Source organism: Chiloscyllium plagiosum, unplaced genomic scaffold (genome assembly GCF_037043375.1).
Source record: "Chiloscyllium plagiosum isolate Xiang-an unplaced genomic scaffold, Cpla_swu_hap1 HiC_scaffold_8, whole genome shotgun sequence".
In the NCBI taxonomy this organism is placed as follows: Eukaryota; Metazoa; Chordata; class Chondrichthyes; order Orectolobiformes; family Hemiscylliidae; genus Chiloscyllium; species Chiloscyllium plagiosum.
The window spans coordinates 30,345,175-30,489,353 of record NW_028270146.1 but is presented as its reverse complement, the minus strand read 5'-3'; the positions used below and the strand labels follow the sequence as shown (position 1 = coordinate 30,489,353).

Here is a 144,179-nt window from a genome sequence, read left to right as displayed (position 1 = left end):
AAACACAATACTGTCCCCTTCCACCATATCCCGCCCTAGTGAAGTGGGGGTCCATGGGTTCGATTTCAAGGGTGCAGCCCTGTGTCCGGTTGAACCCTTTTAAGGGGTGAGGGCAGATGGTAATTGCCCCCCCACCGCTTGCAGCCTGTAAGCGGCACCCCGTACACAGCGCCGTTTCGAGATATGGCTGTGTGGTGAGCTAAACAATATTTGAGGGAAGCGTTTTCCCGTATGACTCTGATGTTCTCAATGTGAAACAGGGGAAATGGCCCAGACCCTGGGGTGACCACAGGGATCAGGAGGACAATCCCGACTCCTGTCGCCTCACTGACCTCACAGTCGGGAATGACTGGGTATACTCTGGCCATACCCTTCAGAGTCCGGCTGTCGAGCGGCCCGGAGCGGCCCGCGAGTGAGGCCAGTTTGGCGCTGTCGATCCAGTCGGGCACCTCCCCCCTTTGGATCTGGTCAAGATTATGCCGGATCTGGGCTACCATCCACAGGCCATACGCATGGCACAGCTGCCCCTCGTGGGTATGGGCCGTGTTTTCTCTTTCCCGGTCTATATGACGGTGCGGTCCCAGCCACCGGGGGGGCGAAGCCGGGCCAGTCGGGGGCGGCCCTGACCAGGACTTTGTCCCCAACACCGGGAAGGGGTTGGGCGGGCAGATGCGGTTGCAGTTTTGCCTGGTCCCTAATGTCCTGCTGGTCACGCGCAGTTTGTCTAAGGGCCCGCAGCTGCGCGTCCAGCTGCCTGATATAGCGCGTCATCCTGTCCCTCAGGGGGGCCAGAGTATACCCAGTCATTCCCGACTGTGAGGTTAATGGTGTGGGCGTGTGTTTCCAGGAATGCAATGCTGTCCAGCTGGATGTATGCTCCCTCTTCCCCCAGGAATGCCTGGTCTGCCTGATTTGTGAGAGACCTCTGTAGCAGGTCCCTCATTAACCCTTTTAGTTGCTCGACATTTTCGTTAAGGCCCTGGATGTCTAGGGAGTTTACTAAGGATGTCCCCGTATTGAGTCCTGTGAGAGCATCGTTGACTATGTCCCGTCTGTGTCGTTGTGTGTGCGTGTTATGTATGTCGGTCCGGTAGTGGGTTGCCCCCATGGCGTCAATGGCCCTCTATATAACCTCCTTCCCCATCATGGCGTATAAGTTGCGTACCCGTGCTGTGCAATGGGCCGGTACCCAGATGCCCGATATATTGACCAGCACAGGTACGACCTCGTGTCGGACGTTTTCATAAAGGGCCTCTCCCTCATCCCACAATACCAGTCCCCCCGCAGGCCCCGGTCCCAGAGAGGGTCAAGGCAATATCTCGGGAGTCGTGGTTGGGGGTGGTGTGGTTGGGGTGGGTGGAAAGCACAAATACAAGGAGATTACCGTGGCATTGGTGGGCTCATAATACCCGCAAACAGACAGATCCCGTAAAGTAAAAGCATCAAAGGCCGGGGCAGAGGCGAGGTCCTCCGACATGGCACACATTGTCCCGAACATGCCACCGCCCAAGTCCATCGCCTCAGCACGCCGGAGGCAGGTCGGCCGCGGGTCGCGCTCCGACGTGCAGAATAAACAGAGTGTCTGTACGCCCGGGAGGACCTCCAGCCAGGCCTTGTAGAACGCGTCGATCTCGTCGGGCTTGTCCCTTGCAGGAATACAGATGGCGTTGGACGCGTTGAAGGCAACACCGTGGCGGTAGAAGTTGTCATGTATCTCGGGGAAAGAAGGCATCAATCGTAGGGCAAAGAGGACAGCAGAAAGGAGAGCGGTGCACTGGTGAAGCATGATCTGTGGGAAGAGAGGGAGAGACAGAGAGAGGGGCACCCTTACCAAGGGTGTAGGGTTAGTGTGTGTCGGAGCAGCCCCCCCCGGACTGGTCCGCCCGTCGCGCTGTAAGGAGAAAAAGGAGGCGGTTAGAGTCAAGTCAAGGTGGGGGGGTGTGTCTGTTCGGTCGGGGCTTAAGGGAAGGGTTTAAGCTGGGACCAGTGTTTCCATCTGTCCTTTCCTTTCATGTCGACACAGGCGCAGGTGTCGCTGGTGAGGATGATTTCGTGCGGTCCCAGCCACCGGGGGGGCGAAGCCGGGCCAGTCGGGGGCGGCCCTGACCAGGACTTTGTCCCCAACGCCGGGAAGGGATTGGGCGGGCAGATGCGGTTGCAGTTTTGCCTGGTCCCTAATGTCCTGCTGGTCACGCGCAGTTTGTCTAAGGACCCGCAGCTGCGCGTCCAGCCGCCTGATATAGCGCGTCATCCTGTCCCTCAGGGGGGCCATGTCTTCCCCCCCGACCATGACGTTCTCTGGTAGTCGCATGTCCCTTCCCGTCATGAGCTCGAAGGGAGTGAGGCCAGTGGAGCGGCCTGGGGTGGCCATTAAGCGCATCAGTATGCAAGGCAGAACGTCCACCCAGCCCTGCCCTGTTTCGCCGATCGCCTTCGCAATCGCCGCTTTGAGGGTCCGGTTCATACGCTCGACCATCCCGGAGCTCTGGGGATGGAACGGGACGTGGAAGCGCTGTCTGATGCCCAGGAGGCGGCAGGCCAGTTTCATTGTGCGCCCGGTGAAGTGCGTGCCCTGGTCCGAGTCAATCTGGAGGGGGACCCCCCAGCGCGGGAAGATGTCGAAGGCCAGTACTTTGGCCACGGTGGCGGATGTACAGTCCTGTGTAGGGAAGGCTTCTACCCAGTGCGTGGAATGGTCAACGATCACCAGGCAATACCTCTTGCCACGGCTGGAGGGTAGGGGGCCTGTGAAATCAACCTGGAGGTTCTCCCAGGGCCCCTTGGGCCGTGGCTGGTGCGCCAGGGGAATGCGCAGGGGCCGCCCGGGTTGTGCTGGGCGCAGACAACACATCGGCGGCAGTGTTTGGCCACGTCGCGGCCGAGGCCGGGCCACCACCAGTCGGTCTGGAGCCTAGCAAGTGTACCGTCACGGCCAGCGTGGTCTGGCTCGTGGTGTAGTTGCATCAAGGTCGTTCTGATGGCCGCGGGGGCCACGACCTTGCCGCCGTGCCGCCACACTCCATCGGGGTCGCGGGCTGCGCCCTTTGCCAGCCAGTCCTCCAACTCTCCAGGCTGTGTGCAATTCTGGACGTCCAGGATGTTCACGTCCCGGACCTCAGTAGCCGGTGCTGCATACACGGGCGGTAGCGCCGTGCCCGCGGCAGCCTTGGCGGCCAGGTCAGCCCAATGATTCCCTAGCTGTTCAGCGGTGGTGGCCCGCTGGTGTGCTTTGATTTTCCCCACCGCGGCGAGCAGGGGGAGGCGTGCGGCCGCCACTAGGTCGCGGACATTATTTTCGTGTTTAATCTGGCCACCGCCAGTCGTAATAAAGCCCCGGCAGCTCCACGCTGCCATGTAATCATGGACTACCCCAAAAGCGTACTGGCTGTCGGAAAAGATGTTTACCCGCTTGCCTGTTCCCAGGCGGTGTGCGGCGGTGAGGGCGACCAGCTCCGCGACCTGGGCGGAGGTGTCGCCCCCCCCATCGTTCCCTGTGCTCGGGTGGTCCCGTTATGGTGGACCACCGCCCATCCCATTTGGTAGGACCCCTCGACAAGCCTACGTGAGCCGTCTACATACAAGGTCAGGTCGGGATCAGGGACCGGGCTGTCGGCCACGCAGTCCCCCTCCGCCGAGTCGATGGCGGCCTGGCAATGGTGGGGTTCCCCTACCGCGATAATCCCATCGGCGGGGTTTGGCCCTGTATCCCTAACGATCTGAATGGACCGGTTCGTCCATCGAAACTGCCGCAACGGCGGGTGCCGCTCGGTTGTCAAGGGACATGGTCCAGTTCTCAAGCTCCGCAAAGGTGACATAGGGCACCAGGCCCGTCCGTAGGACTGCCTGGTGTGCGGGGCTCAGGCCACCTTTGTATAATTGGACGAATGCGGGGTTCTGCCTATCAGCGTCGGGAACCCCGCTGTGTGCTCGGAACGCCTCAAACTTGCGGACCCATAATTCCTGGGCGCCCTCACTAGGTTTCTGAGTGATACCCACAATGGCGTTCCAGTCGACCGGTGTATGGCCGAGCGCCTCGCTGACATCAGCCTTGAAGTCGGCGAGGGCAACCTCCTGTTTGTGACGGCTGTCGCTGAGGTCAGGGCACCAGGACCCATTCTGGTGTGCAGGCTGGATCCTGGACCACAGGTTCTCCGGGAGTTTGGTCCGGACCAGGCCGGCCACGTCCCTATTGTGAAAGTTGTGGCAGATCTGCATCTCCCTAAGCCTCTGCCAAAATTCAGCATTATTGTGCCGAGGCTTAAGGGCGGGGAGCCTGTCCAGGAGTTTTATGGTGTCGCCCGGGGTCAGGGAGATGTAGGTCATCTTAAGGCAGGGGTTATGGGCAAGGGTCGTGGCCCATCCCCTCTCCCCTCCCCTGGGGGTATATTCAACTTTCACCAGGGCTGCACGGGCATAGCCCGTGCATGATTCCTAGGAGTCCGGTTTGTCCGTGAGCCCCTCCCAGTCCCAGGTGGGGGACGGCGGGGCGCTGGGTGCATTGGATAAGGTCGGTAAAACCGTACGGGCAGCAAGCGCCTGGGCTTCTAGGTGCTCTGTGGCCTGCTTTTTCTTGTCTTGGACATAAAGCTGAACCTTGCCAGCAAGCCTGATGTGTGCCTGCAGCACCAGGACGCAAGCTTTCTCGTACCTATCTTTCTTCTGTTAGGCACACCACTCGCACTGTACATCCAGCGGGTCAGCGGGTCGCCAGCCTGAGCGAAGCATAGCCTTAATAACTTTTTTATTCTCGTTGGCTATAAAACGGGTAAGGGAACCCTCCGGCCCCCAATCTAGGTCTTCAGCCGCGCTTCCACCCATGGTAGGGGCGCAGTGGGTGTAACTTGACAGAAGCTAAACTAAAGTAAAGCTAGCAGGCATGCTAAGGGATGTCGCTGGCACTAGCTTATTAATCTCCCAGTCGGGGAGCCCACTCCCTGTAATTCGAACCCTAGCCCCGCGGGTCAACCTGGGAAGGGGTGGGGATAGTTACAGACGGGGCGCGTGTCGATTCCTGAGCGCGCGACCCCAGGTTTCCGTGAGTCACTCTCTCACTGCCTGACGTTCAGCGGCCGTGTGTACCCCACGAACACTGGGCGTGAACCAGGGGCCCGAGTGCAAGGGGGGGGCATGAACTCAGACCTAACCGCGCCTGATTCTGCAGAGGCCAAAACCTGGGGACCGCGAAGTCAATGGGCAGAGCGCGTAACCGTCGCTTGGCCCAGAGGCTCAGCGTCTCGGGCTGGTTTGGAGGACTTCCCTTCTTGTAGCGCGAGTAGACCTCACAGCCTCTACCACGTACGCAAGGAAGGCGCTAAAACCGGGCTCAACGTACAATGGGGTCTCCTATCTCCCACTGCAGAGGTCAACCAGGAAGGCTTGTTTGGTCGGTTTTTAAACAGGGGAAGTCAATCTGTCGGGGTCTCGTACCTAAAGCCGTCGGTCCAAGGATAGTCCGTCAGTCACAGTAGCACATTAACAATAAACGACAATAATAATAATCACGCACAGACCCCAATCGCCCACCCACGAAGGATCACTCACACACACATACACACTTTTAAAGAGTACTCTACCGTTACACGACTGCCAGACTCACTCTGTTCACAGGTTCAGATAATGGCGGGCAGTGAAGTCCCTTGCGGGGCACTGGGAGACTTTTATGTGAGAAGTAAAAGAGTAAAGATACTCACCCAGTGCCGTCGCAGGGATCCAGAAGCCGTCGTTATCCCGGACGAGCCCCCAATTGTTAGCGCGGACGAAATGACATCAGTCCGAGCCCAGAGTGCGGTTCAACAATCAGTAACGTTTACTGATACAGTAACACCGGCGGAGACCAACCGAGGTCCGAATCTCGGCTGTTCTGCTGTTCCCGCGCGCTGCTACACATTATATACCTTTCTTTGGCAGGATGTGAGGATTTTGAGTATGAATGGGATGATAGTTCCCCATCATCACTGGAGTAGGTGCAAATGGTGGGTTTCCTACCATCCCAGGAGAGTTGGAGTGTACACACAATAGGGTGCTAATTGGATTATGTAAACGGGTCCGGGTACTATCTGCTTGTCTCTCTCTGTGAGGGCTGGGGGCTAGCACCCCCCTTTGTTCCCTTGGGGTGCTGGTATGTATTAGTCTGTTCGTTCCTGTCTGGTGGATGCCTGTCCTTTGTGTCAGGATGGTTCTGTATTGATGAATATGGGTGTGTTTCAGTCAGTCTCTTGATTTGATTAGGAGATGGGTTTCCATATTAATTAGCTCCGGAGTTTCGGTCTATGAGTCATGGTTAGTGTCTGGCCTAGTGTGGATTTGATCTGTCCTCTGGCTCCCACCTCCCGGTCACGTGGGCGGACCGGCAACTGCTGAGTTCTGTGGGTTTAAGCTGCGGCTGCCGTTTAAAACACAAAATGAATTCCTATAGTTTTACCGATGTAGGCATAGTCCCGTGGCAAATGCGGGGCGGCTCTGATGCCCGCTTGCAGGAAGTTGGTGAATTCAATGTGGAGGCCATAAGTTTCTAAGCTCCTGGGGCAGAAGATGAGATGCTCTTTGTCCAGTTTGCATGTGGTCTTATTTTGATGGTGGAGGAGGCCCTGGATGGACATGTCATTGGGGAGTGGGAGGAGGAGTCCAGGTTAGGAAATCAGTTTAGGAAGCATGGATGAGTTGGGCCGAAGGGCCTGTTTCCATTCTGTGACTCTATGATTCTATGTGCTGGTGTTTCAATTTCTTTCCTGAGGCTGTATCTTACTGGAATCACAAAGCTGCATTCCCTCCTGTATTTCCCATCACCATTAAGGATCTTTTGCAGCCATTTAGCATTGTTAAGCCACTGCTGTCCTGAGGTTTCCTGTGGTCCCTGAGCCAGCCTTCTAGATCTTTCTTTCCAGCTGTACTGAGCTATCTCTGAGCCTTCATCTCTCTGTTTGGGCCATGTTATATGCTAGTATCTAAACACTGGCATGATATCAGCTTTTTGGTCACGACCAACAAATGCTTGTTTCTCAGCCAGTCAACCTCCTCTCCTTAGACCCCATCCCACTCGATTTCACATGAGTTCATTGTAATTTTTAAAGTCTGCCTTAATTCCACCTCTTTGTCAGACTGCATGAAACCAACTAACGGGAGCACTTTAGCGACAAGGGATAACCTTGTTTGATTCCCTCTCACAAACTTGAACTTCTGTGACTGATCCTTCAACTGATCTCAGCAATTTACCAAAACCCTCCAAGAGAGTCCTGTTATTATGCAGGAACAAATATTTCAAGCACTGGAACATCCTGCACCTTAAATGCTACAGTGTTAATGGGCTGCTAGATTGCATAACAGTAAAGGACACAGTGAAAAGAATCATAGGGGTGATAGTATTTTACATCCAAATCTAATTTTCTTCATTCGTTCAAAATACTTTTTAAAATCATCATCTGTTTGGTTTCTTTGTTGTAAATCACTCTAAGAGACTGTACATATATATAAAGATGCAAAAAAAGTGGCACTAAAGATAGTGGGGTGCCAACTTATTTAGTAATTTTATACAGTTCAAATGTGGAACACTGGGAAAAAAAAAGTACTCTGGAATAGTTATTGAATTGGGGCATTCTGCAGCAAAGTGGATAATTCCATATGACTTTTAGTTAACAACAGAGCTATTCAAATATTCAAGCAAGGGATCACATGCTCTCAGTTATGCATGGTCAATTGATTTTGCATTTCATCAGACTCCTGTCTGAGTTACAACACTGACATGGAAAAAAGTGATAACTAGATAGGAACAGACTTTACTGAAAAAAAAATGATTGTTTGCTGAGTTAAAATAAAACCCTCACAAGTTTTAAACTGCAACAATATCTTGCACTTAAATAGTACTGTTATTTGAACAAGACAGCTCACGATTGAGCTGAACAGAGCAAATATTGGGAGAATAATCAAAGGTATCAAAATGTTTTGGAAAGATCTCGGCAGGACGGCTTTTGGTGATGTGAGGAAATTCTTTTTCCACACAGCAAGTAATTAGGATATGGGATGCACTACCTGGCAGTGTAGTGGAGGCAGGTTTAATTGAGGCACTCAAGAGGGCTTTGGATGCTATTTGGATAAAAATAATGTGCAAGTGCATGGGGAGAAAGCCGGAGGTTGGGACGAGGTAATGATGCTTGATTGAAGAGCTCGTGTTGACACAATGGACCAAAAAGTCTCTTTCTGTGCTGTAACAATTTTGTAATTATGTGATATAGGTTGTGCCAGGAAACAGAAAAATCACTGTGTAACACCTCTGCTCCAGGAAAATGTAAAACGATAAACCAAGTCTTGATACTTATTTTTGTCTAACATCTGTTATGGACAAACTTTTGAAATTCACAATTCAAGGTCAAATTAGTTAACATTTGCAAATGCATGGGTTCATCAATGTTTTCGAATACATGCATTAATTGAGAACAACCAGATTAAATAACACAATTTGTGAATGAAAATGAGATATTTTGGAAAACTCTGGATTGTGCAGATGTTTGAACTACAGTGGATGTATGAACGGAAATTGAGGGTTCAAAAGCATAACTATTTGAATTAAGCATACACATCAACAAATCAGAAATGACCAACAGAAAGTTTGGACTTGTTGGGGTTTGGAGCACAAAAGCAAATCAGTAATAGTGCACTTGCACAGAGTGGTTAAACTACAGTAGCAACGTGGTTTTCAAATTTTGAGCATTCCACAACCAGAAGCTGATTAAATCCATCAGGCAGTACATAGAGATTCATCAGAATGCTACCAAGGATAGGGGACAATAGTAATTGAGAATATTAGATACTGGAACGACTTCCATTGAAGCAGAGAACGTGAAGTGTTGAAAGTCAGAGCTTGCATATATATAAAATGCCACATTACCTCAGGAAATTTTAAATAATTTGCTACCAATTAATTATGCTGACATACGGCCACAGTTGTGATGTTGGAAAGTGTAGTAGCCAATTTGCGCATAGCTATGTCCCACAAGCAGCAATGATGCCGAAGGATAAATATGGACTAGATTGTCAAAGTAACCTTGAAATTTTGAGCACTACAGATGAAGGTGAACTAAAAATGTGCCCGAGTTTTAAACTGCTGTTAATGTAGCATAGGCTAAGTAAGGTTGGCAAGATTTAATTCCAAACATTTACGCACTTTTCAAAAACAGTGGTCAATCTTCTGATTAATTATAAGTAAAGACTGTCAGCTATAAATAGAAATATTAAAAGATAGTTTATGATTCTGATGAAAGCTGGGTCTGCAGGCTACAATAAAGGATATTATGCATGTTCTTTTGGTTGTTTCCATTGCAGTCCCTCTCTAAGTAATTAGTCATGAACTCTCAGACCAATGCCTCCACTGAGTTATCTTGACACTGAACAGGACAGTCCAGTCAAGTTTTAACTTCAGTCCTGTTCCAGTGTGTAAATAATGGTTCCAACTTTGTCAAAGTAGGGATAAATAGTGACATGTCCTTGGTTTGCCTTTGCTTTGTATTTCTGCAGAGGTCTAATGCAATATTTTACAGCTTCTGGAGAAACCAATAGATTATAAACATAAAACATGATATATAAGGATTATGAAATGATGAATGAATGAGACAGATATCATCTTCCCATTGAATTAATTAATGTCCCACCATTACCATCCCTTGTGGATATTTCTGGGTTTCATCTGTTTTTAAGAGAGTAACAATTAATTTTTTGTACACTGGTACCATGTCTATTCTGTTGCATTACTCTCTGATTTACAGTATTTGCCTTATTGACCTTGTTTAGAAGTGAAAAATTATCCTCCAAACAAAAACTAATTCTTCAACAGCTTTCACCCTTTCATCTGCTTGACAGTCCTCCAAGAATGGAGATCATCTTAAAATTTCCAATCTTGTTAGTCTCCCTGATGAGGTATAATTGAGCCTGCTAGTGGTCTAGTATGTGCATTAATATGACAGTTCATTGATTTCCAAACATTTTATGTTTTCACTCAATTTTCCATATCTTCTCACAAGTGATTTCCAAACATTATAGCTGATTCTTCATTTGTGCTTTTGGATAGCTCAGTGTGGACTTTGCTAATCATTAATATGTCCTGTTCTTAATTAAAGAACAGGATTATATGGTATCCGATACCTATCTGTCCAACCATCTCTATCAATGGCAAATGTTAGAAGAAAAAGAACTTGGAAATGATTGTACGGTGTGTCACAGACAAAGAGGAAATGGGTTAATTTATCTTATGATTATTTTTCTTTACTTAAACCCAAGACAGCAAAGTATTATTTGATTTATTCCTTTTCATTTTCTATTCCTATCCCTCACTGAGGACGGTATTCCCCAAACTCTGGTAACAATTTTTGAAAGGATTTGTAGCTCAGCATAAGGTTCTAGATATAAGTTTGCTCACTGAGCTGGAAGGTTTGTTTTCAGATGTTTCGTCACCATACTGGGTAACGTCATCAGTGAGCCTCCGATGAAGCGCTGGTGGTAGGTCCCGCTTTCTATTTATGTGTTTAGGTTTCTTTGATTGGGTGATGGCATTTCCAGTTCTTTTTCTCAGAGAATGGTTGATGGGGTCCAAATCAATGTGTTTATTGATAGAGTTCTGGTTGGAATGCCATACTTCAAAGTATTCTTGTGTGTGTCTCTGTTTGGCTTGTCCTAGGATGGATGTGTTGTCCCAGTCAAAGTGGTGTCCTACTTTGTCTGTATGTAAGGGTAACAGTGAGAGTAGATTATGTCTTTTTATGGCTAGTTGATGTTCATGTATCCTGGTAGCTTGCTTGTCCAATGTAGTGTTTGTTACAGTCCTTGCAAGGTATTTTGTAAATGACATTTGTTTTGCTTGTTGTTTGTATAGAGTCTTTTGTGTTCATTAGCTGTTGTTTAGTGTGTTGGTAGGTTTGTGGGCTACCATGATGCCAAGAGGTCCCAGTAGTCTGGAAGTCATTTCAGAGATGTCTTAGAAGTAGGGTAAAGTGGCTAGGGTTTCTGGGTGCATTGTATCTGCTTGTTTGGATTTGTTATTGAGGAATCAGCAGACTGTGTTTATTGAGTACCCGTTCTTTTTGAATACGCTGTATTGGTATTTTTCTTCTGCTGTTCGTAGTTCCTCTGTGCTGCAGTGTGTGTGGCTTATTGAAATAATGTCCAAATGCAGCTTTGTTTGTGGGTGTTGGGATGATTGCTTCTATAGTTCAGCATTTGGTCCTTGTGGAGAAAGTGAGGACTGTGGATGCTGGAGATCAGAGTCGAGAGTGTGGTGCTGGAAAAGCACAGCAGGTCAGGCAGCATCCAAGGAGCTGGAGAATTGACGTTTTGGGCATAAGCCCTTTATCAGGAATGGTCCATGTGTGTTGGTTTCCTGTAGATGTAGGTTTGAAGTTCTCCATTAACTGTTCATTCTACTGTGACATCTAGGAATGCAATTTGTTGTTGTTCTCCTCTTCTTTTGTGAATTTTATGCATTGAGGATATTATTAAGTATTTATCAGACCAACCTCTAATAGATACAGGAAAAGCCACCCTAGTAAGAGGATCAAACTTCATCCACAGAGACACAGACAAAAATGACTTCCTAGCAGCATTAGAATCAACACTGAAAGACAACAGACTCACAGAAGAAACCCAGCAGACCATCAGGCAGATAGTCGCACAAACATTAGGCAGTAAAAAAGAAAGGAAACACACTCCATACACAAGGAAAGCGCGAGAAGGACTCAAAAAAGACAAACACATCGCAATCCTACCCGCAGACAAAAGACTCAGGACTATCATTTTAAACAGAACAGACTACTATGACAAAGCAAATGCACTGCTTGCAGATACTGACACTTACCAACAGGTAGCGATAGACCCGACCCCACGACTAGAGAACTGAATCACAGCCTTGCTCAAAAAGTTCAGAAATCAGGAGAATTAAACAGGATAGACTTCCAAAAAATGAAACCAAATGGACCGAACAAACACTACTTCAGAGAAACAGGCAGAAATCTAGCCACCAGAATACATGAACATTGACTAGCCACAAAAACACATGACCCATTATCACTAGTATTCTAACATACAGACAAAGAAGGACACAACTTTGACTGGGACAACACATCCATCCTAGGACAAGCCAAACAGAGACACACGCGAGAATACCTTGAAGTATGGCATTCCAACCAGAACGCTATCAATAAACACATCGATTTGGACCCCATCTGAGAAAAAGAACCAAAATGACATCACCAGTGTAAAAACAGCACATACCACCAGCACTTCACTGGACATTCACTGATGATGTTACCCAGTATGGTGACGAAACATCTGAAAACAAACCTTCCATCTCAGCGAGCAAACTTACAGCCAAACTTTGATTTTTGGATTTGAATTTTTGAAAGAAATCCACTGCAACTTTTAAATCAAAGATAAAGCTTATTCATAAAACTTTCAAAATATGAGGGAATTGGCTTACTAACTGAACCACACACATACACATACACACAATCAACAAATTAAGGGGGTCAGGCGGGACAGGAGATAGGTTATACAATACAAGTTTTGGTGAAGCCAGAGGTATTAAAAATCAGTTTACATGTGTTGCAACTTCCTGGAGGTTAGTGTCCAATAATAAGTTCTTTGATGAACTGCATCTAAACATTCTCCTCCTTGCAGGTAAACTGTAGGTAACGTTTCATCCTGAAAATTAGAGACAGAGATGACTGGTCCAAGCCAGCCTTCCAGCACAACCTGGAAATTATGTTGTCTCTCTGGAGATCAAGCAGTAACCGACTTAGTATCCCAGAATTGTACATTTAAGCATTACAGAAAACTCAGATTTCAGTCGTAAGCCAAAGGCAGGCATTTCAAGGGCTGAGGGCCAACCTCTTTGGACTGATTTGAAAGATCATTCAGTTAGCAATGTGGCTTTACCTCCCCCCTTAGAATCTCTGTTGTAAGGTCACAAAGTAAATGTAAAAAAAACCATCAGCACTCATTGTAGCGTAATGGGTGTTGATGCTTTTTAATTGTCCAGGGACAGCTGGAAAGTAGACAGCTCACCTCCTAGTTCTATCGGTCAGCTTTAACTGGAATGTCCATACAATGCAGGGCTTCAGAAGCTGGTGGGAATTTAATTGTGTGATCAGCTTCAGTCATTTTATGTCTAGCAATGTTGTCCATATCTAATTTTAAGAATTAAAATAACTTAATCGTGATTTATTTTCATGCCTTCTGGACACATGTGGCTAATTATTATGATGGACATGCTGTCTAGGATAAGGCTTTTGCAATTAGATTTGCTTTTTGCAATCAGATTTGTTAGCAAATAAATTCTTATCGTATCAATATTTACAACCTGATCAGATACAAGATTGTCTTGAATTATCATGGATCATTAAACAAGATGAAAATAAAGGCACAAAGGCATTTTGGCTATAGACATTTCCCCTCTTTCAAAAGTTTTGCACCACTGCAGTTTGGAAATGCAAGCTGATAACAGAGCAAGCAAGTGAGCACAATGAGATGTAAAACACTGTTTCTGGTGCACCCAATGTCTGTGTATCTCCTCAACCAATGCATTTAATGGTTTGAAAAAAAACATGATTGACAGAGAAATAAGTAAAACAAAATGGAGTGTAGGGATACTGTTCAAACTCACACAACACCACATCATAGTCCAACAGGTTTATTTGGAAGCACTACCTTTCAGAGTGCCACTCCTTCATCAGGTAGTTGTGTAACAGGACCATACAATGCAGAATTTATAGCAAAGGATCACAGTGTCATGAAATGATATATTGAACAAACCTAGATTGCTGTTAGGTCTTTCATCTTTTAGAATAGGTTGCAGATTTCAGTTTATTAATATGTAAATCCCAGAACTTCTTTTAAGTCACATTAAGGTTTTATAAAAAAAAGTGACACCTCAGCTCAGACAATGCATTGAAGATATGAGTTTAGAGTCTGTCTGTATCCCAATGTTGAGTCAGACTGGTTCTATTTCCAAGTAGGAATTTATAAAATATTACATGGATTGACTGCCTGCAGATTGTGTGCTTTTTGAGCAAATACAATGTATCAGCAAACATAATTCTGCAAATGCAAATTCACCCCATAGACTTATATGTGAGTGTGCGTGCATGAGAGAGAGAAAGAGTGTGTGCATGTGAGTGTGTGAATGTGAGTGCTCATGAGAGAGTGTGTGTTTGCATGTGTGCAGGCTTGGTAAAGTGTGTGAATGAGTGTGATGGAGTATAAACCTGTGAGAGGATGTGTGCATGGGTGTGAGTGTGGGGATTGTATGTGTGTGTGTGTATGAGAGAGAACGTGTGTACGAGAGAGAGTCTGCATGAGTGTGTGAGTACGTAAGAGTGTATGTGTATGTGCGCTTGTGCGCGTGTGTGTGTGAGAGTGTGTATAGTGTAATGGGGTCATCAATAGTGTGACATGAAGCCAAGGTGCCTGCTTGGGACACTGACAGTGCTGTTAAGGATGGAGTTGCAGAAATTTGGCCCAGCATTGATGAATGAATGATGATATAGTTCTAAGTCAGGATTGTGTGGGTCTTCGAGGGAAAGTTACAGGTAGTGATGTTCCCATGCATCTTCTGCTCCTGTAGTTCTGAGAAATAGAGACTGCAAGTTTGGAAGGTATTGCTGGACAAGCTTTAAATCAGCAGAAATCACAATAAAGAGAGTAAATGAAAGACACAGTGAAGTTGAGGTCAAAGAAGTGTCTATTTCTTTTCATTAAGCTACACCCAAAATACAATAACAGGTTACTTTACAAAAATTAAAACAGCATTTCTCTTTCAATTGCACACTGATATGTTGCGTATCTTCTGCTTTAATTTTAAAAATGACATTGTCCATTGAAGCAGGTAAGTGAAGCATGCATACTACAATCATCTTATTACTTTACATTGATTACCTATAATTATAGCATTGCAAAATGATTCTATTCATTTTTAGCTTCAGCAGAGTCCATCAAGAATCAGATGTAATATTACAATGGAAGGAGGGGTAACATTCCAAATGACCTGCTGGGTCACTGACTGTAATAACATCACATGCTCAAAGAGAAATTTGTTAAGTCTGACTTTTTAATAAGAAATGATTGTTTGTGCTTTATTGTTAAATTAAATTATTCATTTCCTGTTTACATCAGTCTGCTTGTAAACTGACTATTTCTGCTAACTCAATTGAGGCAATGTCAGAATTGAATTCCTTCTTATCGCTTTGAAAAAAAAATTATGTTTAGTCTTAAGAATAAACCATCACCAAAAGTGTATATGTTTAATATCTTGCAAGTTTCAATTCAGTTTCAAATTCATTTCAATTTTCATGGACACTCTCATACCTCTCAGAATAATAAAGTTCTAGAGTAAGTCAGTCAGGGTTGTTTGACCCACCTTCTGGATGCAAAATGCATGATGTAACCCTGTGCTTTGAGTCTCTTAACAGAGAAATAAACGTTCCCCTCCTATTCTGACCTCTGTCCTTGACTCCTGCACAGTTTCAAATTAATTCAACATAACCTTGAGAAACAACAATCTATCAAAGAGAGACTTTATAGTCTTTCAGACTCAAAACTGACTGAGAATTTCAGACTGTAAACTCCACTTTTTTTTAGATAAAATCACTACAGTGCAGAAACATCGAGCCACACCAACCCTCCAATGAGCATCCCACCCTGAGCCAACCCCCACCCTACCCTATCCCTGTAACGCTGCATTTCCCATGCCTAACCCTGCACAATAGGGGCAATTTAGCATCGCCAATCCACCTAAAATGCACATGCAGTCATGTGGAGAATGTGCAAACTCCACACAGACAGTCACTCAAAGCTGGAATCAAACCCTGGGTCCCTGGTGCTGTGAGGCAGCAGTGCTAACCACTGAGCCACCATTAAACGGTGATGGATCTGTTGCTATTGATTTTACTATTCACAGTTAACACCTCTTCTAGATCCACTACTTATTTATCATATTATCATCTCCTTTGGCTTGCATCATTACAATTTTAAAGTCTTTGTTTAACATTTACATTAACTTACATTTACATTACATTTAATCTTTTCTGCTTTGCACCCAAATTTAGACCTCATCTTTTGTTGTTTTCTCCTCTTTCCACTTTCCCTGCTTCAGTTGCTGTGTAAGTTATGTTATGTCTTGAACTTCTTTTAGTTCTGAAGAAAGGTCATTGACTTGAATCAATGCCTGATCAGTTTGGATTGAGTTAAAATTGAGCTCAATATTAACTACCTTTATCTCCCCAGATGCCTCCTGACCTATAGAAAATTTTGAATGTTTTCCATATTTATTACAAACTACACTATGACTCTCAGTGCAATTAGTCAATTCACTCTACATACAAACATGAAACAAGAGTTCAAGAGTATATCTGTTAGACAATTAAAGACTTCAGTTATTAATTATGCCACCAAATACACTACGCCATTTTGTTTTTGCCTCTTTTACTGGTGTATGTTTGTGGATTCTCATGAGTACCTTGTCACCAATTCAAAAATCATGCAGAAAAAGACAAAATAAACACCAAACCTAACTACTATCTGATGTGTCCACTTTCAGATTTGATGGAGATGATTGGGTGTCTGATGTGCTTTCAAGATGATTTAATTATTCTGAAGAAGGTTACTCAGGATACAAATAGAGCAGAGAAGAAGAACATTCAGTTCATGGTGAAAATAACCAATGCTAGAGATCACAGCAGATCAGACAGCATCCACAGAGAGAGAGAGCAAGCTAATATCTTAGGTCGAGATGACTCTTCAATTTGAAACATTAGTTTTCTCTCTCTCTCTCAGTGGATGCTATCTAACTGCTTTGATCTCCAGGATTTGTTGTTTTAAGTACAGCATCTGCTGTAATTTGCTCCAACATTCAGCCCATGGTGCCTGGACTGGCTCTTTAGGAGAACTATCGATTCTTACACTGTCCTCACAGCCCTGTGCATGTTATCATATATTTATCTGAATCGTCTATGAGTGTTACAGAGTTAAAAATCACACAGCACCAGGTTACAGTCCAACATGTTGGAAGCACTATACACTTTCTCACACACACATGCACAAGCACGCATACACACACACACTCTTACATACTCACACACTCACGCAGACCCTCTCTTATGCACACATTCTCTTCTTCATCAGGTAGCTATGGAGCAGGACCATTAGACACAGAATTTACAGTGATACATTAAACAAACCGAGATAGTTAAGTCTTTCAGCTTTTAGAGTGGGTTTGCTGATTTCGGTTCTTTAATATGTAAATCCCAGAATTTAAGGTTTTATAACAAAATGTGGCATCTCAGCTCAGACAGTGCCTCAAAGGTGTGAAGTTAGAGTCTGTCTGTATCCCAGTCTTGAGTTACACTGGTTCTACTTCCAAAGTGGAATTTATTAAATATTACAAAAAAATACAGGTTCTGCATTTGAGCAAAATAGAATATATCTGCAAATATAAATCTGCAAATACAAATTTTCCCCATAAACTTATATGTGTGTGCATGTGCATGAGAGAGAGAGTATGAGTATGTGCAGTTGAGTGTGAGTGCGCTTGAGAGAGTGTGTATTTGTATGTGTGCAAGCTTGGTAAAATGTGTGTGTGAGTGTGATGGCATATAAGCCTGTGAGAGGGTGTGTGCGTGGATGAGTGGGGCGTGTATGTGTGTGCATATGAGAGAGAGCTGGTGTATGAGCATGTGAGAGAGAGAGGAGAGAGTGTGTGTGTGGTTTAGTGGGGTAACCTGTAGTGTGACATAACCCCAAGGTCCCGATTGAGGCCATCCCCATGGGTACTGAACATGACTATCAGCCTCTGCTTGGCCACTTTGCATTGTTGCCTGTCCCAAAGTCCGATTTGGTGGATGGTCACCTGATGGTCCGAGGCTGAATGTCCCTGACCGCTGAAGTGTTCTCCAACTGGGAGGGAATATTCCTGTCTGGTAATTGTTGTGTGGTGTCTATTCATTTGCTGTCATAGCGTCTGCTTGGTCTCGCCAATGAAACATGCCTCAGGCCATCCTTGCCTACAGCATACGAGATAGACAAAGTAGGCTGAGTCACATGAGTAACTGCTGCATACATGGTAGGTGGTGTTCCCATGTGTAATGGTGGTACCTGTGTTGACATTCTGACACGTTTACAGTGCTTGACATGACAGGGTTGTATGGTGTTGTGGTCGATGTTGTCTTGAAGGTTGGACAGTTTGCTGCGAGCAATGATTTATTTGAGGTTTGTTGGTTGTTTAAAGGTGAGAAGTAGAGGCGTAGGGAAGGTCTTGGCAAGACATTCATCCTCATTGATAATGCGTTGCAGACTGCAAAGAACATGGCGTAGCTTTTCAGCTCCCGGGATGTACTGGACAATGAAGAGTACCCTATCAGTTGCAACCCATGTCTGTCTCCTGAGGAGGTCATTACAGTTTTGCGCTGCGGCACGTCGGAACTGGCGATCAATAAGTTCTTATGAGGGTGTCCTTGAATACCTTCAGGTGTCCATCATGTTCTTCCTCATCTGAATAGGTCCTGTATATGCAGAGGGCTTGTTCATAGGGATGGCTGTTCTAAGGTGTTTAGGCTGAAAGCTAGAGAAGTGTCGCATTGTGAGGTTATCCATGGGTTTGTGGTAGAGTGACGTGCTGAGGTGCCCATTCTTGATGGAGATGCACGTGTCAAAGAATGAGACAAATACTAAAGAGTAGTCTGTGTTAAGTCTGATGGTGGGATGAAACTCATTGATATCACTGTTTAATTGTTTCAGTGACTCCTCACCATGGGTCCAGAGGAAGAAAATGTCATCAATATAGTGTTGGTTGGAGGTCCTGTGCAGAAAAGAAGTCTTCTTCGAACCTGTGCATGAAAATGTTGGCATATTTGGTCCCCATAGCCATTCCATGTGTCTGGATGAAGAACTGATTGTCATAGGTGAGAGCGTTGTGATCAAGGATGAAGTGGTTGAGTTGTAGGTTAGTGTTCGGAGATTGGCAGTTGTTGGAATTGAGTACTGAGGCTGTTGCCACAATGTCATCATTGTGGAGGATGCTGGTATAGAGTGCTGACATGTCCATTGTGACAAGGAATGTTCCCAGTTCAACTGGTTGGTGGGTGTTGATTTCTGTAAGAAATCTGTAGTATCGCGACAGAAGCTGAGAGTCCCCTATACAATGGATTTCAAGATGCCCTCAACATAGCCAGAGTAGTTCTCATACAGGGTCCCATTGCCTTATATGATGGAACATCCTGGTGTTTGGCTTCGTGTATCATTCAAATGTGACTTAAAAGAAGTTCTGGGATTTACATATTAAAGAACGTAAACCAGCAAATCCATTCTAAAAGATCAAAGACTTAATAATCTAAGCTTGTTCAATGTATCATTGTATCACTGTAATCTTTTGCTATAAATTCTGTGTCTTATGGTCCTGCTCCACAACCACCTGATGAAGAAGCAGCGCTTTGAAAACTAGTGATTCCAAATAAACCTGTTGGACCATAACCTGGTGTTGTGTGATTTTTAACTTTGTCCACCCCAGTCCAAAACTGGTTCCTCTAAATCTTGAATGTTACAGTCATTTGTGTTTCCAACATCCTTTCCACTAGTACATTTCAGATTGCTGAGTTAAAATATGTTTCTTTCAGTTTGTTTTGCCAATATTTTCTGACTACTGCTCATTCTGCCCCTGGAAATGGGTTTCACTTTATGCGGTGCGTCGGAACAACTAATGACTTTGAATACCTCCATGAAAGTTCCTCTTGAAATCTCCGTGTGAACAACCACAGAAACTCTAAATAACTGAATTCCCTCATCCTGTGTCCCATTCCAGTAATTATCTCTATGCCCTCACTGAAACCTTGACACTCCTCCTAAAGAGTCATTTCAAACCTCTGAGAGCTTCTCATCATTTTCTTTATAGGTGTCAGATGGGCACAACCAGGTGTGAAATTGGCTGACTAGTGATGCTCGATTTTCATCCAATTTTTGCTCTGTCAATTTTGATTGGAATTATTAATGGCTTGTTGAAGCATGGAGCGTTTTAGGACAGACTCCATCGAACAGAATCTGTAGTTATGTCTTCCATGTGGTCTTTGGCCGTTTGTTTAGCTGCCCAAAAATATCCTTGACATTCAAAACCCACGAGTATCTGAATTCAATCGAGCTCAGTCAACATGAATGGTACATTGTTAGACCAGAAGGATGTTAGGGATACTTGGCTGCATCAGCTAATACCCCACACCAATATATACTTCAATTGTTTACGTGACATACATTCAAACATCAGTGGTCTTTATCGGTGTGGGATGCTTTGACTGCTGATTGCCATGGTGATGGTGTAAAATGTTATGGAGACAATAGGGTGGTGTGGGATAAGACGTAATGTAACTGGACCTGTAATCTAAAGAACCGAGTTAATGTTGTGGAAATATTGGTTTGATTCCCACTGTGCAGATTGGCAAAACTTGAATTCTATATTAAAAAAAGGAATAAAAAGCTAGCCAGATGACAACCATTAATGTAAAAACTCATCTGGTTCACTCAAGCCCTTTAGGAAGGAAATCTGTCATCCTTATCTAGGCTAACTTTCATGTGGCTCCAGACCCAGGCAATGTGATTCACTGTTAACTGCCCTCGAGTCAATAGGTACTGGCCTCGTCAGGAATACTTACCTAGCCAAAGTTCCTTAATTCAGTATCTCCACTAGACAAAGTATTCCAAGACTCATTTTATTAATTATTTGGGCCCACATTGCTGTGAAAATGTGAAAAAAACACGATTGTAATCTCGACCATTTTGTTTAACCCTGCTACCATTTTTTGCTATCCTTTGCAACCTTTTGCTTTTATTTCTAGTTTATTGATTTTCATTTCTTTTGAATTAAAAAATATTTCATCCTATCTACCACAATGTCTGACAAACTGATTATCATAAAAATATGCTTCTTCTGTTGTATGCGTGAGAAAAGCTTCACTATTCTAGGTAATCATGATTTGGAGATGCCAGTTTTGGACTTGGGTGTACAAAGTTAAAACTCACACAATACCAGGTTATACTTCAACAAGTTTATTTGGAAGCAACAGCTTTTGCAGCGCTGCTCCTTCATCAGGTGGTTGTGGAATATAAGATTGTAAGACACAGAATTTATTGCAAAAATTTACAGTGTGATGTAACTGAAATTATATATTTCTGATAGCTGAAAAAATATTTATATCCAGTTTTTCTCAACCAGATGGTCTCCTTCTTTGAAGACCGGCATGGTAGGTCAGTGGTTAGCACTGCTGCCTCATGGTGCCAGAGTCCCAGGTTCAATTCCAGACTCAGGCGACTGTCTGTGTGGAGTTTGCACATTCTCCCCGTGTCTGTGTGGGTTTCCTCTGGGTACTCCGGTTTCCTCCCACAGTCAAAAGATTTGCAGATCAGGTGAATTGACCATGTTAAATTGCCCATAAATGCTCAGCACATTGGGAGGGTTACACTTTGGAGGGTCGGTGTGGACTGGTTGGGCCAAAGGGCCTGTTTCCACACTGTAGGGAATCTATTCCCCTCCCACGTGGTTGAAGATGCCCTCCAATGCAGTTCATCCACATCCTGCACCTCTGCCCTCAAACCCCAACCTTCCAACCGCAACAAGGACAGAACACCCGGTCCACACCTTCCACTCCACCAACCTCCACATAAATCGCATCATTCGCTGACATTTCCGCCACCTACAAATGGACCCCACCACCAGGGATATATTTCCCTCCCCACCCCTATCTGCTTTCTGCAAAGACCGTTCCCTCCGTGACCATCTGGTCAGGGCCACGCCTCCTAACAAGTCACCCCCTCCCCTCCTTGCACCTTCCCTTGCCATCGCAGGAATTGCAAAACCTGCACCCACACCTCTCCCCGCCCCTCCCACTTACCTCCATCCAAGGGCCCAAAGGAGCATTCCACATCCATCAAAGGTTCACCTGCACTTCCACACGTCATCATTTATTTTATCTGTTGCTCCCAATGCAGTCTACTCTACACTGGGAAGACTGGATGCCTTCTTGCAGAGCACTTTAGAGAATAGCTCTGGTGCACTCGCACCAACAACCCCACCCCCCATGACTGAACATTTCAACTCCCCCTCCCACTTTGTCGAGGACATGCAGGTCCTGGACCTCAATGAGGTAAAAACAATGACTGCAGATGCTGGAAACCAGATTCTGGATTAGTGGTGCTGGAAGAGCACAGCAGTTCAGGCAGCATCCAAGGAGCTTCGAAATCGACGTTTCGGGCAAAAGCCCTTCAACAGGAATAAAGGCAATGAGCCTGAAGCGTGGAGAGATAAGCTAGAGGAGGGTGGGGGTGGGGAGAAAGTAGCATAGAGTACAATGGGTGAGTGGGGGAGGGGATGAAGGTCAGGGAGGAGAGGGTGGAGTGGATAGGTGGAAAAGGAGATAGGCAGGTAGGACAAGTCCGGACAAGTCATGGGGACAGTGCTGAGCTGGAAGTTTGGAACTAGGGAGAGGTGGGGGAAGGGGAAATGAGGAAACTGTTGAAGTCCACATTGAGCCCTGGGGTTGAAGTGTTCCGAGGCGGAAGATGAGGCATTCTTCCTCCAGGCGTCTGGTGGTGAGGGAGCGGCGGTGAAGGAGGCCCAGGACCTCCATGTCCTCGGCAGAGTGGGAGGGGGAGTTGAAATGTTGGGCCACGGGGCGGTGTGGTTGATTGGTGTGGGTGTCTCGGAGATGTTCCCTAAAGCGCTCTGCTAGGAGGTGCCCAGTCTCCCCAATGTAGAGGAGACCGCATTGGGAGCAACGGATACAATAAATGATATTAGTGGATGTGCAGGTAAACCTTTGATGGATGTGGAAGGCTCCTTTAGGGCCTTGGATAGAGGTGAGGGAGCAGGTGTGGGCGCAGGTTTTACAGTTCCTGCGGTGGCAGGGGAAAGTGCCAGGATGGGAGGGTGGGTTGTCGTGGGGGGGTGTGGGCCTGACCAGGTAGTCACAGAGGGAATGGTCTTTGCAGAAGGCGGAAAGGGGTGGGGAGGGAAATATATCCCTGGTGATGGGATCTTTTTGGAGGTGGCGGAAATGTCGGCGGATGATTTGGTTTATGCAAAGGTTGGTAGGGTGGAAGGTGAGCACCAGGGGCATTCTGTCCTTGTTACGGTTGGAGGGGTGGGGTCTGAGGGCGGAGGTGCGGGATGTGGATGAGATGCGTTGGAGGGCATCTTTAACCACGTGGGAAGGGAAATTGCAGTCTCGAAAGAAGGAGGCCATCTGGTGTGTTCTGTGGTGGAACTGGTCCTCCTGGGAGCAGATCCGGCGGAGGCGGAGGAATTGGGAATACGGGATGGCATTTTTGCAAGAGGTAGGGTGGGAAGAGGTGTAATCCAGGTAGCTGTGGGAGTCGGTGGGTTTGTAAAAAATGTCAGTGTCAAGTCGGTCGTCATTAATGGAGATGGAGAGGTCCAGGAAGGGGAGGGAGGTGTCAGAGATGTTCCAGGTAAATTTAAGATCAGGATGGAATGTGTTGGTGAAGTTGATGACTTGCTCAACCTCCTCACGGGAGCACGAGGTGGCGCCAATGCAGTCATCAATGTAGCGAAGGAAGAGGTGGGGAGTGGTGCCGGTGTAATTACGGAAGATCAACTGCTCTACGTAGCCAACAAAGAGACAGGCATAGCCGGGGCCCATATGTGTGCCCATGGCTACCCCTTTGGTTTGGAGGAAGTGGGAGGATTCAAAGGAGAAATTGTTAAGGGTGAGGACCAGTTCGGCCAAACGAATGAGAGTGTCAGTGGAAGGGTACTGTTGGGGACGTCTGGAGAGGAAAAAACTGAGGGCTTGGAGGCCCTGGTCATGGCGGATGGATGTGTAGAGGGATTGGATATCCATGGTGAAGATGAGGCGTTGGGGCCAGGGAAACTGAAGTCTTGGAGGAGGTGGAGGGTGTGGTATCTCGAACGTATGTGGGGAGTTCCTGGACTAGGGGTGATAGGACAGTGTCGAGGTTGGTAGAGAAGAATTCTGTGGGGCAGGAGCATGCTGAGACAATGGGCCGGCCAGGGTGGTCAGGCTTGTGGATCTTGGGAAGGAGGTAGAACCGGGCAGTGCGGGGTTCCCGGACTATGAGGTTGGAAGCTGTGGGTGGGAGATCTCCTGAGGTGATGAGGTTCTATATGGTCTGGGAGATGATGGTTTGGTGATGGGGGGTGGTCATGGTCGAGGGGGCAGTAGGAAGAGGTATCCTCGAGTTGACGTTTGGCTTCAGCGGTGTAGAGGTCAGTGCGCCAGACTACCACTGCGCCCCCTTTATCCGTTGGCTTGATGGTGAGGTTGGGATTGGAGCAGAGGGATTGGTGGGCTGCGCGTTGTGAGGGTGAGAGGTTGGAGTGGGGGAGGGAGGTAGACAGGTTGAGGCGGTTAATGTCCCGGCGGCAGTTGGAAATGAAGAGGTCGAGGGCATGTAATAGGCCAGCGCGGGGTGTCCAGGTGGATGCAGTGTGTTGGAGGTGGGCGGAAGTCCTGGGCCTCCTCCATTGCCACTCGCTCACACTCGAGGCTTGGAGGAAGAACACCTTCCACCTCAGCACCCTTCAACCCAGGGCATCAATGTGACCTTCACCAGTTTCCTCATTTCCCCTCCCCCTACCTTACCCCAGTTCCAACCTTCCAGCTCAGCACCACTCTCGTGACCTGTTCCACCTCTCAATCCTGCTCCTCGGATGCTGCCTGACCTGCTGTGTTTTTCCAGCATCTGCAGATCTCACTGTCTCCCAGTACAGTGGCATCTACCCAACTATGTGGAATATTGTCCACATGTGCCCTGTACATAAAAAGCAGAACAAATCCAACTTGCCAATTATCATCCCATCCACTCTAGTCTTGATTATCAGTAAAATGTTGGAAGGAGTCATCAATAGTATTATCAAGCAGCACCTGCTCTGCAATAACCTGCTCAGTGACGCCCAACTTATATTCTGCCAGGGTCATTCAGTTCCTGACTTCATTGCAGCCTTGGTTCAAACATGGGCAAAAGAGTTGAATTCCAGAGGTGAGGTAAGAGTGACAGCCCTGGATATCAAGGCTACATTCAATTAAGTCTGGCATCAGGGAGTTTTAGTAGAATTGGAATCAATAGGTATCAGGGGACAAACTCAAAATGACATATAGGAAAATGGTTGTGGTTGTTGGAAGTCAGTCATCTCAGCTCCAGGATATTTCTGTAGGAGTTTCTCAGGGTAGTGTCTGAACCCCACCATTTCAGCTGTTTAATCAATGACCTTCCCTCTATCATAAAGTCAGAATTGGGGACATTCACCGATGACTATACAATTTTCAGAACCATTCGCACTCCTCACACACTGAAGCAGTCCATGTTCAAAACATCCACGCTTGGACTGACGAGTGGCAAGTAACGTTCGTGCCACACAAATGCCAGGCAATTCTGTCTCCAATAAGAGATAATGTGACTACCACCTTTTGATATTCAATTATGTTACCATCACTGAATCCTCCATTGACGACATCCACGGGGATCACAAATTGAACAGAAACTCATCTGGATTCACAAAATAAATAGTCACTAAAAGAGCAGGCCAAAGCTTGGAATACTGCAGTGAGTACCTCACCTCCTAACTCCCCAAAGCCTGTCCAATATATCCAAAGTCAAAAAGCATTGGGCTGGAAAAGCAGAGCAGGACAGGCAGCATCCGAAGAGCAGGAAAGTCGACATTTCGGGCATAAGCCCTTTATCAGGTACACATGGCACAAGTTAAGAGTGTGACGGAATTATTAGAAAGTGAGGACTGCCCTTCCTGATGAAAGGCTTATGCCCGAAATGTTGATTCTCCTGCTCCTTGGATGCTGCCTGACCTGCTCTGCTTTTCCAGCACCACACTCTCGACCTGGATAAACCTGGATAGGTGCAGCATTAACAGCACTTATGATATTTGACACCATTCAGGAAAGTTCACAGCAGTGTGTACTATCTACCAGATGCTCTGCAGAAAATCACCAAAGATCCTTTGACAACAATTTCTGAGCCCATGACCACTTCCATCTGGAAAGACAAGGGCAGCAGGTACATGAAAACATCACTACCACTTGCAATTTCCCCTCCAAGCCACTCACCATGCTGATTTGGAAATAGGTCATTGTGGGTCTACCTACAGTACATGGACTTGGTGCTGGTTGAAAAACGCAGTTAACCACCACCTTCTCTGAGCAACTAGAGACAGGCAATAAATGCAGGCCGGCCAGCAATGCCTACTTCTCACAAGTCAAAAAAACAACATCTGCCATAATTATCATCATGTCTTTCTGTCAAGTTCTCATTAAATTTTCCTTTCTGTTTAGCCGTACTATGTGATTACTGTTAGTGGACCTGTACACTATTCTCATAGTGACTTCTTGCCTTTACCATTTCTCATTTTCACCCAAACTGTCTCCACATTTTGGTTTCCTGAACTTAGATCATCTCTTTCTATTGTTCAAATACTATGTATTAATAAATATAAAAGGCACCCCCCTCCACCTTTTCCTACTTTCCTGTCATTCCTAAATGCCCTGAAACAAACACCGCCCCCCCACCACCAAGACTGAAGTGTAACTCCATGTCGTTCTGCAGCTCAACCTTTGTAATAGCTAACAATCTATACTAAGGAATTTCTATTTGTATTCTCAGTGCATTTATTTTGAATGTTATGAGCAATCAGATACAGATACTTTGTTTTATTCTTTTTGTTGGCTGACTTTTACATTCATTCCCTCTATCGCTTCCTGTCATGGTCTGTTTTACCATTTCCTATATTAATATTTTTCTCTGAGACCTCAACTATTCTCTTTAATTAACCCCATCTTTTCAAATTTGATCCCTTACCTCCATTATTCAGTTTAAAATCATCTCTACTTCTCAAGTTATGCAGTTGGCAAAAACAACAATTGTTGCATAGTTCAGGTGGAGACCATCCCAACAGTATAAATCTCATTTTCCCCTGTATTAGTGCCACTGGACTATGAAATCTACTTCTCCCAGTATTGAGCTGTTTCTTTATCTCTGTCTGTTTTGTACTCTGCTAATTTCCCTCTGGATCAGGTAATAATACAGAACTTATGACCTTTGAAGTTATGCTTCTTAATTTGGCAACTAGGCTCTAAGACTGTTTATGCTGAAACTCCTTCCTTGTTTTGTCTATATAGTATGTACATAGACTGCAACAACTGGACCCTCCCTGCGCTCCACTACAAGTTCCTTTCCAGCCCTCAGCAGATGTCCTGAATTCTGCATCCAGGATTGGAGGGGGTGTAGGGTCACCACAACTGCTTGGACTCAAGCACTTTGCTGCAGAGGACAATGTCAATGCCCTCCAGTCTACCATCTCCTACTTACACTACGGTCCAACTCAGACCGCCACCTTGAGTGGATTCCTATGACATCATGCCATGCACTATTAGCTCATCCACTGTGCAGTTCTCACTTTTATTCAGACAAGCCGAAAGAATCTCAGACCTGCTGTACAATCCAAACACTGAGGCTCCTGTGCTCTTGTCCTCTTGGTCCCCTTGCCTGATTCCTATCAAAGGGCTCTTCCCTGAAACATTGATTCTCCTGCTCCTCGGATGCTGCCTGACCTGCTGTGCCTTTTCAGTGCCACACTCTTCGACTCTGATCTCCAGCATCTGCAGTCCTCATTTTCTCCTCTTGGTCCCTTTGCCTGCTTCACTTGTTGTCAGACTTGCTTGCCTCTCAGTAGTGACTAAATCAAGCAAGCCAATCATAAGACCTATGACTGCATCCGAGGACAAGGAATCTGGGTATTTTTCTCCCTCCCTGCTGCAACACAGTGTCTGTAGTTCAGGCTCCAGCTCATAAATTCTGTGTCGAAGCTGCTCGAACCTCACACATTTGTTGCTGGTGTGTTTACCTTGCACCAAACTAGTATTCAGGAGCTCCCACATGCTGCAACTGTACACATCATCTATCCTGTCCTGTCATCCTTAGTGTGCTTTTAGGAACTACTTAAATATTGCACTCAACTTTGAATTTAGTTCCGCTTTTACGTATTTTATTAACATTACCTCAAGCTGCTTCATAATTTTGAAATAGTCCGAATATCTCAAACCTTAATCTGGATACACACCAATTAAGCAGGTTTCTTTCTTGTAGTAGGTTAGAATCAAATGGTATAAAAGTTAATAAGTGAGCAAAGACTACCAGAACATCTTTTATCCTTGCCTCTGGTTTTATTGTAAGTTGCACTCAAGTGCTAAGTCACGCCAAATTAGTGAGTTTTATATGTTCCTAACACAGAAAAACTAAGATTGGATTTGGTAAGATTAATATAATTTATTTATTGTCACATATCTTGTTACAAAATACAGTGTAAACTGTCGTATTGTGTTGCCATTCTCTGGCACAATCTTAAAACAAAGAAAAATAAACCAAAACATTTAGAAAAATGAAGAAATAAAGGATGTGTCCAACTTTGCAGTCTTTCTTGTTAAGTGCTCCATCATGGGCCAAGGGCCTGGTGGCCAGATTAGAAACTCCTTTGCTGCACCACCACTGCTGAAATGAAAATCACCACCCTTCCGCGCTATCTTGCCTCCATCGATGCCCTCGTTCACTATGAGTTCTTGCTGGACCTCTCCAATACAGTCGCTAGTGATGCTGCTGGGTACAGAACCCATCCAAACCCAACCCTGCCACCACCATGAGTCAGTTTCAGGCCCACCTTGCTGCTGCCACCTGCTCTCGTACTAGACCCAAAAGCACCTCCATCGCCGCCTCCATGAATCTGCGCTGGAAGCAGATGCCCGATGGGAACCCAAGCTTGCTTTTGAAGCTGCAACCATGAGTTGGCACTAGGACCACCTCGTTGATACAGAAGCTGCCGGGAACGCAAATTTGCTTCTGGCACTGTTGCCAAGAGTCCGAGTTGCTGGGCCTACTTGAGTTTGTGTTCCTAGGTCACCAATGCTATCACCGCAATTGAGCTCAATCACCAAGCGATAAGTGAGATAAAATAGATGAGAAAACGCGGCACGGTGGCACAGTGGTTAGCACTGCTGCCTCACAGCGCCAGAGACCCGGGTTCAATTCCCGCCTCAGGCGACTGACTGTGTGGAGTTTGCACGTTCTCCCCGTGTCTCCGGGTGCTCCGGTTTCCTCCCACAGTCCAAAGATGTACTGGGCCAGGTGAATTGGCCATACTAAATTGCCCGTAGTGTTAGGTAATGGGTAAATGTACGGGTGGGTTTTGCTTCGGCGGGTCGGTGTGGATTTGTTGGGCCGAAGGGCCTGTTTCCACACTGTAATGTAATCCACTCTAATCTAAAAAGAGAAGAAAAAGAAAAGAAAGGAAAAGAAAAGAAAATCAGACAAAGCGGATGAGCCCTGCAGTACTACTTAAGGAATGGATCAACCTTTAGCTGATTCTTTATTAAGGTCAATCCTTTTGATGTTATTTTAACTCTCAAGCTGATAAATATGACCTGTTCACTTTATGTAGACCTTTATTCTCAAGTGTTAATACCTCACTAGGTTAGCATGCTGGAAAATAAGTCTCACTATTCCTGGAGTCATCACAAAAACTACTTATTTTATCAAACTATGCAACATTCTTCAAATTAACTTTTTTTTGTCAAGGGTAACAGAAAACACAGACCAGGTTTCTGAACTTAACAAGAATTACTATTGGTAACAATTCTATTTACAGATTTAAAAACTTATGAATAATCAACATGTAACTCTACTAGTTAAAACTCCAACTTCTTTTTAAAAAACTTGCCCTGACACATCTACACAGACACCTTAGAAAATGATCATTGCTATGGGTACAGAGAAAGGCAGGCAAGGCAGTTCAATGGTCTCTGTCCACAGGATTCATTGGGATTATCCTTTTGGCTCATCAGGACATACTGCTCCTTGATCTTCCTTCTCCAGGTATTTTCACTTGCTTGAAGGAGCCACAGGGCGACTGATGCACACTTATAACATTTCTGTCTTATTGCTTAAAAGACACAGCTTACAGCAACGTTGAAGGAAATGAATCGGCTTTTTTCATGCTTGAGGTGTTTGTTTTAACTGCAGAGAAAGGACAGCTCCTTTCTTTCTGGAGGTCCAATTGCTTCTGGCCCAAGCTTTAACACCCCAAGCAATTTGACAACCTGGGAGCCAAGCACATATTTGTTGGCAAGCAGAAGGTCTTTGTCATTGACAATAGTTAACCAGTGCACAGACCAATTCTCTACTTGTTGCCAGTTTTAATCTCCATAGACCCTGATTCCAGCTCTACTGTCGTAATGTCCCCCATGGCTAACTTGCTTTTTAAAAAGGTGTAGAAATGTTTTCCATAATCCTTGATTTTTAAAACATTGCCTTTTTGATTTCAGTCCCTGATTCAAATGATAGAAAAATGGGTAAAGATACGGTCTGTGCAAATACAGAAAATTATAAAGCAGGAGCAAATCTTTGATTTATTTTCCTGCATGGAACACATCAAAAACTAGGAACTGTTGCTCCAAACATTGCTTAAACTTTTGAAATTCTGTTAACAGGCCTGTTGAAACCCAACTTAACTTAAGGAATTCTGCAAATGTTCTGACAATGTGTCTTTGACCTACCCTTAGTTATTGGTCTGGCACTCACTCCTTTGGTACAACAATAATGATGCTAAGGGTTGTCTCATGCATTTTATCATCATTTGATTTTAATCAACTTGATCAGATCTGCTAATGACACACGTCTGTAGCAGGTGGAACCTAAACCCAGGCCTCCTGGCTCAGAGATAGGGACATTGCCCCCGTTCCACAAGAACCCCACCACTTTAGCATGAATTTAATTTTTATTGTCTTCTTCACTTTGTCAATAGATTAGATCATGCCAATGTGTTTCACCTGCAGATTAACTTGCTTGCTGACTGTTCAAGTGCAATAGGCCTCATCAGTATAATAGGCAAAAGTGAGGACTGCAGATGCTGGAGATCAGAGTCTAGATTAAAGTGGTGTTGGAAAAGCACAGTGTCCAAGGAGGAAAATCTCAGATGCTGCCTGACCTACTGTGCTTTTCCAGCACCACTCATCAGCATGATGTTTTCTGATTAGATTAGATTCCCTACATTGTGGAAACAGGCCCTTCAGGCCAACAAGTCCACACTGACCCTCTGAAAAGTAACCCACCCAGACCCATTTCCCTCTGACTAATGCACCTAACACTATGGGCAATTTAGCACGGCCAATTCACCTGACCTGCACATCTTTGGACTGTGGGAGGAAACCCACACAGACATAGGGAGAATATGCAAACTCCACACAGACAGTCACCCAAGGCTGGGGTTCGAACCTGGGACCCTGGTGCTGTGAGGCAGCAGTGCTATCCACTGTGCCACCCTGCTATTGCTTCTCACCATGTCATGGTCATTATAATGATCTAATTGCTCATCAGAGATTGATTAACTTTATTTAAAACACATTCCAAGTCATGAGCAGATATTAAAGCAATATCACCAGACTTATGTGCATGTGTAGGTGGTAGAAACACAGCAGACTAACTGCCAGGGAGAACTGCAGCATGATTTATTCATAGCACATGGAGTCCGTAATGGTGAATTGTCTTAAACGCAAGATATCCATAAAACAGTAGTCAGCTGGTGGTTTCTTTGGCCATGGTTGGCCTAATGCCATAAGACTTCATAGGGTCGGGAGTCAATGTTGCACTCTCCAATGATAACTCTAACTTGTATGCCATTGCGTGAAACAGGACATTCTGAAGGATGGCCATGGTGGTGTTTGAGACATTGTAACATATACTTACGTGTGAATGAAAATGGCAGGCTGTTGCTTAACCAACTTGTGGGACAACTCTTCCAATTTTCACACAAACCCCCAGATGTTACGAAGGAGGACTTGTCCAGCAGAGCTATTTGTCCCTCAATAACTGAAATAGCTGGAGAGAATCAGCAAATCTGGCTACATCTGTGGAGATGAAACAGAATTACTGTTCTGGGTCCAGTGATCCTCCTGCTTTCTCTCCACAGATGCTGCCAGACCTGTGGGTGATACTGGATGAGGATAGCAGATTTTCCTTCCCCACAGAAAAAGATGAGGCTTTTTGGGGCAATATTTTTGTGGTCACAATTATACTAGGTTTTAGTAATAGACTTATTCATTGAATTCAAGTTTCACCCTCTGCTGTGAGATTGTCATTTAATATTTATGGTCAAGCAATCATTTGTTCTTTACTATTTCAAATACCTGACATCAAGATTGGAAAAATGAATATTTTTACTCACTGCCATATGTAAGAGAAACAGTCAGCTATGGCACCAATGTGCTATGCAACAAAATAGTCTCTGTTTTATCATTTTTGTTAAAAATAATTAACTACATAATTACCAAATACAATTTCAAATGGGTTAATTGTGTGGCTATTTTCCCTTCATTCTTCCACTGAACCAGAATAATTCTTAAAATTGTTGTCAAATTGAAAGTTGATGATTATTTTCAATTGCTTCTCGACTTTCCATAATATTTCCATGTGTCTTCCTCACTCTATGTAATAATCTTATCCTGAACATTGCCACAAACCAATGGGAAGTAGACAAGCAGGAGGCTGGAAGAACATAGCAAGCCAGGAGGCATTGGGAGATGGAGAAGTCAATGTTTTGGGTATAATCCTTGGGTATAAGCCCTAAAGAAGGTTTATGCCTGAAACATTGACTTCTCCATTTCCTGATGCTGCCTGGCTTGCTGTGTTCTTCAGGCTCCTGCTTTTCTGCTTTGGATTCCGGCATCTGCAGTTTGTTTTGTCTCTACAAAAACCAATTGGAGGCAATTTTGAATCCCAGGACTGTATTAACATACATTTAATGTTAGAGTATCAAAAAAAATTGATCATTGGAATTATTTCCCCCAATTACATCTTGGCATGTTTATGTTTACCTTTCTTGGTGTGGTTATTTCTCAGCTCAAGAGAATTTAAAAAATACTTTGTAAGTATGGTTAAAGTATGCAAAAATTCTATATGATTCATAAGCAGGCTTCAAAGTAGAATAGCACGTTAATATGTTGAAGTAGTCCCCATAGCCAAAGTATAAATATTTCCAGCCTTCAACCGACTAAAGACAAGGATACAAACAAAAGCATTGTAATTTAAAGTGTTATAGTCAAGGACAATTAATGGAGAATGAGCACAATTTAAATTGGCCATTTGCTAGATTGGGTAATTATGTATTTATTCAGTACAGAGGAAAGTAATCAACATTCTAAAGAACACTGAGGCTTCTCTTAATTGTTTAAATACATGAATCAGACCAGTAGTTCAAGTATCTCTTACACCTTGTTAATCTTTGAAAATAGACAGCCAATCAATGAAAACCTCTATTTATGACTGAAAGTTTTTGAATAAATCAAACATGATAAGCTTTCATGTATTTGGAGTTTTCCCCAATATAGATCTTGGCATGCTCCCCAGTTGAATTTGAAGTGGTGAAATAAAATAGGTGTTATTAATTCAGGGCGGCACAGTGGTTAGCACTGCTGCCTCACAGTGCCAGAGACCCGGGTTCAATTCCTGCCTCAAGCGACTGACTGTGCGGAGTTTGCACATTCTCCCCATGTCAGCGTGGGTTTCCTCCTGGTGCTCCGGTTTCCTCCCACAATCCAAAAATGTGCAGGTTAAGTTAATTGGCCATGCTAAATTGCCCATTGTGGTAAGTGTAGGAGAATGGGTCTGGGTGGGTTGCGCTTCAGTGGGTCAGTGTGGACTTGTTGGGTCGAAAGGCCTGTTTCCACACTATAAGTAATCTAATCTAATTCAGTTTCTCTGCTCAGCAAGGTAGAATTTAAAACTTGAGGTGTTTATTTCTTAGGTACAGGAAAAGTCATCATGCTTCCACCCTTACAGAGAACAGGTCAAATTTAAGGCAGGTGAGATTAATGAAATGTTCCTTGCACAGCTTATTCGTGCACAAAAGGCATTCAGGCAGCAGGTGAGAAAGAGGAAAAAAAACTTGCACTTATGTTGCACTTCTAACAGCATCTCAAAGCACTTGGATCCAAAGAGTTACTTTTGAAATCAAGTCCCTGTAGTTTTGAGGACAAATATTGCTGGCAGGTTTCAAATAACAGTGGGATCTCACAACAGCACTGTGATAATGACCAGTTAATCTGTTTTGGATAGCTTTGATGGCAGGTTCAAGATCAACCAAATATAAAGGGTGTGCTCAACTGCTTGTTCAATGATCTGTGGACCATATATATAGGGTGTGGGCGTTTGCACTCCCTTTTTGATTTTCTTAAAAGCCTTCTCCTCTGTTTTTGTTTGTACTTCAGTCCTGCTATCCTGAGCTTTGGGCACTCAGTGCGGACGGGTGTGGGTAGGTTGGAGGAGTCTGCTCCTGGACCAGCCCAAACTGGCCATAAACAGGTCCAGGCAGCGGGCTGTGGAGGGAATCATTAGGGCCGATTGCCTGGCCCTCTTCCGTGGTTATATCAGAGCCCAGGTGTTCCTGGAGAGGGAGCACGTGGTGTCCACCAACACCTGCGAGCTTTTCAGGGAGAGGTGGGCACTGTAGAAAATGGAGTGTTTTATTTCCCCCTCCAACTCCATTTTGATTTAATCCCTGCCCTCCCTTCACTGTTTGATCATGCAGCATTGCCCTCTCTTGAGAAGGGCACTGCTTGTCATGGGCCACCCTTCTTCCTGCTGGTGGAATATAAATAACGATTTACACACTTGTTGTTCCTCACTGTGTCCGACACCAACACACACACAAATTGGGTGCCGGGGGGGGGCGGGAGAATAAGCACTGTGGGGGAAGAAAGAAAGTAAACAAAAAAAGGGTGTGCTGCTTTTTAAGGCTCGATAGATTTATTAAACTGGTGATGACTGGAAATTTAACAGGTGTAAAAATATTCAGCTAGCAAAATCAATCTTCTTCCTATTGTTGTTTTTCAGGCACTCTTATAAGATTTTTTTCTCTGTCAAATAATACCTAGACCATCACTGTTTCAACAGCGATGACCAACATATAGAAAGCATATTTATTACTGGAGTTGTGCTTCCCAGCGCTATAATCAGACACAAAGGAGATATTAGGAAGAGTAATCAAAACCTTGCCAAGTTTATGGAGTGAAGGAGTATGAGGTGGAGACACAGACTTGCTCAAGGTGGGAATCTAGGTCATGGGGCCTAGGTGGATGAAGGCATGGTTCCCAATGGGTGACAAATGGAGTTTTGGAGGATGTACACAAATTGGAGCAAAACAATCCTGAAGGGGTTGTAGAGGTTGAAGAGGTCACAGAGATCAGCAGACCAAGAGCAATGTGGTCGGCTCTTAACTGCCCTCTGGGCAATTCAGGATGGGTAATAGATGCTTGTCTCGTCAGTGACACCCTCATCCAGTGAATGAATAAAGGAAGGAAACAGGTTTCTACCCTGGGAACAGGCTCTAACTAGCTATTCCATCCATGCATCTCATAATCTTTAAACTTCTGTCAGGTCTCCCCTCAACCTTTGACATTCAAGTGAAATCAAACCAATCTCTCCTCATAGCTAATGCCCTCCAAACCAGAGGTTATGTTGTCCCTAAAAGTAGTGACTTAGTGGCTTCAACTGCTATCGGGCAAAAAAATCTTTCTTCCACCCTTCGTACAGAGCTCGGATAAGTAAACAGTTGAGGTATATGGTGAGGCAGCAAACCTAGAAATCATAATAGAGATTGTTAGAAGGTTCAAACCAGTGCAGCTCTGGCCAGAGATACCTTGTGCTACATCATGTACATGTCTTACAAATACAGTTTAAGGAAACACACTGAGGGGTGTGCAGAGAGCTCACCTGAAGATGATATAAATCCCCACAAAAACATTTTTTCACCCTGCCCTTCATTATGGGGAGTCAGGATGTGAGAGGCTTCATCCCACAGTTTCTCATCTCATTATATAACTTCCCTTCCAACCAGCCTGACCCAGGGAGGAGATTTATTTTCTGCCCTTCTTTGTCAAATTCCACTACAAAATTCATAAACAATTTTGTCACACGTTCAAAATCTTTAAAATTGTGTTGCCTGTAAATAGTTTGGTTTATTCTATTTAAAAAAAACAAATCAACAACATTGTGTTTTTGCATTTTAATAAAAGAGCAACTTGTTAAAAACCACAATTTAAAAAAAAAACAAAATGATCTATCAAGCCAGGTTTCAATCTGGGATCTGATTTCTCCAGCAATAATGGGATCATAATAGTACATGCTCTATGTAAGATAAGTAATCTGACAATACAGAGATTTTTAAAATGGCTGGCATCAGGGTATAATATTGTTTTAAACAAAAATCACTTAATTTCAGCATGGAGTTAGGGAAAACAAAGGGCCCAAAGGATTGTTCTTTATTGACTCCAGCTATAATGACATGGAGGAGGAATAGAAATTATTTCTGCAAGCAATCTAGATATGATTGATATGTTTAATGTTCAACCATGAAAAGGTAATCTGACTGAATTAGACATTGGAAGAGAGGCATTGGGAGGAAGATGGTAGTCATGTGTCAAAAACTGAAAACGAGTCTCAACAAAGACAAGTAATGCATTCATCGTTCCAGTGACGAAGATGTTTAGTCTATGTCGAAAGCAATTGTCATTGTGGTTGTCCATCTTCAGAACTGGAGCACTGAAGAAGGAAATGTTCCAAAACTGTAAAGCTTCATTCTCTTTGTAACCAAACCAATCAGAAGGGGTTATTTCTTGATCTTGTGATGAAAGCACTCTCACAAGGTCCTTTTGCATGAATGAGGATCACAGCTTAAAATTGTTTTATACACTGCAGCATTGCTATAGAGTCATACAGGAGAAAGTAAGGTCTGCAGATGCTGGAGATCAGAGTAGAGAGTGTGCTGCTGGAAAAGCACAGCAAGTCAGGCAGCATCCGAGGAGCAGAGAATTGATGTTTCAGGCCGGAGCCCTTAGTCAGGAATGAGGCTGGGAGCCTCGGGGGTGGAGAGATAAATGGGAGGGGGGTGGGGGTGGGGCTGGGGAGAAGGTAGCTAAGAGTGCAATAGGTGGATGGAAGTGGGGGTAAAGGTGATAGATCGGAGAGCATGGAAACACACCATTCAGTCCAACCAGCCCATGCCAACCATAATCCCAAACTAAATTAATCTCACCTGCCTGCACTTGGCCCATATCTCTCCAAACCTTTCCTACTCATGTACTTATCTAAGTGTCTTTAAAACATTGTAACTGTCCATGCATCAAATGCTTCCTCTGGAAGTCCATTCTACATGCGAACCACTCTCTATGCCTCTCGTGCCTTTTTGAAATCTTTTACCTCTCACCTTAAAAATATGGCCCCTCTTTTTGAACTCCCCACCCTAGGTAAAAGACACCTGCCATTCACCTTAACCATGCCCCTCATGATGTTAAAAACCTCTATATGGCTACCTCTTAACCTCCTATGCTACAGTCAAGACAGTCCTTATGTATCAAGCCTCTCTTTATCACAAAAACTTTTTCTTTGAAGTTTTTATTCCTAAATATTTCAATTCCATGTTCTTTATCTTTTCTGCTAAAAGTGAGATGCATTTGCAAAAATAACAACTTTTGCATGCTCTGTGGGTTAATTAGTCTATCTACAGTGAAACATTGAAGAGTCTGACAGGCAAAAAATATAATTTGCAGAAACATCAACAGCTTGTTTATCCTGTAACTGTACTTGATATGAGAAAGAAACAGAATTGCTGGCCTGTCAGTTTTGAAAGTGTCAAGTAATGCATATGCTTGTTGGCATTGAGGAATGCTGGGTTGCTAAAGGATGTAGAAAACAGCCGAATACATTAATAACGCAGAACTGCTAGTATGTCAACTCAAAAATATAGCTGCAACTAAATTTTGCAAAAACAAAGCAACCACAGAAATCAGAATAAAAGCAAATTACTGCAGATGCTGGAATCTGAAATCAAAAGAGAAAATGCTGGAAAATCTCAGCAGGTCTGGCAGCATCTGTAAGGAGAGAAAAGAACTGATGTTTCGCGTCTAACTGACCCTTTGTCAAAGCCCTTTGTCAAAGACTCGAAACGTCAGCTCTTTTCTCTCCTTACAGATGCTGCCAGACATGCAGAGATTTTCCAGCATTTTCTCCACAGAAATCAGAAGGTGGAAATTGACTTTGGGGATTGAATTTAAGTCATGGGAGCCCACTACCTAGGGCTATACAGAGCAATTGGAAGTGGGAATTAAAGAGTACAATAGCAACAGATTAAGTAATTAAATAGGATAATGCAGTTAAGATATTAGTATTTGTTCCTTGATACCCTTATCTATTTCTGAGGCAAGAGGTGTGATAATCAGAACATCACTTAGGATCTTAATAAATTACTGTTCAGCATTGGTGTCTGTTTTAACAAAACTATACTTCTTAATTTTATATTAAACATGTCTTGATGCAAACTGAAGTTTAAAAAAAACAAACAAGTACAATGCTTGTCACCGTCTCTTATTTTTTTAAAAGTGTATTTTGTAGTTTGAACTTGATAGTTAGAGAATAGGATGATTTGGGAATGGAAGAATTTGGCCAGGAACTGAGATAGAAAGACATAACTGCACTGACGTAATTAGGACTGGAGCTCCAGTAAAAAATGATTCCCATGTTCACTTCCAGTTTAACAAGGCAAGCAATAAATCTGAATTAAAGTGATGTGTGCTCAGCTTCAATTCAGCCATCGCAATATAGCTGAAACGAGCTTCAGCCATGTTTAATATTATCATAATGTTTCAAATCTTTCTTTATACATGATGTGTGGGAGTATTCTTTACTTTATTAAAATTATTCTTGGCTTGCAATTTACTTTAAGGCTGCAGTAATACTGGTTTGAAGTCCCACCTGCTCCAGAGGTCTGAACAGGTTGTTTAAGTTAAAAAAATTATGCTACATCATAAGTAGCAGATACCGTCCAAGAAGGATATGCACTTTACAAACAGTGCGACACCAAACAGACATGGATTTGGCTTGAGGACCATTCTATTGATTTTGTACAATAATACTCATGATTTGGAGATGCCGGTGTTGGACTGGGGTGTACCAAGTTAAAAATCACACAACACCAGGTCATAGTCCAACAGGTTTAATTGGAAGCACACTAGCTCCTTCACCTCAACCACCTGATGAGGGGGGGTGCTCCAAAAGCTAGTGTGCTTCCAATTAAACCTGTTGGATTATAACCTGGTGTTGTATGATTTTTAACTTTGTACAATAATACATGTGCTTTGTTGAGGAGAGAATACAGAAGGGTGCCTTTTTGTTTCTCGTAACTATTTTTACATGCGCCTGTGACTATCCTTCAGTTAGACTATGCACCTATGTGCTGTGTGCTTTGAATAACTTTCTGAATCAATTTAGCAATTAGCTGTAGCATTTTGTTCTTAACCGTGTATTGTGGTATCATCCTTTCCCTGGAGTGGGTTTCTCCTTCATTGTGTGGTTTGCTCTGAACGAAGTAATATTTCAATTCTCTCAGCTGGAATTAAAGCTTTCTTCAAGACACTGTTTCAGCTTAACAATTTACTGAGGATCACATTTCTTCAGCTGTTGATAATCACTTCTAAAGTCTGCAACAGCTTACTTTCTTAGTTGTATGCAATATCCAGATGGAGAAAAAAAATCATCTTATTCAATAATCTAGCGAGGCAGCGCATTAAACAATGCATCACCTATTACTTCAGAATACTTGATAAATTCATGCATGTTTTCCTCATTTAACCCAGCATTGACTCTAAGTCTCCTGAGATAGTCTTGTTAGTCAGACTTCAAACAGCGACAGACTTCCCTCCTTTCTCCTGGCTTCTTGCCTCACACAATTCCAGAGTTTCTCCTGCCTATCTGACCTTTCTATCAGAGTGCTCATATATCCCTTCCCCTTCCTCTTCACTGACTTAACTTCCTTTGTTACCTTAACCTTGCTTGCTCAGAAAGATTCCTTTGGATATTTTCTGAACTCATGCCAATCTTGCTTATTTTCTATGTCTGGATCTGCAAAAATAAAGTCATAAAAAGGCCACTCATTGAACTCAACATCCATTTTCACTATGTGTTATACATTGCATTTGAGTGCACATTATTGCACAGGTTTTTGACATGCTGCATTTCAATTTTTGTTGTCATCACCACCGTATTTGTCTGTATATTCATAAGCTGTAAGGTGACCCTATTTCAAAATTAATTGTTTTAAATTGTCCATATAATGTTCAGAAAGAATAGTCACAAATTTGTTTAATGAACCATTTGGCTACTGAAAGTCAGGAAGACCACCAACCTGAACTGTTAACATAATGTGGGCATTTTGTGAATAACTTCTTCACTCAGAGGGTGGTGCGCTTATGGAATGAACTGCTAGAGGAAGTGATGGAGGCTGGTAGAATTACAACATTTAAAAGCATGGGTGTATGAATAGGAAGGGTTTAGAGGGATATGTGCCAAGTACTGGTGAATGGAACTAGATTAATTTAGGATACCTGGTTGGCATGGATGAGTTAAACCAAAGGGTCTGTTTCCAAGCTGTACATCTCTACAACTCTAAGAGATTGCCCAAGCTTAAACAGAAAAGTAGCTACCGTATTATCTAAAGCCATAGGGACACCTTCTTGTTCAAATATATTCACAGAATGTGTTCATTACTGACAAGGTTAGCCTTTATTGTCCAATCTTAAATGGCAGAGGTGGTGACATTGAACCAGCTCTTTGACCATGACAGATCATGTGGTGAATCTATTCCCACAATTCTGTGAGGGAGGAAGTTGCATCATTTTGCCATCTGTTAAAGGATTGGTGATTTGACTTAGAGAGGAGCCTGGATGGGTGGCTTTCTCATGAACTGTCTTCTCTTCCTGTATTTCCCAATGATGAGGACCATGAGTTTGGAAGATGGTGTCCAAGAAGCATGGATGAGTTGTTAGTGATGGGCAGCATGAACCCACTAAGGTGGTGGATTGGAAGTTGATCAGGTGGGCTGTTTTCCTATAGATAGTGTTAAACTTCTGAAATGTTTTCAAGTCTTCACGCAAGTGAAGAATATTCCGTTGTTCTGTTTGTCATGTATCTTACTGATGTGAAAAGGATCTGAGGATTCAGGAGGAGGGTCACTCACTACAGTATTCCCAGCCTCTGACCTAATAATGTAAGTGGCATTTCTTGATGCAAGTTATTGACAAAATCCTCAGTAATCTCAACTAGGGAACCACTTCAACAATTTATTTCAGAACTTCTTCTTCAATCAAAGTCAAGCCTGACATTAATGATCCAGCTTCTGTGAGCTTAGAATTATTATGGTGACCATTTTACAGGAGCAGGGTGAGTGGTGAGGAGTGAGTTCTGAAGAAGGTCGTTTAATTCTTTTAAGGTCAGTTAGATAGCCAAAGGCTGCTTGTCTTGGCCACTGGTGTTGCTTCTATTTGCCTAAAAGCTTTCTTTCCTGTGAAGTGTAGCATGCATGGGCCTGTGCAACTCAAATCCTATGTTTGTTCCAAGAAAAGCTACTTGCTGGCAGCATAAGTTTACAAAAAGTACTGCACTAAATCCAACTGGGCTTGGTACATTTCACATCAACTAAATGACATGGTATATGCTTATACTTTTATCTGATGATTGCTTTCATACTTTTTGGCAAGTCGGCATACCCTACAGAGGGATTTGGCTCCAGGTACAAATGCAATCCAATTATAATTAACTCGAAGCTGAACTATGTTAAGCAACATATTCAACACAGAAAAATGTACCTCTGAACAATACACAATGCATCATTTCCTTACACTGAAACCTGCAGATACATACTTTATGGCAACAGTAATTCTAAACTTGAATCTGTTTGTATGAACACGATATTAAGTTACAAAGCATAGGCCTGTTTTCACAAAGGTTTAGGTTTTGCATTTCAATTGCTAAACACGATTCTCACCACAAATTCTTTTTCCCTCAATTTTTTACATATAAATCATAAGCAGTTGGTAAATAGCTGCAACTCTAATTTGAAATCATTTTTTATCTCAACACTTTGTATTCTTCAGTCCTTTATTCTTTATTTTACTTTCCTAGAACCCTGCTTTTTACATTAAACAGGCTGGAGTCAATGCCAGTGTAATCACGTGGTAAAAGTTGTGTGAACATAATTTAGGAATGAGCAATTGTCGAAGTTCATCATCAGTGCACTATCCAGGCTTTAACTTGGTACCATTCATAATTTTATAGCTAAGGTCAAGAACTTGGTGATTGTGAAGAACACTGAATGTCCATGGTAGATCTCCAATATTCTATGTCTTTTAACCACCTCTAATACTTTGAAACATCACCTCATCATTCAAAACATTTCCATTTCTGTGAAAGTTAGTATTTTATGAATGGAAAGGGCTATTTCTGTCTGAAGCATATATGATTGAGAAAGGGTATGACAAGGTGTAAACTGAGCAGTTTTTGTTTTGCTGGCTACAGGGGTGCAGGGGTTGGGGGATGGTGGGGTAAGGAGTCTAATTCACAGGAGCATAGTCTCAGGATAAGTGGATGACCATTGAGGACAGGGATGGGGAGAAAGTTCCTCCATAAAAGGGATATAAATCTTTGGACTTCTAAACCACAGAGGGTTGTAAGTGTTTCATTGTTGAACATATTTAAATCTGTGTGTCTGTGTCGGTCTGTATGTGTGTGTGAAAGAGATTATTTTTTTTTGTCCTTCAAGAGATCAAGGGGCAGGAGGTAAAGTGCAATTGATGTCCAAGGGTTTAATGGTGGGGTCAGCCTGCTCTGATCTCTTGTAGCATTGTGAGGCAGCAGTGCCAACCATTGTGCTGCTGCGCTGTCACGGAAATGTAAAGAGGTCAAAAAAGAGAGAGGAGGAGTGAAGATGATCAATCCATTCAGGAAGGAAAGGTTAGACGATTGAAACTTGTTATTTTTAAATCTTCAAATTGAACACGCTCATTCTTAATTATTTTCAGCAAATAACACTGAATTTCAAAGACTACACGCTGATCAACTTTAGTTATAGTTACCATTTATAACAACTCAATGTTCTCTAACAGTAAACATTATATCTGTTCCAGGACAGCTGTTCAAAACTTAAAACGAAAACTTTGAAGTCTATATTGTTTTGAATATTTCATAATCATCAACATTACATTCTTAAATGTCATAACATGATACAGTACATTAGAGTGAAAAACAATTGAGGGCAATGTTAGGCATGAAGTATAGGAGACATTGTAATGAAATTAATATCATACACAACGGCAATTTTAGTTAACAGTGCTGCAACTGGGTTCTGGAACAAGCATGGGCAGGGCTTGCATGCAGCCCTGGGATTGCTGGGTCCTGGGACAGTGCAGGGCCCCCTCACAGCCTCTGATTGCTGGGTCCTGGGACATTGCAGTGCCCCCTTACAGCCTCTGATTGCTGGGTCCTGGGACAGTGCAGGGCCCCCTCACAGCCTCTGATTGCTGGCTCCTGGGACAGTGCAGGGCCCCCTCACAGCCTCTGATTGCTGGCTCCTGGGACAGTGCAGGGCCCCCTCACAGCCTCTGATGCTGGGTCCTGGGACAGTGTGGGGCCCCCTCACAGCCTCTGATTGCTGGGTCCTGGGACAGTGCAGGGCCCCCTCACAGCCTCTGATTGCTGGGTCCTGGGACAGTGCAGGGCCCCCTCACAGCCTCTGATTGCTGGATCCTGGGACATTGCAGAGCCCCGTCACAGCCTCTGATTGCTGGGTCCTGGGACAGTGCAGGGCCCCCTCACAGCCTCTGATTGCTGGGTCCTGGGACAGTGCAGGGCCCCCTCACAGCCTCCGATTGCTGGGTCCTGGGACAGTGCAGGGCCCCCTCACAGCCTCTGATTGCTGGGTCCTGGGACAGTGCAGGGCCCCCTCACAGCCTCTGATTGCTGGCTCCTGGGACATTGCAGAGCCCCCTCACAGCCTCTGATTGCTGGGTCCTGGGACAGTGCAGGGCCCCCTCACAGCCTCTGATTGCTGGGTCCTGGGACATTGCAGGGCCCCCTCACAGCCTCTGATTGCTGGGTCCTGGGACAGTGCAGGGCCCCCTCACAGCCTCTGATTGCTGGCTCCTGGGACATTGCAGAGCCCCCTCACAGCCTCTGATTGCTGGATCCTGGGACATTGCAGGGCCCCCTCACAGCCTCTGACTGCTGGGTCCTGGGACAGTGTGGGGCCCCCTCACACCCTCTGATCACAGAGTTCTCCTCCCGAGACTCCAAGCCTTGGCTTGACCCGTGTGACTGCATGGAGATAAAACTTAATTAAGACTCTAATACCTGGATGCTTTTCTACTCTTTTTAGCTTTGTTTCTTTTATTTCTGCTTTTTATTTTAAATTGTGGTTTTGAAATCAAGCATGAAACCAAGATGGCAACTTTGTACATTTTTCATTGTACTCCTGTATTCCTTTACTTGAGAACACATGACAATAAATACTTATTCTATTTCTGAAAAATGCTGCTAAAATGTAGTCAAATGATCAAGCAAATAAATGTCATTTAAACATGCCTGAGTTACTTCGGAAATAATGGCTAATAAGGTTCCAATAAATGCAGCATTGTGCATGGAATGCAGGCCTCTAATGTTAGCACTGTACAATCTAGCTGTTTTAAAAAATAATCTTGGTACTAAGGATGGTTTACTACTGCCTTGACAAGATGTGTGTGGGATCTCAAATGTTCAGGTGGCAACAATTTTCCTGATTAATGGTCAGGACAGACTTCAGAAGAAAGCTTTAACAGTGGATGGTGTCAGTTATTCTGATCATCTTTGTTCCAGAGCCCTTCAAGTGAATTCCAATTCTTGCTGTTCACAGAGCTCTCTCTTGTCTCTCAGCACAGGGTAAATAAATCTCTTGAACTGCTTAATTTCAGATATCATTAATGATGGTTTGTTTTATTCCAATATAAACCAATATCATATTTTAAATAAAAGTAAGGCAGTCTGGAAATGCACTTGCAGCTACCAATGAATATTACTTACTGTTGTTTGGATCTGATTAGCACAATTAATTGAGTGTATTGATTTTTATTTTAGATGCATTTCTCAAATTGGCATATTTAATTCCTTTAAAGAAGGCAAAACCAGGAAATATACATAACATGTGCTCCTGATGTTATTGAGAATGTAATGTACATGTTTGATCGATGTTTTCATTCAGTGGTAGAGATTTGTACCAGTGAAGATTGTCACTGGGCAGATTTATAGAAGGGACTGTCTTTTGTATATTTATGTTCCAATCTGTGCAGAGAAGCCGTGATGATAACAACAAGAATACAGCTTGGCTTATTTGGTCCACCCACTTGCCAGTTCTGACCTTCTGTTTAACAGAAAATTGTTGGTGTAATGGACAGTGAAGAAGATTATCTCAGAGTACAATGAGACCGAGATCAGATGGGCCGAGGAACGATAGATGGAGTTTAATTTAGGTAAATGTAAGGTGTTGCATTTTCATAAGGCAAACCAGATCAGGATTTGTACAGTTAATGATAGGTCCCTGGGTAGCGTGGCTGAACAAAGACACCTGGGGTACAGATGCATAGTTCCTTGAAAGTGGAGTTGCACATAGAAAGGGTAGTGAAGAAGCATTTGGTACACTTACCTTTATTGGTCAGTTCATTGAGTATAGGAGTTGCAAGGTCATGTTGTAGCTGTACAGAGCATTCGCTAGTCCACTTTTAGAATACTGCATTCAATTCTGATCTCCCTGCTAGAGGAAAGATGTTGATAAACTTGAAATGGTTCAGAAAAGACTTACAAGGAAGTTACCAGGATTGGAAGGTTCGGTCTATAGGCAGAGGCTGAATAGATCATGACTTTTATCCCTGAAGTGTCAGATGCTGAGGGGTGATCTTGTAGAGGCTTATAAATTCATGAGGGACTTGGATAGAGTGAATAGCTAAGGTCTTTTTCCCAGGGTAAGGAGTCCAAAACCAGAGGGCATAGATTTAAGGTGAGAGGGGAAAATTTTGAAAGAGACATGAGGGATAAATGTTTCATGCAGTGTGTGGTGCATGCATGGAATGAGCTTCCAGAGGAATTGGTGGAGGTTGGTACAATTACAGCATTTAAAAGGCATCTGGATGGGTATATGAATAGGAAGGGTTGAGAGGGATATGGGCTAAATGCTGGTAAATGGAACAAGATCAGTTTAGGATATCTGGTTGGCATGAACAAATTGGACCAAAGATTCTGTTTCCATGCTGTATAACTCGATCGCTGGACAAATAATAATTGGTGGTGTGTATTACAGATCCTCACATGCCTCAGCCAAACATCCATTGTTTGTGTAATTACCTGTAGTGAAGGTTGCAGGTTATTTTGACAAGTAAGGTCTCATGCCCAAGCCAAAACTAGTTCTTGCCACAGGCCTGCATAAGTAAAGGTTTTGGAAAAGCAGAGGAGTGAGAGCTACTCCTTGATTTAATTTTCTCACTCAGTTATTGAGGTGAGATCCATTTCTTGCCTTGCTGAGGCAGCTTTAATCTCCAAATGCTTCAATGCATCATAGATCAGAAGTCCCACCTGAGATCACATAAGAGGAAGACATATTGTCCCCTATTGTCAATGTAACATTACAAGATACATCTACTAAACTGGCAGATCTCCATGCTGTCATATCCATTCATCTTAGAGAGTTTTGTAAAACTGGCAGACTAACAGTGGTAGTTGCTGTTTTATGAATTTGTCATTTGTTTTCAAACCTCTCCGTGGCCTAGTTGACCATGATCCTGGAACTTGCTGTAACTCCATAACCCCCTCTTGTGCTTCCCGTTGCTCTGACTTTAGCTACTGTGTATGTCCCTGCTTTGACAAAATGGGTGATTTCGTGGTCCGATGCCAGTAGTTTTGCAGGTGGGAGGTGGTGGGAGGGGCAGATGCTACTAAAATTCAACCTGACCCAACCTTTTCCACAATTTTAGAATGGCATAGGCAAGGCTTGGCCTCATTCACCCTTGCCTGTTTTGAGGCCAATAGTTAATTCCTGCCAGGTTGCAATTTTCAGGTTGGTGAGAGGAGCTCAAGATCAGGAGGATGCCATGGAAAAGTATGCTCAGGTCTTGGGCAGGGAGAGGAAGGGATGTATCTCTATGAATGTCCTGCCCCACAAGGCCTTTCTTATGAGTGCTATCACTTCTATCCCCAGGTTTCATCTTCCCAGCTCTTTGTTCTAAGCTCCCACTGCACCCATCTGGTCCTGAACTCAGGGTGACCTGCTTAAAGGAAGGCATGGACTCATCAGGGAGAGTCAGCATGGCTTTTGTTAAGGGAAGGTCATGCCTTACAAATTGGATTGAATTCTTTGGGGAAGTGACAATGAAGATTGATGTGGGTAGTACAGTAGATGTTGTCTGCATGGATTTTAGAGAGGCATTTAACAAAGTCCCACATGGCAGACTGGCCAATAAAGTAAAAGTCATGGGATACAGTGCAATGTGTTGAATTGAATCCAAAGTTGGCTTAGGAACAGGAAACAAAGGGCAATGATCAATGGCTGCTCTTGCAAATGGAAATCTGTTTCAAATGGCTTTCCGAAGGGCTCCACACTGAGACCCTGCTGTTTATTTTATACATTAATGATTTAGACTTGAATACAGGGTGCAATATTGGAAACTTTGTAGTCAACACAAAATTGGCCATGTAGTGGATCATGTAGAGGATAGCTGTTAGCTCCAATGATTGAGATGGGTTAGTGGAGTGTACAGGAAAAAGGCAGATGGAGTTCAACTCTGATAAACGTGAGGTAATGCATTTAGGGAGATCCATTATTAAAATGGAATACAAAACAATTGGGAACACACTGGAAGATGTTTATATTGTGGGAGATCTTGGTTTGCATGTGTACAGGAACGTCAAGGTAGCAGTACGGGTAGATGTGGTTGTAAAGAAGGCATATAGAATGCTCTCCTTCACTGGCAGAAGTATAGAATACAAAAGTAGGAAAATAATGATGAAACTGCATAAGACATTGGTGAGACAACAATTGGAGTATTGTGTGCAGTTCTGGTCACCACATTACAAGAAGAATTTAGAGAGTGCAGAGAAGATTTACTAGAATGGTAGCTGTGAGGAAAGATTGGAGAGATTGGGGTTGTTTTCCTTGGAACGCAGAAGGTGGAGGAGTGGTTGAGGTGTATAGAATTGTGAGGGGTAGAGATAGAGTAGACAGGAGAAACCTGCTTCCCTTGGCAGAGGGGTCAAAAACTAGTGCTCATAGATTCAAGCTAAGTGGCAAAAGGATTAGATGGGACATGAGGGATGTTGGTGTTCTAGTGGATGAGTCACAAAAATTCATGTGAGTACAGTAAGTGATCAAGGAGTCTAATGTCATCCTTCTATTGTGAAAGAAGTTGAATTGAGAAGTAAGGATGTCATATTTGTTATACAGAGCACATCTTGAATACTGTGTTCAGCTTTTGTCTTGTTACTTAAGAAATGATATAAATGCATTTGGAGGTGGTTCAGAAGAGGTTTACGAAATGAATAGCTGAAATGAGTGGGTGGTTGTGTGAGGATAGGTTGTAAATGCTGAGCTCATTTTCACTGGAGTTCAGAAGAGTGAAGGTGGGTGAATTGAACATGCAGTCCTGAATGATATTAACAAGGTTAACATGGAAAATTTATTTCCTCTTGTGAATCAATCCAGAACTAGAAAGAACTTTTCTTAAAACTAAGGGTTGCCTTTTTCAAACTACGAAGAGATTTTTTTTTTCTCTCTCCAGACAGTCATGTGACTTTGAAATGCTCTCTGCATCAACAGACAGCAGAATTATCTAGATTTTCGTGAGGCAGGGGAATTTAAGGTCATCGGAGGGTAGATGAAAATGTGGAACTCAAAACACAAACAGATCAACCATCATCTTGACTGGCAGAATTGGCTTGACTGGCTGAATGGCCTGATTCTATTTGAATGGTGAGGTATAGCCATCTGCCCCTACTGTAGCAGGAATCAACAACCTTTCAGAGAGCTCATCAGCAAAATAAGTGAAATTCAAAAGCCAGATTAATGTTTTAAAATTCTGGAATTTAGAATTCTACTACCACAACAAGATGTGCCCTGAATGAGTGGAATAGAAGGACATAGAGCCTATAGTTTAAAAACCTCACTGATCTTTGTCCTTTAAGCTGTGATGACCTCTCAGTCCCCAGAGTAAGCGATAGCTATACTTTATGAGCAACAAGTTTCAAGAGTGCAAGCTTTACAAATACAGATTAAACAGTGCATCCTTGAAATGAATAATTCAAAATTAAAATTCTGTTGTCAAACAGTGATTAGCATTAAAATTTGTCATGTTGGATCTTAGTGATAAAAATTATTGGATCTGAGCAAACATTACAATGGGTAACAACATCAATGGTATTTCGTTTCAGCTATTGAGCCCAGACATAACTACAGCAGAGATGCAAACTGACTCAGTAGGTCAAGAAACAGATTCTAATTGAATTGTCCAAACCCCTGTGACTCCTATAAGGCCGTCAAATTGCCTGATAAAATCTGGTAAACATCCGGAGCCCAGTGACTGATTCACAGCTGCCTCAAAAAAGTAAAAGCAGAATTTCTTTTGATTGACAAGTGCACAAAATCATTTGAACTCTGCTCCTCTGACGAGGATAAAAGGAAGTGGGATTTAAAAGGCAAAGGTTAGACTGAAATAGAAACTAAAAATTCCTGAATTGCACAGGTCACATCTGAAGGTGAATAGCACAACAGCCATCTTGATTTATCAAGAAAACTCCTTTCACTAGTCATGCAAAAGGATAGCTGCTTATCTGAAAATGGCTGGAAGCTTTGTTGAATGAAGAGAAATTTCACATGTATATCTTGATACTACTTTTTGTTCTTGATTTTTAAAAGCATTCTCAGGCAGGCCTCCAACTAAAACTCAGTAATTTCACAGCTGACATAAAAACTGGTGGTATGGTACATAGAGAAGAGGAAAGCTTTAGACTACAAGGTGATGTGGGCAGGTTGGTCAAATGGGCTGAATAGGGGTATGGAATTTACTGATGAAAAGTTTGAGATAATGCATTTTTGCAAGGATTGATAAGGTAAGGGGGTACATGGTGAATGGTGGGAAAGTACAGAGGATCAGGGGAACCGTGGAGCACATGTCCATTGATGCTTAAAATAAGCAGGACAGGTCGACAAAGTGGTTAATAACTTGTCTTTATTAGTCAAGGCATTGAATAGAAGAACAAAGGGGCTATGATGGTAGACCACAGCTGAAGGTGCAGTTCTGGTCACCACTATAGGAAGGTTTTGATTACAGGAAATTCACCAGGATGTTGTGTAGGCTTTTCAGCCATTAAAGAGAAATGAAATAGGTTGGAGTTCTTTTCCTTTGGGTTGAGCAGGACAATTGGGACCTGTATGAGATTTACAAAATGGGGAGCATAGGCAGATTGATGGGAATGAAATCTTTTCCCTTAGCAGACCAGCCATTTAGTTGAGTCAGGGCAGGAGCTTTAGAGGAGGAATTAAGAAGAAGTGTTTTCATCCAAAGGGTGATAGTTCTCTGGAACTCATTTCCTGGCTTTAGGATTATGTGATAGCAAAGGGAAACATCACATCATTTTAAGAAGTGTTTAGATCGACACTTGAAACATTATAGCATACAAGGTTAAAGGTAGTACTGCAAGCAGATCTGGGCTCTACACCTGAGGAAAGATATATTGGTGGGATTGCAATGTGGATTCACAAGAATGATATGTGGACTTCAGGGGAAAGTTATGAAGGGAAATCATACATACTAGGTCTGTTTTTGTTGGAATGTAAAAGAGTGATCTGATTCTAGTCTTCAAGATATTAACAGGAAAAAGGGTTGAAGAAACTCTTTCTAAAGTTTGGTTTTCTGGAACAGGGTTCAGGGAGTACGGTTCAAACTCAGAACTAGGGCCAGACCATTCATGAGAGATTTTAGGAACCACTTCTACATAGACAGAATGGTAGATGTTTGTAACTCTTTCCCACAAACAGTGGTGGATGCTGGATCAGTTGATAATTTAAATTTGAGATAGTAACTTTGCTTAACAAACATTTAAGTGATATCAGAAAAAGGTAGGAATATGTAGTTAGGCCACAGCTCAGCCATAATCTCATTGAATGGTATAATGGGCTCAAGGGGCTGAATGACCCTATGTTCCTATGTCCTGTACTTTGAAATAAAATGAAAGTCGATTGGTGCTTGATGACCGGCATAGGCACGGTTAACCAAAGGTCCTCTTTCTTTGCTAATACTCTGCGACACTGATGTTTCCTCACCTTTATCTGCCAACATTGGTGCCACATACAGTGCTCCTTTGGTAGCATTATTTAGTAGCGAATAAGGAGCATACTATACCATTGTTGATTTCCCCAGTGGGCGAATCTCGAAATGGGGAAGGGGATGGAGGCATAGTTGCAGAAGAACACATCACATATTTAAATCTGAGAAACAAATAATTTTTTTTTCCTCCCAGAGATTAGTGGATGTCTGAATTCTCAACCCAGACTTGTGGAGGTTAAATTGTTGTATTTAAATTGGAGTGAGGTAGATTATTGAAATATTTAGGAATTGAAGGTTGTAATGAAATGGTTTAAAAGAGGAGTTGAGACCTTGCATAGCATAGTCATGATCTTGTTGAATGGTAGGACATTCAACTTCTTGTTGTTATTCTCTGACATAAATATTGCCATTTAGTCAGCCAGTTAGAACTAGGGTTGAGAAATTAGAAACTACTTGCCTTTAACGCTTGGTCAACTTTAAAGCCTAAGCAACATGGGAAAAGCATCTGTCACTGGCAACTCTTAGTATTGACTGGTCAGGACAAATCTACTAAATTTTTAACCATTAAAGAATGTTGGTATTTGAAATATTTTAGAAGCCCTTTCTATGATGTAATTGGGGTCCCAATAAATGTTACATACACACTCACAAATTACTCCTCTTCTTTTGTTTCCTTAGAAGATTCAAAAAGATGAGTGAAGTCTGTGAACAACTCACTGAAACATTGCTGTTGTCTGGCTGGGTGAATCAGAACATGCGAACTGGAGCTCTCCTGCTATTAGCTCAGAAGTAAATGTGCATAACTGCAGAATATATTTCTGGCTAGTTGCCATTTTACTGATCATGTAAATGTAATGGAAAACATAAATATTTTAGCATATTTTCCTTCAGTTTATTTCCCTCAAGATTTTTTTGTTCCTTTGATTAGCTTTCCTATTTAATATATTTTACTTTAAATGTGTTTCAAACTCTTTAAACTAGATTTGGCAACCTTTAATGTAACTAAGACTGTGAGACAATAAGACATAGGAGCAGAAGCAGTCTATTCAGCTCATTTTCATCTGCTCCACCATTCAGTGATATCACAATTGATCTATTAATCCTCAGCTCCACTTTCCTGTCCTTTATTCTTCCCAAATTCTTCCATTCCCTTACTGTACTTGTTTGAGGAGTAGACACCCAGCTCATGGATTGAACCAGGCTACATCTCAGGGCTGCTTTGTTCACACTCGCTGACTTAGTGCCTTCGTGAGTTCTCACAGCAACCATGCTTTGCCTTGCTGAACCGTCCCTATTGGCGCTTTAGTGCTTCAGCTAAAATCAAAGGCTATCGGTACTGTTGGATTGAAATGCTCTTTTGTGCAGACATACAGAGAGGCTGCTTGGCAGACTTGTCAGTAGGGAAGCTTGCAGAGGAAAGTGGAGTATTTCTGGCAGTACAACACACCGAGACATCGATTTAATACCTACAGTATGTTCCAGTTCCCTCCACAGCAAACACCCTTCATATGGCCACATCAGAAACTGGATGTGGGTGCTCCTCAGTCAGTCAAGGCAGTGCTGCTGACAGTCAGACAGTGCCAGTACAGTCAGACAGGGGCATAGTCTGTACACAGGGTCTTGGCAATGAACAGTCATCTACTTGGGACACTCATCTTCAAGGGATTTGTCTGACCGCAGTCAGGGAGTGGGCAATAATCTAAATAATAGGGACAAGCACCAGCAATCAGGGGAATCACGTATCATTAGTCAGGAATATAGCTACTGGGGTCTGGTCTCGTGTTTGCTTGTTGAAATTGATTAGCGGTCTAGAGAAAATACGATCCTGGGATCAGTCTGTCAATTCTTAAAGCTGATACAAAGGGCTCTGTAGTGACAGCAGCTGTATTACTGCTAAAATGGTGAGATAGTCAAGGCTGCAGCAGAAAGCAGGAGATTTATGGTTGATGGGTATCTGGATGGGAAAGATATTGGCAGACACTCCTGATTAGATGTAATGTGTTAGTCACTCTGCCAGTGCAGTGTTCATTGTATGACGAAGACCAAGGTGATGGAGATAATGTGGCTGTTGAAGGCACAGAATTAATGTGGAGCATTCTAGAGGGCCTTCACCATGGTCCAGACAGAACTTGCCCCATCATATTGGTGTGCTGGACTCTGCACAATTGGAGCAAGCAATGAAACAATGTGATAGTTGCTGAGGAGCCAGGGGAATGGGAACAGTTGTCCAAAGAGAGGGATGAGGTTTTGGAGTTGGATGAAGCTCACTTCATTTTTAACAGAATTCATCTGCATTGGACATTTACAATATAGATAGGGTCTGATTGACACTCAATTCCAGTAAATGTGAGCTGGGCACAGAAGACCATCATAGACTGTTCAGGTCAAGATGCCACCATTTTCTTTCCATTGTGAGTGTCCACTGCAGTCTAATTAATCCCCCTTGTATTCTCTCTTTTTTTTGACTGGCTGTCAATGAAAGCTGGCATTAGGAGTTGGCTGATTGTTTGCTTATATCTGATGTTCTCTGACTGGACAGTGACATGATGTGGGTGTCCAGTATGCATTGGGGAAAGAGTGGCAGAGATACAGAAAGGGTCTTCAGATAGGATGTATCTAAGGACAAGCAAACTGAAGGGCCTGCTAGTTAATTGGCAACTTTAATTATTTGAGAATGGGTTTGCATTGACTGTACAGTGTCAGCCATGTGTTGTGGTTAACATGGCTTCATGGCTGTTGTGCCATTACACTGCCTTGAAGGGCTTGACTGGATTGCCAATGCTTGTCCCAGTGCACTGTGGGCTTACATAGATAACACAGGTGCAAAGATCCACCAAAAGGTTGGTGTCATCTGTTGAGTGGCATGTTGCTCTGAGGAGGTCATGTGGTAAAATGGACTAGAACTGGATACGAGGAACGCCATAGGGTGGAGTAGGTCCTTAATGAGTCATGTTTGGGAAGATATGCTGAGAAGTCTTTCTGGGCCGTGTGAAAAGAAGCTCTCCAAAACAAAAACCTCAGTGCAACTCTGCCAGCACAGGAATAAATAATATTCAGTCCTCTATGAAAGTTTACTTGAAGGAGATTGCCAGAAACATAGAACATAGAACAATACAGCACAGAACAGGCCCATCGGCCCACGATGTTGTGCCGAACTTCTAACCTAGATTAAGTACCCATCCATGTACCTATCCAAATGCCGCTTAAAGGTCGCCAATGATTCCGACTCCACCACTCCCACGGGCAGCGCATTCCATGCCCCCACCACTCTCTGGGTAAAGAACCCACCCCTGACATCTCCCCTATACCTTCCACCCTTCACCTTAAATTTATGTCCCCTTGTAACACTCTGTTGTACCCGGGGAAAAAGTTTCTGACTGTCTACTCTATCTATTCCTCTGATCATCTTATAAACCTCTATCAAGTCACCCCTCATCCTTCGCCGTTCCAACGAGAAAAGGCCGAGAACTCTCAACCTATCCTCGTATGACTTCCTCTCCATTCCAGGTAACATCCTGGTAAAACTTCTCTGCACCCTCTCCAAAGCTTCCACATCTTTCCTATAGTGAGGCGACCAGAACTGCACACAGTACTCCAACTGTGGCCTAACCAAAGTCCTGTACAGCTGCAACATCACTTCACGACTCTTGAATTCAATCCCTCTGCTAATGAACGATAATACTCCATAGGCCTTCTTACAAACTCTATCCACCTGAGTGGCAACCTTCAAAGATCTATGTACATAGACCCCAAGATCCCTCTGTTCCTCCACCTGACTAAGAACCCTACCATTAACCCTGTATTCCGCATTCTTATTTGTTCTTCCAAAATGGACAACCTCACACTTGGCAGGGTTGAACTCCATCTGCCACTCCTCAGCCCAGCTCTGCATCATATCTAAGTCCCTCTGCAGCCGACAACAGCCCTCCTCACTGTCCACAACTCCACCTATCTTCGTATCATCTGCAAGTTGCATAAAATACACACTTACCAATCATCAAGGTTTTACCATGGGGTGAAGGTTATCAGAACTAAGCATGATTGCTGAGCTGAGATTACAAACTAATCATCCATAATCCTATTTGGCTTGAGGGATCAAGTGGCCTATTCTTATTCCTAACTCATGTTCCATTCCACTTCAAAGTGCATTACAACTGCTCAATGCAGAATTATGGTTCAAAAACAGAGGGGCTTTTCAATATAACAAGGTCTCAGATTGGTAAAATACTTCAGAATATGTCAGGGACAAAATTCAGTTGTTTTTAAAAATAAATGCACCTGGATAATTTGATCTAAAATCAAAGATCCAGGTCTCAGGTTCAATGCCGCTTTGACAAAGGTTCATTCTCATTCCTGATGAAGGGCTCCAGCCTGAGACATCGATCTTCCTGCTCTTCAGATGCTGCCTGACCTGCTGTGCTTTTCCAGCAATACACTCTCACCTCTGATCTCCAGCATCTGCAGACCTCACTGCTTCCAAAAGTCCAATCTGTCAATTTGAAGACATGTTGCCTTAAACACCAATTCTATGAAGTCAAAGAGATGCCTAAACCTGATCCTTGATTCCTCAGTTTTGATTAACATCTCAGGGAAAAAAAAAAATTGGCTATGATGCAAGATCCATGCTCATTACTGAAATAACGTTCTTGAATGTATTAGCCTTGACGTGACAATGAGGAAGCACAACGTTTATTTATACAATTTGACATTGCTTTCTTTTCATGGAGGCTATCCATTTAAAACCCAGCAAAATTAATAGCTTGTGAACATGTGGAGTGCTCGGACCCGAATATCACATGGCCATTTAGAACTTTTTACTGTTTTACTCATGCAGCCCATGCTTCCGATCTCTGCCATGTTGTGGGTGACATTCAGACAGCCAACATCAAAAACCATTATCAGTACTGCAGCCAAAATGATGCAGTAGATTGTATGAGCAACTTTGTGCTGTCAAGAAAGATCTGCAGCTTGAACAATCACTTTTCATTATGATGTAAATTGTACACGAAAAGATGGAACAAGCTTATTGTTTTCACGTTTGCATTACAATCAATGTTTTGTTGCAGCTGAGAAATCTGCTTTATTTGCCAATGTTGGTAATCATAAAGCTCTACAGAAGAACTAAATCAATTTGAAGACTGCCAAGCTAACATTATTAGATTTGTAAAATAAAACTAAACTAGAAGATCAACATACAATTAACTCAGCTTCTTGAAGCTCCTATTTAAATAGAAGGAAACCCAGAGTGTCTTTATTACCAAACCTATTTCAAGTTGTCATTCATTGGAACCCACAGAAGCCATACATTCTTAAACATGTCTCTGCAAAGCTTTTCATAAGAATTGATTCCTGTTTCAAGAAAAACCTCAAACAGGTCGAAGTGCACAATCCCAGGGTTTGTTATTTTTTCTCTCTTGACAGTTGTCAACAGCCCCCATTCTGTCAAAGAAAAGGTCAAGGAAACTTTGCCAGCTGGAGAGCACTGTTGCAGATAACTTGTGACATCTATATAATTATAAGTTGCTTCATATTTTATCTGCTGTCAGAGAATGCTTTTTGCTATATAGCAGATTGAGAAATCCAGTGCATTTAAGAAAGTATTCAAAATCTTTTATCTGATGATGTAGACTTTGCAAAATTATCTGTGAAAGGCATTAACAAAGAGCTTGTGCAGACAAAGGGATTGATTTTCCTACTAATACAGAGGAATGTTGAAGAACTAGTAGCAAAAACTAGTGATAATGTCACTAGATTTGTAATCCAGTAGGCCTCGGCCGATTCTTTGGGAGTATGAGTTCAAATCCCACCATAGTAGCTGGTGGAATTTAAATTCAAACTCGATTACAATCACAGTATCCCTACAGTGCAGATCGAGGCCATTCAGCCTTTCAAGTCTGAAACAACCCTCTAAAGAACATCCCACCCAGCCCCAGCCCATCCTCATAACCCCATATTTCCCATTGTTAATCCATTTAGCCTTCACAAATCTGGACCCTATGGGTGATTTACCATGGCCAGTCCACCTAACTTGCACATCTTTGGACTGTGGCAGGAAACTGGGGCATCTGGAGGAAACCCATGTAGACATGGGGAGAATGTGCAAACTCCACACAGACAGTTGGTCGAGGCTGGAATTGAGCCTGGGTCATAAGTCCTGTGGCAGTAATGCTAACTAATGTGCCACTGTGGCACTCCTTCAATTAATAAAATTTACTTCAGTTAATAAAATCTGAAAGTTAGTATGTGATGAAACCCATACCACTGTCAATATAATATATTTCAGATACCAGTTCTTTGGCATGCTATCAGATCCACCTGCAGTTCTTTGGATAGATTGCTGCCATCAATCCTTCTGATTATTATGGGGAAAGATTCTCACTCCAGGACTTGAGCAGGAGTGAGCCTCATTCTTTGTGAACAGAATTTTTTAATACATAGTTCTTAGTTGCTAACTGAGGATTGGTTAGCTCAGTTGGCTGCATGGCTGGTTTGCAATGCAGGGTTATGCCAAGAGATTATCATAGAGCCATAGAGTCCTACAACATGGAGACAGATGCTTTGGCCCAAAGTGGTCCATGCCGACTGAAATGTTCATCAACACTAACCCCAATTCCCTTCTATCCATGTGATTGTTCCAATGCCTTTTAAATGTTGTTAATGTATCTGCCTCAACCATTTCCACTGGCAGCTCATTCCATATGCATATCATTCTCTGTGTAAAAAAAGCTACCCCTCAGGTTGCCTTTTATTCTTTCCCCTCTAACCTTAAACTGATGCCCACTAGTCCTTGATTCCCAACCCTGGGAAAAAGACTGAGTGCATCCACCCTATCCATATCTCTCATGATCTTATACACTTCCATAAGATTCCCCTTCAGTCTCCTATACTCTAAAGAAAAATGTCCTCGCTTGCCCAACCCCTCTCTATAACTCAGACCACTGAGTCCTGACAACATTCTTGTAGATTTCTTCTGCACTCTTTCCAGTTTAATAACATCCTTCCGATAGCAAGGCGACCAAAACTGAAAACAATACTCCAAGTCCAGCCTCACCAATGTCCTGTACAACTGCAACATAACTTCCCAACATCTATGCTCAGTGTCCTGACCAATGAAGGCCAGTGTGCCAAAAGTCTTCTTCACTGCCCTGTCTACTTGTGACTTTACTTTCAGAGAACGGTGCACCTGAACTTCAAGGTCCCTCTGTCCCACTACACCTCTCAAGGCTCTATCCTTCACGATGAAACTCCTACCTTGATTTGACTTTATAAAATGCAAGACTTCATACTTATTTATATGAAACTCCATTTGTCATTTCTTGGCCAACTTCCCCAGCTGATCAAGGTCAGGCTGGAAATTCTGATAACTTTCCTCACTGTCCATGATCCCGCCTATTTTAATGTCACCTGCAAACTTACTAATCATGCCTTGTACATTCTCATCCAAATCATTGATATAGATACCAAACAGTAATGGTCCCAGCACTGACCCCTGAGGCACTCCACTAGTCACAGGCCTCCAGTCTAACAAGCATGCTTCCACTACTACTCTCTGCTTCTGACCATTATGTATCCAATTTGCCAGATCCCCCTGAACTCTAACAAGTTTGTGAGCCATGATCTCCCATACACAAGCTTGTGTTTGATTCTGACACTGGTTGAGTTTACCATGAAGATTACTCCTTTACCACCTTTCCTGATCTCATGTGAAACTATGATCAGCCATCCCTTTCCAATGAGTGAGCAGCCCTGGTAAGACTATGTTAACTTTACCTTTTTTTTAGGAGCTAGTTACATTTCTTCTAATTTACATGAGAGTCCTTGGTGAGATCTCAGGCTATAGTTAAAACTAAACTCACATTACTGTTAGCTTCATTACCTTAGCACTGAACTCAAACTGAATTAGCATACACAATTAGAATGTCTACCTCCTACCAGAGACGATCCTTTGTCCATAACATAATCAACCTGATCAGATATGATACAACACTCTCTGGACAGTGAGACTTGAACTGGAATCTGTTGGCTTAGAGGAAGGGACACTATCACAAGAGCTCCATTGATAGAATATTAATTTTAAATCCATCTATTTGGACAAATTATGACATACACTATGTAAGTATTGCATCCTGGCGTATCTCTTGAACTGAGACTGTCTGACAGTGACACCACCATTGTCTGGGAATACCATATGCAGTCTATCATCCTAAGTGCTAACCTGTTCTGTGTCTACTGAGCTTCCAAATTCTCATAAGATGTCCATTTTCAGACTAACACATCTATAAGCTGGAAAGTGCAATACAGAACATTTTTAAACAACTTGCTCAGAGATGTTATTACACACCTCTGGAGCAGATAAAACTTGAAACAGGTCTCCTGACTCAGAAGGAGGGATTGTGCCATAAGATCACTAAACAGTCATAGCGCCACAGAATTCCTACAGTGTGGAAGCAGGCCATTCAGCCCATTGAGTCCACAGTAACCTACTGAAGAGGATCATCCCACCAGACTCACCCCCTTACCTTATCAAGAACTAAAATCGTGGTGAAGTCAGAGAGCAGTGTGTGACCTCCGACCTGGACCCCTGCTCTGTCTGTTTTTTTTCCCACTCTTTATTTTTCTTTTCTCTTTCACTACTCTACTTAGATTACGTGAGTCTGTACAGTGTAGAGAGACTGAACAGCATGACCAGGTGGCCAGCGCACACCCGGCAATCGGAGGCTCTGTGTGGGTGATGCCTGGGCATGTTCCGGAGCCAGGAGGAGGAGATTGGAGGTGGCAGTTTTAGCAGCAGGCGGTGGCAAATGGCTCCATCAGGTCCAAAGCATGAATTTTGTCATTTGGAATTGGGCAGAGCAAGCGAAGAGGGAGGTCCCCCAGTATCTGCGATTGCAACAGTGGGAACAGGCAGCTGATGTCAACTGGAGTGTGAGCTAAGTGGAGGAGGTTGGGGTCCCATTATGGCTAAGCTCTCAAGAATGGCTGTTGAACTTTGAACATTATTTATCTATTTTTCTAGTTTATATTAAGAAGGCCTTTAATGCTAACTATTACGTTTCAAAAAAATTTTCTGCTTATACTAGGACGGTTAGTAACGTGTAACTTTGTTTCTTACTTTTACTAGTTTGTGCCTAAGAATGTGTAACTACAGACCTTGGTACCTAAGTTGGTGCTGTCTGTGGCAATATTGTACACCTTTCACTCTACTCCTGTACAGCGAGTACAGGTGACAATAAAGTCTAAATCTGCAACCTCACACTTCCCATTGCTAGTCCACCTACCCTGCACACAATGGGCAATATAGCACAGCCAATTGACCTAGCCTGCATATCTTTATACAGATTTGTTATGACTGGAGATAAGTAGCTTCTGATTCCAAATACAAGAGGTGACCCAGCTTTGATGATACCCAGTCATCAAGGCTCCCACTGGCTTTTGTTGTAGTCTGGTCAATGGCCACCAGTAGCAGTGGCGCTGCTGAGACCTGATCTTCTTGTTGGGATGGTAGCACTTGATGATGAGTTCCCATATTTAATCAGAAAACAGCTTCAGTGGTAGCCTCTTAACTAAATCAGCCAATATGAACATTATGTAAACTTACATTTCTGAGAATATAAACGTGATCATTGAAAATACTGCCATTATCGCAATATTTACATGTTCATTATCTATTTGACTTTACGCTAAGATGAGGGAGGGAGTAAAGGTTACAATGAGTCATCATAAATTACAGGAAGAGTTAATGGAGAGGATAGCAACAATTGTAACAAACTGGATGATTTATCCTAAATCTTGCTTGTTATATTATGTAATTATTGACAATTTGAGGTATGTAGGGAAGAGGTGCTGGAAATTCTGGAAAGGGTGAAAATAGATAAGTCCCCTGGGCCTGATGGCATTTATCTTGGGATTCTCTGGGAAGCAAGGGAGGAGATTGCAGAGCCATTGGCCTTGATTTTTATGTCCTCGTTGTCTACAGGAATAGTGCCAGAAGACTGGAGGATAGCAAATGTGGTTCCCTTGTTCAAGAAGGGGAGTAGGGATAACCCTAGTAACTATAGGCCGGTGAGTCTCACTTCTGTTGTGGGCAAAGTCTTAGAGGGAATTGTAAGGGATAGGATTTATGAACATCTGGATAGGAATAATGTGATCAAGGATAGTCAGCATGGTTTTGTGAAAGGCAGGTCATGTCTCACAAACCTTATTGAATTCTTTGAGAAGGCGACTAAGGAGATGGACGAGGCAAAGCGGTAGATGTGGTGTATATGGATTTTAGTAAGGCGATTGATAAGGTTCCCCATGGTTGGCTACTCCAAAAAATACGGAGGTATGGCATTGAGGGTGAGTTGGAGGTTTGGATTAGGAATTGGCTGGCTGGAAGAAGACAGAGGGTAGTAGTTGATGGTAAAGGTTCATCTTGGAGTGCAGTTACTAGCGGTGTTCCGCAAGGATCTGTTTTGGGACTATTGCTGTTTGTCATTTTTATAAATGACCTGGAGGAGGGGCTAGAAGGTTGGGTGAGCAAGTTTGCGGATGATACGAAGGTCGGTGGAGTTGTTGATAGTGAGGAAGGATGTGTCAGGTTACAGCGGGATATAGATAAGCTGCAGAGCTGGGCAGAAAGGTGGCAAATGGAGTTCAATGTAGGTAAGTGTGAGGTGATTCACTTTGATAAGAGTAACAAAAAGATGGGGTACTGGGCTAATGGACGGATACTTGGTAGTGTGGATGAGCAGAGGGATCTTGGTGTCCATGTACACAGATCTCTGAAAGTTGCCACCCAGGTAAATAGTGCGGTGGAGAAGGCATATGGTGTACTGGCTTTTATTGGTAGAGGAATTGAGTTCCAGAGTCCTGAGGTCATGTTGCAGTTGTATAAGACTCTGGTGCGGCCGCATCTGGAGTATTGTGTGCAGTTTTGGTCGCCATACTATAGGAAGGATGTGGAGGCACTGGAATGGGTGCGGAGGAGGTTTACCAGGATGTTGCCTGGTATGGTAGGAAGATCGTATGAGGAAAGGCTGAGGCACTTGGGGCTGTTTTCATTGGAGAAAAGAAGGTTTAGGGGTGACTTGATAGAGGTGTACAAGATGATTAGGGGTTTAGATAGGGTTGACCATGAGAACCTTTTTCCACATATGGAGTCAGCTATTACGAGGGGGCATAGTTTAAAATTAAGGGGTGGTAGGTATAGGACAGATGTTAGGGGTAGGTTCTTTACTCAGCGAATCGTGAGTTCATGGAATGCCCTGCCAGTAGCAGTGGTGGACTCTCCCTCTTTATGGGCATTTAAACAGGCATTGGATAGGCATATGGAGGATAGTGGGCTAGTGTAGGTTAGGTGGGCTTGGATCGGCGCAACATCGAGGGCCAAAGGACCTGTACTGCGCTATATTTTTCTATGTTCTATGTTCTAATTACTGCAATCTGATTTGTCATGACTTCCTGTGCTTCACATGGCCTGAGCAGCAATAACAAAAGGCCTTTACCATGCTATAATTTTAACAAACCCTGCAAATCCAGCATTTCTAGGTGTAATATCCCAAATTATATTATTTCTTTGAGGGCTGTAAGATGTTTCAACTGATAAATATGTTTGTATTGGGTGACCAATAACACGTAGTAAACTATCAAATCAGGACTTCAGATTACAGTCCCCAGATCCAGAACAATTTAAAGTCCTACTATTTGAGATAACAAAGCATCAGCATGAAATCAAATAATTTATTTCCATAAGTCCTACATGGAATATCTCAGAAAAAATACACAAAAGGAATTCTGCATTCTATGTTAATTTTAATTAATCTGATGTCTGCTACTATATCATAAACGTTTCTGTTTAAGTGAATGACAAGTGTATGCGGCTAGACATCTGTTGGCCCAATTTAAACTCTGCAAGTGTACAATTTTGAATAAGAGATTCTGCATAAGAGCAAATTAACAAAATGAACACACTAAAATACTTACTTACACAAGGTATGCTTGGTAGATTAATGGTTTTTCAGTCTAAATGGCAACAACATTTTTTCTCATTTATAGCACTTTTGCTCTCTAATTTATCTGCTTCTTATTCATTGTCCAAAGCACATTGTAATGACCCATTTAAGTATCTTGGTATTTCAATGATAACACATTTGTGCTAGCAATTCAGTTCCCCTTAGTAAGCTGATATAAGCAATTGTAGACTAATGACCACAACAATTATTTCTCCATGTTTACCATTATTTCAGTGTGGTTCAAAGATTCAGTCAGGGCAATGATAACTGGTAAATACTCAAACTTCAGATTTAGGTTAATTGATAGGCATACCCTAAGTGCTACTTTGAAAAGCAATTAATAATTGTTCCAAGTGATTGAGAGACTTTTTTTTAAAGTGGTGAGGGAGGTAGATCCAAGAATGGAATGATTCAATAAAAACAGTGTACTGGGCTGAATCTAACCAGGAAATGTCTAAATGCCAGTTTTTGGCAAATTTCATAAAGGGTATCACAATGTCTCAGCAGTTAGTACTGCTGCCTCACAATGCCAGGGTTTGACTCCAGCCTCGGGTGACTGGCTGTGTAGGATTTTCACATTCTCACTTTATGCAGGTTTCCTCTGGATGCTCCAGTTTCTTTTCAGTCAAAGACGTGTATGTTATGTGGATTGGCCATGGTAAATGTGGCTTACAAAATAGGGTAGGGAGGATTGGATGGGATTTTCTTTGGAGAGTCAGGTCAGATTGAATGGGTTGAATGGCCTATTTCTGCACTGTAAGGATTCTGTGGTTTCTTTTCGCAAGGCCGAGTGGGTTTTTCATGCCATTGAACTCAAACTCACCTCATTACCTGTGCACCACGCCCCTCTAGCACCCTATCCATTGTACTTTCCTACTCACTGTCAGCAGAAGTTCTTGCCACTGCTGGGATATCCCAGAATTCCTGGGACCGGTACCATTTCAAAAGCACCCAGTCACGTCCTGACATTTCAGAGCTGTACTGCCCAGTTCAATTTAACCTGCCCTATACATTGTGGATAAGGGGAAATTAGTGTCACACTTTGTGGGCAGACACCTGAAAGTACGGGTGTACTGGATAGCACAGAGGAGGGGCATCTTCTTCCCTGAGGGCTGGCAGAGGAGGCCATGACATCAGACACTGCCAGCCAGTCTGAGGATGCCAGTCCCAATGGCCTGAAAAAATGCCCAAAAGTGTAGGAAGAAGACCAATGACTAATATCTGTTCACTTTACACCATCAAATCTGTGAGCGAATGCCTGTCCATCTGCAGCTGGTGAAGATCTTATCCTTATCATAACATGATGTTTTAAGGTCCAAAGTGTGAAGTGAGCAACTTCTGCCTAATGTTCACAACATTGGAATTTGGAAAGTGCTTTTTTTATATTTTTGCATTGTCCATCTCCAATTGTCCTTGAACAATTTTTCACTCCAGGCCATTTCAGTGGGCTGTTAAAAGGAAATCACTTTGCTGTGGGTCTGCAGTCACATGTAGGTCAGCCCAAGGAAAAATAGTGGCTTTCCTACCCAAAATGAACCACATGGGTTTCTACAATAATCAACAATGGTTGCACACAGCTGAATCAAACTTTTTTTTTGGCTAAGTCCAAATTTTGTCGATTTATGTTGGAGTTTGTTGCCATGTGACCTAGTGAGTCTTCTCACATTATCTTACTAAACTCAGCTACCACACCCCCATGGCAAATTTCACATCCGATTTCCACTTTGTCTTACCATGGACTACTCTCAGAACGACTCATCACTCCATGGATATCCCAGAATTCATCAGCATTCCTTGTACCCGCCCCATCTTTCAAACCTGTTGTGCGTCCACACAAGTATTGGCAATCTGGTACTGTCCTTATCCAGAGCATGGTGATTCTGTGGAATTCATTGCCACAGAAAGCAGTGGAGGCCAGGTCATGGAGTAAAACAGAGATAGAACATAGAACATAGAAGAATACAGCGCAGTACAGGCCCTTCGGCCCTCAATGTTGCGCCGATCAAAGCCCACCTAACCTACATTAGCCCACTATCCTCCATATAGGTAAAAACAATGACTGCAGATGCTGAAAACCAGATTCTGGATCAGTGGTGCTGGAAGAGCACAGCAATTCAGGCAGCATCCGAGGACAGGCAAAATCGACGTTTCGGGCAAAAGCCCTTCATCAGGAATAAAGGCAGAGAGACTGAAGCGTGGAGAGATAAGCTAGAGGAGGGTGGGGGTGGGGATAGAGTAGCATAGAGTACAATAGGTCAGTGGGGAAGGAGATGAAGGTGATAGGTCAGGGAGGAGAGGGTGGAGTGGATAGGTGGAAAAGGAGCTGGGCAGGTCGGAACTCAATTCCTCTACCAATAAAAGCCAGTACACCATATGCCTTCTTCACCGCACTATTTACCTGGGTGGCAACTTTCAGAGATCTGTGTACATGGACACCAAGATCCCTCTGCTCATCCACACTACCAAGTATCCGTCCATTAGCCCAGTACCCCATCTTTTTATTACTCTTACCAAAGTGAATCACCTCACACTTAGCTACATTGAACTCCATTTGCCATCTTTCTGCCCAGTTCTGCAGCTTATCTATATCCCGCTGTAACCTGACACATCCTTCCTCACTGTCTACAACTCCACCGACTTTCGTATCATCCGCAAACTTGCTCACCTAACCTTCTAACCCCTCCTCAGGTCATTTATAAAAATGACAAACAGCAATGGTCCCAAAACAGATCCTTGCGGAACACCGCTAGTGACGGCACTCCAAGATGAACCTTTACCATCAACTACTACCTTCTGTCTTCTTCCAGCCAGCCAACTCCTAATCCAAACCTCCAACTCACCCTCAATGCCATACCTCTGTATTTTTTGCAGTAGTCTACCATGGGGAACCTTATCAAACGCCTTACTAAAATCCATATACACCACATCTACCGCTTTCCCCTCGTCCACCTCCTTAGTCACCTTCTCAAAGAATTCAATAAGGTTTGTGAGGCACGACCTGCCCTTCACAAAACCATGCTGACTATCCTTGATCACATTATTCCTATCCAGATGTTCATAAATCCTATCCCTTACAATTCTCTCTAAGATTTTGCCCACAACAGAAGTGAGACTCACCGGCCTATAGTTACTAGGGTTATCCCTACTCCCCTTCTTGAACAAGGGAACCACATTTGCTAGCCTCCAATCTTCTGGCACTACTCCTGTAGACAACGAGGACGTAAAAATCAAGGCCAATGGCTCTGCAATCTCCTCCCTTGCTTCCCAGAGAATCCTAGGATAAATGCCATCAGGCCCAGGGGACTTATCTATTTTCACCCTTTCCAGAATATCTAACACCTCTTCTCTACATACCTCAAAGCCATCCATTCTACTTAATTGTGACTCAGTACTCACATTGACAACAATGTCCTGTTCCTGATTGAATACTGACGAAAAGTATTCATTCAATGTCTCCCCAATCTCTTCAGCCTCCACACGCAACTTCCCACTACTATCCTTGACAGGACCTATTCCTACCCTAGTCATTCTTTTATTCCTGACGTATCTATAGAAAGCCTTAGGGTTTTCCCTAATCCTACCAACTAAGGACCTTTCATGTCCCGTCCTTTCTGCTCTTAGCTCTCTCTTCAGGTCCTTCCTGGCTACCTTATAACTCTCAATCGCCCCAATTGAACCTTCAAGCCTCATTTTTACATAGGCTGCCCTCTTCCATTTAACAAGGGATTCCAATTCCTTATTAAACCACGGCTCCCTCACACGACTCTTTCCTCCCTGCCTGACGGGTACATACTTATCAAGGACACTCAATAGTTGCTCCTTGAACAGGCTCCAAATATCAATTACGCCCTTGCCTTGAAGCTTACTTTTCCAAGCCACACATCCTAAGTCGTGCCTCACCGCATCATAATTTCCCTGCCCCCAGCTATAACTCTTGCCCTGTAGTGCACACTTATCCCTCTCCATCACGAGAGTAAAAATCACCGAATTGTGGTCACTGTCCCCAAAGTGCTCACCTACCTCTAATTCTAACACCTGGCCTGGTTCATTACCCAGAACCAAATCCAGTATGGCCTCACCTCTTGTTGGCCTATCTACATATTGTGTCAGGAAACCCTCCTGCACACATTGGACAAACACTGACCCATCTAACGAACTTGAGCTATAGCTTTCCCAATTAATATCAGGAAAGTTAAAGTCCTCCATAACAACCACCCTATTACTTTCACTCTTCTCTTGAATCATCCTCGCAATCCTTTCTTCTACTTTTCTAGGACTATTAGGAGGCCTGTAAAAAACTCCTAACAGGGTGAGCTCACCTTTCCTATTCCTAACCTCAACCCAAACTACCTCAGATGGCGAGTCTTCATCCATCGTCCTTTCCACAGCTGTAATACTATCTTTGACAAGCAATGCCACACCTCCCCCTCTTTTACCCCCACCTCTGACCCTACTAAAACATTTAAACCCTGGAACCTGCAACAGCCAATCCTGACCCTGTTCTACCCATTTCTCCGTAATAGCCACAACATCAACGTTCCAGGTACCAACCCACGCTGCAAGTTCACCTACCTTATTTCGTATACTTCTTGCATTGAAGAATGCACACTTCAAGCCACTTTCCTGTTTACAGGCACCCTCCTTTGAAATTGATGCCATGTTCGTAACCTCCCTACACTCCAGGTCCTGCACCCTAAAGCTACAGTCTGGGTTCCCATGCCCCGGCAGAGTTAGTTTAAACCCCCCTCAAGAGCACTAGCAAACCTCCCACCAAGGATACTGGTGCCCCTCAGGTTCAGGTGCAGACCATCCTGTTTATAGAGGTCTCACCTTCCCCAGAAAGAACCCCAGTTATCCAAATACCGGAATCCCTCCCTCCTGCACCATCCCTGTAGCCACGCATTTAACTGTTCTCTCTCCCTATTCCTCGACTCTCTATCACGTGGCACGGGTAACAAACCAGAGACAACAACTCTGTTCGTTCGAACTCTGAGCTTCCAACCTAGCTCCCTGAAAGCCTGCCTAACATCCTCAGCGCTCCTCCTACCTATGTCATTGGTGCCAATGTGGACCACGACTTCGGGCTGCTCCCCCTCCCCCTTAAGGACCCGGAAAACACGATCAGAGACATCACGTACCCTTGCACCTGGGAGGCAACATACCAAACGTGAGTCTCTCTCGTTCCCACAAAACCGCCTATCTGTGCCCCGAACTATCGAGTCCCCAATTACTATTGCTCTGCTCTTCTCCACCCTTCCCTTCTGAGTAACGGGGACAGGCTCCGTGCCAGAGGCCTGAGTCCCGTTACTTACCCCTGGTAAGTCGTCCCCCCCACAAGTATCCAAAACGGTATACTTGTTCTTGAGGGGAACGGCCGCAGGGGGTCCCTGCACTGGCTGCTTCCTCCCAGTCCCCCTCACTGTCACCCATCTATCTGCCATCTTTGGAGTTACTACTTCCCTAAAGCTCCGATTTATGACCCCCTCTGCCTCCCGAATGATCCTAAGTTCATCCAACTCCAGCTCCAGTTCCCTAACACGGTCTTGGAGGAGCTGGAGATGGGTGCACTTCCTGCAAGTGTAATCAGCAGGGACGTCCATCGCATCCCTCACCTCAAACATGTTGCAAGAGGAACATTGCACTGCCTTCACTGCCATCCCTCTGAAAGTAACGTTTTATAAAAAAAACTGGGTCTAAAGAATACAACAAGCCAAATGCAGCACTTACCTACTTACCACAACGGGTCTTATTATTTAGGTTAGAGGAGGAGGGCGGGTGGGAGACACTACCTCTGTAGTGCCTCGGGTTCTTCTCCTGCGCGCTTTTAAAGGGAAAAAAAACCTACCCGGCTGCCCCTCTGGTCTTCGTCACTTCCCCCTGCTGCTCCCGCTCTTTCTGTAAAGAGAGAAAAAAAAACACCGCTGATAGATACATTCTTGATTGCCAAGGGGATCAAAGGTTACAGGGAGAAAGTGGGAAAATGGGTTTGAAAAACTTGTCAGCTATGATTGAATGGTGGAGCAGAGTCGCTAGGCTGAATGGCTTAATTTCTGCTCATATGTCTTATGGTCTTACATGCTGCATTTTCACCAGAGATGGCGGACAGGGGGAAACTTCCCCACCTGCACCAAAGTAACAGGTGTGCCACCCATTTCCATCTCCTGTATTACCTGATTCTTTCACATTCCAGAATGAAAACAGGGCAGGAGGGGTCAGGTGATGTTCTGCCCATCATTTACATGCTCATCTGTTGTTTTGAGAGGACCCTGATTCTGACTGCCCCGAGATAGGCCTGTACTGATATCAGAGACTGCTCCTGACATACTGTAAGAGAGGGACCGTATTGTTGAAGAGGAGAGTGTGAAATGGACTGGTAAGCTAGAGGAGATCCTTGTTCGGAAGGAAGATGTGTTGGATATTTTGAATAACTTGAGGATAGACAAGTCCCCTGGGCCTGACGGGATATATCCTAGGATTATGTGGGAAGCAAGAGAGGAAATTGCAGACCCGTTGGCAATGATCTTTTCGTCTTCATTGTCAACAGGGGTGGTACCAGGGGACTGAAGAGTGGCGAATGTTGTGCCCCTGTTCAAAAAAGGGAATAGGGATAACCCCAGGAATTACAGGCCAGTTAGTCTTACTTCGGTGGTAGGCAAAGTAATGGAAAGGGTACTGAGGGATAGGATTTATGAGTATCTGGAAAGACACTGCTTGATTAGGGACAGCCAGCACGGATTTGTGAAGGGTAGGTCTTGCCTTACAAGTCTTATTAAATTCTTTGAGGAGGTGACCAAGCATGTGGATGAGGGTAGAGCAGTGGATGTAGTAAATATGGATTTTAGTAAGGCATTTGATAAGGTTCCCCATGGTAGGCTTATGCGGAAAGTCAGGAGGCATGGGATAGTGGGAAATTTGGCCAGTTTGGCTAACCGGTCGAAGTCAGAGAGTGGTGGTAGATGGTAAATATTCAGCCTGGAGCCCAGTTACAAGTGGAGTTTCGCAGGGATCAGTTCTGGGTCCTCTGCTGTTTGTAATTTTTATTTTTGACTTGGAAGAGGGAGTCGAAGGGTGGGTCAGTAAATTTGCAGATGATACGAAGATTGGTGAAGTTGTGGATAGTGAGGAGGGCTGTTGTCGGCTGCAAAGGGACTTAGATATGATGCAGAGCTGGGCTGAGGAGTGGCAGATGGAGTTCAACCCTGCCAAGTGTGAGGTTGTCCATTTTGGAAGGACAAATAAGAATGCGGAATACAGGGTTAACGGTAGGGTTCTTAGGAAGGTGGAGGAGCAGAGGGATCTTGGGGTCTATGTTCATAGATCTTTGAAAGTTGCCACTCAGGTGGATAGAGCTTGTAAGAAGGCCTATGGTGTATTAGCGTTCATTAGCAGAGGGATTGAATTCAAGAGTCGTGAAGTGATGTTACAGCTGTACAGGACTTTGCTAAGGCCACATTTGGAGTACTGTGTGCAGTTCTCGTCGCCTCACTTTAGGAAAGATGTGGAAGCTTTGGAGAGGGTGCGGAGAAGATTTACCAGGATGTTGCCTGGAATGGAGAATAGGTCGTACGAGGATAGGTTGAGCGTGCTAGGCCTTTTCTCATTGGAACACAGAAGGATGAGGGGTGACTTGATAGAGGTGTATAAGATGATCAGGGGAATAGATAGAGTAGACAATCAGAAACTTTTTCCCCGGGTACAACAGAGTGTTACAAGGGGACATAAATTTAAGGTGAAGGGTGGAAGGTATAGGGGAGATGTCAGGGGTAGGTTCTTTACCCAGAGAGTGGTGGGGGCATGGAATGCGCTGCCTGTGGGAGTGGCAGAGTCAGAATCATTGACGAACTTTAAGTGGCAATTGGATAGGTACATGGATGGGTGCTTAAGCTAGGACAAATGTTCGGCACAACATCGTGGGCCGAAGGGCCTGTTCTGTGCTGTATTGTTCTATGTTCTCTATGTTCTATCTCGAGCAGAGTCATAAAGGCAAGACAAAGCAAAGCATCCAACTGGCTCAAACTGAGTGAGTGCATTGAGAGCTAGCTAAGAGCCTGGAGATGCAGTGTGTCCCTGAGTGGAAAATATTCTTGCCACAAGATTATTATAATAGTTGCTGGTGTGGTTCGAGGTGCACCACTGACATGCAGAAGCATCCATAAACGGATCAGAGATAAGCCTTGAAGGTTCTTAGCTGGTACACGTTGGATGCCAATGTTCATGGATGTTGCCTCTGAAGTGTGCCCTGAGACATCAATACCTTGTTTCTAAAGTTGTTCGGAACAAATGGCGAGCTGAATTGACCCGGCTCTTGCTCTGGTTTCCTTGAGCTATTCCAATGTTGAGTTAACGTTTAGACTTTTAGATTAGATTTAGATTTTATATACTAAGTTTGGTAAGATGGCAGTCTGAAGATTAATGAGTAAGTTAACAAACAATAATTATCATCAATTGGCAGCTTGCTGCTGCCTCATGAGAAATTTGCAACAGCACTTGTGAAAAGCATAAAAGGGAGAATAACTTGTTCCCAATATCGAAACCGGCATTACCTGATTCTGCCACGTCTTGTATCACCCAAATCGCTCAGACCCCTATAAGATTCCACTACAGACATCATTAGAGACTAGCTTATAATTCCAGATCTTGTGAATTCAAATATCAATCTGCCATTGCAGGGTTCAAACCATGTCGCCAGGACATGAGCCAGGTCATTGGATTATTAACTTAGCGACATTTTTAGAGGATCAAGCAGTGAGTTGGAATCACCATGTACCTGGCCTGACTTTCTTGTTGGGAATTATTGCCATCAATTGAGTATGTAGGAGAATGGGACAGTGCCTTTTCATGAAGTGGAATTAGATATTAATGCCTAAAAAAAAGTCTTTTGCCACTGTGGACAATCTTGTCTTGCTGTTCAATACTTGTTGGAAAATAGTTTATTTTGCTCTCAAAATTCAGAAACTACTTGCAGACCATCCCATGTGATTTTCCCAACTTTCTCGCCATAGTCCATACCATTTGGTGACTGAGAAGTTTGTGCCCTTGGAGTGCTGTTTTATAAGTTGTGCAGAGAATTGCTTCCCATGTTAATAATTTCATTCCTTGATGTTAGCTAATGATCGACCTGAAAACCAGTGTTTATAAAACCCTAGAATTCTCTTTTCAAATGTAAGCCAGTAACTATGTTCTTTGTATATCAATATGTAATTCTAGTTCAGATGATTATGTGACATTTCAACGTTTTTAAATGTAATTAGAAAAAATTGCATGATCCATGGACAATTTATCAGGCAGTAATCTAAAGAAACCGTTAATGTGATAAACATTGTCTCAAATGGCAATGTTTAAATGAAAGGGAATGTACTTTAGAAAGTACAGCAATTCTAAGATATAATTTTCATCGTCATACAAAGTGCAGGCAGTTCAGACTGCACTATCAATAAAAATTGCATTACTCTCAGTTCAGAAGATTACATTAAAACTGCATTATTTGGTCCATTTAGTAAAACAGTCTATGAATAATGAAAGCAAAGCAACACATCATCGGATGACTGGACTTGTGCCATTCCTATGTTTTATGCATTTTTTTTTCATTTGTGTTACATTGTTGCTAGAGCCCTACAATTTTTATTATTTTTAAATAAATATTATTGCAGAAATATTACATAACAGTTTTGGTACATCAAAGCATTTGAAGAAAATAATGTTAGAGTGATTTCCTAACTTTGGTCACTCTAGCATAAGCAGAAGGTAAAAATGCAAGGGGCACTTTTTGACCATGTTTTGTTTGTTTACTACTATTTCTAATTCAGCAGCACTTTCTTTTGAGCCAAAAGACTATAGGTTCAAAAATGTCCTTGAGTTCTGAAGAAGAGTCACTGGATCAGAAACATTAACTTTGCTTTCTCTGTACAGCTGCTGCCAGATCTGCCGAGTTTTTCCAGAAATTTCTGTTTGTGTGATTACAGAGTCAAGCTTAACAACAAGTCAGAATCTGGCATAGAATCAAGGCTTGCAGTTCGGTGTAATACTGAGGGACATACAGTCTTTGTGCATGAGCTGTTCAACTGAGGCTATGAACAAATAGATCTAAAAGATACCATGATGCATTTCTTTAAAAGCAAAGTCTAATTCTCATTTGGCCTGACCAACTCTCCAATACTCTGTGACTACTACTATGTGGAAGACCTTAGCCAGCACCCAGCATGTCCAAGCCCCAATCTTGTTCTGGCCATTGCCATGATATGTCCGTGCAATCAGAGGTAATACCAAGATATGTACATTTTTTCAGGGTGAACCTGCCATCATTGGAGCATATTAACCAACTTGACATTGTTTGTACTTAACATGTGAATTCTGGTGGCTCTCAGAATTAATGACTGATCTCTGGTGAACTGACTGCTCAGATGAGATGACTGTGAGGACATCATTACGGTTGACAGGCCGACAGTCAGGTAGACAGGATTCACATTGCCATCCAATAACATTGACTCAAAGCTATAACAATAGCAGTCTCTGGTTAGGATACAATCAGGCAGATTATGATGTACATGTGGTAGACTGGTCATTAAAAAAAAGCCACTTATCATGATAATGACTCCTGGCATGGATAGGTGGAATTGCCATGGTCTTTTCCCCAGGGTAGGAAAATCCAAAACAAGAGGGCATAGGATTAAGGTGAGAGGGGGGAAGATTTAAAAGGGACCTAAGGGACTACTTTTTCACGCAGAGCCTGGTGAATGGATGGAATGAGCTGCCAGAGGAAGTGATGGAGGCTGGTACAATTACAGCATTTAAAAGGCATCTGGATGGGTATATGATTAGGAAGGGTTTAGAGGGATGTGAGCCAAGTGCTGGCAAATGAAATAGGTTAATTTAGGATATCGAGTCAGCATGGATCAAAGGATCTGTTTCCATGCTGTACAACTTGATGACTCTATATGATTCTATAAAAGACAGAAGTCCTGGCAAAGCCACACATAGGCCAGCTATGATTTCAGAACAGGGCAAAACTGCTCAGGATATGTTTTCCTGAGATCAAAAGAAATTCTAGGCCAAGATATTAGATGGTGTGCAGATGTTAAAATCTCCTGAAACAATAGGGGGGTTTGGGGAGGGTGAGGCAGAACTACCAAAAGAAGAACTGGAAGGGTTCTTTGTGTAAAGCTACTGCTCCTAAATCTGCTTATATGTTAATAATAAAAGCAAAGACCTTATAAACTATTGAAATGAGCCAACAATTCTGAAAGCTTTGTGAATAGGAACAGAAAATGCTGGAAACTGCAGGTCTTTCAGTGGAGAATAGCAAAAGAAAGATAGATTTCCCACCAAAGATTAGCTTGAAGTCATGATAAATCATTTATCTGCACCAAATGTCAAGGCAAGATTTGAGTCTGTCCTCATGACACAAAAACATGTTCTTCCATTTTTTCATCATAACAACCATAAAACCTTCCCTGATTCCTCATGCCATCAACTACTACTTTCCTAACCTCTGCTGCACTTTCCATTATATCCTGAACACCCCTATGTTCTCAAGCTTCTCTATCTATAAAATATCATTATGTTCCTTTAAACTGTTATCATTTCAACTTATTATTAAACATAGAACAGTACAGGCCCTGCAGCCCTTGATGTTGTGTCGGCCTTTCATCCCACTCTTAAATCAGACTAACCACATACCTTTTATTGTACTATCTTCCACATGACTATCCAAGAGTTGCTTAAATGTCTCTAATGGATCTGACTCCACTACCACAGCTGGCAGTGCATTCCACACACCCACCATTCCCTGTGTAAGCAATCTACCTCTGACATCTCCCCTGAAGCTTCCTGCAATCACCTTAAAATTATACCTCTTTATGATAGACATTTTTGCCATGGGGATAAGTCTCTGGCTATCCACTCTATCTATGCCCCTTAACATCTTGCACACCTCTATCAAGTCACCTCTCATCCTTCTTCACTCCAATGAGAAAAGCCCTGGCTCGCTCAACCTTTCTTCATAAGACATGCCCTCCAGTCCAAGTAGCATCCTGGTAAGTCTCCTCTGCACCCTCTCTAAAGCTTTCCTACAATGAGGCAACTGGAACTGAACACAGTATTCCAGGTGTGGTCTAACCAGGGCTGTGTAGAGCTGCAGCATAACCTTGCAGCTCTTCAACTCAATCCTCCTGCTAAGGTAAGCCTTCTTAACAATCCTGTAAACTTCTGTGGCAACTTTGAGGGAACTATGGATTTAGACCCCAAGATTTCTCCATTCCTCCACACTGCCAAGAATCCTGCCTTTAACCTTTTAATCTGCATTCAAATTTGACCTTCCAAAGTGAATCACTTCACACATTTTCCAAGTTGAACTCCATCTGCTACTTCTCAGCCCAGTTCTGCATCCTGTCAATGTCCTGTTGCAACCTTCAATAGCCGTCCACACTATCCACAACTCCATCAACCTTCGTGTCATCGGCAAACTTACTAACCCACCCTTCCACTTCCTCTACCAAGTCATTTCTAAGAATCACATAATCAATAAGTTTTTTAAAAATGAAAACTTATTGATTATGCTTCAGTATCTTTCAGTGATATTCCAATCTGAAGCTCCTAGTAGCTCTCATTCTACTGTTGTATTTGAAATTTTCCCTAAGTGACTTTCATTTAACTCAATGTCTCCTTTCCGAATCTTGCATGCCTCCATACAGTCTACTCACTCAACTGGGATCTCTTTCAGCTGGAAGTAGCACTAACAGCTGTGTCACTCACTTTCCAGGAGAACACAGCCTCTATCAGGCAGGAAGAACCAAGGTAGGTAATAGGCTGCCCATCTTCCTGCTCTTCAAACCAGAGAAGGAGAAGTGTCTAACTCTGAGTTACTGACTGACTGCACCTAAGGCCCTGGACTGGGATCGGAAGCTACCCTTGATTCACTGTGCCAAGACTCCCTGAACCTGTCTGAGGACCTCTAAGGAAAATGACAAGCTTCCTGCCTTCATGCCTGCACTAACTGGAAAGACAGTAGGTTCGGTGCTCTGACCAAGGGGGCATATCATGAAAGAAAGATTGGGGAAGACAAGGCAGGGTAGGGATTCTGGGAGCATCCAGTACACTCAAAGTGAGTGTGCGCTACAAAAGCAGGTGAGCAGCTTTCAGATGCAGCTTAATTCAATCCAAGAGCTGAAGGTGTATTCCTGTGTACTGTGTCCTTGCTGCAACATTACAATAATAGTTGCCAGTGCACTCTGAGCTGCAGCCCTGCAGTGCAGAAGTTCACTGTAAGGGAATCAGAAATAAGCCATGATGACACAGTAAGACTGGCATGTGTTGAATTTCAGAGTCAATTTGCATGAGGCTTATGCAGTTCCTGCCCATGGGCGTACCCTGAGATGTCGGTGCCAACTGTCCATCATGAGCAGCAACCTAGAAAAGCCTTTTGACTTTCATGGCAGGAATTGATGATGTTAATTTCCTCAGGGCAGGGTAATAGGATAGGGAGCTGTATATTAAAGGTGAGATTTGCAGTTAATGAGAGTTATAACAGCAATAATTTGTGTTTCATAGGCATCACACCACTCTCTAGCAAGAATCCCATCTCAACATCTGGAACATAATTGGAAAATGCAAAGAGATGCTCCTGACATTGAAAACGGCATTGCTCGACTTCACATCATTTTCCCACATTTCTCGGCAAAGTCCACGTCATTCCAGCTCCTATAAAATTCTGCCCTAAGTTTTCTTATTATTCAGGCATTGCTAAAATACAAATCAACTGGTAATATCTAGTGCGACCATGAATATTGCTGAAATGAGACAATTAGTACAAGGATCGGTATAATATTGAGTGATAGCATAGATTGTGTAATTAGCTATCTACTATACAGTGTGCCAAATTTCCTCTTTCAGAAACCTAATACAAAGGAGAGTTAGATATGTATAATGAATGGCTAGTTTAATATCACCCATTTTACGAAGTTTAAATTGCTACTATAATGTTCTAACTAACAAAAACTGACGACTTTGTTTTTTTTATTGAACTATTCATTCTGCAAGTGCATCAATTGCATGCACTCATCTGTCATTATTATCAACTTTGATCATCTCATTGGATTAGATAAAGCCCACATTGACATACTGAATGAGAGAAAAAATATTCACAATCACATTGGCAGGCTAATATTTTTGATGAGCTACAAGCATAAAGGAAAACCAGCAAATGTAACATTTTTTACTTGAACTACCCATGATGTTTTGAAAGCAGCTGAAGAGACATCGCACTGCGGAGCAAAATTTATTCCACTTTGAATTTCTTAATTGCTTTCTTGAGAATTTGAAACATGCAGCATGTCAAGAAATAACAGCTCTCTCCCACACCTGGGAATGATATCAGAAGATTCAGTAATTCCTGCTTATACCTGCCATTTTGAAGCTAATATCTACACTTCAACTAAGGAGAATAATAGAATGATTGATAAAACCCTTGGCCTCTGGGGTGTTACCTGAGGTTCACAACTCAGCCTGCAGTCTCATTCATGTTGACGCTGACTGCTATTCTCAACTGCAAGCACGCTGTTGATCCAGGCATTCTAATGTATCTACATGAATGATTGAAACAATCTCTCGTTGACGTCTGAATTGCTGTGGGCAAGAAAACTCTGGAGATAAATTTGTTTCACATAATTAGTCACACACATTTCTTCACTTCCACCAGTGAGTGATTGAAAGCTGTGGAGTGCTTTAGATCAAACTCTGGTCAACAGTAAATAAGCAATTTAAGATTATTTGATTTCAATGTAATGCAATTCTGGCATTATTGATGCTGCATAAGGGAGTATAAAGAGGAAAGATGTTAGGATTAGGAACAACAAGCACAAGAAGTGCTTTTTAATGAAAGTTTAATGATTGAGTGACATTCGTACTGCTTTATAGTTCTAATAGTTTATTCTTCATTAAAGTATTGTTTGCCAAAGTTTATTACGCTTAGAGTGTAATAAAAATGTTTACTAGTTCAAGCAATGATTTTTAATTGAATACAGTCGGCAGCTGTAGCAGCAAAACATTGTGCATAATTTGTCTTTTAGTTAAGTGTTGCTATAGTTCAGTCAAGGATTAAAACATGTTCTATTGTAAATATTTTCAATTATAATGATGTTGAGAAAAGCAGGAAGTCAGCACTTTAATCATTTTATAAATTTCATCATATTTTCTGTTTCACGGATGCTAATTTAGAAACTGGCTTGGCAAACACTAATTGCAGGAACTTTGTCCTACAACTCTACTCATCATTGATTAATAGAGTAAGATGTTTCCTCAGGCTTCCTGTACATTAATCCAACATTATTAAACAGCTACAGATGTAATATCATTTCTTCCAAAACTAAGGAGTTCTATTTATGTGACAAACCTATAATGGTAAAATTATCGAACAAGAACACATTTCTTTACACAAACATATTAGTGTGATTTAATGAGAATCAACCTAACTTGCTTAATACTCTCCATCTATTCAAAATATTATGACAGAATTTTTTTTTGTCTAAGTGTGAATCGTATCAAATTATTTGGAATGAATCTCGCCAAGAGGCCAAGTGAGGTTTCTCACAGTATCTTACCCAAACTTACTGCTTTCATTGTCAATTGAGCCCTTGCAGCAAGAGTCAAGTCCTATTTATATCCCATCTTACCATGCGCCATTCATGGAACAACTTGCTGCTCGGTTATGGGGGCTTCCAGCCAACCATCATTCCTTCAGATCACACCATCTTTCAAAGATCTCCCTTTTATGTCAGGCACTGTGCCTTATTCTGTGCTTTAAATATGCAGCAGTACCAACCACAGTAACAGTTTATGTGAAAGAGTAAATATGTAATATAAATGTGGCAGTAAAACGTAGAGTACTTGTCTATGGATTTAGGGTATCAGGTAGATGAAGTTAGTACAGTGATGGGGTGGGGGGGGGGGGGGGGTGGCTGAGCTGAGTCGGGTGTTAGCTCGGTAAAATGGACAATGTGTCAAGTGAGTGAAGTACCAGATGGTTGAGGTGGTTAGGATGCCAGGCAAGTACAATGCCAGCTAAACGAACAAGTACTTGGGTACTGAGGCATTACATTGAAGGTGAGTTACGTTGAATCTGGTGAGATTGGATCAAGTTGGGTTGGGTTGGGGGGCGAATGGTTTGGTTGATTGTTATCAAAGTTTTGGAGGTGTCAGGGGTTAGATTAGATTAGATTACTTATAGTGTGGAAACAGGCCCTTCGGCCCAACAAGTCCACACCGATCCGCCGAAGCGCAACCCACCCAGACCCATTCCCCGACACTACGGGCAATTTAGCATGGCCAATTCACCTAACCTGCACATTTTTGGACTGTGGGAGGAAACTGGAGCACCTGGAGGAAACCCATGCAGACACGGGGAGAATGTGCAAACTCCACACAGTCAGTCGCCTGAGGCGGGAATTGAACCCGGGTCTCTGGCGCTGTGAGGCAGCAGTGCTAACCACTGTGCCACGTGCCACCCAAAGTTTAGCTGCAGGGTTCAGAAATTATTTGAGAATGTCAGTTTAATCAGCCCCAGAACCTACAGGAAATTTTTTGATCCTTTAACTTTTCTTGTAAATATTACATTTAATGAAGTTAAAAATCTCCAGAGTCACGGACCGTGGATTTCCAGATGATTCTTCGCCCAGCGATTTGTCCATCAGAAGCTGCTGTGTCAGTGATTCCACAAAGTCCTAATGCAGAACTCCATTCTGTGTCGGTCCAATAACTATCTGCCCATTTGAATATCAGGGCCATTTAAAACGTGAAGGATAATCGGTATTGGAAATAATCTACAGATTACAACTGTAGTGATCGTGATGAGATCAGCCAGGTGGACCTCATAGAATAGGAGTTCCCTGATTGGGGCTGTTAACCTGGTGCAATCAGGGAGCCCTGGCTGACAGATGTATTCAAGAGTGTCAGAGGTTCGGCTCACTCAGAGCTGGCTCTGAGGAATGTCAAGTTCTAGGCATATGTAAATAAAGCATGACTTGGTGATGGAATACCAGCCTTAGGAGTTATTTCAACAACCTTAGGGAAAAGGTTACCATTTTTACTTTGAAAGTAAGTCTATACTTGGAAAATAAAACCCATACTTTGTGGGTAATCTTTCTCAAGAACAGATGTGAGCAATATCACTTAATTGTTGATTTCAAAATTGAGTTGTAGATTTCCCAAAAGTAGTAGATATGGAGAAACTGTTCCTGCTTGTAAGAGTATTCAGGACATAACACCATAGATTTAAAATATTTTGTGAGAAAAACAAATGTATGGTATGTTTAAAAAAAAAGCAAGTTGGTCGAAGGGCTTTTGCCCAAAACGTCAACTTTCCTGCTCCTTGGATGCTGCCTGACCTGCTGTGCTTTTCCAGCACCACTCTGATCTAAACTCTGATTTCTATCATCTGCAGTCCTCACTTTTACCGAGTTTGGAATGCACTGCCCAGAACTGTGGTGGAGCCAGATTTAACTGAAGATTCAAGCAGGTATTGGATGATGATTTAAATATAAATAATATGTGTGGAAAAGGCAAAAGATCAGCACCAAAATGCTTAGACAGCCAGTGAATTCATGCTGGGCTGAACGGTCATCTTCTGCACCATAACAATTTTGTGATTCCCTACTCAATTCATCTTTACCTATTTTAGCAGACATGTGGTTTACATAATATATATATATATATATATCTCCAGAGCAAATTGAGCAGCAAAGATTTCATCCATTTCTGTTGCAATGAACTCCTTCCCTCTGTCCATCATCTTTCCCTGTTAGAGGTTAGAATATTTATATGCCGTGACTAGCAGGTATGAAATTTGTATTGTGCATTCCAAACGGCAGGGGCCCCAACATGTTTGGTGATAGAAGTACAGTATTTGCAATAACATGATACTTATATAAAAATATACTGCTATCACTCAGTGATGACTGTTATTGTCTTCACATATTCAGTCATGAAATAGTTTTCTTTTTGATTTGGACCATTTCAACACTTCATACATAAATATTTGATGAACTCTAAAACACTTAACAGATTTTATGAATTAAGAATCGGCAAATAATTAGTGATGGTATTAGAAACAAAAGGCAAAACTAAATGGTGATTTTCCCTTAATGGGCTTTGAACATAAAATAATCAATTGAAAATCACGAGCTTTACTGATGTTGGTTAGTAGATGAAAAAAATACCACGGATGATTTGCTGATGGTGAAGAAAATTGTTCCATTGTGTGTAGGAGCACTTCTGGATACGTTAAAAAAAGAGAAAAAAAACAGTACAATACTATGCAGTACGGCACAGGAACAGGCCCTTCAGCTCACCAAGCCTGCACCAATTCCTAATCCCTATTTAGACCCACTACTTATTCCCCTCTGTGTGAAATATTTTCTCTGCACTTCTGCCCTAAACTTTCCCCCTCTCAACTTGAATTTGTGCTCTCTTGTAGTTGACATTTCCACTCTGGGAAAAAGCCTCTGACTATCCACCCAATCAATGCCTTTCATAATTTTGTAGACCTCTATCAGGGTATCCCTCAGCCTTTGTCCTTCCAGTGAAAACAATCCAAGTTTTTCCCACCTATCCTCATAACTAAAACTCTCCAGACCAGGCAACATCCTGGTAAACCTTCTCTGCAGCATCTCCAAAGTATACATGTGACCAGAACCACACGCAATATGCCAAATGCGGCCGAACTAATGTTTTGTACTACTGTAACATAACTTGCCATCGTTTATATTCGATGTCCTGGCCTATGAAGGCAAGCATGCTTGACCACCTTATCCAACTGTGTTGCCACTTTCAGGGAACTGTGGACCTGTATGCCCAAATCCCTCTGTATATCAGTGCTCTTATTGATTCTGCCATTTTCTCTACAATTCCCACCCGAATGAGAGTTTCCAAAATGCCTCACCTCGCATTTGTCTGGATTTGGTGCGATCTGTCATTTCTCTGCCCAAATCCGCAATCTATCTATATCCTGTTGTATCTTTTGACAATCCTCCTCACTATCTGCAACTCCAGCAATTTTGGTGTCATTTGAAAACTTCTGAATCAGACTGTGTACATTTTCCTCCATATCATTTATATATATTACAAACAACAATGTAAACAAATTGTGATGGTGCTTTTTAGCGTAGTGGTAGTGACTCTATCTCTGGGTCAGGAGGCTTGAGTTCAAGTCCAACCTGCTTTAGAGGTGTGTAATAATATCTCTGAACAGATTGAGTAAAAAATATGAATTGTGATGGTCAGGCCACTTGGGCAGTTTTTGCTTTTCATTCAGTTTTTCCACTTTATTTGTTAAGTTCTTTGAATTAGATTTTTTAACAGATTCTGAACCTCAAGAAGATGAATGATAAGTTACTTTCTACAGTGGCCCATTTTATTCACTTTTGGAAGGTGTGTGTTGCTGGTAGTGCTAGTGTTTATTGCTCATTCTAAGTTGTCTTTGAGAAAATGGTCATGAGCCATCTTGTTGAACTGCCCTGATCATATGGTGGAGGTACAGCCATAGTGACATTAAGGATGGAGTTTCAGGATTTTAACTCAGTGACTGTGAAAGAAAGGTGATGTATTTACAAGTCAGAATGTTAACTGCTTGGATGGACATTTAGTACTGGTGTCTCACTGTGTTTGGTGCACTTGTTCTTTTAAGTGGTAAAAGTCACAGATTTGGATGATACTGCAGGAGTATTGGTGAGTTATTGCATTAATCTCATTAATGATACACAATGCAGCCACTATGCACAAGGGGTCAATCATAGAATCCCGACTGTGTGGAAACAGACCATTCAGCCCATCGAGTCCACACTGACCCTCTGAAGAGCATCCTACCCAGACCAACTCCTACCCTATCCCTGTAACCCCTGCATTCCCCATGGCTAATCCAGCTAACCTGCATATCCCTTGACACTATAGGCAATTTAGCATGGACCATCTGTGAGGAACCCAGAGGAAACCCACGCAGACACGCGGAGAATGTTCAATCATCTGAGGGTGGAATTGAACCTGTCGCTGTGAGACAACAGTGCTAACTACTGAGTCACCATTCTATCCCAAAGAGTGGAATGAGTCAATGGTTATTGTGGTGTTTGAGTACTAACCAAGTGGGCTGCTTTGTTCTGAGACCTGTCGGAATTGGGGAAGGGTGAAATATCACATTGTTAGCTTGTACACTCTGGATGTTGGGCAGGCTTTGCGTAGTCAAGAATTACATGCTGCAGAATTCTCAGCCTTTGGCCTGCTTTCATTGTTGCAGGTTTACCTGAGTTGCCTAGTTGGTTTCTGGTTAATGGTAACCCTCAGGATATTGTTATAGGAGAGTCAGTGGCTTTTTATCTGAGGACATGTAAAAGGAATTAAACTTTCGAAAACTTTTGACCTTATGATGTAGACAAGGCAATAGATGAAGCAACAGAAGACAGTTTGGCCTAGGACACTGCCCTTAGGACTTTTTCCAGGAATGTACTAGTCTCCAACAACTCTTTGTGCCAGGAATGACTTCAATGAGTTGGAAGTTTTATCTTGCTATCCATTGACTTCAATTTTATTAATGTTTTTTGGGTTATACTTGGTCAAAAACTGCTTTGATGCCAAGGGAAGTCAGTCTCATCTGTTCAAAGTTCTGCTTTGCCCATCTTTGGATCAAGGCTATAATAAGGCCATGAGCTTATTGCTAAGAGCCAATCGATAGTGCTGTTAATAATACATCTTGCCATTTTGTTGATGATTGTGAGTAGAGAATGGATTGGATGTATCCAACATTTTGTGGACAAGGCAGAAGTACCTGGACATTATTCCTCACTGTTGGGCAGTTGCAAATGATCAATAGAATAGATCGAATAGGAAAAGTAAAGCTAATTGATGCAATTAGCTGTACTTGTTCACATAGTGACTTTCCAATTGTGGCTAACCAGACAGGATAGAAACAATAACACACCTCCTTGAGACCTTCAGTAGGAGATTCACTGCAACGTAAGGATATTTACCTACTCTTAGAGCAAGAAATTGGGATTCAATGTAAAGGAACCTAAGAGAATAAAATGATGGAGCACAGAAACTATGAGATCTCAAAAATAACTGTTTTGGTTGGAACACACACTTGAAGTACCATGGTCCATTCTCCACATTGCAATAAACAAGACCTACACAGGAAGAAGTTAAAAAGAAACTGCAAACATGTTAACAGACCTGAGAAGACACAACGATTAGAAAAGATTGAACAAGTTGAGATTCTTAGATGGATGGGAGAAGACTTATAAGTGACCTGATGGAAGGGACTTAAAAATAATAAAAGAAGACCAGGTTTGATTCCCACCAGAACATGGAATCGATGGTGTCATGGGCCATCACATGGGAACTGTTTCCACAAGATAAAAGAGATTCAAGGGAAAGGGGTCTTAGGTGAATCTTTGGAAATCATTGCCTTCACATTCTTCTGTAGCCAAGTTATTGAGTGTAGTTAAGATCAAGTTAGATAAGTTTTTGGGTGGTATGGGATCAAGGGTTAGGTGGAGAAGGCAAGAGAATGGGGTTGAGATACATATCAGCCATGATCGAATAATGAAGCCAACTTGATGAGCTGAAAGGCCTAATTCTGCTCCGAAAACTTATGGTCTTATGTGATCACAGTAATATCAGGGCAGGATGGGCTGCCGGGGTGGTGGAGGGGGGGGGGAATTACTTATGGGGGACTTCTGGTCAGTATATTGCACTATGCAGTTGGCACCATCAGGTATGATGTGTTGATCGAACAAGGGATGGATGAGACTTCGTCTTCCTAAAATGTGGACTAAATGATGGTCAGATAGTCAAATAGTAGTATCAGGACCTGAATAGACCTGACATAATAAAGTGAAATCCATTCAAAACAAACAGCTGATGATAGCTAAGCAAAACAGGCAAAGAAACCACTTCTGTGTACCTGAAAAGCACAGCACAGCACCAACTCTCTTGCTTGGTGGATGATTAATTGAAGACTTTCAAGAGGATCCAATCTGAGCACTTCCCCAAGTGGATACACATTGTAGATAATGGTCCGAATAAAATTTCTGAAAAATATACATAGGACTTGGGGCCTTAAGAAACTTTAAAGACACAATTAAGTCCTTTCTGTACCAAATAGGTAGGCAAAGTATATACCTCACAGTGTGTGCCAAAATGTTTTGTTAGTCCTAACGAGTCCTTAAATAAATTTATAACTCTCATCATATACTGTGTTTGCCCTATATTGCAGCATAGCACATATTCAGGATAAAACTTAAATCTAAAATCCATGGCATACTGATATTATTTAACAGTCCTACATGAAAATCATTGTAATGTAATTCAGTCACTTAACATATGGATGCAAACTAAATTACCAAAGGTTGGACATCTTTATGTCACTGTATTTTATAATACATGACCTCAAAGAAATTTATTTATGGCTTGCAGGATAGATGACGCATAACACAAGGAAAGAGAAATTATTTGGAAGATGGCTCGGAAATTACAAACATTTGATAATTTTTGAGGAGGATATCGTGGATTTACTTGGCTTATAAATGAGTCAGGGAAGATGAATCACATAACACCCTCAAACGCAGGACTCACATTATCCATTAATCTCCTATATGTGGTGTGATCAGGTGATCAGCAGCATGAATGCTTACAAGACTGGTTAAGGGCTATGATCAACAGTAATAAAACAGATTTAAAAATTGGCAATTTCTATTTGTTTTGCCAGTGATGGGTGGCAAAAAACTATGCTAATTAAAGAAGAATAAAGAGAGGGACAAATGTGTTTAAATGCTAAAATAATGATAATGGATGAAATAATGGGACTTAATGTAAAAATAATCTCCATGTAGTGATGGAGTCTGCATGAGGGTATTAGAAAGTTGGTGAGGAAATTGCAGATGCATTAGTCTTAATTTGTCAAAGTGTCAGATTCGTGAACTTATGCCTTGGAGTTAGAAAATTTACAGGACTGAATACACTAGCTGAAAAAAAAACTGTGTGATGGCTTTCAAGCACAAGTTTGCAATTTTGCACAAGAGATTGGTTAGTCACCAAATTTTTTTTTTGGTTACGCAGTACGTAAGATCCAGAGAGTTAGTCGTTCTTTAATTTCCAATGACTTCCTTTATCCAACAGCAATGCTAAATCAACAGGAAAATCTGCAATCAATCTACCAAATTAGCAAAACATGGTAAAATACATTTTTCTCTATCAGCCTGCTGACTAATACCTCCAGTTGTATCAATTGCATTCAGTGAAAACCAGGCAGAAGACGTTAACGTAATCTCAATTAACTTTGATTAATAGAACATGCAAACACTGCCAGTGTTGTGGAATGCCAAATGGTGCACCAAATTGGAAATAAAAATGTTTTGGCTTAATTCAGAACATGCAGGACCCAATTAAATAATCAGGTTGAAATAACATGACCATATTCACAAGAATATTAAAAAGATATGAATCAATTTCACTTCAAACTTTATGACTATAGTAATTTCACATTGGATTAGTTCAACTGCCATTGGTATTCAAGGATTAAAAATACAATATTAACTTGAAAGCTGCAAAAAATGGAAAAGCAAATCTCGAAACTAGTGAAAGGTTATGATTTTATTTTCTCTTATTTCTAAATGTTTTCTCTCTTAGCTGCTGATTTTAATACAGCATTGGCAATGATGGTGCTCTGATATCTTGCCCGCATGATCATTTTTCATGTGCACACCACATGGAAGAGTGCTATATTGAGTGCAGGTTCAAATGAAGTATTTAAGAGGGCACTAGTTTAATATTTAAAGTGAAATAATGTGCAATGATATGGGGAAAAGACAGGAGATTGGCAATAAATCAAAATGCTCAGAGAGCTGATGCAGTCACAACAGACTGTGTCTTCTTCTGCACCATTACAATTCTGTGATTTTGATACCAACAGATTGTGCAGCAAAACCAAACATATGCACAAAATGGTAGTAATGGATTAACAGAAGGAGTGAGAAACCTAGATTTCTTTTCTGCTTTTCTTCAGTTTTGTAACAGAATTAATCATTAACGGGCCAATGCTTTCTGCTATTAACGGTTAGGTTTGTTAGAGCTTTTTAACCAACTAAACACATAAACACATAAACCATGTGGCTATTATCCTTCCTGGCTATCTCCCAAAGGTGTGCCATAAAATATCTCACTAATAATAAATATTGATCAGCCTGAGCAATTTTTCTTCATAGCTGATCCAGATCAGTTCCTATCAATGTTTATATAAGAGATTGTTCTGATCGTAATTGTGTCTGTAAAAACAGAAACTATGTCTCAGAGAGAGTATGTGTGATAGAGAGTGAGAAAGAGTTTACAAACATCAAAATTGTAATTAACCATACAATCCAGCCAGAAGTAGACAGATAATAATATGTTATATCAACATTCAAGCTTTCATAGGGTCAAGAGAGGTAGGATAATGAGAGGTAGAATTTAGGTGTGTTCGCCAAATTTCAACTACCAACATGGAAAAATAAAACGTCCTTCACGAGTTGAGCATTAGAGATCTCTTTGCAATGTTTCATCACTGTGAAGTTTCAGAAAAATAACACATCTTCCTGCAGAAATGTGAGACAATCAATTTGTTCAAAGTTGAGGTTATTTAAATTCTGGAATATTGCTAATTTTGAAATGATCTATATCCTGGCTGTCAATTGCCATTCCCTTGTCAATTATATAAGGTACTTCATTCTAAATTAAATCACTACCAATCTCAGAAATTGATCACAATCATAAATTTAAAGAGAAAAGAGTATTAAAAGTGAATTATTGTAAGTATTGTCACAAATGAGTGGCATTTGCAAACTTTCATTTGTTTATTACTTAATTCTAACTATAAATATCGATGTTTAAACTCAAACTTGATAAATATATCTTAGTCCATAATATTGTTGTCCAACTGTAGAATAATGCCGAGTAAAGAGTTAAGAAGTAAAGAGTTGAGAGTAAAAATGTACTCACTCAGTTGCTTGTGTGATCTTGATGGAAAGTTTGCTTCTATAAATGCTCATATGACTTGAATTGGTTGAAGCAAGGGAGAGCCATGAAATAAATTTGGCATCATCAACTTCTCGACATATATTGGGTAATAATCCCCAGATGGGTCCTTAATGAGAAGTCAAGGTCTGCGATTAAAGGTTTATCTGGTTGTCTGGTGCCTTTGATGAATATCCTGATCAGAGATTAATTCGAGTCTTTTCATGCACAATTTGATGTACTTATAAAAGCAGAACATACTCTGCCATACTGGTTTAGCTGGAGAGGAATTTGTTAAGTGTGTGCAAGACAATTTTCTGATTCAGTATGTGGATGTACCTACTAGAGAAGGTGCAAAACTTGACCTACTCTTGGGAAATAAGGCAGGGCAGGTGACTGAGGTGTCAGTGGGAGAGCACTTTGGGGCCAGCAACCATAATTCTATTAGATTTAAAATAGTGATGGAAAAGGATAGAATAGATCTAAAAGTTGAAGTTCTAAATTGGAGAAAGGATAATTTTGATGGTATTAGGCAAGAACTTTCAAAAGCTGATTGGAGGCAGATGTTCGCAGGTAAAGGGATGGCTGGAAAATGGGAAGCCTTCAGAAATGAGATAACGAAAATCCAGAGAAAATATATTCCTGTCAGGGTGAAAGAAAAGGCTGGTAGGTATAGGGAATGCTGGATGATGAAAGAGATTGAGGGTTTGGTTGAGAAAAAGAAGGAAGCATATGTAAGGTATAATCAGGGTAGATCGAGTGAATCCTTAAAAGAGTATAAAAGAAGTAGGATAGGTCAGAGTCAGCATGGATTTATGAAGGGGAAATCATGCTTGACTAATCTTCTGGAATTTTTTGAGGATGTAACTCTGAAGATGGACAAAGAAGATCCAGTGGATGTAGTGTACCTGGACTTTCAGAAAGCTTTTGGTAAAGTCCCACATAGGAGGTTAGTGAGCAAAATTAGAGCGCATGGTATTGGGGGCAAAGTACTGACTTGGATTGAAAATTGGTTGGCTGACAGGAAACAAAGAGTAGTGATAAACGGCTCCCTTTCGGAATGGCAGGTGGTGACCAGTGGGGTACTGCAGGGATCGGTGCTGGGACCGCAGCTTTTTACAATATATGTTAATGATATAGAAGATGGTATTAATAGTAACATTAGCAAATTTGCTGATGATACAAAGCTGGGTGGCAGGGTGAAATGTGAGGAAGATGTTAGGAGATTACAGGGTGACCTGGATAGGTTAGGTGAGTGGACAGATGCATGGCATATGCAGTTTAATGTGGATAACTGTATGGTTATCCACTTTGGTGGCAAGAACAGGAAGGCAGATTACTATCTAAATGGAATCAATTTAGGTAAAGGGGCAGTACAGAGAGATCTGGGTGTTCTTGTACACCAGTCAATGAAGGCAAGCATGCAGATACAGCAGGTAGTGAAGAAAGCTAATAGCATGCTGGCCTTCATAACAAGAGGGATTGAGTATAGAAGCAAAGAGGTTCTTCTGCAGCTGTACAGGGCCCTGGTGAGACCGCACCTGGAATATTGTGTGCAGTTCTGGTCTCCAAATTTGAGGAAAGACATTCTGGCTATTGAGGGAATGCAGCGTAGGTTCACGAGGTCAATTCCTGGAATGGCAGGACTATCTTATGTTGAAAGACTGGAGCGACTGGGCTTGTATACCCTTGCATTTAGAAGACTGAGAGGGGATCTGATTGAGACATATAAGATTATGAAAGGATTGGACACTCTGGAGGCAGGAAACATGTTTCCACTGATGGGTGAGTCCCGAACCAGAGGACACAACTTAAAAATAAGGAGTAGGCCATTTAGGACAGAGATGAGGAGAAACCTCTTCACCCAGAGAGTGGTGGGTATGTGGAATGCTCTGCCCCAGAAGGCAGTGGAGGCTCAGCCTCTGGATTCGTTTAAGAAAGAGTTGGATAGAGCTCTCAAGGATAGTGGAATCAAGGGTTATGGAGATAAGGCAGGAACAGGATACTGATTGAGGATGAACAGCCATGATCGTAATGAATGGTGGTGCAGGCTCGAAAGGCAGAATGGCCTACTCCTGCACCTATTGTCTATTGTCTAGGATTTTACTTAAAAGGGAAATCAGGGGAGCAAAAAGGGGACATGAAATAGCTTTGGCAAATAGAACTAAGGAGAATCCAAAGTGTTTTTACAAATACATTAAGGACAAAAGGGTAACTAGGGAGAGAATAGGGCCGCTCAAAGATAAGAAAGGCGGCCTTTGTGTGGAGCCGCAGAAAATGGGGAAGATACTAAATGAGTATTTTGCATCAGTATTTACTGTGGAAAAGATATATGGAAGATATAGACTGTAGGGACATAGATGGTGACATCTTGCAAAATGTCCATATTACAGAGGAGGAAGTGCTGGATATCTTGAAACGAGTAAAGGTGGATAAATCCCCAGGACCTGATCAGGTGTACCCCAGAACTCTGTGGGAATCTAGAGAAGTGATTGCCGGGCCTCTTGCTGAGATATTTGTATCATCGATAGTCACAGGTGAGGTGCTGGAAGACTGGAAGTTGGCAAATGTGGTGCCACTGTTTAAGAAGGGTGGTAAAGACAAGCCAGGGAACTATAGACCAGTGTGCCCGACCTCAGTGGTGGACAAGTTGTTGGAGGGAATCCTGAAGGACAGGATGTACATGTATATGGAAAGGCAAGGACTGATTAGGGATAGTCAACATGGCTTTGTGTGTGGGAAATCATGTCTCACAAACTTGATGGAGTTTTTTGAAGAAGTAACAAAGAGGACTGATGAGGGCAGAGTGGTAGATGTGATCTATTTGGACTTCAGTAAGGCATTTGACAAGGTTCCCCATGGGAGACTGATTAGGTATTTGGATACAGAACTGGCTCAAAGGTAGAAGACAGAGGGTGGTGGTGAAGGGCTGTTTTTCAGACTGGAGGCCTGTGACCAATGGAGTGCCATAAGGATTGGTTCTAGGCCCTTTACTTTTTGACATTTATATAAATAATTTGGATGCGAGCATAAGAAGTAAAGTTTGTGAGTTTGCAGATAACACCAAAACTGGAGGTGTAGTGGACAGCGAAGAAGGTTACCTTAGATCACAACAGGATCTTGATCAGATGGGCCAATGGGCTGAGAAGTGGCAGATGGAGTTTAATTCAGATAAATGTGAGGTGCTGCATTTTGGGAAAGCAAATCTAAGCAGTACTTATACACTTAATGGTAAGGTCCTAGGGAGTGTTGCTGAACAAAGAGTTTGGAGGGATATGGGCTGGGTGCTGGCAGGTGGGACTAGATTGGGTTGGGATATCTGGTCGGCATGGACAGTTGGACGAAAGGGTCTGTTTCCATGCTGTCCATCTCTATGACTCTATGAATGTGATTATCAATAGGAATTGCTTAAGGTCCACAAGCATTTCTTATGCTATGAAATCTGGTTAAGATTGTGCGGAATCAACTTGCTACAGTTTTGTGTACCATAATGATGAGCCATCTACAATGCCACTGTCATATACCTGATTTGGAGCGAGTTACAGATACAACATGTCTGCAGATGATGCTAAATAAATGATGGGATTCAAACAATAGCTATGAATTCCTTATCTTGTATTAGGCAATCCATTAGTAAATATATTGGCTAGCTGAGGTCACAGCCTAGCTAATTGTGTGCTACTTCTGATTAGTTCCTTCCAATCTGTGTCAACACTCATTATTCCTCCTTTCTCTCTTCTACAACTTTACCCATCTCTTAATTTTGTGAAAAAATGGTTTCAATTCCGAGAGCTGACACTCTCATTTGAGAAACATAATTGAATGCCTTCTGGGAGTACCTACACATTAAATCTATTTACATTCTCCTGCCTACTACTTCAGTTATTTCCATTAATAACTAAATTAACTTTAACTATGACATACTCTATATTCCTATTAACATATTTGTCAACTCCAGTAATATTTTGAGCAGATCTCTCAGTGACTATTTCTTCACTGAAATGACATGCAAATGATCAAAGGGCAACATAGAAATCTTTGAGGAGTAATTTTCAACTAATGTTCCAGGTGAGAAACCTAACGAAATCTGCTTTTACATACTGGTGGAGAGTAAAAGATGGAATATAAAGCTCGCAATCCAGTGACATTTATTAGTTCTGTTACATTGTTGTTGTGTTTCAGTGGGAAAGAAGACAGCTAGTGACCATTTTGAACAAGTTGTTGTGTTTACCAGTTTATTACATTGGTAAGTAGTAAATTGTCAGATATTATTGGTATCCATTGAAACAGCTGGAAAAATCCAAAGTTAAAGATCATTGAGTAAGCTATCTCTCTGCTCAAGATTGTCTTCAGACCACCTGAAGCTGAAGAAACTGCATTAAAAATGGCTCGTTCTTCAACCTGAGACTCTGGAAGCAGCTTTCATCAAGCGTTTTACAGGGATTTATGCCATAACATGCAATCACTGTGCTTCAGGTGCTACCTGGACATTCTTGGCAAATCCTCTCTGCTCTGGCTCATCCTCTCTAATTAACTAAAATAACTGAGGTGCATTGAAGGCAGTTCCAATAACTGTGATATGTCTGCCAGGAAACACAGACTGACACAATTGGCGCAGTGGCAACACGGCTGAGCTTTAATGCCCATTTCATGTGGGCAAAATTACCACATGCGTGGTGCGTAAAGATGCCAATTTTGAAAGCTCCACCCTTGAGTATCATTAATAACATGCACTGTCTGGCTCCTGAAACTGAATGGCTTGATGTCATTTAGTGTTGACTAGGTACGTAACATTTAAATTGCAGAACGCCAGAGCATACGTCTTAGGACTACATGGTTGCTCATAATATAAAGTTTAATACTGAGAGTATTTTTTAAACGCTAGTTAGTATCTAACCTTCCAGCCAACATCTGCCTAGTCAACATTACACAAATAGCTTGAAGCAATATCAGACAAAGCCTGATGAAGACTTTATGAGGCATCTACGAGTAATCAAAATAGTGCAAATAGCTCCTGTTGTTTTCTTTCAAATCCCTTCAAAACACTCAGAGCTAGTTAAGCCCTCACAGTTGCACTATACATTGTTCGTAACCATGGGGTTTGATTTCGTCCAAAAGTATATGGGCATGCACATTTGTGGAAAATTCCTTTGTGTGCTATTTTAGCTCGGTCATTAACCTTATTCTAAAAAAGATCAGTGACTATGTTAAAATAACACAAAGATATTTTTAACTAAAAGCATCAACCAGTGCAATGCCAGTAGAAAGTACATCTTTCAGCAACCAGTCTCTCCAGCATGGATTAAAGTATAATCATGAAGTACTTTATATATAATGATGAAATGTCCCACAAAATATGGGATTGCTAGTTTAATTCCATCAAGTGAGCAATATTGATGGATAATCAAACTCTGCGGCCTCCAGTATCAAACCCAATATTGTGATAAAATTATTCAAGTTTATCTACATTCCTCATAAGCCCATTTTTGCGCAGGCATTGTCTTTACATGTTAGTGCTTTGAAAAATAATTTCAAAAACTCTTTTGCTAACACAAGTAAATAACAGGAACCCTAAGATTGGAAGGCCGAAGTTCATGTCTGACCTGGTTTCATTCGTGATATGGACTGCTGAAAAGGTTCTTCTGTCAGTGATCTAAGTTGCAGATAGTATGCCAGAAACGTTCAGGACTGTCGGAATTCTTGCAACTCATAAATTGCTTGGATCAAGTTGCAGAAGCTGCTGACTGTCATACTCGGGAAATAAAACTGGAAACAATTGCATTGCTGGCAACAGATGTTCTTTATCTCTCTTGAAAGTGTTATACTTTTCCTTAAGCCATATTAAAACAAAAACGTTTTTCTTGTATACTTTTGTGGCTCCTGTCTGATAATGTTTAAGTAGTTGTAAAATATTACAGGTAATCAAGAGGAAAAAAATCTGCTGCCAATGGGTAGAATCTGAATTGAGTTTATCCCCTTTAAGCTCATGAATAGAAACATTGTGTTGACCTTTGACCTGGAAGCAGCACTGTAAGAATATTTGTAGTTTCTTTAAAATGTCTGTGAAATCTTTTTTTTTTATTTCTGTTAATGTTCAAAAAGAGCTTTTAAGAGTTTGACCAATTATAAATTGACCTTAATTTGTTTAGAAATACTGGTCAACATGATATGGTGAGTCTTAAACAGGTAGTACTATGAACAGGAAGGAAGTTAAAACCACATATTATATGCTTTACGGACACAAGAATAGCTACAAGCAGGGGAATTGGAGGGTGAAGGTAATCAATGCTCAGGCACAGATGAACATTGGGAATTCTATTGAGGATAAGAAGTAAATCAATCTATGGAAGAGTTCAGTATCAATCTGTTAACATGCTTGATAAGGTAGAAAGCTTCAAGCTAAAAGAAAGACTTGATTATCAAAGAATGATCATGGCAGTACTCTCAGCTGCTTATGTGTAGAAGTAGGAACTTTAAAGGTATCTGTTTGAAAGATTGCTGGGGTATAATGACGGAGGAGAAAGTGAGGTCTGCAGATGCTGGAGATCAGAGCTGAAAATGTGTTGCTGGAAAAGCGCAGCAGGTCAGGCAGCATCCAGGGAACCTGAAGAAGGGCTTATGCCCGAAACGTCGATTCTCCTGTTCCCTGGATGCTGCCTGACCTGCTGCGCTTTTCCAGCAACACATTTTCAGCAGGGGTATAATGACCACAGGAGACTGAGAAAAGTCTTTTTTAGTCAGCACCTGATAAGATGAGTGGAAGGGTGTCAATAGTGAACGCTTCTCCACTGTTGAAAGCACTTTTCAAATCTGTGACGTTTACTGCCTGAAAGGATAAGAGGAGTGCATCATTAGAACACCATCACTTGAACATTTCCTTCTAAGCAATACATCATCCTGACTTGTAACTAATCAATTATTCCTTCACCGTTGCTTGGTCAAATTCCTGGACTCAATTCCTAACATGATTGTCCATATCTCTATAATCCAAGGACTGCAAAAGCTCAAAGGTGGCTGACTACCACTTTCTCCAAGGCACTTAGAGATGGACAACAAATAGGACATGGCCATTAATGCTCATGTCTCATGTACAAAACGTTTTTAAAAATTAAGGATTTTTTTCCGCCGAAATAATTTTGACTGCAGGATGAATGTCCAGTCAAGACATCTCTTGTGATAACGGAAGCAGGACATTGGAATTGTACAACACTAGCACAATTCTATCAGTGTATTCAGTGAAGGTCCGATACTGGTCAAAGGTACCAACTGAGTTTGTCATGCAGTGCATTGTGTTGAACAAGCATGGCTGGATCTCCTCCTCTATCAAATCGTCAAAACAATGGACGACATTTTCCAACTTGTTATTTTGTTGGCAAAGAGCAGGTATAACATTGCAATCTGTATAGATTCATAGAGCTGTACAGCATGGAAACAGACCCTTCAGTACAAGTCATCCATGCTGACCAGATACCGTAACCTAATGTAGTCCCATTTGACAGCAATTGGCCCATATCCCTCTAAACCTTTCCTATTCATGTACCCATCCACATAGCTTTTTAATATTGTAAACGTATCAGCCTCTACCACTTCCTCAGGCAGCTCATTCCATACACCTACAGCCCTTTGTGTGAAAAAGCTGGCCCTTAGGTCCCTTTTAAATCTTTACCCCCTCACCCTAAATCTATGCTCTCTAGTTCTAGACTCCCCCAACTTAGGGAAAAGAGGTTCTTTCTTGTAAGGTAGAGGTAGAGGAATATTTTCCCAGAGGGTCATTAAAGTGTAGAATTCTGTTCCCCAGAAGACAGTGGAGGCTGGGGCTTAAAATTTATTCAGGGACGAATTAGATTTTTGGTTGACATTGGGATCAAAGTTTCTGGGGAACAGACAGGAAAGTGGGCAAGATCAGCCAGATCAGCCATCATTGCATTAAATAGTGGAATAGGCTACAGCTGTTCCTAAGTCCCATATTCATGTTGACAAAGAGAAGTCTGAGAGGTTATTTATGAGGTTTCAACATCATCCCAAACTTCTCTTCAAGAATATCTGAGGAAGAAACTGTTTCCTTTAGTGGATTGGAAGTATTGAAAACAAGAAAACACAGATTAAAGATAATTGACAAAAGAAATAATAGCAGCAAAAGGAGAAACATTTTCATTCCATGAATGATTAGGATCTGGACCACACTGGCGGTAAGGCAGTGGGTCAAGGCATTCAAGAGGAGTTAGATTATAATCTGAAAAGAATGTTTATGATTGTGGGGGAAAATTGGAGCAGGGACTAGGTGAAATGCTCATCTGCAGAGCCAGCAGAGAGACACTGGCCCAAATATCCACCTCCTGTGTTGTAACCATTCTGTGGTCATAAAGATCAAACTGGTCCATAGGCAGAGGCTAAATAGTTTGGGACTGTTTTACTTGGAGCGTTGGAGGCTGAGGGGTGACCTACAATGGTTTTTAAATCATGAGTATCTTGGCGACATCATGCCCACTGCAACTGTGTTCCACTGAAAACAGAAAGAAAGTCTTAGAAAACTCACCGGCTATCCGAGAAATGGAGGGTCATCAAAAGACGGGTAAATCACAGTCATCAACCTCAGCTAACTGAAGAGGGTTCAGAGCAAGGCCAACCTCTCCATTCAATGAAAAATACTGTTGATTGCAAATGACATGCAGAAGGTCTGCAAACTCATGCATAACAAAACATGCAATGAAACTGTCATTGGTGTTTATTTTAATACCTTGTGTTCCTTACAATCAGATGTTCAATAGTTATAGAAGGTATAGCTCAAACCACAGTATAGAATCAGAAAGAATGAATACACTTGCTTCTGTATCTAATCTAAAATGTGTTTTCTTGTCATTGACAAAGACATCTGAATATCAGAAATTATCTTGAAGATCTATAACATTTTCCAAAGTAAAACTACAACTTGATGTTCATTGGAATAGGTTGTGGTGTATTATTTTTGCTGTTTTGTATCAGGCTGAACCTGAAAATAAGTCTCAAAAGGTCTCTTTTGTGACAGCAATGACACAGCACATTAATGGTTTGGCAATTTTCCCACGACTGGGCATATTTCTCACCATGCCCTGAACAAGGTGCAATGATGGTAACTATGCTTTCTTTCCATTCCTTTCCACTTCTAAATGACCTAACTGGCTTGCAGTTGACAAACTAGGCAGGCTCAGCTGAGGGCTTTAGGGGAAATCTTTGTTGTAATGCAGGATGGATTTGTTCTATTTAGAGATGTCAGCCTACTAGACAACATGAGACCTAGGTAAAAACAATGACTGCAGATGCTGGAAACCAGATTCTGGATTAGTGGTGCTGGAAGAGCACAGCAGTTCAGGCAGCATCCAAGGAACTTCGAAATCGACGTTTTGGGCAAAAGCCCTTCATCAGGAAGGGCTTTTGCCCGAAACGTCAATTTTGAAGCTCCTTGGATGCTGCCTGAACTGCTGTGCTCTTTCAGCACCACTAATCCAGAACATGAGACCTACCCTGGAATGTAAAAGATCAAATAGAGCATCATCTAGCATCCAAACTATCATCTCGGCTCAGAAAAACTGACCTCACCGGGTTGCATGTTCATTCTGATCTTTTAAAGGATAGTGATTAATTATGAAAGAAGTGATATACATGCCTGGCTCCTGCCAATGCTGCTTAAAACCAAATGCAACCGATAACCAAATAGCAACTTCAGCTGAAATAGGTGACAAGAGCCTTAAATAAATCTGCACGAGTTGGACAAAAACTGGAACAACATGCTACCAATGGTGTATGAAATCACACTAAACTGATCTAATCAGGTTTGGTAGTACGGTATTGGGTATACTATTGATGCCACCATTATCCACTGAGCAGCTTGGTGCGCATGAACCTCATGATAGAAAAGTTCTGCTTGAGGTAAGGACTTATCCAATACTAATGCTATGCCTATGTATTGTACATGTGTGTTCATCACTGAATAGGAGCTATTCAACTGTGTTTCAGCTTGTCACCTTTTTTGGTGGAAAAGAGGAGCATTCTGTCATGTTGGCCTGCTACTGACTGACTATTAATTTCAATCAGATCCTTCCAATCTCCATAGAGTATCGACCAAATGTCCTCAATAGTTCCATCCACAGCATCAACTAAATCTGAAAGTAGCTTATTACTTTTATTTCAGACCTTCCCTGAAAATTCAACTTATGCTGCTGACTGTTTAGAATGTGATGCGGCAAAAACAAGTGCTGAATTAATATTGAATAAACCTGACTCGATCAAAGGTTTAGAGAAAGTAAATTGTTTTCATTAAGTTGACACCTATTTAAATAAAACTTAGGAACTTGTTGTGGTCGTTTATGTCAGAAAGGATGGTGTGACGAGGAATTGCTTTAAATGATAATGCACAGAACTTGTCAGAGTCAGTCTTCTGTCTACTTTTTTAAATTTATTAATTTATGGGATGTGGACATCCAGCATTTATTGCCCATTTCCAAATGCCCTTGAGAAGGTGGTGGTGAGCTGCCTTCTTGAACTGCCACAGTCCACCTGCTGTGGGTTGACCCACAATGTCATTAGGGAGGGAATTCCATTTAGTGTTGTAAGTAAAATAAGACTGCACATTCTGCAGCTAATTCCTAGTGGAGATGTTTTTAAAATGTAGAATAGCTCAGATTTCAGGTCTAATTAGCATTAATTAACTTGGGAGAAATTTCTGGTGTTTGAGATACATGTAATTTGTGTACAGAGCAAATCGTTTGCAAAAGAAAATATCAAGAAAATGTGTAAAAGCATTATATCCCAGTTGCCTTTGTCTTTTACTCTTTATTATAAATTGCTGCACATCATTGCACCTTGGCTTAATACAATGGCTCCGATTTTTAGATTAAGGGCATTATGTACCAAGTTTGTAAAATTCATTGGGCTCATAACAGGCATAAAAAGTGCACAAATTTGAGGTGCAGTGGGTAACAGCCATTTTTCTGGTATGTAATCGCCATTTCCTGAAAGATTTTTTCATGTAAAAAGCCCTTTACCCTCACAGAGGCTAGCTCAATATTTTCTGTTTCTTTCAAAGAGTTTAATGGCATCAGATCATAAAAAGCTTTTTTAATCGCATTCTCCTCAGTTTTGAACTTCAGCCTGATGCGTTCTCAACTATCAGTGAAATCTTGGCAGAATGAAATGGAATACTACTAAAGGTGATGAAATGTTAAATATAGACGGGTTGTGCCGCAGTATCAGTGTTACACTGGTTCGGAAGTCCATTCACCCGAAGCAATTCACATCCACAAATCAATAGTCAAGGGGAAGTGGTCCAAACTGATAATGTCATGGGGAATATGGGTTAAAATCTCACCACAGAAGCTGGTAGAATCTGAATTCAATTAATAAATCTAGAATTAAAAATTAATCTCTGTAGTAGAGACCATTAAACTAACATAAATTGTTATAAAAATCCATCAGGTTTACAAATTTCCTTTCAAGAAGGAAGACCGGTATCCTTACCTGGTTTGGCCTACATGTGACTCCAGACGCACAGTAATGTGCTCAATTCTTAACTGCCCTATGAAATGGCAAAGCAAGCTATTCAGTGTAAGGTCAGTTAGGGATGGGAGACAAAAGGTGCCCTTGACAGTAATGATAACATCCTATAAAAGAATAGAGAGAACAAAAACAAGCTCCACTAATTGCATCTCATCTCGTTGCACTTAGACATTTAGGTTGTCGAGTGAATATCTAATTTCTTGATCTCCATGTTTGTTGCAACCACATGAGGATAGAAAGACCATAAGATATCATAGCAGAGTTAGGCCAAGTGACTATAGAATCTGCTCTGACATTTGATTGTGACTAATATGTTTCTCAACCCAATTTTCCTGCCTTCTCCCCATAACCTTTAGTTCCTTTACCAATCAAAAACCTAACTATTGCTTCCTTAGAAACACTCAAAAGCTTGAATCCAGAGTCCTCTGTACCAATGAGTTCCATAGATTAACTATCCTCTGACTGAAGAAATTCCTCCTCATCTCAATTCTAAAGGGCCACCTTTCACTCTCGGGCTGTGTCCTTGAATCCTCATCTTATCACTTGTGGAAACATTTTCACAACATTCACTCTGCACAGAGTGAATAAAGAAACAATTGGATACAGCAAAGGCAATGGGCCCTGACATTATTCCTGCAATAGTACTGAAGATTTGTGCTCCAGATCTTGCCAAGCTCTTCCAGTAAAGATACAAACCTGGCATCTACATCATAATGGTGAAAATTGAACAGGTAGGCCTTGTACTATCACTGTGGGGAAGACACAGTGTGGAACTTATCGGACCACACCCTTTGTCTGGAAGAGATTGGAGTCCTGAGCAGGGATCTCAATTTCTGCCCCACCACCAAAATGGACCCCTTGGTTCTTGCAGCAGACACTGAGGAGTTCATCAGATGAATGAAACTTCGGGAATTCTTTCAAGGTGCCAACAGTGATCCCAATGAGCCCACTGACGAACCGGAACAGTCATCACAGGGATCTGTAGAGGAGCAACCAAAGAAGGAGTCAACTTGGACCCCACAAGAGAGCCACTGCCCTGGGCTTGACATGTATTCTCAAACCGTCAGGAAATATATAAATGCCAGATTCATCAGCCGTACCCACAAGGTAGAGCAAAACGTCACCACTTCACAGTACAATGCCATCCATGCTCTCAAAACCAATCACAACATTGTCATCAAACCAGCAGATAAAGGAGGAGCCATCATCATTCAGAATAGTCAGATTACTACAAGAAAGTGTACCGACAACTGAACAACCAGGAACACTACAGGCAACTACTAGCTGATCCGACCAAAGAACACACCCGTGAACTCAACACATTGATCAGGACTTTGGATCCAGTTCTTCAGAGTTCCCTACGTGTCCAAATCCCACGTACTTCTCGTGTAGGCAATTTCTACTGCCTTTCAAAGATACACAAAGCCAATACACCAGGATGTCCCATCATATCAGGCAATAGGACCCTGTGTGAGAATCTCCCCTGCTATCTTGAAGGCATCTTGAAACCCATTGTATAGGGGATCCCCAGCTTCTGTCGCGACACTATGGGTTTCTTAAAGAAGCTCAGCACCCACGGATCAGTCGAACTGGGAACATTACTCATCACGATGGACATGTCAGCACTCTACACCAGCATCCCCCACAATGACGGTATCGTGGCAACAGCCTCAGTACTCAACAGCAACAACTGTCAATCTCCAAACACCATCCTACAACTCATCCACTTTATCCTCGATCACAACATCTTCACTTTTGACAACCAGTTCTTCATCCAGACACATGGAACAGCCATGGGGACCAGATTTGCACCCCAATATGCCAACATCTTCATGCACAGGTTCGAACAAGACTTCTTCTCTACACAGGACCTCCAACCAACATTATACACCAGGTACATTGACGACATTTTCTTCCACTGGACCCATGGCGAGGAGTCACTGATAAAACTACAAAGTGTTATCAACAAGTCTCATCCCACCATCAAACTCGCCCATAGACTACGCTCTACTATCTGTTTCATTCTTGGATACATGCATCTCTATCAAGTATGGACAACTCAGCACTATACTCTACCGCAAACCCACAGACAACCTCACAATGCTGCACTTCTCCAGCTTCCACCCAAAACATATTAAAACAGCCATCCCCTATCGACAAGCCCTACACGTACACTGGATCTATTCAGATGAGGAGGAATGTGACGGGCATCTGGAAATACTCAGGTATGCCATCATAAGAACAGGATATAATGCTCAACTCTTCAACCGCCAGTTCTGATGTGCCACAGCAAGGAACCGTAATGACCTCCTCAGGGGATAGACACGTGCTGCAACCAACAGGGTACCCTTCGTTGTCTAGTATTTCCCAGGAGCCAAAAAACTACGCCATGTTCTTCGCAGCCTGCAACAGATTATCAACGAGGATGAGCACCTCGCCAAGACCTTCCCCACACCTCCACTGCTTGCCTTTAAACAACCGCCAAACCTCAAACAGATCATTGTTCGTAGCAAAATGCCCGGCTCTCAGGACAATTCTGTACAACCTTGTCATGGTAGGCATTGCAAGACCTGTCAGAGTGTGGACATAGATACCACCATTACACATGGGGACACCTCCTACAATATACGTGGCAGGTACTCATGTGATTCAGCCAATGTTGTCTATCTTATATGATGCAGGCAAAGATGCCCTGAGGCATGGTACATTGGTGAAATCGAGCAAAGGCTACGGCAATGGATGAATGGGCACCGCACAACAATCAACAGACAGGAGTGTTCCCTCCCAGCTGGAGAACACTTCAGCGGTCCAGGACACTCAACCTCAGACCTTCGGGTGACCGTCCTCAAAGGCAGACTTCAGAACAGGCAGCAGCAAAAAGTGGCCAAGCTGAGGCTGATAGCTAAGTTCAGTACCCATAGGAAGGGCCTCAACCGGGACCTTGGGTTCATGTCACACTGCAAATGACCACCATTGCGCTATACACACACACACACACAGATACTCCTACGCGCACACACATCCTCCCACACTCACACATGCATCCTCTCACAGACTTACACACTTTACACTCACACACACATATACACTCTCTCTCACAAACACTCACAACACCCCATCCCAGAGACACACATACACACCTACAGACACACACACTCCCACACTCACACATGAACCCTCTCACAGACTTGGACTAGTTTACACTCACGCACACACACATATATACATTCTCTCTCACAAGCACTCACAAACCCCCACCCCAGACATACACACACACAAAAACCCAATTGCACACATACACATATACGTTTGTGGGGTGAATTTGTACTTGCAGTGTTACGTAGTACTTCACTCAAAAACTGCATGAATCCATGGAAGACTCTGTTAACTCACTTTTTAGATTAGAATTATGGCACAGACAGGGAAAACAGGGGGCTAACACCTTCATCGTCTCAACATTTTATCTATGCTGACACCAATTGTTACGTTAATCTGAGAATGTAACTTTTAGAAAAAGTTTTGTGATTTACATATGAAAGAAGTGCACCTACCATGGTCATTCTAAAAGATGAGAGACTCAACAAACAATCAAGGCATTTTTCAATGTATAATTTCAGTTACATCACTGTAAATTTTTGCTATAAATTCTGTGTCTTACAATTGTGTACTCACAACCACCTGATAAAGGACTGGCGCTCCGAAAGCTAGTGCTGCCAATTAAACCTGTTGGACTATAACCTGGTGTTGTGTGATTTGTAACTTTGTACACCCCAGTCCAAAACCGGTATCTCCAAATCAAGCCAAATCCAACTCAGCTAATCATTATCAGTGTACTCTGGATCATCAGTAAAGTGATGGAAGGTGTTAACAACAGTGCTATCAAGCAGCAGCTGCTCAGCAATAACCTGCTCAGTGATGCCCAGCTCCTAACATCATCACAGCTTTGGTTCAAACACAGACAAAAGGGTTGAATTCCAGAGGTGAGATGAAGTTGACAGCCTTTGATGAAAAGATCACATTTGACCATGTGTCCACTAAAACTGGGCTCAATGGGAACCAAGGAAAAGGCTCTTCACTGGTTGAAGTCATAGCTGGGGCATCACATTGCACTTAGAAATTTGAGTTGGTGAGTGAATATCTAATTTCATGATTTATATGTGGTTGTTGGAGATCAGTCATCTTAGCTCTGGCACATTTATGCAGGAGTTCATCAGGGTAATGTCCTGGGCTCATCCATCTTCATTGATGATCTTCCCTCCAGCATAAGATCAAAATTGATGATGTTTGCCAATGTTTGCAGAATGTTCAGCACCGTTCATGCCTCCTCAGATACTAAAGCAGACCATATCTAAATGGAACAAGGTCTGAACAGCACCTAGGCTTGAGCTGACAAGTGGCAAGTAACATTCACACTACACAAATGCCAAGCTATGACCATCTCCAATAAGAGACAATCTAATCATCACCTCTTGACTTAATAGTGTTAACTTCACCGAATCCCCAATTTACAACATCCTGGAAGTTACCATTGACCAGAAACTGAACTGAGCTAACCACATAAATACCACATAAGTGGCTAAAACAACAGGTTAGAGGCTTGAAATATTACAATGAATAACTGACCACCTGACACCACAAAGCCTGTTCAACATCTGGAAGTGTCAACAGAGGAGTTTGATGGAATAGTCATCACTTGTCTGAATGAATGCAGCTTCAACAATACTTATGAAGTTTGACACCATCCAAGCCTGTTTGATTGACAACACATCCACAAACATCTCCCTCCGCCACTGACTGTCTGTCACATCAGTGTGTAAAATCTATGAGATGTACCACAGAAAATCATCAAAGATCCTTACACACCACCTAGCAAAACCCACAACCACTATCATCTATAACACTACCACATGTGAATTCTAACCAAACACTCACAATCCTGCCATATCACTGTCCTTTCAGTATTGCTGTGTCAAAATCTTGGAATTCTCTGACTGATGACATTATGGATCTTCCCACAGCAAAAGGGCTGCTACAGTTCAAGAAGGTGGCTCATGACCACCTTGTCAAGGACAACTGGGGACAGACAATAAGTGCTAACTCAGCCACTGAGACTATTTCCCAAAAGTTGAATTTGAAAAAAGAAGGGAACACTCTTAGGAAGAGTGGCAAACAGACGTAAAGTGGTTACCATTCAAAGGGTAGCCTTTGTTTAATAAAGTCAGTGTTGGAAATGGGATAATATTAAACAATGGGATTCTTGGTACAGACAAGCTACCTACAGTTGCCTCAAAAAGGGTTTAAATTATTTGAACTTGAGAATGCTGGAGAAACTCCTTCTGTTTCCAGAGAGGCTGACTGACCTGCTGAGTTTCTCAACCATTCCCTGCGTTTGTTTCAGATTTCCAGCATCTGCAGCATTTTGCTTTTATATTTTCTTTAAATCATTCATACAGCTCCCCATGGAAAGGCAGCATTTACGAATGGGAGATAACGGCCAGGAATTTTGTGGGGTTTGAAAGACTTTCCAAACTTTAAAAATAATAGATAGCACCTAATTCTGGGGTTCTCATTCCTGATGTTCCTCATTTTTATCATCCTGTCTCCCATTTTAAAATGGTATACCCACCAAGGCACAAACTCACTAAAATCACCCATTTGTTTGGAAATTTAATTAGGGAGCAAATTAAATGTTCAACTGTCATTTCAAATTTCCTTCTCCACTTTTTCAGCGGATATCGTCGCTCCTTTATTCAAATGCACCCATCATATGGAATTTAATTTGGATAAGTGTGAGGTATTGCATTTTGGTAAAACAAGCAAAGACAGGACTTATGCTATTAAAAGTAGGGCCTAATGCATAATTCTTTGACGTTTGCATCACATGTAGACAGGGTGGTTTAAGAAGACGTTTAGCCCACTTGCCTTCATTGCTCAGACCTTTAAGTATCAGAGTTGAGACGTCATGTTGAGATTGTACAGGACATTGGTGAGGCCACTTCTGGAGTAGTGTATGCAGTTAAAGGAAGGATATTATTAGGCTCGAGAGGGTTCAGAAAATATTTACCACAACGTTCCCAGAAATGGAGGGTTTGAGTTATAAGAAGAGGCTGGATAGGCTGGGGCATTTTTCACTGGAGCATAGGAGGTTGAGGAGTGATCTTATAGATGTTTATCAAGTCATGAGGGACATAGATAAGGTGAACGGCAGCTCTCTTTTCCCTAGGTTTGGGGATTTCAAGACTAGATGGCATATTTTTAAGGTGAGAGGAGAAAGATTTTAAAAAGACATGAGAGGCAAAATTTTACACAGACAGTAGCTCATATGTCGAATGAACTTCTGTAAGAAGTGGTGGTCATGGGTACAGTTACAGTGTTTAAAAGACATTGAGATAAGTACATGAATAAGAAATGTTTGGAGGGATATGGGCCAAGCACAGGCAGGTGGGACTAGTTTAGTTTGGGATTGTGATCGGCATGGACTGGTTGGGCCGAAGGGTCTGTTTCGGTCCTGTATGACTCTATGACTCTATTTACAAAGTGAATTGAAAGCATTTTCATTCAAATTTCATTGATCAGCATTGCAGGGATCAGGAACTCAACAATGCTTTACAATTATATATGTGCGTCTGCTGTGCACACAAGCAGAGTTGGGGGAGAAAACTGGATTAACTGAGAGGTGAACAAGAATCCAGTGCATTTTTAAAAATAAGCGAGGGGCAACCAACATTGGCTGCCTGGGTAATCTACCTGCACATAGCAAAATAAGAGGCCACCTTTAAGTTTCCCATCCAATTATGGAGAATGAGCTGGTGCCTAAGGCTGAGACAATCAAATCTTAGAATGACCACAGTCCTGTTGCCGAATCCTGTCCTCTTTTACCACAAAGGAATGACTGGCTGATGGTAAAGGAGCTGTGGCTTATTACCCACTCCTTCACTAGACTTTCATTGAAACTAATGAGTGTTAAAGTTATGTTTCATGGTGTTACATTTTCATAATTGGTTTGATTTTGGCTTCACACATTTCTTAACTTCAGTTATGGCAAACTTGAATTCTGATGAGAAAACACATTTTAAGGTACTTTGTTGGTTCAGTGATAAGCACCCTGTGGCCAACACATAGATGTATAATTCCTGACCTCAGTTAGGGCAGAGAAATTGTCCTTAATGCCCAAGATCGTGTGCAAAGGAAAAGTCACTTCAGATTACTACTTGTGACTGCCAAACAGTCTAGTGCACTGGAAAATGTATGAAATGGGAGCAGGATCAGAATTGCCTCTGATGGCCTTATCCCAAGACTATCAAATACCCCACTCACATTCACAGTTCAAGCTCTGCCATGTAAAATGATTGAAATACTGGAGGTCTGGCCACATGTTGAATCCCAATATGAGCCAATACCTTCAGTGAAGGAAGAAAAAAAGAGAAAGAAAAGCAAATACAATACTCAGGCACTAAATTTTCATTTTTTCACTTTGAGATGCATTACCTTGACAGATCTGCAACTAAATATCTAGCAGGGAGGTCCAGTGCACATTCTCCAGAACTTGTTGGTTTTCGTCTGTTAATGTCTGTGACAAAACAGATTAGAAGGTACCTTTCCCAGCAAGTGACCCTCACCTCCAGTTACTTCTTGCTGCAGTCAATCTAAGTGAAGCCTAACACGCAACACTAAAGACAGAGATCTATACCTTGGTTTGTTTTCAGATCTTTAAAGAGTCGCTGAAAGCAATAGGGAATTCTCATGATTCAGTAGATCCCAGAGGATTAATGCTGGAGGGCAATTGTCAGTTTATAACGGGTTTGGCAAGAGTTTTAAAGAGGTTTTCTATGTAATGACAACCTAAAGGTTTGAGTCTGGTCAAAGTCTACCCAGCAGACTGAGAAGATAAAAGGAAAATAAGAGAAAAAGTAAGAATCTTTTCTCCTTGGGGTTTGGGAATGTGTTTCAGATTAACACTAAGTAGGAATCTTCCCCCTTCAGGTTAATGGAACTATACTTTATGAACAAAACACTCCAGTCATCTCATGTTCCTAACTGGCTCAGATTCTCACTATTTCCTCTGAAATCAATCATGTGTTCCCTTTTAATGTGAGGAGCTTTGGTCCAAAATAATAAGAGCAGAGGCATTTCTTAAAATAACATTTAAAAGCTGCCCCTGATAGTGGTATGGCATCACTTATTACTGAGACGCTGCACTTGCGAGGCTATTTCTACAGAAGTACATTCATTTAACTGTCTATGATACTGTAAACAATACATCAAGACACAGCTATGTATGGGAAATATTAATGGACTGCTGCTGAACTTAGTCATAAAGAACAGATTTTCGAAACACTAACTCAGAATGTGTAACACATATGGAATCACAGCAAACTAGCTAGAAGCTATTTTCAGCAATGACTTTGAAACATCTGCTACTTTGTAGGAAAAATATTAGCAATATCATGTTGAATTTGTACAGCTCTGTTAATGCAGTAAAATATTCCCACCAGCGAAGCCAGATAAAACCTAACAGCAGAGTAGAGAAAAGAAAAACATTGGGAAAGGTGATCGACTGCTTGGTCAAGGTTCAGTTTTTAAGGAGAGATCTTAAGATGAAAGTGAGTTGGAAAAGCTGAGAGGTAGACAGTGCAAATTCAAAAGCATAAGAAATAAATTTAGCTAAAGACGCAGTGATATGGTGAAGGAAGTGGAAGATGGACAAAAGATAAAGAATGCAGATCTCCAGGGGGTTGTCAGGCTGGAGGACAGATTAGGAAGGCAAGGAAGAATTATAGAAAAAGATCAGCAAATCTGGCAGCATCTGTGGAGAGAAAGCAGAGTAAATGTTTTGAGTCCAGTGACTCTTTTTCAGTATTTAGATTTCTGAATCTGCAGATACTGCCAGAACTGCCAAGCTTCTCCAGCAATTTCTGTTTTCATTTCAGATTTCCAGCATCTGCAGTTCTTTGTTTTATTTAATAATTGCAGATCATTGGAGTGGTCAGATTTGATGGTAATATGGAATGGATGGGGGTTTTGGAAGCAATTAGAATAAGGGTATAGACAGATATTATGAAGTTGAAACTTTATTGCTGGAACAGCACAGCAGGTCAGGCAGCATCCAGGGAACAGGAGATTCGACGTTTCGGGCACAGGCCCTTCTTCAGGAATGAGCAGAGAGTGTTCAGCAGGAGAAGATAAAAGGTAGGGAGGAGGGACTTGGAGGAGGGGAGTTGGAAATGTGATAGGTGGAAAGAGGTCAAGGTGAGGGTGATAGGTCGGAGTAGGGTGGAGGCGGAGAGGTCAAGAAGAAGACTGCAGGTCAGGAAGGCGGTACCGGGCTGGAAGGATCCGGCTGAGACAAGGTGGGGGGAGGGGGATGAAGAAACTGGTGAAGTCCAAGTTCATCCCCTGCGGTTGGAGGGTTCCCAGTCGGAAGATAAGACGCTCCTCCTCCGACCGTCGGGTTGTTGTGGTTTGGCGGTGGATGAGTCCAATGACCTGCATATCCTCGGTGGAGTGGGAGGGGGAGTTGAAATGCTGTGCCACAGGTTGGTTGGGTTGGTTCGTCCGGGTGGCCCAGAGGTACTCTCTGAATCGCTCCGCAAGTAGGCGGCCTGTCTCCCCAATATAGAGGAGGCCACACCGGCTGCAGCGGATGCAGTAGATGATGTGGGTGGAGGTGCAGGCAAACCTACCGACTCCCACAGCTACCTGGACTACACCTCCTCCCATCCTGCCCCCTGTAAAAACGCCATCCCATTCTCCCAATTCCTTCGTCTCCGCCGCATCTGCTCCCAGGAGGACCAGTTCAAAATACGTACAACACAGATGGCCTCCTTCTTCAAGGACCGCAATTTCCCCCCCGACGTGGTCGACGGTGCCCTCCACCGCATCTCCTCCACTTCCCGCTCCTCCGCCCTTGAGCCCCGCCCCTCCAACCGCCACCAGGACAGAACCCCACTGGTCCTCACCTACCACCCCACCAATCTCCATGTACAGCGCATCATCCGCCGTCACTTCCGCCACCTCCAAACAGACCCCAGCACCAAGGATATATTTCCCTCCCCTCCCCTATCAGCTTTCCGTAGAGACCACTCCCTCCGCGACTCCCTTGTCAGATCCACACCCCCCACCGACCCAACCACCACTCCCGGCACCTTCCCTTGCAACCGCAGGAGGTGCAACACTTGCGCCCACACCTCCCCCCTCACTTCTCTCCAAGGCCCCAAGGGAAACTTCCATATCCGCCACAGATTCACCTGCACCTCCACCCACATCATCTACTGCATCCGCTGCAGCCGGTGTGGCCTCCTCTATATTGGGGAGACAGGCCGCCTACTTGCGGAGCGATTCAGAGAGCACCTCTGGGCCACCCGGACGAACCAACCCAACCAACCTGTGGCACAGCATTTCAACTCCCCCTCCCACTCCACCGAGGATATGCAGGTCATTGGACTCATCCACCGCCAAACCACAACAACCCGATGGTCGGAGGAGGAGCGTCTTATCTTCCGACTGGGAACCCTCCAACCGCAGGGGATGAACTTGGACTTCACCAGTTTCTTCATCCCCCCTCCCCCCACCTTGTCTCAGCCGGATACTTCCAGCCCGGCACCGCCTTCCTGACCTGCAGTCTTCTTCTTGACCTCTCCGCCTCCACCCTACTCCGACCTATCACCCTCACCTTGACCTCTTTCCACCTATCACATTTCCAACTCCCCTCCTCCAAGTCCCTCCTCCCTACCTTTTATCTTCTCCTGCTGAACACTCTCTGCTCATTCCTGAAGAAGGGCCTGTGCCCGAAACGTCGAATCTCCTGTTCCCTGGATGCTGCCTGACCTGCTGTGCTGTTCCAGCAATAAAGTTTCAACAGATATTATGAAGACAGTTTGAGCAACAATGAGGATGAGGTCAGACCTTGGTTCAGAGTCCAATAGAACACAAAGGGTAAAATCTTGCACATTTTTGGTTCAGTGTATATTATCGTGAGTTGGTGGAGTGACTCTCACTATAAAACCCGGCCAATTTTCTCACTGTAACTTACTAAACTCTTATATTCATTGTTATTTGGTGGCATATTTAACATTCCATTGTGCACCTGGACAAGCACTGTCAGTCTGGAGCTGCCCTGCATGGTTCCTTGGACATAGCAGATAAGGTGCAATCTGCATCCTACATTGTGAGCAGGGTGCTGTAAGTCCTATGGGGTCATATAAACATGGCTTTTCCTCTTCCTCCAGAGCCAGCATTGGAGGCTATAGTACCAGACCATGGCAACCCCGTCCAAGATTTCCACCCAGGTCACAACAGTCTAGAGGAATGCCCAACAATGTAAGAAGGTCAATGACCTTCATCACTCTGCCAGGGTAAGATGCGTTCATCTTCTCTCTGCCTGCTGACATTCACTCCATCCCTGCAAATGCAACCATCTTCACTAAGGGTCATGCTCTACCATTCTCACTGTCACATGCGACGCTTCCCTCACTTGTTGTCATCCGAACCATTTATATCACCGACTCTGTATACCATGGCATTGCCTTCTTACTTCTTACATGCCCCCCACTGCCCCCCCCACCCCCACCACCACCACTTGCAGAAACTGTAATACTTATGCCACTCAATTTAATCTCTCATAACACCTGTTTCTCTCATTGCAAGATAAAAACATCTGAGTATAGGGCAAAGAAAGAGTCAAGGTGGGCGATGAACTGCCCAACATTCAGTTCCTCTTATGAGAAAAGGATCCTAACTCTGACTTCGATGGGCAGTCCATGGACTTGTATTGGAGAGCGCTCTTGACTTATTGACCCAGGATCTCCTGAGCGAAGTCTATCGCTCTTGAATTGACTGACAGCCATGACATGCACCTTGGCTTTGTTTCTGCACTAAATGGCAAGGTAAGACAGCAGTAATATGAGCCTGGTATCTCTTGATAAGAGCGTGAAATGTGAAAAAAAAACAAAGCAACGCCTGGCAGGGATGCTGCAAGCATCCTTGTAAGATCAGAGTTAGTGAGCATTAGCAGACAGATTGCAGATCCCAGTAATATGCCTGTTCCAGTCAATGAGCTGGGTGTACATTACTGAATGCACTGTGTTCTTGCTGCAGCATTACAGTTGCCAGTCTAGCCTGAGGTTGCACTGAGGCGACACAGTAGCTCAGTGGTTAGCACTGCTGCCTCACAGCATCAGGTTCAATTCCACCCACGGATGACCGTCTGTGTGGAGTCTGCACATTCTCCCTGTGTCAGCATGGGTTTCCTTCAAGTGCTCCAGTTTCCTCCCACAATCCAATTTTATGCAGGTTAGGTGGATTGGTCATACTAAATTGTCCATAGTATCTAAGGCTGATCAGGCTGGGTGGCTTAGCCATGGGAAATGCAGAGGTTACAGGGATATAGTAGGATGGGTTGGTCTTCAAAGAGTCGGTATGGGCTCAAGACGCTGAATGGCCTGCTTCCACACTATAAAGTTTCCATGATTCTACGAGGTGCAGCACTGAAGTGTCAAGTATCCAGTAAGTGAATGAGAGATGTGCCATGAGAGTTCTCAGAGGCTGACATGCATCTGATGCCAATATCTGTGGATGTGAGCTGTGTATGACAGATGCCCATGAGTGTGCGCTGAGATGTTGGTGCTCAGTGTCCAAAATGGTCGTCACCTGAACCCAGCTGTGGGCTGAATTTGCTAGCTGCATGTTCTGTATCCCAAGTTTCTCAACTTCCAGTTTGTTTGGTGAATTTGGAAAGATAGAAATCTGAATATTACTGAGATAAGTTGGCTGTCCACAATGTCCACAACCCACCACTGCCAAGTGAAAATCAATGTCGAGAGTATGGTGCTGGAAACAGCAGGTCAGGCAGCATCAGAGGAGTAGGAGAATCGATATTTCAGGCATAAGCCCTTCATCAGGAAAGAGGCTTATGACTTGGGGCTGAGAGATAAATGAGAGGCGGCTAGGGTTTGGGGAAAGTAGCTGGGAAAGCGATAAGTGGATGAAGATAAGGGAGAAGGTGATAAGTCAGAGAGGGGAGTGAAGGACAGGTTCGGAGGGTGGTGCTGAGTTGGAGGCTTGGGACTGGGATAATGTGGGGGAAGGGAAGCTGTTGAAATCCACATTGATCCCGTGTGCTTGCAGGGTCCCAAGGCAGAATATGAAGCATTCCTCCTCCAGGCATTGGGTGGTAATGGTTTGGTGGTGGAGGGGGCCAGGACCTGCATGTCCTTGACAGAGTGGAAGGGGGAGTTGAAGTGTTCAACCACGGGGCGGTGGGGTTGGTGGGTACGGGTGCCCCAAAGATGTTCTCTGAAACGATCCGCAAGAAGGTGTCCTGTCTCCCCGATGGAGAGGAGACCACACTGGGTGCAATGGATGCAGTAGATGACATTGGTAGAGGTGCAGTTGAGTTTCTGAAGGATGTGGAAGGGAGCTGAATCATTTCTATATAGTACAATTTTGGGATTAGAAATTACCAGCCGGAGAAAAGAACAGAAGTGAACACCTGGGATCTAAGAATAATTTTGGGTTGAATTTGGGAAAAATTAATGTCTACTTGAAGGACATTTCCAAAACTTTCCTGATATTTTGTCAGCACTTTGTTTTGTCAAGATGACAATTCTCTTATCTCTGGAGGAAACATTTGAAATCCATATACAGTTGGTTCTGCTATAGGATGGGTTTCTTCAACACGAATTAGTTTTAACGCAATTGAAGAGTTTAGATTATTATCTGTGGAACACAAATGTTTCTTACCTGTCTTGGCTATAACATGATTTCTGCCACATTAGTAGAATTCTTACGTAGCTGTTCTTGGTGTCAAGATGTTCTAGGGAGGAGTGAAGGGCAAATGATATAGAATCTGACGTGGATTGGTTAGTCCAAAAGGCAAATTGGAGTGTGTCAAGATTAGTGGGGAGGCTGGAGTTTATTAATGCCATGACCAGTCTTTCAAAGCACTTCATGACCACCGAAGTTAGGCCCCATTAATTTAAATGGCACTGCTATTGCACGATTTTCTTATTACATGAGATCACACAAGAACAGAACTATCACATTACATCAGAACCAACTGTATGTTCTATGTGTCACAAGATTTTAGCAATGTAAATATGCAGTTGGATAGAATTTAATCCAGGAATTGATATTGCTTCTTTAATAATCAAGAGCATTGCTATCTAAGTTGGATAGTCAGAATCCCATCGTTTTGAGATCAATGATGCTTCAGGGGAAAATACAATCCGAGAAAGGAAACTGGCTGTTCCTGATTGATTATTTGATAAAGTTTTATTGAAATTACCTTGATTTTGAAGATTTAAACTTAAAATGGAAAACTCACATCTTCCAATATCCAAATCAAGAGGACAAATAATCACTAGGTATTGGCACAGGTCTATGTGCCTTGGTGAGCTGCCATGCATGTTCATCTCCGCAGCTTGCTCATACAGAAAATATTGAACTCACTGGCCACAATTGTTAGGTCGATTCTGAGAGGGGATCAGGCAATGGGCGCAGAAGGGACTCTAGTGTTGGTGCAAACCAGAGGGTGTGGACATTTAATCACCAAGGCTGTTGGGCTCTGAAGAGCTTTCCTGTACATCTTGGCTCTGCAAAAGGGATTAAAAGAAAATCTTTCATGTAGCTGGCAGCATAGAGCAATTTTGAGCAGGATAGACCTGGCATCCGTTCCACTCATTGTTCACAAATTGTTCACAATCTGGCATTCTTCCCCAATTAACTTTTCCAATGGCCTTAATAAAGTGAGTTTGCCTCGTGGTCAATGTTTACACAGTGTGGACAGATGACATCATATGACTCAGTTGGAATGCTTTGCATCTGTGCTAACTAAAACATGGGCATAGTGTATAATTACTTCTATTCAGAGATATTTTTTTACATAAGGTGATCACTTTTTAAGGCTGTGTCAAAAGCTTCTACTTTTCATTATTCCCAAATGCAAATGCAGAAACTGTAGAAAGACAGTATGAACTATATGCACAGAAACAGAAATTGCTCAATAAGTTCAGCAGGTGTGGAGAGAAATCAGAGTTTCAGATCACATAGCCCCTGCTCAGAACTGATGATAGCTAGGAAAATGTTGATTTATATGGGTGGGGGGAAGGTATAAGAAGTAAATGATAGGTGGGGATAGGGTCCAAAGGGACATAGGAACAGTTGGACAGACAAAGGAGCGGGTAACGATCTGGCTAGGAGGGTTTCAGGGACAGCTTAAGGGCCAGCCCTGGGTGAGATGCTCTTCAGAATGTTGGTGTGAATTTGATGGTCCAAATGGCCTGTTTCCACACTGGAGGATTCTATGATTCTAAGAACCATATCCATACTATAAAATTCAATGCTACAACCACCAACATCCTTTAACTTGTCTGGCTGACATGAGATGTCAGACCCACAGCAATCTGGTTATCTCTTAACTGCCCTCTGAAATGGCTATGGCAAATCACATTATTCAAGAGTAATTTGAGCTGGGAAACACATGGGCAACTTGGTGGAAGGAGGTGGCATAGCTGTATTCCAAACCCCATGCTGATGTTCTGGGGATATGGTTTCAAAACCTGTCATTGAGGGTGGCAAAATTTGAATTCGATAAAAAGCAGCTGGTGGTGACAACTGTCGATGACTGTAAAACTCCATGTTGTTCATTAATTTTCTTTGGGGAAGGAAATCTGTTATCTTTACCTACATAGAGTCACGGAGTCAGAGAGCTGTACAGCAAGGAAAGAGACCTTTCGGTCCAACTTGTCCTTGCAGATGTGTCTCCAGACCACTAATCCTAACCCTAACACTATCATAGGTTGACTCTTAACTGCTTGATGGGCAATTAGGGATGAGCAATAAATGCTGGCTGAGCCAACCGTAACCACACCCAATATATAAACTTTTTAAAATTCTTAGATTAGAAGTGATGCCCATACTACATGAAGTAATAAAGAAAAAAAGGATATATATTGCTTCAGTAATCCGTGGTTGTTGATTTACCATCACTGTTGTAAGTCATAATCCATCTCCTTATCCCTCAATGAATGTGTGAATAAGTTTCCTTCAGTCCAAGTTCGCTGGGTGGTGGAACCCATAAAACTCCTGCAGCGAAGGCTAAGGTGCCCATTGTCTTCCTGATGTCATGCCACCTTGCCAGCAATAGCAAGGTGGTAGATGGCTCTTCCAGAAGCTAATCAACCCATTTTATTTGCTATAAACCTCATCTTCCTATTGTCAATAGCATTTTACCAGTGGTGAAGTGGTCCCTCTGTCACGAGGGCAAACTGCTCATTAAGCCCTGGCAAACATCTCAATACCTCAGTATTGGGTGTGGTATTTGGATGGGCTTTGTCATGTCGAGCCCTTCAGTTGACTATAGCTATCCCTGTAGCAATGGCATTGTCCACCTCCACAAACATCCCCATCTGTACATGTACACACACACACACACGTACACACACACACACAACCATCCCAAGTTTGAGTTCTTAATCATTTGGGTTTTCATTGTTGCAAACTTCAAAAAACCGTTTTCGTCATTCTGGCCTTTATCGCTCAATTTGATATTTCTTGCTGTCTCTTTAGTTCTCATTCCGTGCCTGATTTGGCGTTCAATTCTGCCACTCCAATTGATATATCTTTCTCTGTCCTTGCACTGTTCTTTCCATAATCCTTCAATCTAGAAGCAGATAAATGGGAATGCCACCAGCTACAAGTTCCCCTCCAAGCCAATCGACCACCCTAACTTGGAAATATGTCAGCATTTCTTCAGTGTCACTTGGTCCCTCTCTAGCATCATTCTGGGTGTGCCTACACCAAATGGACTGTGGCAGTTCAAGGTGACAACTCAATGCCGCCTTCTGAAGGGCAACCAGGGATAAGCAACAAATGCTGGCAGCAATGCCCATATCCCAGAAATAGAACAAAAGATCTGATTGGAGAAAGGCATACACATTTGCTTGCCTTGTTCACTTAGGTCCTGGATGTCTTTGTATTCCTTGCTGCACGGTTATCGATTCCTAAGTGAAATTTGGGTCAAAGTGCTGAAATTCCTTCCAAAACAGCATATTTAAAACATTTTTTTGTTTGTGGTATGTGAGCATCGTTGGCTGGGAGCATTTATTGCCCGTCCCTAGTTTGCCCTTGAGAAGGTGGTGAGTTGCTGTCCATCTGCCATGGGTTGACTTCAATGCCATTAGAGAGGGAATTCCAGGATTTTGACCCAGCGACCGTGAAAGAATGTGGGTGTGCCTACAACAAATGGACTGCATTATCTAAGAAGGCAATTTACCATCATTTTCTCAAGGGCAAATGAGGATGACTAACCTTCACTCATTTAACTAGTAAAGCCCATATTATCTGAATGAATAATAAAAAGAACAAAACCAATTATGCCAGTCTAACTAGAAGCAGAAATCATTAGATGTCCTGTCACAGAAAATTATTGCTCAACGTATTTGTTATGTGAAATGCGTTTTCATGATAAAAGTAGGACATTCAAGCAAGTTTCACAGCAAAAGGTTATTCACCTCATTATTTGGTTTTTCATTGCTACCCCATTTATCTTGTTTCCTTTTACAGAACAACCCAGAAAGTTCAAACACAGTCTTAAAATTCTTCACTTCCTTCTTATCAATGATGCATTTTAATCAGGTTCCCCCAACCTTGCTGTATTTTCTACCTGATTTGGAATATTCTACTATTCTGAACCTGATTAATCTTACCTACATAAGGTAGCTGATTGCAAAGGGTACATAATACATCAATGTGGCCCATTTTTGCTTGGAAACCTTAATGGGCTTGTAACTCCATCACTGTGCTATCGAAATCTTCTGAACAATAAAAATAATTTGATGTGCTTTTAAAATGTTTCACCTTTCAGTTCTTATTCCTGTAGATGCAGGTGTCATGAAGGAATTATGGTCCCTTTTGTTTGTGCCTAGTTTTGAAACAGCAGCTTTAGGCTTTGTAGTGAAAATGCAAGCCACACTGTTGTTAAAATGTTTGCTGAGATATCTTTTTGGCTGGCATATCGTCCCCGTGAAAGAAAAACAATATTTTGACATTTTAATTTTTTGATTGCTGGATTGGTACACCAGGCATGAATTGCAAGTACTGCTTATTAAATGAATCTGCAAGACATCGCTTTAACTGTTCCTAAGTATGGCCGCCAATGGAATTTATTGAGGCAGGGAGAAAAGACTTTCATCTTCACTGGAAATTATTTATACCACTGTGTTATCTTCAGGGCTGCTTCGAGAGCACTAAGCTCCAAATTCAATTGGATATCTCTGTCTCTCAAGTGGAAGTACAGGAACCTACCATTGATTCCCAAGAGCACATACTGTTCCTGGCTTATTCCTAAACAGGCTGCACAGCATTGTAGAAGGGCAAAAACATCTCCTGTATCCAGTTCTAACTGGCATAACAAAGCAGACTGGTGGATGTAATGCCGAAACTCCTAAGCTGGATCATACAGATTCTGTACAGATATTCTTCAATCTTTGAAGAGCCCGAGTGAGGTTCAGGATGGGCTCTTAAAGGATCTAGGAACCAACTAGAGGTAAATTTACTTTTCACTGTCTTTTCCAGGCATCAGGTCTGGGATTACTCTGGAATTCCAGCTTCTGTGTTATATATGATGCAGGAGGTCAGTAGTCACAACATCAGTAGCTTGCGTGATGCAGGATGAGCACATAGTGGGAGATGAAAGTCACCTAACTCATAGTGCTCAGTGAATGAAGACATTCTCATCCTCCACTGACTTTGCTTTGTTTCCTCATATTACATACTCCTTGTTCAACAGTGAGGTCACCATGTGACTGCTTGCATTACATGTACCAAAGCTGAATGACAGGAGTATGTGCAAGCAGGAGGAATAGCCTCATTGTAAGACTGGCAGCTCTGGAAGGGTGAGATGGGGTGTATCTGGATGTTAGTCATTAGTCTTGAGCACAAGGGAATGCTAAGGTGTAAGTCGCGGATGTACGAATCGAGCTGAATGTGAAGACAGTATTTTGCTGAGTTGGAATATTATGTGAAATTGCATTCAGTGACATTAAGTACCTGTATAAGGTCATTAGCATTCCTATAGTGCTGTGTTAAAGTCCTCAGGATCACAATCTGGTAATTGACACCCCATAACAGTGACCTCATTCTCTCAAACTCCTCTTGAGGTAGTCCTCAAAAATTTTCTGCTCCCTGGGTGAGAGTGATATCCACCTTCCCAGCCTTCTGTACCATTCGTGCCTCTAGGAGCATGTTTTTATCATGTCGTTAGCTCGATACCTCATTATTTTGATAGGCTTACTGTCAAACTCATTGGGATGGACCCTTGAGAACAATTTAAACAAATGATATTTAGCCCAAAGTAGAATTGTGGATATGTAATCTGAAGAACTACCAACTATGGCTTCATATTGTGTTTGGGGATATTAACTTCTCCAAACTTCTACTTATGGTAAGCTGCTCAAAGATTATCATCTGCTTTCACTGAGGAACAAAATTGCTTATTTTCTTCTGAGAAGTACTTCCATTGAAAGATCACAAAGATATGTTCTGCAGGAAACAATTTGACCTATCCAGCTCATTCTTCTAAAACAACCTAAAATCCCTAGCATGACAAACTACAATGGCCTCATAAATGTCTCCAGAAGACTTCTTTCTACTCAAAATAAAGAATGTTTACCAGAACAATTTTAAGGGAGTTGTCTGATGGTTTTCTTTGATTAATTCATTACAATCTAACTTTAGACTCCTTGCGCAAGATTAACCTATTCAATAGTTGCTTATACTGCATATAACTCTAATCATGGGGAAACTTGTTTAATAGTCGAATACATTACAAAATATATTGTATATTGCAGATTGCCTTCTCCTAAAATAGTCTTAAACATATAGGAATTCAACCCAGTATCCAGTAAAATAAAAGAGGCATTTTCATTCCGTCAAGCTGTTTGCTATTCTTAATGTACTGAACATATAAAACAAAGGTTCAGATTACACTGAGTGCAGGTTTACCTGTCGAAGTTTTTTTTCATGTGTTGTGAATTTTTAAAAAGTGTCTTGGGAGGAAATCTGAATTGAAACATTTTATCTGTAGAAATTCAATAGTTTTTTTCTTCGACTTCTACCTTCATTGTTTCATTTATTCATTGATTATTGGATAGGCCAGTATTTATTAACTATTCCTAATTATCCTGGAGTTGGTAGAAGTGCCTTCTTGAATTGCTGCAGTCTTTGGAAGTCCAGGTACACTAACAGTGTGGGTGGGAAAGGTATTCCAGGATTTTGAACCAGTGACAGTGAATGAATGGTGATATAATTTGAAGTCAAGATGGTGTGTGATCTGGAGGGGAAGTTGAAGGTGATGGTATTCTTGTTCTGCCTCTGCACTTGTTCTTCTTAGTAGTTGAGTTTGCATACTTTGAAATTTTTGTCATAGGAATTACCGCAGTGTATCTTGTGAATGGTACACGTTGCTGACACTGTGCTTCAGTGGTGAAGGCAGTGAATTTGAAAGTGTTGGATAGGGTATTAATCAAGCAGGCTGCTTTGTTCTGGAATTAATCGAGCACCTTGAGTGTTCTTGGAGTTGATCTATCCAGACAAATGGAGAGTATTCCATCACATTCCTGACTTCTGTCTTGTACATAGTGGACAGACACTGGGGAGAAGCAAATTAGTTACACAGCACAGACCTGTTCTTGCAGCCACAGTATGCATATGGATGGCACAGTTCAATATCCGGCCAGTGCAACACATCGGATTTTGATAGTAGGGTATTGTATTAGCAATGTCATTAATGTCAAGAGGCGGTGTTAGGTTCCCTCTTGTTGGAGATGGTCATGTTCTCACAGTTGTCCAATACAAATGTCACATGTCACTCATCAGGTCAAATCTGATGCTTTCTGGGTCTTGCTCTTTAGGAACACAGACTGCCTCAGTATCTGAGGAACAGTGAATGGTACTGAACATTTATGTCATAGTTAATGAACCTCTCAACTTCTGACCTTATGATGGAGGGACTCACTGCTGAAGCAACTGGAGATGGTTGAATTTAGGGCACTACCTTCAGGGACTCCTGCAGTGATGTTCTGAGCATGAGATCGTTGACCTCCAACAACCACAACCATCTTCCTTTGTGCTAGCTATGGCTCTAATCAGCAAAGAGTTTCCCCCCTTATTTCCATTGAGTTCAGTTTTGCTAGGGCACCTCACTGCCATTCTCAGTTGAATGCAACCTTGCTGTCAAAGGCAGTCGCACTCACCCCTCCTCTGGAGTTCAGCTTCTTTGTTCATGTTTGAATGAAGGCTGTACTGAGATCAGGAGCTAAGTGGCCTTGAAGGAAAACAAACTGATCTCCACTGAGCATTTATCCTTGTGGCACAGTTGCTGATCTCTTTCATCACTTTGCTGAAGATGCAGAATAGACTGATAAAGCAGTATTGGCTGTTTGGATTTATCCTGCATTCTATAGACAGGATATACCACAGCCAGTTAGATGGGCGTGTTGCAGCTGTACACACCTCATTCCGTCGCACAATTTTTTCAATGCTATTGGCAAATGCTGTCAGAGCCCATAAAATATTTACAAGCTCCCAATGTCTTCAGTGATTTCTTGCTACCACGTGGAGTTAATCAAATTAGTTGAAAATTATAGAAAATAGCAAAATATCTTGCATACAAACCAATTTGTTGATTGAATGTTGTGGGTAGATATTGCTGACTGTTTAAATTGTATTGATAAAATTGAATGAGATTTGACTGAACTTCATTTGGAAAGATTAAACTATATACATGGACTAACATACACCTTTTAATAAGGAGCTCTCTTTCAAGAGACACTTGTTCATAAACTGTCACATTTTAGACATGATCCAAAGGAAACACTCGAGCAACAGTCCTGATTATGTTGTTTCTTTCCCATCCTTGACTTAAAACATTTTAAATGATATCCTATACCCCTTCAGAATTAGTTCAATGCTGGTCTTCTTTGTGAACATAGACTTGCTAAAAATAGTACCTCTGTACCTGAATAATTAGAGCTTCTTTGTTCCAATTGTGGAGTTTCCTTCAGGAAACTTGTATTGCAAATGGTGGGAAGAGGACCGTGAACATGTATATAGTCACAAAACCAGAAATTACCAGAAAAACTCAGCAGGTTTGGCAGCATCTGTGGAGAGGAGAAAGTAAGGATTGCAGATGCTGGATATCAGACTCGAAATGTGTGACACTGGAAAAGCACAGCAGATTAAGCAGCATCAGAGGAGTGAAAGAGTCGGGGCATTTCAGACAGAAACCCTTCATCAGATTTACACTGTCCCTCCCTGTTGAATTTCACATGTTTAGTTACAAAACATTAATGTGTAATTGGAAATACCTTGGGCCCGGCTAGATTTGGCATGCTTCACCAAACAGTTAAAAACAAATCAATTACATCTCAATAAAGTGGACACTTGAATTTTTTTTTTGCAAGGAAAGATCTTAGTTTAATGAATAATCTGGTTATTTTCAGAGCAGAGATTCCTCAATTCCTAAATTAATGCAATTATTAATACTTTCACGATCGCAATAGAACTCCACCTTTACCCAAAGTCTCAAAATTGTAAATTGAATTGCTGCCTTCCAAAGCAGAAATAAACAACATGAGTGTTGATCCAGCAGGTATGACTTTTAATTAAGCATGACTTTTTAATACAGGGTGGAAAATGATGGTTTGAAAGAGGTGTACTTTTCAGTAAATTGGTAGTCCTTTAAACAAAGTTTATGTTAAAATTGTACAAAAATAAACGTGAAATTCAAACCCACAAGATATATAATCTTTGAACAAATTTATATATTCCTGATATTGGAAAGCTTCAGCTGTTTTTCCCCTGTGCAGTGTTAGACACTGGAATGTGATGTTAACAAACTCATAGAGGCATAATTGCAGAGAATTATAGGAGTGTAAAAGTAAATTATCAAAATAATTTGATGAGATTGAGACCAGTGACAAGAGAACATGATCAAAGCTTATATGCCAAAGGAAAAGGAAAATTGGGACTTAATTTCTCTGCAATTATCCCTTTACAAGTTTATTTTTGCATTTTTTTAATATCTAAAATACTTCTCATCCTTTTCCCATTTCAAGAAGGAGAATAGGGAACTTTTTTTTCCCCAAGAGTCGAAGTACTTCAGTCATAAATCACACTTTCCTGTCCAACTGCTTATTTTCAAAAGTGTTCTCCAAATCTCAAGGTTGAACAAAAGATAACCATGCTTATGTCTTATGTTCAAAATAATCCAGAAAGAGGTAAGAAATTTGTTGTTATAGAAGAGGAGGGAGCAACCTCTACTGACTTGCCACAAGGTATAAATTATGTACATACATAAGGCTATTTATTTAAACTGTGAGCACTGAGCTAGAAAACACAGATTTACATTTGTCAAAATTCATCATATTTGAGACAAAAAGAAATTTATTACTCGTACAACAGTGGAAATGCAGACCCAAATCCATGAATATAAGAAAAACTAGTGATGTATTCATTCATTCTTTCGAGAAGGATCTATTTGTGAGTATAATTGAAAGACACTTTAGCTCTCTAAATTAACAATTACTTCTATTACAGCAGCTTGTATCTACATGTGTTCATTAAAAACACAGACACTCTGTGTCTGGGCTCAAACTAAACAATTTGGGTGCAAGCTAGCACATACTTCCTTCAGCCTTTCATAATGCAAGAGACAGGACTCAGTAAGATGGAAACTCTGACCTTTATTCCCTTACCATATATTTATACATTAAGCTTTAATATGATGATGATAGTATGAGCATGGTCCCTTAACCATGTTGCATGTAACTGCTGAGATAACACAGTGAGGCAGATGTTCCTTTTAAGAAAGAAAATGTACTGCATGTGGTTTTAAGGACTGTGTTTGACTGTGTTCTAAAGAAACCTGTTTAAATGTAATGATAAAAGACAACATGACAAGCATGTTAAAATACATGGGAGTTTGGAAAGCTAAATTGTATCTATTTTAATAGAAGGAGCTTGATTGGTAAGGTGGATGAATTCAGAGCACTGCTCAGCACGTGGGAATCTGACATTGATGCAATTATTAGTTGAAGGAAGGGCAGAGTGGAGCTAGTGAGGACTGTAGATGCTGGAACGTCAGAGTGGATGAAAAGTGGAGCTGGTAAAAGCACAGCAGGTCAAGCAGCATCAGAGGAGAAAGGGAGTCAACGTTTCGGGTTGGAACCTTTCACCAGGATAGACGGAAGGGCAGGATTGACAATTTGATATTTCAAGGTATAGAAATTTCAGGTGGGATGGAAGGGATGCAAGACAGGAAGGGGCAATGCATTACTGCAATAATGAGGGAGGATGTTCTAGAAGGCCATGAGGCCATCTGGGTACGGCTTAGAAATGTTAAAAAATGGGTTGATTACATTGCTCGGATTATCATATCAGCGTCTCAAAAGTCAGAGGGAGATAAAGGAGCAGGTATGTAGGCGAATGGACAGATCACAGAAAGGTATGTGAGAAACAGAGCTCGAGCTGTAGGGGACTTCAACTTTACTAACATTAATTGGGATCAGTGCAGTGTGACAGGTTTAGACGGGGTGAAATTGTTAAGTGCATCAGGATCAAGTAGTTGAAGTTTCATTGGGCAAGTGTTTTGGGAATAGTGACCATAACTCTAAGTTTCAAAATCATTATGGAAAGGAGGAAGGATTGTGCAGAAGTTAAGTGTTTAAATTGGGGGAATGTAAAATCCACGGGGTTTTTGTGGTGTGTGATTTATAAATTGCCCTATATTATTGGGACTCCTTTAGTTCCTTGGGCTTAGTTGGGCATGAAATTTGTTAGATGCATCAAAGAGGATTTCTTGAAGCAATCTGTAAATAGTCCAACTAGGAGTGGGCTATACTAGACCTCGGGTATTGGGGAATGAGCCTGGCCAGGTGGGGGAGCATTTTGGGAACAGTGACCATAATTCCACAAGTTTGAAGATACTTATGGATAAGGACAAGAGTAGTTCTCAGGTGAAAGTATTAGATTGATAATACAGACAAAAGAAACTGAGGAATATAGATTGCGAGTAGCTGTTTGAGGGTAATTTCACACCTGTCATGTGGGATTCTTTCAAAGGCTAGTTGTTCAGGACTAGCTAGTTCCTGTGAAAATTAAGGGTAAGGAAGGCATGATCAGGAACTTTGAATGACAATATAAATTGTGAGCTGGGTAAAAACAAAATAGCAGGCATGCAGTTTAAGAAACTGAAGACATACAGATCTCTTGAAGAATATAAAGAAAGCATGAAAGAACTTAAAAAAGGATTTGTGAGAGCTAAAAAGGGCTATGAAATGTCCTTGGCCATCAGAATTAAGGAAAATTCCAAGGCAATTTACACATTTATAAGGAATAAGAGGGTAGCAAGGGAAAGTGAAGGTTCACTTTAGGACAAAGGAGGGAATATAGAACATTGAACATTATAGCGCAGTACAGGCCCTTCAGCCCTCTATGTTATGCCCATCTGTGGTACCAATTTGAAGCCTATCTATCCTACACTATTCCATTTTCATCCAAATGTTTATCCAATGACCATTTAAATTCCCTTAAATTTGATGAGTCTACTGCTGTTGCAGGCAGTGCATTCCATGCCCCTACTACTCTCTGAGTAAAGAAACTACCTCTGATATCTGTCCTGTATCTATCACCCCTCAATTTAAAACTATGTCCCCTTGTGCTAGCCATCACTATCCAAGCAAGAAGGGTTTCAATCTCCACCCTATATAACCCTCTGATTATCGTATATGTCTCAATTTAATCAACCTCTCAACCTTTCTAACGAAAACAACCTCGAGTCCCTCAGCTTTTCCTCATAAGACCTTCCCTCCATACCAGGCAACATCCCAGTAAATCTCCTCTGCACCCTTTCCAAAGCTTCCACATCTTTCCTATAATGTGGTGACCAGAACTGTGCGCAATACTCCAAGTGTGGCCGCACCAGAGTTTTGTACAGCTGCAGCATGATTTCGTGGTTCCGAAACTCAATCCCTCTACCAATAAAAGCTAACACACTGTGTGCCTTCTAAACAACCCTATCAACGTGGATGGCAACTTTTAAGGATCTATATACATTGGACCGAGGTCTCTCTACTCATCTACACTACCAAGAATCTTACCATTAGCCCAGTATTCTTTATTCCTGTTACTCCTTCCAAAGTGAATCACCTCTCACTTTTCCACATTAAACTCCACTTGCCATCTCTCAGCCCATCTCCAGAGCTTATCTATGACCTTCTATCAATGAATATATGTGTGGAGCCAGGAAAAAGGGGTGAGGTCCTTCACAAATACTTGGCATTGGTATTCACAAAGGAGAAGGATATGGTGGCTAGTGAGGCTAGAAAGGGGTTTATTATATTCTAGGGCATGTCAATATAAAAAAAGGTTTTGGGTGTTTTGAAAAGAATGAAGTTAGACAACTTCCCAGAATGTAATAGAATCTATCCCAGAGTACTGAGGGAAGTGTTGGAGGAAATTGCTGGGGTCCTATAAAAGAGCTTTGAGTTCTCAGATGTCCCAGAGGACTGGGAAATAGCTAATGTTTAAAAGCCATTGTTTAAAAAGGACAACAGTTTACAATCCGAGATATTACAGGCTGGTGAGCTTTATGTCAGTGGCAGGGAAATTACTAAAGAAGATTCTTAGAGACAGGATTTATTCATATTTGGAAAAATATGGATTTATTATTGTTAGGCAATGTCATGTCTCACAAACAGCATGGAGGATACTGTTTATATGACTTTAGCAAGGCCTTCGACAAGGTCTCTTATGGCAGACTGACCCAGAAGACAAAGTCACAAGGGATCCATGGTGTACTGGTAAGATGGATACAGAACTGGCTTGGTCTTAGAAGAAAGAGAATAGCTGTGGAAGGGTGTCTTTCTGACTGGAGATTTTTGACCAATGGTGTCCACAGTGATTTGTGTTGAGACCCATATTGTTTGTAATATATATCAATGATTTGGAGGAGAATATAGCTGGTATGATTAGTAAGTTTGTGGATGACACAAATACAGAAGAACTTTGATTAACCGGCAATCGATTATCTGAATATCAGATTATTCGGCAAGATCGCGAGGTCCAATGCTTGGCTAAACTATGTTATTCGGCATTCGATTATCTGGAATTTGATGAACCGAATGAAATACTCCACATCCGAGTCCTTCTGATAACCTGTACAGGGGAGTTCTGGATAGTGAGGAGGATTGTTAGAGGACACAACAATGTATCATTCGACTGGAGACTTGGGTGGAGAAATGACAGATGGAATTTAACCCAAACAAATGTGAGTCCCTACATTTTGGAAGGTCAAATGCAGTAAATGGCGCAACTCTTAGAAATGTTAATATGTAGAGAGATGTAGGTGTACAGGTCAACAGTTCCCTGAAGATGGCAACACAAGTGGATATGATGGTTAAGAAGGTGTATGGCATGTTTGCCTTCATTGGTTGGGGCATAGAGTAGAAAAATTGGCAAGTCATTTTGCAACTATATACAACATCTATTAGGCCACATTTAACATTCTGATCACCACACTACTAGAAGGATGTGGAGGATTTGGAGAGGGAACAGAAAAGTTTGTTGCCTGGTTTTGGAGGGTATTAGCTATGAAGAGAGACTGGACAAACCTGGTTTGATTTCATTTGAGCAATGGAGACAGAGGGGGTACTAAATAGAAGGTCAGAAAATTATGAGAGGCATCGATAGAATGGATAGTCAGAATCTTCTCGCCAGGGTGCAAATGTCAATTACTAGATTTAAAGTAAAGTGGAGGAAATTTCAAAGGAAATGTGAGAGACAGGACCGTTTTACAGAGGGTGGTAATTGCCTGGAATGTACTGCCAGGTGAGATGGTAGAAGCAGTTACAATATAACATTTAAGACAGATCCATGAATAGACCGATACAGCATGGAAACAGGCCCTTCAGTCCAACTAGTCGATGCTGACCATGTTCCCAGATTAAACCAGTCCCACACATCTGTAGTTGGCCCACATCCTTCCAAATGTTTTGGGTTCATGTACTTATCCAGATGTCTTTTAAACAACATAACTCTATCTGCATCTACCACTTCCTCTGGCAGTTCATTATACACACTAATCACTCTCTGTGTAAATAAGTTGGCCCTCACGTCTTTTTTGAATCTTTCTCCACTCATCTTAAACCTATGCCCTCTAATTTTGAATTCCCCCACCTTACGGAAAAGACCTTTGCTATTCACCTTCTCTGTGCCCCTCATGGTTTTATAAACCTTTATAAGATCAGCTCTAAACCTCTTATGCTCAAGTAAAAGAAGCCCCAGCCCATTTAGCCTATTTTCATAACTCAAACTGTCCATTCCCAGCAACATCCTGGTAAATCTTTTCATGAACCCTCTCTTGTTTAATAATAACCTTCCTATAGCAGGATGATCAGAACTACACCAAGTGCTCCAAAAGAGGCCTCACCAATGTCCTGTACAACCTCCACATGACGTCCCAACTCCTATACTCAACATGCGGACTACATAGAAACAAAAGATTTTTAGTTTAGAAAAGTGTTTTGTGTCACTGCAGGCTTGATGGGTTGAAAGACTTAATCCTGTGTGAACTGTTCTTTGTTCTTGGATTGCTTAAAGTAGCATAGGCATTAGGCAATCACATTGCCTCCTTTACAATTTTGCATAAAAAGAATACGGTTTCCTTAAGAATATTTTATTTTTTTCCCGCTTCTGGTAGTTTCAGTCAGGTAGTGTCTGAGTACTTTGGAACAAGAAATAATGAAGTTATCCTACTGACCAGCTTTAGAGTTCCCTCAATAGTTGTTAATAATGAAGACAGGTTTGCTTGTATCAAAGCAGTTCATAAAGATTTCATTCTTTCATTTAGTTACTGAAAAGCCATCCTGAACTATTCACTACACTTCCATGTTGCTAGTGATAGTCATCAAGAGCCACTAAAACAAGATACTTGGATAATTGCAAAGAGTGACAATATCTTTATTGATTTATGTGACTTAGCAAATAAATCAATGGAGCAGTGCACAAAAGAGAGGATGGAAATGTAGTTATGAAAAACATAACATTTTGACTGCCTTTGCTAAAGCTGTCCCCTGGGTACAAATATATTTTTGAAATATACCCCTGTCAGGGATGCTGCCGTTAGGCTGAGATGTTAAGCTAGTGTCACATCTGCCTACTTAGTGGATATGAACGATACAATGGAGCTTTTCTCATGTATAAAAGGGGAGTTAATATTGAAGATGTTTGAACCAACATTTATTCCATAGACAACAACACAGACAATATTATCTGCTGATTTTCATATTGCTGTTTGTGGGAGTTTGCTGAGTCCGTATTAGCTGCTGTGTTTCCCAAATTGATGACACTTGGAAAAGTATTACATTATCTGTAAAGTAGGTTGGTATCTCGCTGGTTATGAAAACCACTATAACATTGTAAGTCTTTCCTTCACATCTCCTCTTCTAAGATACCATCTACTTTTTTTAGCTCAGTGTTGCTTTGTCAACTGACCACAGATCCATGTATTGCCTTGGGATGTGTTTCTATGTTATCGATGCTAAATAAATTCAATTTGTTGCTCTTGAAACATTGAAGGATTCTGCAACTTGGTGTGATCCTGGATCGATTTGATTGCTTTATTTTCTCTTTCTCTATGACTATGACTTTCATTTCTTACTTTTTCTAGGTGAACATAGCCCACTGTGATATTTTATGGTTTCCCAGTTGGCATTTTCCCCCAATATAAGTTTGAAGACTGAACTTCTGAACTACAAGAAAAATCATAAAGTGCAGTTTTTTTTTCCTTTTGGAATGATGTCCTTGACATTTTGCTCCTGTTAGAAGATAATTGCATTTATAAAAGGAGGAGTACTACAACCATCTGTGCAGCAAATAACCATCCTGTTTTGTGCTCAAAACAGTGAACCTGTAAAATTTCAAAATTAGCTTGTAAGCTTGTTAATGTTTTGCATGGAATCCTTTGACCACTCCTTAACAAAAGCTTCAAGCTATTAAAAATTTAGATTATCATGGCCTGAGCTTGCTTCAAATCACGTTTTTCAGGGGGAGGTGTTGCGATTGTTACCCTCAGCACTTGCCTTTCCACTAACTCTTTCTTCATAATTGAGTTAATTGATAGCACATTCCAAAAGATGTGAGCTGTGCGCAGTCATCATTCATTCCTAAGTGGTCCTTGTTTGTTCTCAGAAACAAATGCATCATTTTTTTTGTTTGTTTGTTTTTCTTTTCTTTTGCTTTTGTTGAATGAAAGTGAATATTCTCACCCACATAAAGTCTGTCCAGTAGGTGATGACCCCACATTAACAATGAGAAGATGTTAGGCTGGAATGAGCCGATCTGCCTTTTACAAGTTTCTAAGGTAGAATGGTGCAAAGGAGGGTTAAGCTGTGCAGATTGATTCTTGTAGTGCTGTTACAATAACAGGCGATCAGACAGCTAATGATATAATCTAGCAATATATTTATGACTGTGCGCTTGCATTTGCAATGAAGTGTCAGCCATCACACCTACATGCCTTCAGAAGCGTTTCTTTACCATTCCTCTCCCACCATGTGCATTATGAAAGGTAGCTCCTGGCTGGCAGTGCTTGACCTGGTCTGTGGCTTTTAAACACGCCGCTGGCAGGAGATTTCAGCTGCACTTTTGCCATTGCTGCATGCATGACTGCACCAGCAGGGCACCACAGAGCAGTGCAACATATATACGGTAACGAACTGCATAGAATTGGTTAAACAAATTCACTGGAACTCAAAGAGAAACCTTCTGTGAAACTCCCCCAAAATTGACACTGAGCTGATTGATTTTGATTTTATTGTCACGTCTATTTTACAGCAAGAGTACAATAAAACACAGGTCATTCTGTGATAACGCGCATATCAACAACACAAATTCACTGAAATGTGATTGACGAAATGGGGACACTGTTTCTACAGTGCAAACTTTTAAAACATTTGTTGGCTGTAATGTGATTACACTGCCAACACTTTAAGCACTCTTTCTAAAGTGCGTTTTTTTTTAATGTGGGGTTGCACAATAACGCAACCATTGTGTTGTAGAAGAACTACCTGTACAGCGAAAAGTTCTTTCATTTGTTTTCATGAAACAGTGCCATTTTGCATAATTTAAGAATAAAGTTTAAAAAAAGAGACATAGCTTGAAGAGAGCCCATCAGTCCTGAGCCAGCTCAGCACCATCAACTGACATGTGCACTGCCATCTCTCTGTCACTGCTTCACTGTTGTCCACACCAGACCCAACCAACATCAAAGTCGCTGATCCTCAGGCACCATCTTTTACCGCTGGGCCTACCTTGCTGACGTCGCCTCTGCCAATGCAGCAGCTGCTGACTCCAGGCCTTGGGTCTGCTCAAGGCCTGTGCCCTAGGCCTGCTCACGGTCCATGGTAGGCTGGGCTGAGGTCCAGTCCCTGGCCCCGCTTGAGGTCTATGGTAGGCCCGTCTGAGGTCACGCCCTAGACCTGCCTCAAGATCACTTGAGGTCCACACTCTGTCTGCTCGATTTCCATGTGATGGGCTCTCATCGTTGTCAATGCCATTCAAGCTCAGGACAAAGTAAGTAAGAGAAAAAGAAAAACAGGGAAAAAAAGAAAAAGTAAAAGAAAAGTGATTGGAGCGAATGACATCTGGCAAAGGAGCCATACTCTGCTGCCATCTTGGGCCATCTTCTTGGACTATTAATAAAATTCAACTCTTTGTTTTACCATTTAGGTTGGGAGGAAATCAGCTGGACAGAATTGTATGCCCCTATTACAGTCCATTGGATTTTGATCAATAATGTAAGTGTTATGGTATTTAAAGGTATGCAGTCATCTCTGTCCAATTTTCCCTTTGTGTTTCCAACTCTTATGATGTTACATATCAAAACATTAAACAGGAAAACTTGCCCCATTATACTTATGTGGCAACATCTTTGATTTGGTAGGATTAGTCCTGTTTGCCAATATATTACATCGATTTGCTGTACCTACACTCTGTTTGATTATAGGCTTTCACATCCGTCAAAAATAAAACAAAGCATCTGTCAGACCTCCTGAGTTTCTCCAACAATTTCCATTTCTGTTTATTTCCACATTTTCCCCGAGCTATATATCATAAAATCTCACCAGCTGTTCTTTCTCTTGACTTATTGTACAAGAAAATGATTATAAAATGTTTACTCAGGCATCAGTTTCTCATAATCTGATCTCAGTCCTTAACATTCCCCAATATTTACAAATGAATATTGTGTTTCATATTTTAGTAGAAAAACAAACTCTAACAAGCTTAACAGTCTTCCCTCGTAGGTGGTCTTTCTTCATATGTCCGTGAAGATTGCATGTTGGCAAAAGAAAATTCAGTAGGAAACACTAGATGAGGATCTAGAGAATGAATGGGACCTTTTTCTTCATTCTTAGATTGTCAGTATCACTGGCAAGTCTTGCACATTTGTCCATTGTTATCGGGAAGCTGATTGTAAAGGTCCTCCTTGAACCACTGCAGTCTCTCAAGCGTAGCCTGCACCCTATTCTAACATTGCTTTTAGAAAGGGAATTTTAATGTTTTAACCCATCTATCGTGTAGAAATGGCATCATTCCAAATCGGGACATTGTGTCACTTGGAGGTGACCTTGTAGGTGGTGCTGTTCCTTTGTGTATTCTGCTCTATATTCTTCTTGGTGGTGAAAGCTGTAGGTTTGGAAGGTATTATCGAAGGCGTTCGGGCTGGTTTCATCTTTTCCTTTCCAGCCCAAATGTTACACCATCACGACTTCTTAAGTTTCTCATTGGGATGTGGGCAGTGCTGATCTATCTAGCATAACATACTTAGCCATTTGGTCACTTGTTTTATACTTTGAGTCCTTTATCAAAACCTCCATTACTTTACACATTTTTTTCAAGTTAATAGTTTTTTTTTCAAATCTAGCCATATAGACACTTATTTGCATAGTTTTAGCAAATTAAATTACAAATGAATATAGGACAACCTCAATTATCTGAACATCAATTATCTGAATTTCGGATCATCCGAACAAGACCTCAAGGTCCCGTAAAAACACTGTCCATTATCCAAACAATCTGTTACCTGAACTCTCAGTTATCTGAACAAAATACTCCCCGCCCAACTCATTTGGATAATCAAGGTTGTTCTGTACCGGACCTTTGGTTCAGAATTTCGGAGATCTGGCTGTTTCTTGGATTCAAAGTCCAATGTCAACAACCTGCAATGATTTCCAACTGCTCAGGAAATGTCAGTACAGTTTCCTCACATGCCACGAATAGACACATAGTTACCATCAATTTTCTACACCTTATTTTCAGACCATTATGACTGCCTGGGAACACAGATGTATAATGGGTGAAAAATATCAAATGACTTTCACCAAAAAGCCTTTGCTAGTGTGGCTTCAGATATATATCTTTTGCTGGCATTCTGCTGGGGAAACCTGCAGTGTGATACAGCAAATACCATTTGGCATAGACTTTGTAAAAAGCTGGAAAAAAAACACACTATATTAACTCAAGCAAACTTTGTTAAAAGGACACAATTGTTTGTCATAAAACCCAAAACTGAGGTTTGATTACAAAGGGAATTGAATAATTTTTCAACTTCTGCACCTAATATCAACATCAAAGTAATTCCAGGTGAGGTATAGCACAGACCATATGTAAATGAACATTCTAACCTTTCTTCTTAACTAATTTCTTCCCAATAACAGCATACTGAATTACTATGATTGTTTTGTTTTATTTCTCCATAGCCTTTAGATCAGGCTGTTAGCTCTATTGCCCATTGCTGAGCCTTGGGCTGTTTTGTGAGATGTCCAGATTTATTTCATTCAGTCAAAACCTTCAACCAGTCACTATAACTGTATACAAAGTGATATGCCTCAGGTGAACAGATACACTTTGGTGTTATGAAGGACCAAACTATTAGGTATGATTAATATTTTAACAGAAACATACTAGGACTGAAATAAAATCCACAACTTACAACAGCAAGCAATATTTGGACCAGATAATCAAAAAGGCTACATTGGTCTATATACCTGGGAGACTTAAATACCAGCTAGTAGAAGTTATGTTACAGTCAATGGACTAATTAGACATCACCATCAGAACTGCTAGGAATTCTGGACAATGCAATGGAGCGCCAACTTCAATTTTGTTCAAACTGACAGTTAGCAAGGATAGAAATTCTGATCAATGGAAGTAAGGTTGTATCTAGGGGAAATCTAGATTGAAACCAAGGCTGAGCTCAACAATAAGAAGAAGCACAAATGTTTAAAAAAACCTCCCTAATTTCAAAAATATCAGCTTTCCACACAGCAGGCAACGTGAAGCTCTGAGATCTTTTACACTTGTTTCACGTGCACTTGAGAATAAACCAACACAGAAACACAGGAACATGCGTTAGCCAGTTACCCCCTTGAATCTGTTCTGTGATTCAGTGCGATTATGACTGATCTGTGAGCTATATCTGTCTTCAGCCATTATTTCTTAACACCTTTGGTTCACAAAAATCTTTCTGTCTCAGAGTTAAAATTAACATTGATCCATCATCAATAGCTATTCATGGAAAACACATAAATTTCTACTGCCCCTTGGTTAGAAGATTTCCTGATTTCACTTCTGTAAAGTCACGCTACAATTGAATTGAATTAGCCTTTTGGTGACCATTTAGATTATTGGTCCTGATCCTTAAAGCCTCAACAGGTAGAAATCATTTCTATCTGTCTAGGCAATCAGATTCCCTTACTATATTGAAAACATCGAACAAACCACTCTTTGACTTTCAACATTCAGGGGAATATCAACCCAGTTTGTGTAATCTCCCCTAATAATTTTACCCTTGCAGCCCAGACACCATTTTGATTAAAAAAAACTGTGGTTATCCCTCCAAGATTAGTACATCTTCCCTCTGATTCAATGCCCAGAATTGCTAGCAGTTCAGATGGTGATGTCTAACTAGCCCATTGACTGTAACATAACTTCTACCAGCTGGTATTTCAGTCCTCCAGGTATATAAACCACATAGCCTTTTTTGATTGCCTGTTTATGACATGTTGATGGCCTAAATAATTGGAGTTCAAGCCTCGCTGGATTTCCATTATTTCTCAAATTTTGTCATCAGAAACGACTTTGTTCCATCCTTTTTTTAGGTGAATAACTTCATATTTGTCTACATTAATTTTGATTTACCACAGTTTTACCATTCATTTAACTGAACAATGTTTCATCGCAATTTCATGTATCCATAGCTAGTTGATTACAATGCAACTTATCTTTGTCTCAACAGTAAGCTGGTGGCTTTTTAGCCTATCATAGAGGTTAATAATAAACACAGAGTCGCAATACCACGATCAAATAGTGGCAAACAGTACTAGCCATGTCCATCCTATTAGAGTATCTGCTCTTTATCTCTACCATCTTGTGTTGCTCAGTGAATTACCTCGTAAGGTCAGTCACTTGTCTTCAGTTCCATACATTTCAGCTTGAACTCACAAACATGTGAACATTTATGGTCCTCTTATCAAAATAAAGATATTCTGGCATTACAGGCAGCCAGGGAAGGTTCACTGGGTTGTTCCCAGGCATGGAAGGACTGTCTTATGAGGAGAGATGGAAAAAGTTGGGCCTGTACTCATTACAGTTCAACAGAATGAGATATGACCATATTGAAACATGTAAGATTCTTAGGGTCAATGTGGGGAGCTTGTTTTGCGTTGTGGGAGAGTTTAGGATAAAGGGCATAGTCTCCAAATAAGGGCTCATCCATTAAAGACAGAAACAAATAAGATATTTTTCATATGCTAACAAATCTGTGGAATTCTTCACAGCAGAGGGCTGTAGAAGTTGTGCCATTAGAATACTTGAGGCTGAGATAGACAGATTTTTAATCAGTAAGGGAATCAAGGGAAAAACTAAACAAAGAACAGCAGATGCTGGAGATCAGAAACATAAACAGAAATTGCTAGAGAAACTCAGCAGGCCTGGTAGCAACTGTGGGAAGAAAGCAGAGTTAACATTTCAAGTCTGGTGTTAGCAGCTACGAAACAAAGATGGTACCTGTGCTGATTATGAAGTTGGGAGAAAGGGAGAGGTGATCAAATAGATGGAAATGGAACCCAGAGAAATATGAAAGGTGTAGATAAACAAGGTGCTTATGGATAGTAGGCCAAGACAGAAGAAAAACTGAATGAGTGATAATAAGAGCTAAGAGTCAGAGAAAATGTGTGAGCTGCATTGAACGAAACTCACATAATTTGATAATGGGCGTAGGAGGAGATGAGACTGAGTGACTGTTAAAAGTAACCTATGTCATAACAGGACCAGATGTGGGGTCATGAAAAAATAGGGAAGGGTGGAATTAGGCTCTAAGATTTTAAGCTCAATGGGCTGCAGGATTCCCAAGTGGAAAATGAAATGTTGTTCTTCAAGCTTACTCTAAGACTCACTGAAACATGCAGCAGGCCTGTGACAGAAATGTTGCCATGGGAACACGGCGATTTTCTGAAGTGGCAGGCAACCCTAATCTCAGGGTCAATATTGCAGACCGAACATTGGTGTTCTGTAATGCAGTCACCTCATCTACATTTCATCTCCCAGTTGTAGCAGAGACCACACTGTGAACAGTGAATACAGTAGACTAGACTGAATGAAGTACAGGTACGTCACTGCTTCACCTGGAAAGTATGCCTGGTTTAGACCTTCTTCAATTGCCTGAGAAGGTGCCATGGAGGGTAGGGAGGTGTTGGGATGGGGGAGATGGAACCATGTGTTCCAGAGGGAGCTGTTCCTCCTGAAAAGGGATGGAAAGGGAATATGTGTTAGATTGTGGCATCAGGAATTCAAAGGTTATGTGGAAAAGGCAGAAACATGGAGTAAAGAATTCTCAAATCAGCAATGGTTTCATCGAACTTGATGATTTGGATGTCCTCTTTCTAATCCTACATCTTTTCTATTGTGGTCTCATGGTAACAATATCTTATGAGCGACTTTATATGAACCATGTGGAAATCCATATATATATACTCCACCCTATCCACTAGTCCTATCATCTCTTCAAAAGAAATCAGCTAAGATTGTCAAACATCACCAGTTCTTTCAAATCATCTCTTGAAAATCATTTCCTATTAGGCACAGAGCCATTTTGAGGAGTTGGGAATAGTGGTGGCCTCATTCCTGATGAAGGGCTTATGCCTGAAATGTTAATTCTCCTGCCCCTTGGATGCTGCCTCACCTACTGTGCTTTTCCAGCACCACAGTCTCGACTCTGATCTGCAGTCGTCACTTTCTCCTGGTTGAATGCACCAGGAATGTTAGTAGTGCAAAGCAAATAATTAGTGTTAGCACTAAATAGTTGAGAAATGACTCCAAAATGGTCAACTTCACTCAAAGCTGTAACAAAAATGGCAGCCGTGAGGGATAAGAAGGAATGTGCATCATGATTGAAAGTACTGGATTCGGTAGGGTAGACAAAGCTTTCTAAAATCTTTGATTTATTCTGTATTAAGTATGAGACATGAGAATATGGACAATTGACAATACTGAGACAAGAAGTAGAAACCTTGAACTCTCTAGCATGAACAAACTGCTCCATTTTTATTACCAGCATCCAGTCACCCAGTGATTCAGATGTGGTGATCTTACTGAAGCATCTTGGTTTGTGAGGGGGCTTGACATGGTAAAGGCTGAAAGGATGTTTCTCCTTCAACCAGAATCAAAACCATTTTGAAATACAGGGTCATCCATTTAAGACCAGTTAGGAGGCATTGTTCTGTCAGAGTGTCATGAGTGTTTGGAATTCTGCTACCCCAACAGGAGTAGAGGTTGGGTCATTCTAGGCACAAGACCAAGTTATACAGCTTTTTGATGTAAATGCAAATTAAAGGCTGAGACATGGGAGGAGGGGACAGGCATAATGGTGGTGTTACAATCATATCAGCCATGATCTTATTGAATAATGGAGCCGAACAATGTACCCCTGTTTCTATTTCTATATTATATGATTCACAAAATGTGAACACCTATGTAAAATGTTAATAAAGCCCTATCCATTAATGTCCCAGTTATCGTTCAGTGCTACAATAATAGTACTTTGTACTGAAGTCATTGTATTTATTTTGGCACTGTAATAGTTGGCAACCCAATCAATGTTTAACCAGAAATAGAAACTGTGTAGCTGGCATTTCTTACAATTCAGATGCATTTTTTGGGCTTATTCGTTGCTTAGAGGCTCATGGTTAGGGGGAAGCAGGAAGCCCAGAACACTGGCTGAGAAATCAAAGGACAACTTACATTTCTGTAAAGCCTTAAGGTCCCTCAGAAACATTCACAAAATCTCAGACACTGTAATCTGGATTTTACTGATGGAGCTGGTCAGATCCTAAAGGACATAGCTGCTAGACTGGGTGCGCAGCAGAAGGTGAGGGAATGAACAAGAGGGAAAAATCCTCATCCTAACCAATTGGCCAGCTATAGATGCAGCTCTCCATGACAGGATCAATAAGAGTGACCACTGCACAGTAAATGTGGAGACAAAGTCTCGCTTTCACATTCAGAATACCATCCATCTTGCTGTGTGGCACTATCACCGTGCTAAATGGAACAGACTTTGAACAGATCTAGCAACTCAAAACTGGGCATCCATGTGACACTGTGGGCCATCAACAGCAGCAGAATTATACTCTGGCACCATCTGTAACTCATGGCCCGGCTTATCCCTCACTCAACCATTACCATCAAGTCAGAAGATCAAGCCTGGTTCAATGGACAGTGCAGGAGGACACATTGGGAGCAGCACTAGCCATTCCTGGTGAAGGTACTGAACAGGACTACTTGCATGGAGAAAGAAAACTGCTGGAATCAAAAGTAGACATACAGGAGGCTGGAAGATCAGAGCAAGCCAGGCAGCATCAGGAGGTGGAGAAGTCAAAGTTTCCAGTGTAACCCTTCCTCAGGACTGGGCATGGGTGTAAGGGGAGATGGAGGTTTAAGGGGGATGGGGAGGAATGGGGTGGTGGAGTGGGGATAGGTGGAGACAGGTAGAGGGTATGACGTGGGTTGGTCGATGGGAGGAATGAATTCTGTTGGAAGTTGGAAGGAAGGGTCATTCAGAGGAATGGAAAGGCGGGGGAGGGGCAGAGATGGGAGTTGAGGGATGGGAAGGGAGGATATTTGAAATTGGAGAACTCAATGTTGAGTCCTCCAGATTGTAAGCTGCCCAGGTGGAAGATGAGGAGTTGTTCCTCCAATTTGCAGTCTGATTCACTGCAGCAATGGAGGAGGCCAAGAATGGTCATGTCAGAGAGGGAGAGGGAAGGGGAGTTAAAATGGGTGTAACTGGGAGGTCTGGTCGGCCCCTGTGAGCCTGGTTGAGATGCTCAGCGAAACATTCCCTTAATTTATGTTTGGTCTGCCCAATGTAGAGAAGACTATTTCGGAAGCACAGGATACAGTAAACTAGGTTGGAGGAGAGGCAAATGAACCTCTGTCTCACCTGGAAGGACTATTTAGGACCCTGGATGGAGATGAGGGGTTGGTGTACTGACAGGTTTTGCATCTTTTACATTTGCAGGGAACCCCCAGATACCTTCCCCAAATGGCCTCTCTCTGCACTGTAGGGATTCCATGATTACTTTCCATATTAAAATCATCATAGATCAGTTCAGCTATTTGAAGCAAGCCATTGATCTACCAATATTCTTATGCATTCAAGCATTTACGGATTATTTTTGTAGTGATGTTATTCTTAATTGAAAGCAAGTTTTACCAGCATTAAGTCAATTGTCAATGATCACATAAATTATTGTCAATTCTTCCTTTTCTATGATGACATATAAACCCTATAACTGCAACACTTATTTGAAAACTCAATCCTTAGATCTGAAATGTTGACACACTCTGGACTCAGCTGGTACTAATGTTTTATATAACCTCTGCCCCCACCCACTCACAGCCCCCTAGTTACTGCTGTTAATGGCTCTAAGTCAGTTCTCGGACATTCCATAATTCTGGAATGTTCTAGCCTGTTAATAATGAATGCAGCAATTTTGAAAAACAACCTTGTTTGGAACCTCTTTTTAAATGTTCCTGGACGTCCTCTGCTGATATTGTCAAACATCCAGGAGCCATTTGCAAACATTAAAATGATTGTGAGCATTGATAGAGGATGTTACTTGGAAACTGGAACTGCAATACTTCACAATGTGGCTCAATCATTTTAAACAAGGGCGAGATGTTGAAATTTGCAGATCATATCAATATAGTTGATTGAATGAATGAATGAATGATTTTATTGTCATGTGCATTTTACAGTGAGAAAAATAATAAAATACAGTGAAAAGCTTTTCCACTGTTGTCGCCATTCAGCACCATTTTGAATAGTTTTAAGAATAAGAAAAGTAATGGAAAGATATAGCTAAAAGAGACTCCATCACTAACACCTGTGCCACCATCCTTTCTCCAGCACCTCGTCGCCATCTACACCAGACCCAACCAACGTTGAAGTCGTCACTCTTCAAGGACCATCTTTCGCTGCTGGGCCAATTCTCTTTCGCCATCGCCTCACCACCGGCTGCACCTGACCTGCCGATGGCAGCTTGACTCATCTCGCCGATATGGCTGTGATGCCCTTCCACCACCGCTTCACCACCACCAGCGCCAGACCCAACCAACCACAAAGTCACCAATCCTCAAGCGCCATCTTTCATCGCTGGGCCTACCTTGCCAATGGAGCCCCTGCCAATGTAGCTGCTGCTGATTCCAATGTCAGGTCCTGTGTTCATTCTAAATAAGTTAGTAAGGGTTCACTTGCTGCTACCATGAGAGTCTACACTGGGCCCAATGCCGTCATCACGAGGGTCCATGCTGCTCTCCTTGCTGCCTAGTTACATTTATTATTTTTCAGGACTATCAGATGGTTAAAAGGCAAAATGATTTCTGTACCTCTTAGCTATGGTGCTACAACTTGGAAATATCTTGAGCCATGAGGAGGATAATGATAGACATCAAGAAGACATAGACATGAGTGGACGCACAACAGATGAAATTTAATACAGAAATGTATTTTAATAGGAAGAATGGAAAAAGGCAGCATAAAATAGAAGGTATAATTCCAAAGGGATTTCAGGAGCACAGGGACCTATGCATTTATATGTGCATAAATCATTGAAAGTGGCAGGACAGGTTGAGAGAAGATAACCCTGGGCTTTATGTGGAGAGGTATGGATTATTGAAGTTGATCCTATTAACCTTTATTGAAGACTGATTCAGCCTCAGCTGCGTTCAATTCTGTTTTAGACAGGGTGAACAAAAGACTTCTTTAATAGAATAGAAATTTATTGTTACGTGTACTTGTACATGAAAGATACAGTGAAAAAGTTTTATAAGGCGTCACACCACAGAGCCTATATTAATGACAGAAGTCATACATAATAATACAGAAAAATAAAATTAAGACAAAGTTCATCACAGTTCAGTTAATAGCTCCTGGGTTCAGGGAAAGCCAATTTATAAGAATGTGACCAGGAACAGGGACTACAGTTATATGTTCAAAAGTTGGGGAGCTGAGGTTATTTTCCTTCGAAAAGACAAAGTTGAGAAGAGGTTAGATAGAATTAGTCAAAATCATGAACGATCGGGAGACGGAAATCGTTCCCCTTAGCAGAAGGAGCCGACAAAACAGCTTTGATTGATTTACAAAAAGAGATAAGGGAAACGCAAAAACAAACTTTTAAAGACATAGACATGAGTGGACGCACAACAGATGAAATTTAATACAGAAATGTATTTTAATAGGAAGAATGGAAAAAGGCAGCATAAAATAGAAGGTATAATTCCAAAGGGAAGTGAAATGCAAGTGTTAGGGAAGGGGGTTTTAAACGAAGCCTTCAAAGAAAGAATTTAATAAGTATCTGAAAATAAATCTTTTCAATAGAAAGGATGTGATTGCACTGGAAGGGATACAGAGGAAATTCATCAGAATGTAGCCTGGGATGGAATTATTTAGCTCAATGGAGGTTGGAAAATGTCGAGTTGTTTACTTTAGAGCAGAGAAGGTTGACAGTGGATCCGATTTGACTGTATAAGAGTAGGAGAGGATGTGCAGAAATCAGCTGCTCCCCTTAGTCGAAGAGTCGACAACAAAAGGATGTTGGCAGAGATGTGTACTGCAGATGCTGGAGATTAGAGTCAAGATTAGAGTGATGCTGGAAAAGCACAGCATATCAGGATGCATCCGAGGAGCAAGAAAATCGATGTTTCAGATGAAAGCCATTTATCAGGAATGAAGCTGGGAGCCTCGGGGGTGGAGAGATAAATGGGAGGAGGGTAGGTGGGGCTGAGGGGTAAGTTAGCTGAGAGTGCAATAGGTGGATGGAGGTGTGGGTGAAGGTGATAGGTTGGAGAGGAGGGTGAGGTGGATAGGTGGGAAGGAAGATTGACAGGTGGGATGGGTCATGAGGATGCTAAGTGGAAGGTTAAAACTGGGGTAAGGTGGGGGAAGGGGAAATGAGGAAACTGGTGAAGTCCATATTGATACCATGGGGTTGGAGGGGCCCCGAGGCGGAAGATGAGGCGTTCTTCCTCCGAGTGGTAAGGGAAAGGCGGTGGAGGAGGCCCAGGACCTGCATGTCCTCTGCAGAATCAGAGGGGGAGTTGAAATGTTCGGCCATGGGGCGGTGTGGTTGATTGGTGCGGATGTCCCGGAGATGTTCTCTAAAGTGCTCCGCGAGAAGGCATCCGGTCTCCCTAATGTAGAGGAGACCGCATCGGGAGCAACGGATACAATAAATGATATTAGTGGATGTGCAGGTGAAACTTTGATGGATGTGGAAGGCCCCTTTGGGGACTTGGATGGAGGTGAGGGAGGAGGTGTGGGCGCAGGCTTTGCAATTCCCGCGGTGGCAGGGGAAAATGGCAGGAGGGGAGGGTGGGTTGTTGGGAGGCGTGGACCTGACCAGGTAGTCACAGAGGGAACGGTCTTTGCGGAAAGCATATAGGGGTGGGGAGGGAAATATATCCCTGGCGGTGGGGTCTGTTTATAGGTGGCGGAAATGTCAGTGGATGATGCGATTTATGCAGAGGTTGGTGAAGTGGAAGGTGAGGACCAGGCAAGCTCTGTCTTTGTTGTGGTTGGAGGGGTGGGGTTCAAGGACGGAGGTGCGGGATGTGGATGAGATGCATTGGAGGGCATCTTCAACCATGTAGAAGAGGAAATTGCGGTCTTTAGAGGAGGCCATCTGGTGTATTCTGTGGTGGAACTGGTTCTCCTGGGAGCAGAGGAGGTGGAGGTGGAGGAATTGGGTATATGGGATAGTATTTTTTCAGGAGGTAGGGTGGGAGGAGGTATAATCCAGGTAACTGTGTGAGACGGTGGGTTTGTAAAAAATGCCAGTGTTGAGTCGGTCATCGTTGATGGAGATGGTGAGGTCCAGGGAGGGGAGGGAGGTGGCCCAAGATGGTCCAGGTGAAGTTAAGGTCGGGATGGAATGTGTTGGTGGAGTTGATGAACCGCTCAACCTCCTCGCGGGAGCACTGGGTGGCACCGATGCAGTCATTAATGTAGCGGAGGAAGAGATGGGGAGTGGTGCCGCTGTAACTCTGGAAGAGACAGGCATAGCTGGGGCACAGGCAAGTGTCCATGGCTACCCCTTTGGTCTGAAGGAAGTGGGATGATTCAAAGGAGAAATTGTTGAGGGTGAGGACCAGTTCAGCCAAATGAATGAGAGTGTCAGTGGAAGGGTACTGTTGGGGACATCGGGAGAGGAGGAAGTGAAGGGCTTGGAAGCACTGGTCATGGCAGATGGAAGTGTAGAGGGATTGGATGTCCATGTGAAGATGAGGTGTGAGGGGCTGGGGAAACGGAAGTCTTGGGTAGGTGGATGGTATGGGTGGTGTCCCGAATGTATGTGAGGAGCTCCTGGACTAAGGGGATAGGACAGTATCAAGGTAGGTGGAGATGAGTTTGGTGGGGCAGGAGCAGGCTGAGACAACAGGTCGGCTAGGGTAGTCAGGCTTGTGGATTTTGGGTAGGAGGTAGAATCGGGCAATACGTGGCTCCCGAGGTTGGAAGCTGTGGGTGGGAGATCCCCTAAGGTGATGACATTGTGTATGGTCTGGGCGATGATGGTTTGGTGATGGGGGGGGTGGGGTCATGGTCGAGGGGGCGGTAGGAGGAGGTGTCTTTGAGTTGGCATCTGGCTTCAGCGGTGTAGAGGTCAGTGCACCAGACTACCACTGCACCCCCTTTATCCACTGGTTTGATGGAGAGGTTGGGGTTAGTGCAGATGGAGTGGAGGGCTGC

The 144,179-nt window shown here is 42.3% G+C and overlaps 1 pseudogene; it reads left to right on the top strand.

The window, feature by feature from the left end:
- Window positions 1–101,364: 101,364 nt before the first annotated feature.
- On the top strand, window positions 101,365–104,996 carry LOC148149371 (uncharacterized; annotated as a pseudogene).
- The last annotated feature ends 39,183 nt before the right edge of the window (window positions 104,997–144,179 follow it).